The 144,179-nt window shown below is 36.4% G+C and overlaps 2 protein-coding genes and 1 long non-coding RNA gene across 4 annotated transcripts; all 3 read left to right on the top strand.

The window, feature by feature from the left end:
- The first annotated feature begins 19,756 nt into the window (after positions 1-19,756).
- On the top strand, positions 19,757-34,978 carry LOC125081139 (EGF-like and EMI domain-containing protein 1). 2 transcript variants are annotated; one of them, XM_047695751.1, is made up of 5 exons: positions 19,757-20,026; positions 22,006-22,128; positions 32,430-32,549; positions 34,397-34,519; positions 34,860-34,978. In XM_047695751.1, the coding sequence occupies exons 1-4, from the start codon at positions 19,873-19,875 to the stop codon at positions 34,462-34,464; spliced, it is 465 nt and encodes a 154-aa protein (XP_047551707.1). In that variant the 5' UTR covers positions 19,757-19,872; the 3' UTR covers positions 34,465-34,519; positions 34,860-34,978. The 2 variants fall into 2 exon arrangements, with proteins under 2 accessions (XP_047551707.1, XP_047551633.1); XM_047695677.1 differs by lacking the exons at positions 34,397-34,519; positions 34,860-34,978 and having other exon boundaries at positions 32,430-32,733.
- Positions 34,979-37,076: 2,098 nt separating this feature from the next.
- On the top strand, positions 37,077-61,059 carry LOC125099868 (putative EGF-like and EMI domain-containing protein 1). The gene is given in 8 exon segments (XM_047729474.1): positions 37,077-37,216; positions 43,747-43,769; positions 46,103-46,237; positions 48,014-48,081; positions 49,893-50,020; positions 55,404-55,497; positions 55,500-55,600; positions 60,954-61,059. Coding segments are annotated over 8 exon segments (795 nt in total).
- A 37,131-nt stretch (positions 61,060-98,190) lies between these two features.
- On the top strand, positions 98,191-120,716 carry LOC125100034 (uncharacterized). The gene is made up of 6 exons (XR_007127424.1): positions 98,191-98,318; positions 101,826-102,031; positions 103,743-103,873; positions 105,962-106,087; positions 119,805-119,970; positions 120,222-120,716. It is a non-coding gene; the product is annotated as an uncharacterized LOC125100034 (long non-coding RNA).
- Positions 120,717-144,179: the final 23,463 nt, after the last annotated feature.

The following is a 144,179-nucleotide window of genomic DNA, read 5'->3' on the forward strand; positions in this document are numbered from 1 at the left end:
ACACGATCATTTCCATAAGATAAATTTCAATGATTAAATTGATATGATCCAAGAGTTATTTGTACAGTTCATGACATCAAATTTTTATGCAAGCTTAAACAAAAAACTGGAAGCAATAGAATACTAAATTCAAACTCTTTTGATTTCTAGCAAATCATAGCACCACTGTGTATCTTGTGGGAAACAAGCCTAACAATCCTGTTCTTACCTTAATGTTATGAAATATTTTAGAAGTGTAAAAGATGCTTCATATGAATTTAGATTTGACAAATTTTTTTTAAAGATTTTATTTATTTACTTGACAGAGATCACAAGTAGGCAGAGAGGCAGGCAGAGAGAGAGGAAGGGAAGCAGGCTCCTTGCTGATCAGAGAGCCCAATGCGGGGCGCAATCCCAGGACTCTGAGATCATGACCCGAGCCGAAGACAGAGGCTTAACCCACTGAACCACCCAACCTCCCCAGATTTGACAAAATTTTTAAGATGCAAGTGTCTTGGGACGCCTGGGTCGCTCAGTTGGTTAAGCAGCTGCCTTCGGCTCAGGTCATGATCCCAGCGTCCTGGGATCGAGTCCCGCATCGGGCTCCTTGCTCATCAGGGAGCCTGCTTCTCCCTCTGTCTCTGCCTGCCATTCTGTCTGCCTGTGCTTGCTCTCTCTCCCTCTCTCTGACAAATAAATAAATAAAATCTAAAAAAAAAAAAAAAAGATGCAAGTGTCTTGCATATATAATGACCACTCAGTAATGGCTTGATGACTGATTAGGCCAAATCTGGAGAGTGTCTTGTGTTTCCTATTTTTGTGATATTTGACTTAAGGAACTGTTTGCTTGAATCTTTGATAATTACATCTAGAAGCTGAATAAATGACATTTTGGGAGATGAAAGTCAAAATAGTCTTTATTTGACTTATTTACCTTTTGCAAATACTTTAAGGAATTATAGCTACCATTGCTTTAATAGAATTTCTAAGTGTGCCTATTTTCAACAGTGGTATGTCTGGAAATACCTTTATACATGGAAATTATTGATGGCAGATATTAAGCTACAGTAGAAACAATTTGAGTTTTTTGTATTTTAACATTTCCCCAACCAAAAATTAGAATAAAAGTTCTAGCATATGTATATATACTTGAAAATTTAACTTCCCTAGTATCCTAGTGGTAAACCAGTATGCCAACATTCTCCCTGCACCATTAAAAGGAAAGCTCTTGTGAAACAATTTCCACATTTAGGAAGGGCCAAGCAATGAAGATCCATGGTCATTGTTTTTCTCACTTTTGAAATGATCTAATGTTCTTGAATTCTCCAAATTACTCCTGCACATCACTTTCCTCCACCATCCACCCAATAAGTGCCCTTGTTTTAGAAAGTTGCTTGCAACACTGGGAATGAATTTTCCCCAGCTAGCACTGCACTGAGTCATTGGCGTTGGTGGCTGCACACTGCTCAGTTTTAAATAACAGGTCCTCAACGTTGCTGCTGCCATTGTTCTCCATCTCCTGCCTGCCTGTATCTATGCACCACAATTGTGGATTGAGTTCAAAATTCTCAAACCTATTTTTTCTCATATGTAACACAGAAGCAATACAACCCAGTAGTATAAAGGACGATGGGGTCAGATAGGTTTGGGTGGGAGTCCCAGCTTCCTCATTTACTGTGATGATGAACAGTTATTAAACTCACAGGTATTCCTCATCTATGATTTGGACATAATAATCATACATATGTCATAAGGTTGTGAATAAAGATTAAATAAATTATTCATGGAAAGAGCTTAATCAGTTGCCTGACTCACAAAAAAATTGCTAGAACCCTAAAGCAGAGATGGATACATTTTTAGCTGCAGGGTTACAAAGCTATTTCTTGACATTGTGAGGACTGGAATTCAGAGTTATTGATGGCACCATATCCTACACCCCACACTACATATCCTCCACCCAGGGCAAGCTTCCCAGACCTCTCCTTGCTGGCTGGCCACTTAGTGTTTGCTTACTGAGATTTAGACCTCAATTCCTGTACATCCTCAGAATTCTCCTCAATGCATTTCCCCTGTGTTCCAGGAACAAAAGTCCCATTTCCACTTTAGCTCTTCTGTTCTCTGTATTCTCTGTAGTCATTGCTGTTTGACTCCCATTGTGTCTTTATCACTTATCTTCTGAAGCCCTCACGTCTGGGTGCGTCACTCTTTATAACCTATCTTTGTAAGCATCTCATCTCTACAGCTCTCATGAAAGAGTCCAAACCTCTTTTCCTTCAGTATAGTGAAGGAGTTAAGAAACAGGTTCTGAATCCAGCCTACCGGATTTGAAGCAGTCTTTTTCCACGAATCCCAGTTCTGTCACTTTTTAGCTTTGGGTCTTTAAATACATTTCCTGCCTCAGTTTCCTTATCTATAAAATGGATGTTTCAATTTTACCTACCTCATTAAATGTTGTGGAGATTAAATGCATAAATGCATATGAAGTGCTTAAAACAGTGCCTGGAACATACAAAGCACTATATAATAAACGTGTATAATTTCAATAACCATTTATCCATAATTATTATCGTTTTTAAAGATTTCCAAATGTAGCTTAGTGATGTCTCCAAATTCAACTCTTTGTTCCTTGCTATTGTCCAGTACTTTTCCTTATATTACTCGAATGATGTGTTGAATATGAGAGAAGTATCTCAAACTATGCTTAGCACAAAGGAAGCTCTAAAAAAAAAAAAAAGCCCTTTATGTTGACCCTCAAACTCTTCAGTATTTGACCTAATTTTCCCTTGACATTGACTTTCTTTTGGAAAGTCTCTTTCTTGGATTTTGAGACTCCATTCTTTCCTAGTTCTGATTTTTTTCTAATATGCGATTTTCTCTTTCTACATCTTTACCCACATGTGCCTACTTGTTCATCTCCCCACTGGAGTAAGACCCTTGAGGGCAGTGGGTATACCATATTTATTTCTCTGTCCCAGTATCTTAAACATGGTAGGAACATGGTAAATCTTTGCTGACTTTAGTATTTGTCTGGATAATACTTTAAGTCCCTACATAAAAATTTTCTTATTTTTTAAATTCCAGTCAGGTTTAGCTATACACTAACCTGAATATACTCTTGCTTTTCATACCAGTCACAATTGTTTTACTTCAAATATCTTAAATTCTAAAATGTCTCTTTCTGATGTTTAGCTTATTATTCTTTTATCCATTTCAATTTCTCCTTTTTAATATATTCATACTAGAAATGCCCAACATTTATTGAGTGCCTACGATATTCCAGATACTGAATTGGTTGCTTTATACACATTATTTCACTTAGTATTTACAACAATCCTATGAAATAGTTGTTTTCATGCTTGTTTTACAGATAAGGGACTTACAGCTCCTAGAAGTCAAATGATTGTTCCAAGATCACAGAACTACTGATCTTGGCAGTGACAGGTTGTAAATTTATGTCTCTTTGATCTTTTCTCTATGCCATTTTTAAAATTTAACATATTAAATGTCAACATGAATAGTCTAGGCAATAATTATTATAGCAACTCTGAGGAATAGAATTTTTTTAATAATATACTTAACTTAAAAATGTTTAATTTCTCATTCCATTGGTATTCTTGTGGCAACTATTAATATTTCACAAAACAGATAGCCTCCAAGTACCTCAGAGACTGTGGCATTTGACTACCAGACCTCTTGTCAGAGCTGGCTGCAATTGTGCTGGAAATTGGGTCTCCAGCTGGGCTGGACTGCAGTTAGGAAACATGATTGTAGATGGTGAACTGCCACTGCTGGGATGTGAACCAGACATGAATGTTAAGCAATAGTGTCCACAATTTGCAACCCAGGAACTGTCAAATTGACAGCTAGACTAAACTATAGCAGCATAGGAAGAGGTGGCTAGTTTCTTCATTCAGTCAATACAAAGTCTTATATTGTACTTTGATGAATACAATCTCACTGTCCCATAAACCGAGACGCTGTCAATTATGAATCTCAGTTAGATTCTTAGTGAGCATTTCATGTCTGAGTGCCCTTGCAAGCCTCATAATGACCCTAACTCTAGTTGGTTTGGATTAGCCTTTCAAGTGCACATGCAGTTTATTAAGCATGTAGAAACTCCAACGGCAGTCGTACTTCTCCGCATGAACTAAATAGATTCCTTGAGTTTTATCAGGACTTAGATGAAAGGGATCCATAATGCTGTGCTAGAAATAAATCTTGACTCTCTGAGGGACTTGAGCAGTTAGAGTGAGTATATGAAATGAATAATATTAGTAATGAGCAAAACTTGAAAAGAAAACCTAAAGGTTTGGGGGGATATTCTATCTCTCTTTAAAGATCATGTACCAAATGATTGTTTTATCTCATTTTTGTTTTGAGGATTTATTTCTTTCAGGCTTGGGATAGTCATTTGGTATTTCACAGGATGGAAAATCTGCTTACCTTCCTCCTCATCCTCTCAGACATTGCATTGTCATTCATTTCTTTGATGAAAGGGGTGTTTTTTAAAGCTCCTATTATATGCCAGGCACTGGAGTTGGAAATTAAGAACTCAATACAGAAACAGTTCCCTGCCATCAAGAAGCTCATGATCTAGTGAGGAGATACACATACATAAATAAAGAGTGTAGCAGCAAAGCGGTAAAAATGAGCGTAATATATTGCAGGAACCCCAGTGAATAGCACATAAGCCAGCCTAAAGGGGTTCAGAGAAAGCTTTTAAGAGAGAACACCTAAGTTAAATTTTGGGAGGAGAGTAGGAATGAGTCTAGGGAAGGGAGGTGTCAAGGTCCCAGACATCTTCTACATTGTGGGATTACTGAACTATTAGCCTATTATATTTCAAATATCAACAAATAAGGAAGATATTAGGATTTTAGAGTGGATTTTTTTATTGCTATATATCCAACTAATTTTTTTATTCAGGACATTTTTTTTTTAATTTTTAAAGATTTTATTTATTTATTTGACAGAGAGAGACACAGTGAGAGAGGGAAAACAAGCAGGGAGAGTGGGAGAGGGAGAAGCAGGTTTCCCTCTGAGCAGGAAGACGGATGTGGGGCTCTATCCCAGGACTCTGGGATCATGACCTGAGCCGAAGGCAGACACAACGACTGAGACACCCAGACACTCTAGGGACATATATCTTGGATCAGAACTTGTTTCCTAGTAAAATGTCACTAAATCCTCATACATGTAGATGTGATTGTTCAGCCACATGAATGCTTTCTTGAACATGAGTATATCAACCTTCCAAGTAGAATCACTTTCTTTCAAGTAACTTTGAAAAGTCAAGAAGTGAGAATCTAGCTAGAGGTAAAATCAAGGGACTCTGAATAATGAATACCTTTAGCAAATACCCTGGGGCCAATGGGGAGGAACATGGAGGTTACCAACATATATTTTTGAGAAAATGATTTTGGGACAGTGTTACATGGTTATTTGGGGAGGTAGTCATGCTAAAAACAAAACTACCCATATATTTTCCATGGCATTTTTTTTTTTTAATTTGACAGAGAGAGAGAGAGAGAGAGAGATCACAAGTAGGCAGAGGGAGGCAGAGAGAGGGGGAAGCAGACTCCCTGCTTTGCCAAGAGCCGGATGCGGGGCTTGATCCCAGGACCCTGAGATCATGACCTGAGCCTAAGGCAGAGGCTTAACCCATTGAGCTGCCCAGGCGCCCCTTCCATGGCATTTTTAATCTGCCTTTAACCATCAGAAGACTGGTCATTGGAAAACCTGAAGAACTGTAGTATGGCATCTCTAAGGGAGAAAAAATTCTGGGCTTAGGCTGGAAATTTGTGCCACTGGTTATAATAAAATAACATTTAGCTACCTCAGTGTACATTTGTACAGGTTTGAAAAGAGGTTTTTCTTGAGTTCAGAGGTGTAAATTGGCTCATATAGTTCAAAGGTAGGTATATGTTTAAATTAGCAAATAAGTCAAGAATATATCTCTGACAATTTCTTCAATACATATGTTGGAAAAGAGAAGTATATGACAAAGTTTCACTAGAGGTTAATATAACCAGCCAAAGTTCTGAATTTTTAAATCATATTTTTATCTCATATTTGTTAAAAACATAAATAAGATTGGGCGCCTGGGTGGCTCAGTTGGTTAAGCGACTGCCTTCAGCTCAGGTCATGATCCTGGAGTCCTGGGATCGAGTCCCACATGAGGTTCCCAGCTCCACGGGGAGTCTGCTTCTCCCTCTGACCTTCTCCTCGCTCATGCTCTCTCTCACTGTCTCTCTCTTCTCTCAAATAAATAAATAAAATGTTAAAAAAAAAAGAAAAGAAAATATTGAAAAAAAACCATAAATAAGATTTTAAATTGTATTGGGAATACATAAAATATTTTTTCACTTAAGCATCTTCCAAAATTGTGACTAATAATCAAGTCCTTAAAATGATTTTCAGCCAGAGTTTGAGATGTTCAAGATAAATTACCATGTATTATTTTAAACTGCTGCTAAACTAACATATCTAGTGAAATCCATGCCAACTCATCCATCTAAATTACCTTCTTATTTATGTTCTCCAAGTTACATAGGAAGTGAAAAAGAAACAGCAATTTCTTTTGAGTTTGAAATGCTTTAACTGTGTATAAGCATGCAAAATACTGAGGGATTTAAGATTGCAAAGTCAGTGAAAGATTTTATCCTATGTAGTTTCAAGGCTACCATTTTGAAGCATTATTTAATAAAATGCACATATTTTAATAATCTTTAATAAAGAGGAAAGAATTATTGAACCAAGAATCAATAGACCTGGGATTTTACTTTTGACCCTACCACTTATCCACTCAAAATCTTCAGTGTCTTACTATTGAACTTAAATTCTCATACCCTTACCATGGACCACAGTGTTTTTCACATACAGACAAAGAAGTTTCCTTATTGTTCTTTGAGTATGCTATATCTTTTCTATCTCAATGTCTCAAGACCTCTGCCCCATATTCTCTTTCCAGTCAGGCTCTCCTCTTCAGCTACTCTCTCTTGCATCATCTTGTTTACTTCCTTCATTACTCACAGTAATCTGTGATGAATTTTTTTTTTTTTTTTTTTTGCTTACTTATAAACTGTCTATCTCATCTGCTGGAAGGAATGAGGAGTGTTCTGTGAGGACAGGAACTTGGTCCTATTCAATCTTATTCATCAGGAATCTACCACCATGGATCTATTGAGTGTCATTCAAAGTAACGTGGTTTATTAGCAATTTACAGACCAATACTTGAAACCAAATTTTTAATAGTTATATTCTCTTTCCATCAAACTACAGTTTTTGAAGCAGCTTCTATATAGATTATAGACAGATGTTATATCAAGTTATATGAGTCAGGTCCCTGCTTCCAAGGAATTGTAAATTATTCAAAGAAATAAAATGTGTCCTGTTATTGATCTCTTAAAGTTAAGATAGGTTGTTATAAGAACTGAATGTATGGCATCATCCATCACTTCCCATATTTGTTCTATGAAACACTAAGTTGTTGAATTTATTTACAATAAAAAGAATGTCATGGTCAAACAAGCATGGGAAACCTAAATACCCTATCATCTTTTGGATGACCTTAGTCCATTATAGCATATTAAAAGCTCTGAGAAATTCAATCGGAAAACAGCTTTGCTGAATAAGCATTCACAAGCTTATTTGGTGTTGGAAACTTTTATCATATAACATCTATCATCCCCCAAAACTACTACAGTAAGGAACCCTGTTTGGAAAAAAACTGTCTTTTCAATAATGATACTGTCATTGTGATCACTGGTAAAGATTTCATGGAGGAGGTGGTCCCTAGGACTGAGTCTTATTAAAAGAAAAAGTCTTAGTCAATCAGGCAGTCAGGATAATGAGTATCTGGGCAAGGAGAGCAAGATATAAGTAAGGTTGTAACCACTGCTTTCTTATGAAAGAAAGTAAGCACGTTATTTATGCACACTCTTCTTTAAAATGTTAACATTCATTTGTTAAGCAAATATGTTTGGATGGCTTAGTATAGATGAATAAATAAGATCTGGTATTTGCTATGAATGGGGCTCAAAATCCATTGGGATATATACAAAGAATGGCGTACACCTATCAATTTATTTGTCTTTAATATAGGCCACAACCAAACAAAAATAGTCCTTTTTTGTTATTTATCTTTTTTTAAACTCAACATTTTAGAGATACAATTTATATTTAATAAAATGCAACAACTTTAATATTACACACTTAAATGTACACGCCATCTAACTACTGCCACCATAAAGATGTGACAATTTCTATTTCTCCAAAAGTTTTATTTCTTTTCCTAGTTAATCTACTCTTACAATTACTCTATCCTCAGTCTTAGCAACTAATGATCTGCTTTCCTTCAACATAGTTTAGATTTGTGTTTTCTAGAGTATTATATAAAATGAATAATTCAGCATGTAGTTATCTTTGTATTCTTTTAAAGCTTAGCCTAATGATTTTGAAATTCGTCTATGTTTTTGTGTATATTAGCAGCACATTCACTTTTATTACTGCAGAGTAGTTTATTACAAAGTAAATACCTGGGACTAGAATTGTTGGGCCATATAGTAAGTGCATATTTAATCTTATAAAATGTTGGCAAATTATCTTCCAGAGATATGCAACTTTATATTTCCACACATGAGTATTCTAGGTGTTCTGCTGTCTTGTTAAAACTCAGAACTGTTAGTCAAGACAATATGTAGAATTTCTGAATCTATCTAAATTAAGGTTATTTTTCTATAGTTTTATTTTTTGTAGTATATGTCTAGTACAGAGTAGTTCTGGCTTAGTAAAGTGAGTTCAGAAACATTCTTTCTTGTCTACTTTCTTCAAGAGTTTGTATAGAATTACTATAATTTCTTGTTAAAACATTTAGGACGATTCACCAGTGAAACTCTTTGGCTAGAATTTTCTTTGAGGAAATATTTTTTTAAATTTTTATTTATTTATTTTTTAAGATTTTATTTATTTATTTGACAGACAGAGATCACAAGTAGGCAGAGAGGCAGGCAGAGAGAGAAAGGGGGGGAGCAGGCTCCCCACTGAGCAGAGAGCCAGATGTGGGGCTCCATCCCAGGACCCTGGGATCATGACTGGAGCCGATGGCAGAGGCTTTAATCCACTGAGCCACCCACGTGCCCCTGAGGAAAAATTTTTATTTATTAATATAATTTTCAATATTGCCATAAAGCTATTTAAGCTTTCCATCACTTCTTGAGTCAGTTTTGACATACTGCAATGTGCTATTCAAGGTGTTTGCCTATTTCATATAAACTGTCAAATATATTTGGAAAAATTAATCATAATATCCCCTTATTAATTTGTGTCATATCTTTTATTCTTGCTTAATTTAGAGGTTTGTCAAGTTCTTTGACTTTTAAAATCCAACTTTACCTTTTATTGATTGTCTCTATTGTTTATTGTTTATTTCACTGGTTTCACTTTATTATTTTTTCCTCTAATTATTTTAGTTTAACTTGCTCTTCCTTTTTTAGTTTCCAAACTTTGAGACCTACTTCTTTTCCCATATGAGTACTGAAAGCTATATGTTCCTTTACACAGTGCTTTAGTTTTCCCCTACATGTTGATAATGTTTATAGTCACTTAAAAATATTTTCTAATTCCTTTGAGTCATGGATAATAAAATTGCATTATTAAATTTCTGTACATTTGAGTAAATTCCAAATGTTATTTTGTATTCTAATTTAAGTCCATTTTGATTAGAAAATATACTTTGCATATCTGCAGTCATTTTATATTTATTGAAACTTGGTTTTGGCTTGGAATATTTTGTCTTGTTAAATGTTCTCTATATACTTGAAAAATGTATATTTGGCAATGATTGACTGAAATTGTTATAAATGTCAGTTTAAGTTATTTGGCAGTTGTTAAGTCATGCCTACGGGGCCATTACTATTCTTTTACCGTCCTATCTATTATTGGTAAAGGAATATTAAAATCTCCAACTGTATGTATGGGTATATCTACTCCTTTCAGTTATATCAATTTATGCTTCATGTATTTTGAAGCTCTGTTATTAGTTACATACACATTTAAAGTGGCTTTGTGTTTTCTTGAAAAATTGATTACCTGATTAGAATGAAATGTCTCTTGTCATACTAATCTACTTTGTCTGCAATCACTTTGTGCAAAACTAATGCAGCCACTAAAGTGTTTTGGTTAATATTATCATAGTATATATTTTTGCCCCTTTAAAATATATATCTTACTCTTTATAGTTAATGTGTTTATTGTAGATAGCACATAGTCATGTCTTGCTTTTTCCCAAGTCTGAAAAGCCCAATCTTTTTTGTTGTTATCGTTAAAGATTTTATTTATTTATTTATTTTAGAAAGAGGGAGAGCAGGGGAGGAGCAGAGGGAAAAGGAGAGAGAGAACCTCAAGCAGACTCTATGCTGAGTGTGGAACCCAATGCAAGGCTTAGTCTCATGATCCTGAGATCATGACCTGAGCTAAAATTAAGAGTTGGATATTTAACTGACTGAGCCACCCAGCCAATCCTTATTTTCTCATATGAATATTTAGAGAAATTATATTTAGGTAATTTTCGTTTTTGTAATTTTCTTTTTTTTCAGTGTTCTAAGATTCATTGTTTATGCACCACACCCAGTGTAATTTTCAATATGGATTTTAATCTGTGAGAATGCTACTTGTTTTCTATTTGTCTCACTTATTCTTTATTCCCTTTTCCTCTTTTCTAACTTCTTGGTTAATTAAAGATTTTTACATCTCATTTTATCTCTGATATTACTTTATTAGTTATACCTCCTTAAAAATATTATTATTCTAGGATTTATAGTATTTATTATTAACTTATCACAGTCTGCCTTGAAAATATTATTTACTGCTTGATGTATAATGTTAGAACCTTACAACAATATGCTTGCATTTCCTGATGTTTCACTGCTTAGTAGAATTGTCATATATAAAAAATACAGCTACATTGCTACTGTGTTGTTTGCTTTAACTTATACAGATATATATTATATATATATAATATACATAACATATATATATTAAAGATTTTATTTATTTTTCAGAGAGAGAGAGAGAGTGCACAAGCAGGCAGAGTGGCAGGCAGAGGCAGAGAGAGAAGCAGGCTCCCTGCCAAGCAAGGAGCCTGATGTGGGACTCAATCCCAGGACCCTGGGATCATGACCTGAGCCGAAGGCAGCAGCTTAACCAACTGAGCCACCCAGGCGTCTCTAGATATATTTTTAAATGACAAAAACTATCTTTATTTTTGTCCACACGTGTACAATGCCTTGCTTTCTTTACTCAATTGTGTAGGTTCACATTTCCATTTGCTGTCATTTACCTTCTACCTGAATGACTTCTTTCAACATTTCTTGAGTTTCGATCTGTAGTGATGAGTACTTTCAGCTTACTCCTTTTTTTCTGAAAATGTCTTTATGCTTTCTCCATTTATGTCCTATCCACTTTAGCTATGTACTTCTATTTTTTTGTTTGTTTGTTTTTATTTTCCCTCAGCTTTTTAAAAATGTTCCACTGTCTTCTGTCTTGCATGGTTTCCACAAGATATATGGAGTTATTTTTTATCTTTTCTTCTTTTGGTAATATAGTTTTGTCCTTTGGACTCTCAAAATTTTCTCTTTATCATTGATTTGCATCAATTTGATCATAATGTATTATGGTTCAGTTTCTTTGTGTTTATCCTGCTTGGGTTCATTGAGACTCCTGGATAGATGGGTTGAGTTTACATGAAATTTCAAAAATGTTTGGTCACTATTTTAAAAAAAAAAAATTTTTTTTGTATTCTTTCTTTTCTTCTGAGATTCCAGTTATATGATATGTTCTTTTCAGTATTTTTCCCACAGGTCACTGAAACTGTTCATTTTGTTTTCATGTGGCTTTGCTTTCTTTCACTAAAGTGTGTGTGTGTGAGAGAGAGAGAAAAAGAGAGAGAGAGAGAGAGTGTGAGTGACTGGCCTCTCCTCCCAACAGATGCCCTGTTCCAGGCCCTGGGCAACCAGGCCTTCCAGCCCTTTGGAGCTCAGCTCATTCCAAACCACCTACATACCTTCCAGAGTGGAGAGAGTCCACACCCAAAAATCATTTTAACATGACAGCTTTATACTGGTGACTCTGTCAGTCCTCATTTAGACTTGCTGCCTGATGGGGTCAAAGCCTTCGAGAATCAAGGCTTTTGGGTGTCTCTTTCTCTCTCTCTCTCTTTTCCCAAACAATGTTTATTGAATGAAAGTTATACGTGTAAAGTCAATTCTCTAGTCTTGTTTTTTATAAGAGGTGATTTAGATTGAAGTTCAGCCAAAATATTCATTCATTTAACAGATTTGTTTGGGGGGGGTTGTTTGTTTTTTACCTTTGGTCCTTTTTTCTTTTGAGATAATTTGAGATTCACATAAAAGTTTAAAAGATCATATGGAGAGATATCATGTACTGTGTCTAGTTTCCTACAATGGTGACATTTAAAAAATTATAATATCACAACAAAGATATTGGTATTGATACAGTCAAGACACAGAATATTTTCATCACTGCAAGGATCCCTCATGTTCCCTATTATTAGCCACATTTTCCTTCCACACCTATCCCCTTCTTAACCGCAGGCAACTACTAATATGTTCTCCATTTTATCATGTTGACATTTCAAGAATGTTATAGAAAAAAATCAAAGAGTATATAACCATTATGGATTGGCTTTCTTCATTCAACATATTTCTCTGAAGATTCATCCAAGTTATTGCATGTAACAGTAGTTCATAGTATTCTATGAACTATATCTTATATATGAATCTATATCCTTAAACATTTCCATCTGGATTGATTCCAGTTTTTAGAGGTTATTAATAAAGCTAATATTTTCTAAAAGTGTTTTAAGGGTAGTATTATGTTTTATATTTACGTCTGTGATCCAGTTTTAGTTAATTTTTGTATAAGATATGGGATTTAAACCAGCTCTTTGTTTCAATAATATTTTCTATTTTTTTCTGTTTTCAATTTCATTGCTTTCTGTTTTTATCCTTATTATTTTCTTCATTCTACTTACTTTGGGTTTATTTTACTCTTATTCTAAATTCTTGGGGTGGGAGCTTTTAACTTTTTCTGATATATTTTGTACTATGAATCTGTCTCTTAGCACTGTTATAGGTTTGTCCGCCAATTTTAAAAAATATTTTATTTATTTATTTGACAGAGAGAGAGTGCATGTAAGAGAGAACACAAACAGGGTTGGGGAGGAGGGCAGAGGGAGAGAGAGAAACAGACTCCTCACTGAGCAGGGAGCCTGATGCCAAGCTTGATCCCAGAACTCTGGGATCATGACCAGAGCCAAAGTCAGATGCTAAACTGACTGAGGCATCCAGGTTCCCCTGTTCCAAATTTTTATGCTGAATTTTCATTCTTATTCAGTCTGATGCTTTTTTATTTTTCCTTGGGACTTTCTCTTTGACTCATAGATTACATAGAAGAAATTACTTGTTTAGTTTTCATGTGTTTAGAGATTTTCCTATAATCTCTGTTATCGATTTGTCAGTTGATTGCTTTGTGGTCAGAGAATACCTTATATTTAATTTCAATCTAGAAAATTTTTGAGGTTTGTTTTATAGCTTAAGATGCAATCAATGCTGGTATATGTTTTTTGGGCACTCAAAAAGAATGAGTATTCTGCTGTTGTTGAGTAGAGTGTCAACTAGATCTTGTGGGTTGATGCTGTTCTTGACTTCTGTCTTTGATGGTTTTCTGTCTAGTTGTTCCATTATTAATTGGTGAAAGTGTGGTGACATTTCCAACTATAAAACTGTGCATTTGTCTGTTTCTCCTTCATGTCCATCAGATTTTGCTTCACGTATTTTATAATTCTGTTGTTTGATGCATATATACCTAGTATTATGTCTTCTTGGTGGATTGACCCTTTTATTATTACATATTGTCCCTTCCATTTCCGGAAAATTTCTTTGCATTAGGTAGACTTTATCTGACATTAATATGGCCACTCCTACTTACTTTTGATCAGTTTTTGCATGCTATATATATTTTCCATTATTTTACTTTAGATCTGTCTATATCATTATATTTGAAGTGAGTTTCATGTGGACATTATATAGTTGGTTCATTTTTTTAACCCATTGTTCAAATCTGGACCTTTTAATTGGTATAGAAGGCCATTTACATTTATGTAATTATTGTTATTGTTTATCTACTATTTCTTTTTTATGTTTATTGTTTTGGAGTTTTAAAAATTTTTCTATATGTTTTCCTATGGTTACTTTAATATTTATTAGAATTCCATTTTGTTTTATTCATAGCAGTTTTGAGGGAATCTCTTTACCTAACTTTTCATAGGTTTACCGGTTCCCTCAGGTATTACATTCTGTATAACTAACTTCCTACTGATGCCATAATTTTACCAGTTCAAGTGAAGTGTAGAACCCTTAAAAATCCTTTCTCTTTACTTTTCACCACTTATATATAATTGTTCAAGTATTTTTTCTGTGTTCATTTAGAACCACATTAGACAATATTATAATTTTTGCTTCAGCCATTTAGTGTTATTTAGAAGATTCAAGAGGAGAAGGAAAGTTTATTGGATTTTTTTCTTACTTTTGCTCTCTTTCTCCCTAATATGTTATAATTGGTTTCTTTTTAATCATTTCTATTTAGAAAACTTCCTTTAGATGTTAATTTAGAGTAATAAATCCTCTTAGTTTTTCTTTATCTGAGAATGTCTCAGTCTCCCCTTCATTTCTAAAGAGTAATTTTGCTACATATAAGATTCTGGGTTGTTTTCTTTCATTAGCTGAAAAATGTTTTCACTTTCTCCTAGCCATCCTGATCTCTGATGAAATATCTATTACTTTACATTTTTCTTAACAAATAAAGTGTTATTTCTCTCTCATTGCTTTAAAGATTTTTCGTTTATCTTTACTTTTCAGAAGTTTGACTAGAATGTGTCTTGGTGTGGACTTCTTTGAGTTTAATTTGCTTGAGCTCTACTTAGTTCCTTCGATCTATAGATTTATATCTTTTGCCAGATTTGGGAAATTTTCAGCTTTATATCTTTGAACACATTTTCAGCCCCACCTTATTTCTTTTAGCCTCTAAGATATTAACACTGCCACAATATTTTACATTTGTTATATTTCTGTAGGTCTGTAAGGCTCCATTCTTTTTGTTTCTTTCTTTTCTCTCTTAAAAAAAATTTTTTTTTCTAGTCTATTGTTTCTGTTGTTCAGTTGGGTAATTTCTATTGCTCTATCTTCCAATTCACTGATTTTTTTCTCTGTCCTCTCCATTCTAATATTTAGCCTATCTATTGAGATTTTCTTTCTCTCTCTCTCTCTTTTTTAAGGATTTTATTTATTTGACAGAGAGAGAGAGATCACAAGTAGACAGAGAGGCAGGCAGAAAGAGGGGGAAGCAGACTCCTGCCAAGCAGAGAGCCCAATGTGGGGCTCAATCCCAGGACCCTGCGACCATGACCTAAGCCAAAGGCAGAGGCTTAACCCACTTAGCCACCCAGGTGCCCCTCTATTGAGGTTTTCAGTTGTTTTCTTCAGTTCTCAAATTACTATTAGGTTATCCTTCAAATTTTCTATTTCTTTGCTGAGACTCTTATTTCATTTGTTTCAAGCATGTTTGTAATTGCTCATTAAAATAATTTTAGTTGGCTTGTTTAAAATCTTAGATAATTCTAACATCTCTGAAATCTTGGTGTTGGCATTTATTGATTCATTTTTTTCAATCTTTTTGAGATCTTCCTAGTTCTTGGTATAATGAGTAATTTTCTACTGAAATTTGGAAATCTTGCATATTATGTTACCAGACTCTGGATCTTATAGAAACCTTATATTTAGATGCTTTCCTTTGACACTACTCTGGAAGGGGAAAGAGGGTGGAGGAAAACCACTTTTACTGCTCACTGTGAGTAGAAGTCCAAGTGTACCACCACCTGACTTCTAATGACTCACAAGTAGGAAATGTATGCCTCCTTACTCTGTGCTCTAGCTCTCTACTGGTACCACTTGGCCAGGAGGTGTAGGTGTGCCTTTTTACTCTTCCCACATGGCTTTCATAGACATCATGATAGGGTGGCCTCATTATCAGATTGTGGTGGAAATCTTGACTCTATGATTTGCCTCCTCTGACGTCACCCCAGTGGGAAGGGGAAAAGAAATACCTAATTACAGCTTGTTGAGGGGGAAAGTCTAGGTTCTCCCTTCAGTCAATGGTGTCATAGGTGGGGATTTTTTTTTTTCTGTGGTGTCTGGCTATAGCATGACAGTCATTTTCTGAAAGTTTTCTATCTTCCTAAACTGTCTTTTTCCTAATTCTTTGACTAGAGAATCTCCTTCCAAAATTTGAATTATTTGCTATCCTCTGCTTAATATTGCTCAACTGGTCACCAGACTTCTTTATTTAAATTGCTTAGTCCTTTTTTTTCTGTCTGCTCTTCATTTTGGATAATTTATACAGCCAAGGTTTTAGTTCAATAATTTTCTAATTATGTAATCTGCTGATAATACCATTTAGTGAACTTTCCATTTCAGATTTTATATCTCTCTGCTCTAGAAGTTCCCTTTGGTAGTTTTTTTATGCTTTCTATTGTTCTCCTCATTAAATGCATATTTTTCTTTAAATCATGAAGCATATTAAATTTATTTATAGTGCTATTTTAATGTCCTTATCTGCTGATTTCATCATCTCTATTATTTCTGTTTTTATTAAGTGAATTTTCTCCTGAATATGGGTCATATTTGATTATACTTTCACATGTTTATTAACCTTTTTTTTTGGATTTTGGACATTATTCATTTTACATTGTTGAATGCTAGCTTTTGTTCTCCTTTAAAAAGTATTGTGCTTTCTTTCTGGATGCCAAGTTAAGTTACTCGCAGATCAGTTTGATCTGTCAAATGCTGTTTTGAATGTTAGGGTAAATCTAGAATAAACTTTACTCTGGGGTTAAATTGGTTCTACTATTGAGTCATGGTCCTTCGGGGCTCTTTACTGAAGCTGCAATATGTTAAACAATATTTCCCTACTCTGGCTGCTAAGAACTGATTCCTGGCCCTCTGTATGCTTTGGGAATTGTTTGGCTTACATCTTCCTTAATTCTTCTTTGTTCTTGCCTGGCCTCATGGAGATTTACCCTATCTAGATATGCAGTAATATTTAGTCAAAGATTCAAGAGGATCAGTGTACAGATTTCTGGAGTGTTTTGTGTTTTTGTTTTTGTTTTTTCTCTCTATATAACACTCTCTTCCCCACCTCTGTCTGCCCCTTCTAGCACTCCACAAATTCTAATTTCCTTGATAATCATGAGCTCTGATTTGTCTCTTTAATTTAGCAGGATCATTGAGCTCTCTTTTGGTTTCTATTTCTGTGCTGTAACCCAGAAATGGTCTCTAGCAAAACCCAAAACAATAATTTAGCTTACTTCTTTTCTCTTCACTCAGGGTTCCCATTCTTGTGCTGTTTATTGTCCAATATCTACAGTTGTTTCATGTATTTTTACTCTAGTTTTTTGGTTGTTTATGGTAGAAGGTAAACCCAATCATGGTTACTCTTTCATGATCATGAGCCGAATTTGAATAGGTCCCATTTAAGTGCTACTATAAAAGGGTACTCTACACAAAAAAAATCATAAATTTGACTGGAAATATTACCTGAGTCCCACATGCTACTTTTAAATGTCCTTCTATCTCCTGCAGTTGAGAATAAAAGTTGTAAGTTTTATCAAATTCTACATTATAGAAGTTTTACTTTATAGTTCTTCCATGCTTAATTCAAGTGGTTTAAGACTACAGTTACAATCAGTCTCTGAAACAAAAGGGACCTCTGATAGCATTAAGGCTTACTATAGGGAGGTTATATCTAGTCAATTTCTGGAGGAGTAAACCTTCTTATTTGGAGACCTGGGCATCTAGAAGGCACTAGGGCAATAGATGATTAAAGTACATTTAGAAAAGAGGTTCCCAGAGACAGTGGCTAATGAGAAGAACATATCAAAGATCACTGCAATCTACTTTGTAATTTTGTATCTGGTGGAAATGACCCCTCATTTTCCAGAGTTCGGAGAAGTTATCTATTCCATTGCCCTGAGAGTTGGTAGTGGGTGATATAGATTAAATAAATTAAATTTCTGTTATTAATGTAGCTACATAGTATCTTAACTTGTGACAAAACATACAGATTCAATAAAGAAAACAAAACCAAAAATGTCTATCAAATTTTATTTTGTGTGAAGTTGGGGGACACACTGATTCTGCAGTGTGTCTTACTCAAATATAAGAGTTTCTTAGAAAGCTCATACTGGTAAGAAGTAACATAAGGAGAAAGGGAACATGGAAGTGTAAAAAAAGAAGGAAGGTAAAGATTTGTATGTAAATTAATGAAGTAGATGATAGAGAAACAAGAAAGAAAATTAATAAAACCAAAAGTTGTTTTTAAAAAAAGGTCAACACCGTTGACAAACTTTTGGCTAGATTAGCAAAGGAAAAAAAAGAGAAGACTCAAGCAACTAAGATCAAAAGTGAAAGAGTAAATATCACTACTGACCCTAGGAAAATTTAAACAAAAAAGAGAAAAATGAGAAGGTAATAGTAGACACAACTGTATCACAACAAATTACGTACTTTAGATGAAATGAACAAATTCCTAGAATGACCATTACTACTGCAATTAGATTCTGAAAAAAGTAAAAAATCCAGTTAGATATATAATACATAAAGAGATAAAATTAATAATTTTGAAGCTCCCCAAAAAGAAAAGCTCAGGCCCTGATAGTTTCAATGGTGAATTATACCAAATATTTTAGAAGAATTATTCCATATTTTTTACAAACTCTTCAAAAATAGAGAAGAGAATACTTTCCAATTCATTCCATGAAATCAGAATTACCCTGATACCAATACCAGACAAACATATCACAGGGAAGAAAACCACGGACAAACATATTTTATGAATGTAGATGTAAAAATCCTAAACAAAATATTAGGAAACCAAATCCAACAACATATAGAAGGTTATACACCATGATCCAGTAAGATTTATCTCAGGAAAACAAGGTTAGTTCAACATCTGAAAATCAATTAATACTATATACCATATCAATAGAATTAAGTACAAAAACTACATGATCATCTCAATAGATGCAGGAAAAAAAACAACAACACTTGACAAAATCCAGCATCTTTTTATGATAAAAGAACTCAACAAACTAGAAATAGAAAACTACATCCTCAAGCTGATAAAGGGAACCTGTGAAAAACACACAGCTAACATTACACTTAATAGTGAATCCTGAAGGCTTTCCCCCTAAGATCAGGAAGAAGAAAAGGATGTCTGTTCATGCCACTTCTATTCAACATTATACTGTAGGTTCTACAGAAGGTTCATTACAGCCTGGAAGATGTGACCTGTCTTCCATCTCCATGACAGCTATGGCTAAGACTCTCCCATGTTGCTTCAGCCTGACTTCTACTCACACTGTGGTTGTTTATCCAAAAGCAAAAGTAACCCAGAGGATGTTTTTGCCTTTTAGGATGCCCAAAGGAGTAGAAAGGGTTGAGAGAGAAGGAGAAAATAAAAAAGGATATGATATATAGAGTTCATGCTGACTCTGTTGAACTTTGTGTATCAGAGGGCAGAAGCCATGCTTTTGAGAAGAGTGAATTAAAGTAATTCTTCTTTTGGCTCTGATCCATGTTTATATTTGTTTAGATTTTGGAGTTGAAATCACAAAATGGGAAATATTTTGTGGAATTAGTTCCATCTGAAAGTGAGAAAAGACTTTCCAGAGTCCTTACCATCTTTATATGAGAAACCCCATGGTCCCAGTTCCCTCTTTACCTTCTCCACCTTTCCACTTTGTATATCTTTCTGAAGTTAATGAATTATAAACTTTCACTGTTTAATTGCTTTCAGATGGACCCCTGCACAGGTGGGAATGGATGTGCCCACATCTGTCAGAGTGAGAATGGTGTGACCAGGTGTGTCTGTTGCCCAGGGTACCAGTTGTCTAACGACAAAAAGGCCTATGGAGGTAGGAGGTTGAAACTGATGGCTTAATTGTGTAACTGTTTGATATTTTGTGGTAATTCAGTTTTGAATAGTCAGAACAGCTAGGAGAAAAGTGTTTTCATTTATGCTTTAAAAAGAACATTTATAATCTTATTTGATTGTTCTGAAAGGTATTTTTGTGAAACTATGAAAACTCGGTGAAATTTTTAGTTACCAAAAAATGGTCTGGTATAATTTCAGAATTAAAGCCTTTTGTTTTCTGTTTCTCATTATGAAGTGAATTCCAGAATTAATATTCAAAATCTTCCATAACTACACAGGGAGTTTTTTTATTATAGCCTACAGAAGGTGGGGGATAACCTTTGAAATGCAAGTATGTGCAAATGAGTGTTCTCAGAAGTTAGAAATAATTAAAACCAAAAAGAAAGAAACTATAAATACAAGTTACATATTTCTTTTTCCTAGAAATAGCAAAACAGACATACTCCAATTCAAAGATGAAAGTGACAAATTACTCCATAACCAGAGCTAATAACTGAAATCATTCCTGTGGGACAGTCTTTGTTTTATTAACTTCAGAGAATCACAGAATCCTTCATTTTTATCATGACATTTTCATGAAATGAGAAAGTTTATTTGGATTAATTATGAAAATACCAAAATATTTCCTGACTTAGGAGATGGATAAACACTTTGAAAAACTGAAAAAGAATTAGATATAAAAATTACTGTTTAGGGGCACCTGGGTGGCTCAGTTGTTAAGCGTCTGCCTTTGGCCTAGGTCATGATCCAGGGTCTTGGAATGGAGCCCCACATCAGGCTCCCTGTTCTGTAGGAATCCTGCTTCTCCCACTCCCACTCCCCCTGCTTGTGTTCCCTCTCTCACTCTCTCTCTCTCTGTCAAATAAATAAATAAAATCTTTTAAAAAATTACTGTTTAGTTGTTTCTTTTTTTCTTTAAACCAAAACTAAGATACAATTTTCTGTTGATTGTGTTCATATACTTTTCTGACAGAGAACATTTCTACTTTGGTCCTCTGTTCACATAGCATTTGCTTAACTTTTCTGGCACAGAATAGGATCTTACCAAATATTTGTGGAAAATTGACAAATATATACATATATATAGATACATGTGGAGATGACACGCAGGATAGTACAAGAGGAAGTATGAGTCAGGAAAAATGATGTTGAGACCTAGCAACATGAAGGGAGGGAGCAGAGCCTACCTGAGTTATAGAAAGAAGTTGCACTGAATGGAACCAGCTCTCAGTGTCAGGAGAAAGAGAGGGCATTCTTGTTTAAATGGCACTGCTCCCATGGCATTCTGGTAGAGCATACGCCATGGATTGCTACACATGAAGACCCCAAGTCTCCCTTGTCCACATGTCCTGTTTATCTTAAATCAGGGAGATACTATTTTTGGTTAAGAATGTGATATATATGACTGGGGCACCTGGGGGACTCAATTGATTCAGTGTCTAACTCTTAGTTTCAGCTCAGATGATCTCATGGGACATGAGATGGAGCTCCACATGGGGCTCTGTGCTCAGGGAGAGTCTGCTTAAAGATTCTCTCCCTTTACCTCTCCCTCTATTTATGTGTGTATGTGTCTTTTCTCTCAAATAAATAAATAAATAAATCTTTAAAAGGAAAGGAGAATGTGATGTATATTTCCAAAGACAAATTACAATAACTTCTACCTGTATTATTAGGGGAAAGGTAGAGTATATTTTTCAGTTATTTCCTTTTCTTTCTCCCAATTAATAAATATTAGTAGGTTCTTATAGATAGAAGCGTTTGAGAGCATTAGACCAACATTTAAATTGCTATCATTAGCAGTTAGTTTACTTGCAAATATGGCACCTATGTGGTATTTTACTGTTATGCTTGATGTCTAGGGTTGAAAGAAAGAGAATACTTCAGATAATTTTTATAGTTTACAGATAAATCTTAATTTGAGCTCTGAAGACATAGCTGCTGTATATCTTTTTTCTACAGATATGAATAAGCCTGCTGAAGGGTTGGCTCCCTGCAGCCATAGCTGTGGGAACACAATGGGTTCTTTCATTTGTGCCTTCCACCCTGGCTTTGAGCTGGAAACTCATGGAAAGCAGAGTTCCAGTAAGTGGCAGCAAAAGAAGCCCACAAAATGTGTAGCATTTTATAAGTATTAAACAAGAATAATAAAAAAAAAGAACCATATTGAATAAGTTATCAAAGCAGAAGCTCCTGAGAATGTTTTCCACTGGGGGTGGGGTAAGAGTGGGATCTTAGAGAGTCAATTATTATATGGTTTCACTTACTTGTGGAGCATAAGGAATAAACACGGAGGACACTGGGAGAAGGAGAGGAGAAGGGAGTTGGGGGAAATTGGAGGGGGAGACAAACCATGAGAGACTGTGGACTCTGGGAAACAAACTGAGGGTTTTGGAGGGCAGGGGGATGAGGGGTATGGGTGACTGGTGATGGGTATTAAGGAGGGCACGTATTGCGTGGAGCACTGGGTGTGTTGCATAAACAATGAATCTTGGAACACTGAAAAAATAAAATTAAATTAAAAAATAAAAAAGAATAAACAGATCCAGTAAGCTTGTGCAGGGGCAGGGGGGGAAGAGTGGGATCTTAGAAGTCTAACACCCTTATTGTAGTTTGAGGAAACAAGGGCCCAGAGTTGATAGAAAATGTTCGGTATAATAAACCTCAATGTAGATAGCAAGGACTGTCTCAGGTCTTGTGACTTGGGGCTCTTTTGGACCCATAGCTATCCTTTGTGAAGAGTCTGCCTACCTTCATCACCTCTGATATGCAATATTTATTGAACACTAATAGCTCCAATGTAAAACTCAAGGAGTCTTGTAGTACCACGCCTGACACATTGGATACGCTAATGCATACGTTTCCTGTCAGCCCTTCTCCCTTTCCCATTTCTGTTCATTTCCAGCACGCCTCTTCTCGTTGCATTCCCTTTCACTGGCTCATTCCTCTACCCCTTTCCTTCTTTTTTCTCAAAACTAAATGATCCTTGTCATCTAACCTTAGTCTTTCCTCACCTAGCCTCAGTTATGCAATTTAATATATCTCTTATAAAAAGAGCTATATATATTAAATTTTATAACTATATTAAATATAAATATATTAAATATGTAATAATATATAAATATATTAAAAATATAATAATATATAAATACATTAAAATTTTACTATGCTGAGGGGCGCCTGGGTGGCTCAGTGGGGTAAAGCCTCTGCCTTGGGCTCAGGTCATGATCCCAGGGTCCTGGGATCGAGCCCTGCATCAGGCTCTCTGCTCAGCGGCGAGCCTGCTTCCCCTTCTCTCTCTGCCTGCCTCTCTGCCTACTTGTGATTTCTCTCTCTGTCAAATAAATAAATAAAATCTTTTAAAAAAAATTTTACTATGCTGAATTATTAGCTGCTATTAATAACTATTACAGCTATTTTGTTTTCATGTCTTTTCCACTGGTCCACTGCTTAAACTTTAGATAAATAATACACTCCATGCTTTACTAAGTTTAAAACTGTCTGATACAAATTCCCTCCAATTCTATGTTCTCAACTTCAGTCTTTCCCAAATGCTTCTTCTTCCCTCTGTTTTCAAATGACAGAATTTTTTTTTTCTTATTTCTTTGGCTGATTTCTCCATTTCTGCTTCTCATGTAATCATGGTATGTCAACAACACATTTTATTTCATCTTTAGACCCTACCTTTCTCTTAGTGACTTCTTACCTTCTTTCTCTTCTTCATGTTTATACCTTAGAGGCAAATCGTTGTGTTCAAACACAACCATGTTAACTAGTTTTACTTTAAATTCAGGACCATAAATTTGAAATGATTATGCAGCATGACTGGACCAATCTATACTATCAGAATAGGTCTATTTCGATCCTCAACAAAATGAATGCTTACACCTTCTCTTTTTCTTCCAAATTTTTATACCTCCTCCCTTTTGCCTTTATTCTCACCTTGTTTCATACATCATCAAGGAAGAGGACGCAAACTACCAGTCAAATTAACAATTGACTGAAAATACCCCCATAGAATCTCATGAAAAAGATTTCACCACTGTTAATATAAAGGACATGGTCTTAGGACTACCAAAGGCCCTCTTCTCTACTATACTTCAGATTCCATTCTCTCTTGTTGTCTCAATATCTTTGCTATTGATTGCAGTTATTTAATGGATCATTCTCATGAGCATGTCAACTTGGTCCAGTATCTCCTATCTTTAAGGTACCCTCCCATGAGCCCACTCCCTACTGCAGTTTCAATCTGATCCCCTTCACATCAGAATTTTTCATCACTTACTCATTGTTCCCTCCTCATCTTGCACTCTCTCATTGTCCCTGACTAATCAGATCTCCATCTCTACCCAACCATAATCACAGGTAACTTCCCTGTTGCCAGACAGCTTATCAATATCTCTGGTTTTTATCTTAGGTAACCTCTCAGCAGCATTCAACACAGTGGATTAACCCCTGTTTTTCTTGAAACACTTTCCTTCTTATTCATGTTTTCACATTTTCCTGGTTTTCCTCTCTATCCCTGCCCCCTCTCTCAATGTCCAACTTATATTTAATTTCTCTTGTTCCTTTAACTACACGTGAATATATCAAAATATGTACTCAATGTCTCTATTTGCTTGACTGATAGACATTACAAACTTGGCAGGCCCCAAACAGAATTGCTGATTTCCAGTTTCAGTTCCAAAGATGCTCTTCCCAGTTCACACCTTAGGGAACTATAAATTCAATGCCAAAGACAAAAACTCAATGACACAAAATTAGTAAGTGCCAGCACTGGGACTTGAACTGGGGTCTTTAGGCTCCAAACACACTGTCCTTTCAACTGTCTCATGTGTTTGTCTATGTTGTATATCTACTTATCAATTTAATCAAGGAAGAAGAATAATGATAGTGATAGAATAAACAATTGTGTGTTCTCCTCTAAGCTTTCTTATGAAGAGACATTCTTAAGGTCACTAAATTCTTCATTCTCCTCTGTTGTATAAAACTCTATGTTTCTTTAATGCTTGGATTGTTAATGTAGCTTTGAGGCCTGATGGTTTATTTCTGTTGCTTAAAGACAAGGCAGTTTTGCTATGCTGATATTTGTCTTTTAAAGAGCAAACTAAATAAGACAGGGGAGAAGAATTAACTACTAATTAGGATACAACTTCTAAGTGAATCTTTTCTCCCAGTGCCCTGAGGAGTCCTTTCAAGCAGAAATGTGGATGGGTTTTTCTTTCTTATTAATATTTTGACTTTTCAATGCAGCCAGGGGTTTAGGAGAATGAGTATACCTTACAAGTGTCTAAAATAAAATCTCTTGCAATCTGACTGTGCATTTTCAGTTATCATGAAAGAGGGGGCCATTATTGCTAATGACTTATGAGGTACAGGCTTTCTGCAGAATTTACTTGGGAAAGCAATTTGCCCCAGAGTTGAATACATTTGGTAGAAGTATATTTTTACAATTATTTCCCTTATGTGAATATTTGGCTAAGTTCTTTATGTAGCTCTCACCAGACCTCAATATTTACTAACTGACATAGAAAACTTTCTTGGTGAAAACTGGTGTTTAAGTTGTTTCAAAACCTGTAGGTGGAGTAAGTGTTTTCAGAACATGGTGATGTTTAAGAATGAATTATGTGTCCTTCAGATAAAAGTACATTCTAGGAAAAGATTGTCCTACCTTTTCCCTAGGAAAACAATATTTTGGACTTACATAATTTCTCCTCAGAGGCTCTCAAACCCTGTATAACATAAACATTAAATATTCATGGAGTGCTATAAATGAACTATTACTACTACTATTACTACTAAAATATTACTATTTTGTGATTAGAAATGGGAAGATTACGGATCCAGCATGGTTAAGCCCTACCCCCAAATTACCAACCAGTATATAGTTGAGCTTAAATTCTATACATATTTAATGTATACTTAATATGTTGAGTAGTAATGATTCCTACTGCGAGAAACTAAAAGGATCATTTTTTAAAGTTTTTTTAAAGTATATATATATTTAAAGTAAGATGGTTGAAGAATTATTTACACCTGTATCAAGAACACAAAATCTCAGCTTACTTCTAGTGGGCAATTATAGATGTAAGTATGCACTTTTTAGTCCCATGCATTTTTTAATAAGGTTACAACAGTGTAATTTATATTTAAATTAAATTACCACCAGCAGTCTTAGAACTACATTGTCCACAGGAAATAACAAGAATATGACCCAAAATTTAAAATGTCTCCCTAGGGCGCCTGGGTGGCTCAGTGGGTTAAGCCGCTGCCTTCAGCTCAGGTCATGATCTCAGGGTCCTGGGATCGAGTTCCGCATCGGGCTCTCTGCTCAGCAGGGAGCTTGCTTCCCTCTCTCTCTCTCTGCCTGCCTCTCTGTCTACGTGTGATCTCTCTCTGTCAAATAAACAAATAAAATCTTTAAAAAAAAATAAAAATAAAAAAAATAAAAATAAAAAATAAAATGTCTCCCTAAAGAGTATATGTTAACATATTGTAAAAATATCAGTTCTCTTCATTATTTCAATCTTTCCTTTAGCTTTCTAATTTTCCTCTGTGCTAAAGTAGCTGTTTCTAAACCCAAAGGGGTTCTTATTTTCAATAATAAGTTGATTAGCATAATCCTTCTTTTGTTTATTCAATCACTTAAAACCCATTTTAGAACATCTGTTATGAGTTCAGTAATGCAAGATGATGACGGCACAGGAGGAGGAGCACAATGACAGGGATGGGCCCTGTACGCTCTGGGAGCACATAAGACAGCTGCCTACTGTAGAGTAGAGGCTGGGGATCAGGGAGGGTCTGTGCTATTACTGTACAGGAACTATGGCAGATATCTAGGCAGTTTGAATGGTAGTATAGACCTTCAAGGAGTGCCACACTCATAAGCGCCCTCACCCTGTTCTTTCCTGTCTCTCTTCTTCAGGTGTTAAGAATGTAAGGAAAGAACCAATGTGGACACTCTCATTAAGAAGAGGTTTGTCCAAGCAACACAAATGAAGAACAATAGTGGTCAATGGTGAAAATAGCAGAGTACCCAAATTCCATATTTTTTAAAGATTTTATTTATTTATTTGAGAGGACAGAGAGCAGGGGGAAGAGCAGAGGGAAAGGGACAAGCAGACTCTGTACTGAGAGAGCAGAGCCCGATGCCAGCACTGGATCTCACAACTCTGAGATCATTACCTGAGCTGAAATCAAGAGTAGGATGCTCAACCAACTGGGCCACCCAAGCAACCCCCAAATTCCGTATTTTAACATTGATTCGAAGCATTCTTTATTTCTCATTTCCTCATAAGAATATGATGGATTATAGTGCCTGTATGCTCAGGAAAATTGGTATCCATATGATGAGATTTAAGTCCCCCCAAATGGTTCCAATTAGTAGCATGTACTGGGATCAGCAAATTGTTTTTCAAAGTAATCGTATGTTTATATTGTAAGTGATGCTCATGTGCATCAAAGCTGATTAGCACATCAGCATGATACTAGTTACATATGATCAGCTCATTCATTGCTTTTGTGTTCCCGCTTTTGTTCTAAAGCTATTTTTAACAGTATTTTCATGTACTTATAGCCTCTAAAAAGGACAGATAATAACATACCATTAGCTGGAGAACAGATGTGTCAATTGGCATACAACCTATTTGCGTTCTGATCATTGATTCAATATGCATATTTTTTAATATCCTAGAAACACTATGAATTCCCAGAGGTAACTGTCTTTTAACAGAGTGTAATAACCACTGGTGGACTCATTACTTTTCTGTATCACTTCATCAATTTAACATTATTTACAGGTTTATTAGTATTTCGATATGGTATAGTCATTTACAATGACTAATAGCTCTTAAACTTTTATTTTTATATGTGTAAAGTGTTGATAAATTTCCAATGAAGTTTGTCATCCTCTTAACAGAGAATGTACCCATTATTGACAGATATTCAGGTTTCTCTGTTGTTATGCTAATAACTCTCTTTTGTTTGTTTTGGAAAGGGTTTGTATTGGAAATTGTCAATAGCTGTGAAAAGAACAATCATGGTTGTTCCCATCATTGTGAACTTGTACTTGGGCAGGGGGGTGGGGTAGATTGTTCCTGCAACCATAGACACCAGCTTGATTCAGATGGGAAAGCAGGCATAGATAATGTATGATAAATGTCATCTTCAGAATTTGCCCAGGATTCATTTAGCCCTTTTCTCTCTAATACATACTTACAACTGTAGTATGAAAACTGCAAGAAGTAAATGGAATGGTATCTCTGGCTACTGGACAAATGCAAAAGAAAGATTACTTGACAGAAGACATCATTACCTTTAGACAGTTACTTTGAAGTTAAAGGAGATTTGAAACACGCTAACAAAATATATGGATTTAATAGTTTATGTCATGAAAATATTGCAAGGCCTACCAAACCATGTAATGTAACTTGTAATTCAAACAACACACATACCCTACTCTACCTCAAGCAGAAACTAAACAATGTGCATTGATTTTTAACTTGGTGTTGATTTGGGTGCATGTTCAACTTTGATATGGCAAGTAGCTACATTCCAAAAGAAAACTTTAAAAGATATTATTCTTTGGAAATCCCAATTCAAACCCATTCTTAGTGTATAACTTTTCCAACATATTATTAGAACTTTTATCATATGGGAAACTAAGAATAAACTCCACCCTAACATTGTTCCATATGAAATGTTTAATCTAGAGCTTCTGAGAAAAAAGAATATCTGCTAAAAATAGGGATAGATTGTATTACCATGTATTTTGGTTCAGAAAGGACCTATAAGCCCTTAAAGCGATTTGCCATTATTCAGGAATTCTGATACCATATTAACTTGTTTTCTTTTTTGATACTTTAAGTCACCATTCTTAAAAATCATAATATGATTATTGAAAAATGTCTTTGACCATTTCATACTACTCAATATGATTAGAGACAAATTGAAGTATCATAAAAGAAGAGGTGAATTTCTGAGGTCTAAGTATTTGGAATCTTTTTTTTTTTTTCTTTTTTGCACCATAATATGACAGAGTGAGCTTAAAGTGATTTTGAAGTATTCTGGCTTCATAAATTATTTAATCAAAACAATGTCATTATATGGATTTCTTGATCCAACATTGTTTTCTGCATTTTTCCCAGTCTATGGTGGTTAACTTAAGGAAACCAGTTGCTTCCCTTATCAATTTTTATGTAATGAAAAATAGATTTATATTTTTCTATCTTGCTAATGTTTTTATCTCTGAAAAATATAAAGGGCTTTCTTCTTTCCTCCCTCCTTCTCTCCCTTTCTTCCTTCTTACCTATCTTCCTATTTTGACTATTGAATAAGAGAAACTGGAATTTTGCTAAACCTCTGCAACTTACAATCTGGTCTTTCCTTATTCTTTGAAAAGTACAATTCAGTAAAGCTTTTATTTATAGCTAAAAAAAAAAAAAAAAGAACATCTGCCAGGGTCAAAATGTGAAGTAGTGCATATTTATGATATTTCAGCAGTCAACATGATGTTATGTTGTTTATGGCTCAAGTTTATTTCACTTCCAACAATAAATAATACACATTCCTTAAGTCCAAATATTCACTAGAGTAAAGGCAATGATTTTTCAGAGTATACATATGCATACTTTGTTTATGTGCCTGAGAACAGATTAAAGCCATGGATGCTTTGTAAAAACATTCATGCATAAAGGAAATTAAATAATTTTTAGCTTATTTCAAGATTAACTTTTTAAAATATATTTGAATATACAAATAAATGTGAAAATCATTCATCCAATCTGTAAATGTTCAGCATTACCCAAATGCAAATTTTATTGGGCTAAAACCTAGAGATGTGTTAATATAATTTGAAAGGCAAATTCTGACCAGCAATAAGCTCACTACATTTAACAATAGGCAATTATTAGAAAATATTTAAGATTTATTTATGTATTTATTTTAGAAAGAGCACATAAGCAGGGGGAGGGGCAGAGGGAGAGAATCTCAAGCAGACTCCCCCACTCCCCCCACCCCTGAGGCCCCCAGTGCAGTGCCTGATCCCATAACCCTGAGAACATGACTTGAGTCGAAATCAAGAGTGGGCCACTTAACTGAAACTGAGCCACCCAGGCACCCCTAGAAAATATATTTTTTTAATATCTAACCTTTGGAGCTTTATTCAGTGGTTATATATGAAGAACAAATACAGAAACTCAAGTTCTTTTATGGTTTACTTTTGATGCTTTTCTGAAATTAGAGCTAAAATGTCAAATTGTTTTGCTTGGCTACAATTGATGTTCTGTTTTTTATTAGGGCTTGATTTTTATGTACAGGTGAGTTTCTCTGTTACATTGCAATATCTGGCATATTGACCTATGTAGGAAAGAATAGACATGAGGAAAATCAAAAGGGAAAAATAAGCAAGCAAAATCTCACCAAATAAAATTAAAAAAAATCAAGAAATTTGGAAAACAGGTGATGCAAAAGTTGAAGAGAAAAGGCATTTTAAGAAAGGCTTATGAGATAGAGAGGATGGAGTTTCAGGTGAGTTCCAGACTGAGGGTGTTGTAGATTAGACAAGCTAGAAATAACCCCACAGGAATGATAATAGAAGAAGAATTCAAAATGGATCATAAAATAATAGTCAGACTGAGGAACTAATTTTCCAGTTATATGATGTGGTTTTGCTCCTTGCTAGTTGAGAACAGGGAATCCTGAGACCGGGATGTTTAAAGGCTCTAGTGTTACCTGAGAAGACTTTAAAAAAATCTTGAAATCGAAAAAAAATAAAAAAATAAAAAAAATAAAAACCCTAAAGGACAATGTTTTAGATGAAATGAAACTGAGTTTTTAAAAAGAGTTTTGGTTCCCTATATCCATGCTCCTTAGTCAAAGGACAAAGGAAGGCTTACTATTTTAAAAAAGGCAAAAATATCATCTAGAATTTTGTGAGCAGTACTACTTATGACGTTTGGCAGGAGGAAGAGTGTTTTATATCCAAATGACCCTCATTTAGATATTTTATGGTGACCCTTCACCTTGGCTGATTGATTGCATTTTTCTCTCTCTCTTTTTTCTTATCTGCATTTCTTACACTGGTACCCTTTCCAAGGTTAATTGAGACACTGAACTTTTATATCTGTGGCTGTTCATGTAGTTACAGACAGTGAAATTTAGTAAAGTCAGGGCTGCAGGCTACTCAATTTAACAGCTCAACAAACAGAGGGAGTCAAACTGAACCAAGGATAGCCCAAAATCCTGACCATACAACCCCAAGTGTCTTCCTAAGGAAAAAGGGGGCAAAGAGTCTGTCCCTACTCCTTAGCCAATTATGTTAGAAATGATCACCACAAAATTATTTTGTAGCTGTAAGCTTTCAATTTGACATCTTCTGGTACATGTTTATTTTCCTCCAGGCAATTATGTCTTAGGAAACAACATTCAGGATTGTAGAATTCTAGAATAGTGGTGTCAAAGGAGACTTAAAGACCATCACTTAGAAAATTGTTTATCTGATAGGACATGCCAGGGTAATGGTGTCACCGGTGATGATAAAAATCCCCAGACTCCATCTAGTCAAAGCATTATCAAAGAGTTCAAGAAAATGCCCTGAAATATTCTGTCATTTAAAATATGATATTTAGGGGCACCTGGGTGGCTCAGTGGGTTAAAGCCTCTGCCTTCAGCTCAGGTCATGATCCCAGGGTCCTGGGATCGAGCCCCGCATCGGGCTCTCTCCTCATCAGGGAGCCTGCTTTCCCCCTCTCTCTCTGCCTGCCTCTCTGCCTACTTGTGATCTCTGTCTCTCAAATAAATAAATAAAATCTTTAAAAAAATAAAATAAAATAAAATATGATATTTACAGTTATTTTCTGCCCTCTGTCTGAATTGCAGTTACCCCTTCTCTTGCCAATCTCATGGATTCCTTTTGCTTGGGAATGCTCTTTCTTCTGAAGTTCTAGAAGAGCTAACACGTTATGAAGGCTAAGACTACCTCCTCTTTGCAGCTATGAAATGCTCACTAAATGGAATTTTTTGGCTCTTCTAAAGTTGTTTTTGTTGTTGTTGTTCTTCAGGTTCTCTGTTGATTCAGTCAGATTGCTTTTTAAACTAGGAAAATAGCAGATACCTCTTTTCCTGTGCTTATAAATGCATTTGGAGATTATTTACATATTTTTAAAAAATAAACAATAAGCATAGGAGAAGCATGCAAGAAACATAAATCCAAATGTGGGCCTCAATCTTTTTGTGTTATAGTTTCTTTGATGTTTGTACTGCGTAGCCTGAGAAACAGAAAATGATTAGTAGAACAGTTGTAACTTGAAAGTGAGGTTTATGGGCACTTCTCTTGGTTGGTTCAACTCCTATCTCTTAAATAACAGAAATGTCCTTGTTCTCTGCAGACCCCGATGAATGTGAGTGTGGAGAAGCCTGCTGTATCCAACTCTGCATCAACTATTTAGGACACTATAAATGTCGAAGTCAGGAGCGCTTTATCAGTTCTGATGGTGGCAGATGTGATGGTAAATTCCTGAGATCTAACATGAAATCATTATGTGATGGGCCAATCCATGCAAGAAGACTATCTGAGGCTAAGGGTTAGGGGAGGAAAGGGAAGATTCTGACGCTAAAGGCACTTGGATTTTATGTGGTTCTGCCATTTACTCTTGTGTGAACTTTGGTGACCCTAACTGGTCTGAGCCTCAGGTCCCCATCAGTAAAGTGAAGACAATAATAGGATTAGTGGGTAAATCAAGTAAAGTAATAAATGTAAAGTGCCTAGTATGGTGATTGACATCAAGAAATCACTCCACTAAAAGTAGTTATTATTATCATAATATTCATTGGCCTATAATCCCTTTTACCTAATTTAATATATATAGACAAGTGAGAGATTTGGGCAAGCCATAGCACACTGCCATAGGAATCACTCAGGGCAAACTTCACTGGAATTAAAGTTGGTTCCTGAAAGTCATTTTAATTAAGGAGTCATAGTAAAAGGATTGCCAATTCATGAGCCACAGTCCAAATCCATACTGGAATCCTTTACATATCTGATATTAATCTAGCTAATGTAAGTTTTAAGATGAATCATTTTATAATCTTCTAACTTATTTGTTAAAAGTGGTTCACTTACTTTTCAGATGATTTCTTAATCATATATATGTGTGATTTAGATGTATGTGTATGATATATGATGATATGTATGATATATGTATGTATGTGTGATATATGATGTATGATATGTATGATATATGATAATATATGATATATATGATATATAAATATCATGGGAAATTCAGTGAGTAGTATCAAGTCTCCTTTTTTATACTATTAAGAATGGTTCATGTAAGTCACTGCTCTGATTTATTTCTTAAGGTTTATCTTAAATACACAACCTTTTAATTTCATTTATGATCATTATTACCATTATTTTGAACCAAGTTTTTTTAAATAAAAGTAAAGGTTAGAGAATTGATATCCATTTCAATAACAATAAAATTATGTATGAAGGTTTTAATGCCTCAGAGAGAATAGTATTTCTTTGCTTAAAGAAACAAATTACTGCATTCTGTTGAGAATGATAGATATGTTTCTTCATATAGATAGCCAAGCTCCCCAGCCTTGCAATGTAGATAACAGCAAAGAATACAAAACTATATATTCTAAACACAGTAGAGTATATTACCATTTACCACATTCCATCCAATTAACGGGGCCAAAAAAAAATTGAATTTCACGTACCATCTGCTTTTAAGTACAGTGAGCCAAGAGATGATTGTATGGCGTGAATGTACATACTTGGGTACACATATCCAAATGGAAAAGGTATCCAAAATCTGAAGCAAAACTTAGAAACTCAGCTTGGTAAATGATATTTTAGTATCATTAACACATTGACCAAAGTCTGGGTTCAGATATGGACACAAATCATCAGTAAGTCAAATGAGATCAAGGACTGGGGTTCTTCCATCTTAAAATTCTCTACAAGCCTTGTACAGAATTACACACGAAATAAATGCTTCACCATAGATAATGAATAACTCAAGAGTGATGAGCATTCTATAAGGTGATACACTCAGACCATTGACTTTCTCTTAAGTTGTAAATTCTTCATCAAAATCTTGCAATCAAGGTTTCAGGAAGAACTTGTCTATGTAGATGAACTATATTAAACTTGGAAATGAGTGGAAGAAAAATAATTGGCAGGGTATAATTGAGGAAGAATTTGGGGACAATGTCTTCTATATGGCAAAACCATGTTATTGACTAATAAAGGTGACAAGGGGAACACAAGTATGCCCATGAGTTTATAATGTCTATTTTATCTCTCAACACCTAAAAACTGGCATTGTTTAAATTTTCCTAGATGTGGTTGAGTGTCTGCATGTCAGCATAGTCTGTGACCAGCTGTGTATGAACTCAGTGGGGGCATAGGACTATCCCTACGGAGAAAGCTGCAGAATTGGAAGTGATGGAAAAACTTGCATTTGTAAGTCGCTGTGAAGAATTTTGTTGTTATCTCTTCTAAACTACTTCAACCCTCATCTTGTTCTTGGAGAACAATGGAGACCACATACCCTTAACTCAACCTGATCTCCCCTTTCTGTCTGCACAGACTGAGCTCTTCTTTTTCCCTTTGTTCAATCTGCTGCGGTTTCAACTTCGTGCTTGCTGCTTCTCACCTGCATATACAAAGACTTGTACCTTCCAGTCACCCCCTGCCCTGGCTGTCTGGTTCAAACTCTCTCATTTCTCTCATCAACCCCTGTTCCGTTTTTCCTTCTTTTAACCAGGATGGTGAATTCAGGCATTTTTCTGTGTGCCCTTAGCCTTAGATGATGGTGAGCTGGAAGAAGAAGAAGAAGAATTAGAAGTTGTAAGGTTTCCAGTCCTTCTATTCAAGAGCCCACCTCAATGGCTTCATGATGTCTCCACCTCTCTGCCTCCCACCCATGAAGACGAAGAAGATGAGGAGGGTGAGGAAACATGTATTTGAGGAGAACTGACTGCTTTGAGCAAAACTGGTGAGTTAAAGATTTTATTTCATTATATTCACCTCTTTATTTTTAGGTAATTCTCATAAATTCTCTTATAGGCAATTTCACTATTGATATTTAATATCATTGGATGCTTTAACATGTTAACAAAAAAAGTGGAGCTAAAGTTACTTCTTCACTGCTTCCTATCAAATTCACCATCTTATACTTGTCTTCCTTTTGCACAATAAAGGTTGCTATGTAAGTATTTGTAGAAGTGGGGGTGCAGGGTGCGGGGGGCTGTTAAAATGTATACAGTGAAATAGAGCTGGACACTATCTTTAAATTAGCATAACAGGGAAAAGATTGGCTTGGGACCTTGTAGTTCTTCTTCTAACTATTAAAACTCTACTAGAAGTCACTATTATGTAGTTGAAATTTACCTCAAATAGCCTTAAAATCTAGATTCTTTCTACATATTAAAATGCCAAGAAGCAATTGTTCATTATGCTGAAGTGGACCAAGAAAAATATCTTTAAAAATGGGAGCAGTTTCTCTTATACATCCACGCAACAGAACTGAAGCATCAAATCACTTCTGATCAAAATAAATTAGCATACCCTCTCTCAAAAGTAACAGTTTGCAGCCGTCTGCTGCCTCTTTTTTCTTTTCTTTGTAAAACAGAACTGCTCTTTTTGTTCTCCCTCTATTTGTGGTATTTTAACACTATCAAAGCTGGACGATTGCTCTAGAAAGAGCTGGTTAAAATGGCAGACATTTTTATGCTATGGTCAGTCCTTAATAATAATTATAATTATCAAGAATAATATCAACAAATGTGTCTGCATAAAAATGGAAATGCTATGTCATTTCTTAATTAAAAATCCTGATTCTTTAGCTACTCAAAGTCAGAAGAGAAACAGAATAGAGACCTTGCTAAATGTGACAGGCTTTCCATTAGGAAGTCTGAAAGACCCACCTAGAAACAGGAGCAAAACTTGAAATGGAAAATTCCTTAAAATAATTGAAATCAAATCTCTCCATTCAAATTAAAGTAATTTCCCTGAAGAATAGAAAGGAAAATCACATTATAGTACATTTATACAATAGAAAACTACACAGACATTAAGAAATAAACTAGCATGCACACAATGTGGACAAGTTTCACAAAATTTCTACTGAATGAAAGAACTTTGACACCAAAGATGGCTTTATATAAAGTTCATTTATATAAAGTTCAAAAATAAGAAAAAAATAATCTGTGGTGATAGAAATCAAGATAGTGCTCAGTTTGTGAGGCTAATGATTAAGAAATCATCAGATCACCCTTGAGTTTTTGTAATGTTGGTAATAATCTGTATCTTGACCTGGGTGCCATTTACAAGGGTTATTTACATCGTGGAGAAAAAAGTATGGAGTGTACACTTGAGTTTTATGCACTTGTTTGCATGCATATTAAATTTCAATAAAAAGGGTTTACTTGAAGAAAAAATAACTTGGCATTTAAAAAAAACCCTGCAAGAGGGGTGCCGGGGTGGCTCAGTCGGTTAAGTTTCTGACTTTGGCTCAGGTCATAATCTTGGGGTCCCAGGATTGAGCCCCATGTTGGGCTTCCTGCTTAGCCGGGAGTCTGCTTCTCCCTCTCTCTCTGCTCCTCCCCAGTGCTCATGCTCTCTCCCTTTCTCCCTCTCTCCCTCTCAAATAAATAAGTAAAACATTTATATATATATTTGTACATATATATATATGTACATATATATATATGTATATGGTACAAGCCTGGAAGGAAAAGTACCAAAGTGCTGGAAACATTAATTACTTTTGTGTTCAGGAATCAATGGTAATTTCTTTTTACCTTTTCACTCTTTCAAACCTTCTAAATATTGTTTAGGATCTGTATTCTAAGCTCTTTTTTAAAAGATATGATTGCTTTTGCTTTGCTATTGTCTTTTTTCTGAGACTGTTTAGGAAATACACCCAAGGATCTTTTTCTTTTCTTTTTTGTTTTTTTGGGGTGATTTTTTTTGAAAAATGAGGGGTTTCATTTGCATTTTCATTGATGTAGACAGTATGGGCCAACTAAGACGGTATCATAGTTCTGTCGGTGAAAATCACATCTTCAGACACAATTGTAGTGTGAGCGGTGAGGACCTTATGAATGGGGGCAGATGCCAGGAAGGAAGGAGTGAGTGCTCTTGCCCAGATGGCTGGGGAGATAGATAATCTTTTCGATGAGAGTAAGTCATACTCTGGAGAATTGGTAAAAGGGTAATGAGATCTTTAGTACTGGTAAATTACTGTGATGCGTTCTCCTTTATACGTGTTCTCCCTAAAATGTTTTAACAAGGTAGGCAATTGATATGGTGAGAAACCAATTTATGTGTTGTGCATAAAGAATGCTTATGAAACGCTAAGGTTTTAAACATGTGATTAAAAGGGGAGATTTTGTGTTACCTGGGAAACTTGATGTGCTGTCTCTTGTTTATCCCTGGAACATAGAAGTTAATAAAGGATCCTAATATGCTAGGCCTATAAAAATCCCTCCATTTAAATAAATCATTAGCCCCTGGCAAGCTATTCCCAATGAAGAAAAAAAGAGTTTATGTTACAAAGTGCAATTAATGGAACTGCTTGACTGCTGCTTTTTGTCTGTGTTTTTGTTTTCTTTTCCTTTTCTTTACAAAATGTGTTAATATAAGCCAATGACACTTTTAAGCTTTTTATGTCTCTCATGAGAAAATATCAAAGATTTGAAAAATGATACCTTGAACTAACCATTCCCTTTACATTTTAAATGGAGGTACACTTGCTGGAAAGAAAACTGCCAAGTACTGAAATCAAAATATATTGACTGTTTCCTCTTTCTCTTTTTAAATTTACCTTATACATTTTTTTTTTAATAAAAGTGTTTTCTTAGTTTTTGTGATTAGCTTGGAAGAGGATATGAGCAGATTTTCTTTTGAACCCCTTGCATATGGGAAGAAAGATGATGAATACTGTTTCTGAGATAGAGCCGAAACTTGAGTCAGGACACAGCGAAGTCGTTTACCAAAATTACTAGCGAGGGTGTTGAGGATCTTCCGTAAGCCTCTCTCTGATCTTGTTTCAGTGCTGCTCAAAAAATTTCAAGGGTGACGCATTTCCTGATACATAAGCACACACTTCTAATCTAGCACGGGCGACCATCTACAATCAGACCCTCATAAACTTTTTCTCTTTTTATCCTAATCACAGCTTTCTGCTCAGCTTATCATTTCCAGCAAACTAAACTGCTCAGTGCTTAATGCTTTGCACCTTTCTGCCTTTTGCGGAACCGCCATTTTGTCTATTGTTGCTCGTTGCAGGAAGCTTGTTTGACGGCTCCGGTCTAGCCCTACTACTTATGTTTTTGGCGGGTTTCAAGCCACTGTCTCTCTCTACGTTGAATTCGAGTTAGCTATCTCCTATTTCGTCTCCCTTACTAGACTGAGCGCTCCGTGACCAGGGCCTATTCATGTTTCCCTGAACTGAAGGCACCCAGGGCATGAATAGACAAATAAACTTAGTGTTGAGACACCCAGCTATTTTGACCTGTCACTTGACATACTCAACTATATATACGACTGGGATCAAATAAATGTGGTTGTATGACTGTTTGGAACTAAATAACTTCCCTTATGTCAGTTTCGTTGGTAAATATGCATTTTCCAAACCCTTGATTTCTAACATGGCAGCATGGGAAATGAAACTAAAAATCTCTCTCAAATATATCGGAATAAAACATCTCTGATACAAAATTAACATAGAAATATTGAAAATCAACTTGCTGAAATGAACATAAGATGACCTCTTCTTTTTTTTTTTTTTTTTTTTTAAGATTTTATTTATTTGACAGAGAGAGATCACAAGTAGGCAGAGAGGCAGGCAGAGAGAGAGGAAGGGAAGCAGGCTTCCTGCTGAGCAGAGAGTCCGATGCGGGGCTCGATCCCAGGACCCCGAGATCATGACCTGAGCCCAAGGCAGTGGCTTAACCCACTGAGCCACCCAGGCACCCCAGATGACCTCTTCTTTAGCTTTGGAAAATCTTGCTGTAAGAATTCAAAAAACTTACTACATATAAATTAACAATGTAGATTTCCACCAATGTTGCCAGTTTCTTTCTTTCCTAGCCCTTTGTTTTTCTTTTTCCTTTCCTTCTCCTTTGCATGGTATCTTCAGGTTTAACAGAAAAGAAAAAAGTCAAAAAGAAGCCAAGTTTCCCTATTAGTATCTGGGATGGTGTGGGTAGTTAGATAGAGGAGGCGATATAAATGCAGTTTTATAATAATCAGCCAATTATGATAAAATGCCAATTAAAATGGTTACTAAAATCATCTCAACAGCTGTATTTATTCAAGTTAAACTTAAAGTCACATTTTTCTCAATTTATTTTTAGAATTTTTTTTTTTTAAAGATTTTATTTATTTATTTGACAGAGAGAGGCAGCGCAAGAGAGACACAAGTAGGGTAACCAGGAGAGGGAGAGGCAGTCTCCCCGCCAAGCAGAGAGCCCGACATGGGGCTCGATTTCGTGACTCTGGGACCATGACCTCAGCTGGAGGCAAACACTTAACGACTGAGACGCCCAGGCGCCTCCCCGCCCCCCGCTCCCGCAGTTTATTTTTAAATGTAATACTAAACATTGACAATGCAAAATACCTTGGGACATTTAACACAGTCTTAGCTGCATTCATTCCTAGTTAAAAATATATGGCATTTTTTTTTCTACATTTTCTTCCCATTTTTCAAAATAGAAGGTGCCATTTGTTTCTTATTAGGGTTTGCAATAGTTACACAACAAAGATGTTTAAGTAGATATGACAATGTGAGCATTTGAGTTTAAGGAACAATGTAAATTTTGCATGTGAACCTTGTGTAAGGGCCTATTTAGCCAGAGCAATTCCATCTGGTTAAACAGTGATTTTGTCGTTTATACAGTAAAACTTAAACTGTCCCTGCCCCCCACCCAGGGGAACCTACTTAAAAGCAAGTCCAGGAAACCAGTAAAATATGGCCGACCAGTCCCAGATAACAGAGCCCAAATACAAGGGTGGGTCAGGTCAGGTAGAGGTAACAGCCCAAATACAAGGGTGGGTCAGGTCAGGTAAAGATAACAGACCCCAGATGCAAGGATGAGTCAGGCCAGGTGGAGACATCCAATCAGTGGGGGCGCATACTGTCTCCCTAGCTACCAAGGAGTGTGGGCCCCACCTTTTGGGTGCCTTTTGGGTGCCAATTTTGACCAAGGTAATCGGTTAGTTCAAATAGCTACTATGAGGTGAATTGTAATTCAACTGACCACCCGTGTGTGACCTAGCATGACTGTGCAGCTTTCTCTGTGTGTTACAAACTCATTGGCCACCTGCATGTGGCCAGGCCCAACCATATGGCCTTTGCTCTATAAAAGTTGGTCTGTAAGGCATGGAGGGATCACTCTCTTTGTAAGAGGTGGCCCTGAACGGTCGGTTAGATTCTCGATGCTTGGCGCGAAATAAAGTTTGCTTGACCTTCGCTTTGTATCAGTCTCACTCATTTGATTACGGACCCAACACTTATTGGTTTTTCAGTGACCATCATTTTAACTAGCTGCATCAGTAATCTCCCCCCACCACCGCCCCCACCACCCACAGGAATAATTATAATCATCCAAGATAGAAGCATGCTGGTGACTCTATCTGGGTCGGCAGAACACAGAGATTTTAATTACCTGGTCTCCATTCTAATAGAAAGACAAATTTTTCTTTCTCCATTTGTACATGAGTATATTACACTGCTTGTTCTCTTTCTCTACATTCTTCTTAGCCTTTTCCCCAGAGACCCACAGGAAAGCATGTGGCAGCATCTGTGATTGTCAGAATGAAGGCAGCTGTGATTCTCTGGGCAGTGCCAGTCCCCCTACCCCCAGGAGTTAGTTCCTGGGAAAATAATAGGAAGTGACTGCTGCTGGTCATGTGACATAACTCCTTACGTTCTTCAAGTTCTTAATAGGAAATTAAATGAAAATTACATCTAGGGGTGACTGGGTGGCTCAGTCAGTTGAAGGTCGACTCCATTCTGACTCAGGTCATGATCTCATGGGTCATGGGGTCAAGCCCCTTGTTGGGCTCCCCACTCAGCAGGCAGTCTGCTTGAGGCTTCTCTCCCTCTGCCCTTTCCCTGACTCACTCACTCTCTCTCTTTCAAATAAATAAATAAAATATTTAAATGAAAATTACAGAGTGCCTGGGTGGCTCGCTTTGTTGGGCAACAGCCTTCAGCTCAGGTCATGACCCTGGAGTCCCAGGATCGAGTCCAGCATCAGGCTTCCTGCTCATCAGGGAGTCTACTTCTCCCTCTGACCCTCCCCCATCTCATGCTCTCTCTATCATTCTCTCTCTCCAATAAATAAAAAAAAAAAGAAAATTACATCCGTACTTTTTAAAGTAGCCTTTTCTAAAGAAGAAAAAAGGTGTCTATGTATACAAGAGTACAGTTGCTTTGACTGATGACATGTGTATTGATGTATGATAAATCTTGATACAGAGAAAGCCTTTTTGTTCTGTTGAGCAAAAAGTTGAGTCTGTGTTTGGACATAAGAGCTAGGGGGAACTTATGTGCTCTGCATAATAGAAGGAAGAAAAGATGGAGCTTTGGCAAACCATGGAGGAAGAGAGATGAAAATCAGAGAAGCAAAGGAGAGGGGGGAGAGAGGGAAAGACAGGAGAAATGATGGATGAAAAACTCACAAAATGCCTATGAGTGCTGTGTGTGGATTTTACATGGAAACCAGTGAAAAAGGCCACATTTTCAGCATAAGCAGATAGAGCACAAAAAAAGAAACTGCTTGTACAAGCCCAAGAGCTGAATGCAAAGAGTGAATGAAGATAAAAGTCTCGGGGGACTGCCAGAAATCCTGGGGAGTTTATTGGATTCTCACAGATCACAGAACTGGGGACATGGAAACCAAGTTTACTTCCCCCTCTGAGAGATGTAGGAAGTCTCCTGTTGATATCCCAGTTATTCATCCCCCTGAACAATGTTTATTCACTTATTCAAAAGATACACACAAAGTGGTAGCAAGGCAGTGTGCCAGGCAGTATGGTATGGTAACAAAATAGATGAAAAATAAAGAAGACCCTGGTCTTTCCATGTGGAACTTACTGTCCTATCCAGAGCAGATATAAGTTACAAATGTTGGTAGGTACTACTAATTAAATATTAATGTGTGCTTGGAGGTCAGACTGGGAGGAAAAGGCAGACTGTGTGAGCCAGGGAGCAACTTCTGGAGAAGTAACGTTTAAGCAGAGGCAGAGAAAGGAGGAGACATGAGACAGGGGAAGAGCGAAGGAAGAGCATTCTACACTGAGAGGGCCTCCTCTAGTTGGACTCTGAAGTGGGAAAGAGTGAGGTTGACCTGAGGAACCTGCAGAAGGTCAGCTGGTGGAGAAAAGTCAGCCAGGGAGATGTTCATGCCACAGGAGGTCAGCTGGTGCAGCAGCCTGGAGGTCTTGTTAAGTCTGGAGATTTTAATCTGACAGTAATGGCAAGTCATTGTAGAATTTTAGACAGAAGATATGGAATTGTACCTTTGGTTTTTAAAAGGATTTCTCTAGTTTCAGTCCAATTACATTGGAAACATCTTACCTTTTACAATCTCCTCATTTCATATATAACAACAGTTCTCACAAGTTTTGCATACGGGTTCATATTTGCCTTGTGTGTCTTTCCGACCCTCCGGAAACCCCCAGAAGAATTATTTGGGAAGAACTGCAGAAGGAAATATAACAACACTAACAATGGCCATTGCCACAGTGTGTGTAGTGCATGTCTGTAAGAGCCGTTGCACTATGGGAGGGGTCGTCGATTGAATAAGTCCTGGGCAATAATTTGCTCTCTACATCTCTACATGATGGGGTGCCTGGGTGGTTCAATCAGTTAAGTGTCTGCCTTCAGCTTAGGTCATGATCCCAGGGTCCTGGGATTGAGACCCCCGTAAGGCTCCCTGCTCAGCAGAGAGCCTGCTTCTCTCTCTCTTCTGCCTGTTGCTCCCCCTGGTTGTGCTGTCTCTCTCTCTGTCTCTCTCTGTCAAATAAATTAAGTCTTTAAAAAAAATAATTTCTCTGTACATGAAGCGAGAAGGCTCAAAAAGTACTCAAAATATGTTAGAGAAAGAGGGTAAAAAAAAAACATAGCATTTTATATAGTCATATATATGATGGTTTAGTTCTAGTCTTTATTTAGCCTCCTGACATTACAGAATCTAGATTTTGATGAATGACAGAAAACTACTCCTGAATCTAGTTATTTACCTTAAGAGGATTTCACTAGTTCATTTAAATGACACTTTACAAGAGTTGAATATCAAAGGCCCAGGGCTAGCTTCTTTTATTTCTGTGTTGTAATGCAAAGCAATATCATTCCCTAAAATTTCTAAAACAGGCTATTCATTTTGCATTCTGACCATTAATCACATTTTGCAAAATATATGAGAAAATGCAATCACCACTAAATACTTCAGCCCATCAGTAGCTTTTAGGATTTTTCCCACTGGATCAGCGTTGGAAGCCCACAGCCATCTTGAAGCTTTTTGCAAGAAGCTTCTTGAAGCTGTGTGCAAGAAACTGTGAGCCTACAAGAAATCTCTACCCTGTTCCTCTGCCTGTTTCCCACGCCTTCCTCTGGGAATCCTTCCTCTTTGAACCTCAGTAATACCATGGCCTGTTTTTTAATAACACAGACCTTTTAGAGTCTTATATTGTATTTTTAGTTGAATATCCATGGATCTGATCTACTTTATAAAAGGCGTGCCTCTTGAAAACAGAGAATAATTGTGAATACTCCAGTAAGGGAGCCAGTGAAGGCATCATAGAAAACCGAACCTCGGTCATGAGGAAAGATTAGGCTTGAATAAGCAAAACAGAAGGGAAGGGGAAAAGGCATAGGTAAATGTGAACAATGTGGGTGTAGATGGTATGTTCCAGAATATCATATACCACCTAGAACATGCCAGGAGAAGAAAACTTACCCAGAAATTAAGATAGCATCATTTCTATGATTGTTCTTCTTGGGTAACAAGGCACACCCCATTTTTGGTAATAATTTGTAAATAGTTTATAAGGTAAAATCAGATTTTTTGGCAAAACCTTTAAGATCATAATTCATCCTAGTCAAAGAGCAGGTGGTGGTGATAGTGAGGGCGGTTGCCATTTTGAGTGTGACCACCTTTAAAAAAAATGCACACTCCAGTTCTTCAGGATTCTTATTCCTTGGACTCATAGCTTCATTGATTAATGCCACTTACCTGGTCACCAGAAGCTAGAATTTGCAGCCCTGTATTAGTTTTCTAGACTTGTTGTAACAAAGTACCACAAAGTGAGTGCCTTAAACAACAGAAATTTATTGCTTCACACTTCTGGATCTTCTAGTCAGCCATCAAGGTGTTGGCAGGCCATGATCCCTTTGAAGGTTCTAGGGAATGATCAGTTCTGGGACTCTCCAAGCTTCCCATATTTCCTTGGCTGTGATCATTCAACTTTAATCTTCGCATGACATTTGCCCTGTGCTTGTATCTCTGTGCCCAAATTTCACCTATTTTTAAGGACACCAGTTATATCAGATCAGATATCAGACCTAACCCATTCCAGTCTGATATCATCATAACTCATTGAATTGGCAAAGACACAATTTCTAAGTAAAGTCACATTCTGAGGTACTTCAACATATGAGTTTTGGAGGACACATCTCAGTACATAATGAACCTTGAGTAGACGTTGGATTGGCAAAAGACATTACTTCTTCCACTTTTCCTTTTTTCCTCTGTACATTTTCACAGTTACATCTTCTTAATATACCCAATTGTCATATTTCCGCATTCTATCATGCCTGAGTTGTTCCTTGAACCACTGTTCTACAGGCTGAACCAGGATAAGTAAGGCACGGAAGCCAATCCAGGGAAGGGAGTGCTCTGGAATGAGCAAGAGGCTTATCAAGGAAGAGGAAAGCTCTGAGACGTTGCTGGGGGCTTTGTTGATCTGGGAAAGGACTCAATAGTCACAGAAAGGATGAGAGACGGGTCTCATAATTTATCCTCTAGATGGGACAATATTATTGAACAGTGAAAAGGGGTCCTGTTAATAAACCTGTTCTTCTTTAAGGATAACTCTGTCCCTGGCAACTGGGATAAGGATCAGCTACATGGTAGCATTGTAACCACTACTTTAAATTATCTCTGCTAATAATAGCAGATATTAGCAGATGCTAATGATTTCCATTCAGCAGAAAGTCAAGTGGCTTATTTTGTCAGCTTTTGACAACAAAGCCTCTCCAGGCATACAGGGCAATTACCTTGAGCTTAGAAGCTGCTTGAAGGATCTTGAAAGTCCCTCAGTCATTTGTAATGGGGAGGAAAAAACATGACAGGTTTTGGAAAATGAATAGAATGACAGTAAATAATTCCTCAAAGATAGAACTAAGGGTATGTTTTCCTAAATGCAAGGTGGAACTTCTTCAAAATAGAATTTCTGTACTGACTATCATCCCTAAGACTCAACAGCATGGAGAAAATAATGAAGGAAAGGCAAGCGCTATTTGCCAAAAATGTAGCTAAGAATATGCTGCTGTCCTGATGAAACTTGTGTGTAATCTACATGATGTAAAATTCATTCTGATTACCACATCATGAAAGGGAATGGAAACAAGTTAAGCCTTTCCATCAGTGCTTGTCCATCGCCTTGTGGTGGCACGAGGAATATAGGGCCTGGCAGAACTTAACAGTCTTTGGAGAATATTAACTATAGGCACCAATGGAGCACATTGAGAAGCAATTTCTCTCTCAGAAGCACCAAAGCCTTTTAAGTAGTTCAGGCTTCACTGTTCACATCCAGTTGCCAAAAAGCAAATGAATTACCTGATTTGAAAGACATCTTTCTTTTTCTTTCTTTTCTTTCTTTCTTTCTGTCTTTCTTTCTTTCTGGCAGTCAGGATGATCCCCTTGTTTTCCCCATAATCAGGCCCCACAGAGCTACATGCCTGTACACTGACAATGTAAAAGAAACAAAGCATGGTTTTCAGGTGACCGGTTTGCCTCAATCTGCTTACAGACTGTCCCAAGGGGGTCTGTGGAGCTGGCCGCTCTTCAGAATGTCAGTGCATGGAGGAGAACACCTTGGAAAGCAGTGCCAAAAATGGCAGTTGCACCTGCAAATCTGGTTACCAAGGCAACAGATGCCAGAAAGGTACAATCTGATGATAAATTTTCTTTCTTCTCTAATAACAATGTTCAGCCTTTGTTCAGCACCATATGATCATTAATTAGTTAACCCACTGGTGTCTTCAGGAGACGGATAAGCTTTACTAATCCCCTCTTTGCAGGTGAGGAAACTGAGACACATGGCGATGAAATTATTTAACCTTGTCTTCTCAGCCTCTGCTGTTAGGTGTCTTGTGGCTAGCTTGAGCAAGAGAAAAAAGTTCACATTGCAAGAGAATCTTATCTTAAGAAGATTAAAGCTGGCCAATCACCTCTTTGAGCTGAAGTAATCAACCAACGGTACTGCTGGCTTCCAGATTTAAAGAATTGTTTTCTTTATACCTGAAGGTAGATCATTTAGACAAATCCAATTCAAAGATTCTGACCATAAAAAAGTTTTGGAAAATTTAATTAGGGTTATCAGTGTCATCTTTTATCAAATCCCTAAGTATTGCATAAGTATTTTTTAACAAATCCATGGATATTAAAGTTTATGTACAGCATAATTCCAATTATAAGTAACATATATAGATATGTGTGCATGTACATGCATATAAAATTTGGGAAAAAGCATTCTGAGATGCTAGTAATAGCTGTCCCTGGTTTGCAGACTCATGGAATGCTTCTCCCAAGATATCTACCTAGATGGCTCTCACTTTTTCACTAAGTTTTATGTCATTTTTTCACTGAATCTTTTCAGTTCTGTCTTACTTAAAATTGCAAGTTGTGAAACTCCTTGAACTTTACAATTTTTTCAAGTCATCTTCTAGCATGCTAATCTTTTTATTAGTATAACATATTTCAATTATATTCTGTCTAATATTTATTGCCTATCCTTCCTGCCAGAAGCTCATTCCCACACGGGAAGTTTGTCTGCCCATTTTGCTCACCAAAGTATTCCCAAACTCCTAGTGCAATCCTGACATACAGGAGTTTGCTCAATAAGTATTTCCTTAAATGAATACATAAAAGTGCATGGTTCTGTTTTTATTCTTTATAAATTTTCTCATGCTTTGTATAAACATAACATGTATACATCTCTCTTATGTATTCTGAATTAAGCACTTGTTACTATTTTAGTCAGAGGAAATTATCACAGCATTGTTTTTTCTTTCATACATAGCAAGACTGAGTAGATAACAAATAAAATTGTCAAAACTAAAGGGCAAGTGAACTCTGGTTTTGAAGTAATCCAAAGGACAGTTTTTTGTTTGTTTGTTTGTTTTTTAATCGGGAGGAGTGAAGAGATGAGAAAGGAAGTGGTCATACCACTGGGTTCACTTACAGAGACAGGCCCTGGGATTGAAGGTTGTCTTTTGCCTTCAAGTATTACACGTTGTTCCTCGCATTGTTAAGTTCAGACTGTCTTCAGGGCTTTTCTGGAGCTGACAGAATGGGAATAAGTGTCTTAACAGGTTGTCCCGTGGCTAATAATGAACTGGAGTACGTAAGTAACAATGTCCCACCTAGATTTTGTAGAGAAAGGACTATGTAGCTGGATTGTGACTTTCTAGGCAAAGAGGAAAAGAACTTAGGAAAACAGAAGCCTGACGTAACACAAATGTGTTTAACGTCATCTAAGAGTAGGCCCATGCCAATCTGCAAAACTCTTCCTCTTTTAACTGATTTTTAGACATAGAATCAGCCCTTTGTTCAATAACCCACTAAAGAAGTCATGCCCTGGAAGTCAATGCATGAGGAGACAATACCATACACACACACCTGGGTAGATTTAATTTATTCTGATAACATTTTCTTAAAGCAGCTGCTGAATATACTATATTGGAAAATGCTTCTGAGATTCCCACTGTGAAGGAAAATGAGTTGAAAGTATATGTAAATTAGCAAAATAGAGAGGTCACCATAATCTCTGGAAAACATATTATTTTTCAATCAGATAACTTTGTCCAATTTTGATATTTTTGTCTAACCACAAAATGAAATTATGAATCAGACTGGAGCGGGTGAATGGGATCACCATGATTGGCAGCTGAAATCAAGGCAAAAAGAGCTCTCGAAGAGTTGTGCATGATGAAAATCAGCCCTGTTGTTGTTCTTTATCTTTTTTAAAAGAGTGAAGTAGCCCAAGTGCTCCTGGAACCAGACATATCTTTAAAAATCTTAACTCTAGACCTGTGTCTAGATTGCCAATGAATAGTTAATTAAAGACCGCAAATTGTTTCAATGGTGCTAATGAACAGTGCTCTCCACAATCAGCACCAGGCTTTATTTAGCCCATCAGCAATGACTTGTAAGAGTAGAAGAGCTAGTTTATACGTGAATCTGTGAAAGAGCAAAAGAGAGAGGGGGAGAAAAAGACAGCCAGTGTCTTTTCGTTATTTTGATTAGTTTGTAGCCTGTGGTATTTCAGACCTTAACTGCAGGCAGATTTCTAACCACAGAGGACTCTGGTCCACAGAGCCCACTGAGTCCATCTAAGGAGTCAAGCCTTGTGTCCCCATTAGGAGGACAGATTTTTGTTGGATGGATTTCAAATCTTGAGCTTCGGTGGGTCTCTGAAAGCAAATGAATTTACTTGAGAGGTGCTAAGGACCTTGTATTGTGGCCAAGGTGGGTGCGGGGGCTGAGTTTCAGTTCCAAAGGCCAGAAAATCTGGGTTCAAACCCTAATTTTGCTACTTATTAGCTGGATGACCCAAAGTAAGTCACTTTACCCCTATGAGCTTCAGTTTCTTACGTAAAAAGGAGATAAAGCTGTTTATATCACAGAGCGGTATTTATGGAAATGTGAACTAATTTATGTAAAGTGCTTGGCACTGAGTATTGATCAACTGATAATAGCCAGGAATGGTAGGAACATCCCAGAAAATGTTGTAATTCTGTGCTACAGAGATTCCTCCCAGGATGAGAATATACTTCACAGCCCAGCTTAGATTGATGCAACTTTCCACAATTGTCATATGTTTAGGAAAGTTCCCAGGCTTTCCTTGTGCTCGAAGAATGCTTTCCACCAGGTCTCTCATTGCAGCGGTTTCAGTGGTGGGACAGGCAGGGGAACCACTAACTGAGCCGGCACGGGGCCTTGCAGCACCTGCCATCCTTTCCAGTTCAGAGGGCGATCAACAAAGCACCACATGCTCTCTTCCCCCACTTCATGCATTGCACATTCTGATAAAGTGCACAAATTATAAACCTCTGGGGTGATGATTCTGCCTTACAAAAGAAACAAAGCCTGGGACAGGATTCAGGCAACCATCTGGGGACAACTTCCCGAGCTCTGCACGTCCTAAGCTTCCTTTACAAATGACATCTCATTTTTCAGTTTTGTTCTGTGCAACTGCCTCCAAAGATATACATCAAAATTGCTTCCATTGTTACTTTCTGAAAAACCACATTTTCAGCAAAAAGCCACCGCTGTCTCTGTGTTTCCAAAGTGACAAGGTTTGGCATCTTGTTGATTTCCTCAGGGAATGTTTTCAGAAGCACTGTAATTCCATGGAGACTACTCGACTGTGGTTTTCCTTACAGCTCAGTCACACACAGATACACTCACACACACCACATGTGCTTGCACACGCGCATGCACGCACACACGCTGACGTGACATAAGAAATTGGAGAGCATCTTGAGATTCATTATAAGACTTAACTACTTTCTTTGCCTCTATTTTTATTTCACGAGCCTGCCCTGCTGGCCTCTGGGGACCAGAGTGGGCCTTGTGAGCATGGAAGTCAACGCCACGAAAAAAACAAAACTGGAAGCTGTGATTGTCCTCTTGCTTACACAGGAAAAGCCCGTACCACACAGAAGTCATTAACCTATACACCATAACCAACAAAGTCAGTAAAGCTGTTAGCATTACAAATGCTCTTTTTTCTCCCTAACTACTCTATCAAGTATTGTGTTAGGGTGTTTTTCAATTATCTGTTGTGGTATAATGAACATTCCCAGTACTTTGTGGCTTAAAACAATGATTTATTATTTCTTTTGATCCTGTGGGTTAATAAGATGGTTCCTGTGCTTTTAGCTCATAAGTAGATCATCTGGGAACTAGGCTTGGCTGGGCTTCTCACCCTGCCTTTGCTATACACAGCATTTCCACAATTTAGCTTGGACTTTCACATAGCATGGCAATCTCGAGGTGACAATCCAAGAAGCAGCATCCCAAAGCATAAAAGCAAAAGCTATAAGATGTCAAAAAGCTTAGCTTCAGAAGCCACATGTCATTACTTCTGCCAAATTCTATGGGTTAAAGTATGTCCTAAGGCCAGCCAGACTCAATGGGGGGAGAAAAATTCTACCTTCTGACAAGTGGAGTAGCAAAATCATATTGCAAGAGACCTGCAAGGAGGGAGTTGTGTTTGGAGCCATCCTTGGAACCAATGTACCACTGTATACTATTTCCAGTAATATTGACAGGCACTTTCAGAATCTACTAGACGGTGTTTATCATTCTTGTCAGAGTGGGAGCAGATTACAGATTCATCAAAAGTGATTAGTTAAACTGAACCTGCTTCAAAGAGCTGGTAGAACTACTACCCTGTTACCTACCTTTGTGTTTGTGATTCTTACATAACCTGTTAACCCTGCCTGTGTTACCTTCTCTATTCTGCTGCACTAGAACAGTCTGAGAACTCAGGGAAGCTGTGAGCTGGGAGACCACGCCTATATTTTTTACACTATTATTTCAAAGGTATCTGATAAGGTTAGCAAGAGTCTGTTGCTTGTGATCATCTATGGTTTTATAAGGTGGAAACAATGATCTGAGTTAGTTTTCAGTGCTTAGGATTTTCTATAAACCAACAAGCAAATAAAACCAGAAACTTAAACATAAACATAAAACGTAACTCCAGTATAGTATTTGGCACTTAGCTAATCATCTCATTATTTGGGGGAAATGCTTTACTGCCCCTAAGGATAACCCTCAACTCAAGCAAGAATGATAGGCTAAGGTCTTTGCCTGATGATTCTTCTGGATATAACTAGATAGTTTTTATTTTAGGACTGTCATTCTGGCACTGTTGACAACCACATCAAGGAGCGTAAAGTTTGCTGGAGCAGCCGTTGGCCATCCCTAACTTATATTTCTGCTTGAAAAAAAAAAGCTTAAAGGTAAGAATTTACATATTCAAAAGGTAGTTACTAGCTATTTGCACAACGAAGTGACATTTTCTCTTGTCTAACTCAACTTTAATGGAATAATTATTAAGCAGTTAGTAATAAAGTTTACACTGTTCCAATTGTCACATGATATAAATAGACTATTTAAAAACAAGTGAAGAGACATATAAACTGCTCATTCTTCAAAATATTAATCTTAATAGTTATGTTATAACTCTTCTATTCCAGGATTTCAAACCCCATGATAATATAGCATGATAGTTGGGAGAGATGTTTGGTGATTAGTAACAGTATTGAAATTTATTGGCAACCTGATAAATGAGATCATGTATTGAATTGAATAGGCAAAAATACTCACCAATTCCTCATCCAGATCAATTTTGGTGTTATATGTTATTATCTGATTTTACAAACACAAACACAAACAAAAATTATATAATCATCATAATAAGATATTTAGAAAAATGAGTGGAACCAAAGGATAGGACTCATTAAAAATGCTTCATGCATAGTCCACAAAGAAATGTGTGTGGCATTTAAAAAGGGGCTTGTGTTTGAAAAAATGCATGCAACATTTTTCTAAATATCCTGTTACGGTGCTTACAGAATTTTAAAAACTAGTTACTTTGCATAATGAACTGTAAAAATACTTATAGGCTATACAAGGTAATATGTTTTCAAGGCAGGAGAGACCAAAAAGCTATTTCTAAGGATATTGGCTTTATATAAATTCCAATTTTTGGTAGTTATAAATACAAATACTTGGGGGAAATAATTCTTTTTTTAAAGGGTTTACTTCACTGTGTTAGAAAATGATCTGCATTATGGTAGGTTGTACTTTTCCCTACTTCCTAAAGGGTGTTGGGGGTGAGGAGGGGGTGGCAGCTTGGTTTGACAGATCCTCTCACACCCTTGATAAGAATGCATCATCTCTGTGAAGGTTAACCATATGTATCAGGCCTCTTACCAAATAATCTGAGATGAGGTCCCAGTTTCTTCTTTATCCCAGCACTATTTGTAATAGCAAAAAGTACAAAATTAACAACTTAACTATCCACCAGAAGGAAAATGTTTAAACAGATTACATAACACGTAAGTGGCCTATTCTGAGGCTATTAAGATTCATGTTTTAGAAGAATGTGTAATGTCAGGAGAATTGACATTAATCTGACATTACATGATGTACATACAGAATGACCCAAATTTGTAAGAACATAGACCCATCTATGTCTATGGGCAAGTACAGCAGGAAGGCTAAGCAGTTGTTAACAGTGGCCATGTGTAGATGGTGGGACTGTGGGTGACTATTTTCCTCCTTTATACATTCCTGTCTTATCCGTATTCACTAATTCACTAGTTTCCCCCTTAACAATTGGGGGAAAACACATCATCTTCAGAACAACCATTGACTAAGTACCTGAGTAAAATGGTGGTCTGTTCTTTAAGTGTTGTCTGGTGGCCTTCACCGTATCCATAACAGTGAAGATGTTTTTCCTTCAGTTTAATTAAACTTGCTGCTCTTTAATTTGAGACTATTTTCTCCTATTTCATATGACACGGATATTGAGCATAGCTTAACAGCAGCACTAAAAGTCTTTAAAAAAAAAAAGACAAGAACAAGGTACCGTTTCCTCATAACTCTTCATTTCCCTTTCTTCGGCAATTCCATTTTCTATCCCTCAGATATTTTGTTATTACTTCTCTGAATTCTAGGATGTTTTTCATGAGCGTTTACACAATTGACCCCTTCACTACTGAAGGAAAGAAAATTGGAAAGAATGGGGGAGAAGACACTAGAAGGAAGATACAAACTCCAACTTGTGCTTTAAACGTCGCATGATCAAACATCATGAAATGATTAATCATCATAAAGTGATGATAAAGAAACATCATTAAACATCATGAAAACCATATTGAATACAGGTAGGAACCTTCTGTTTACATTTAACAACTGGTTCTCTGAAATATAAAGCCCGTGGATTGTAATGTTAGCTGTTTTCTACAGTGTAAGACTCCCATCATGGTGATCTCAAGCCACCAGTGTGATGTCAACTGGCTTGCAAAATTCCCTAGAATTTAACAGTGGGTTTCCCCAAGCTTGTAGTAACAATTCCAGCATACCACTGGCTGAAAGATAATTTTATTCTGAACACATGGAACGATTTGTTAACCTTTACTTTCCCTTTTGATATTAAGAAATGATTACTTCTCAGATGTCCATTCTACTTCGCTGTTTCTAAACAGATAACTAGTCTGACCTTTTTGGTTCAATTAAATTAACCAACAAATAGTTTCAGTCAACAAAAAATTTACTATTTAGCCAAGCCTATTTTATTTTTAAAGCAAAAATTAATTGCTTCGGTGAACTGATTAAAGATTTAAAAAACAAAAAAACTGTTGCATTGCTTTTTTTTTTTTTAATTTTTTTATTTTTTTCAGCATAACAGTATTCATTATTTTTGCACCACACCCAGTGCTCCATGCAATCCGTGCCCTCTACAATACCCACCACCTGGTGCCCCCAACCTCCCACCCCCCACCCCTTCAAAATTCTCAGATCGTTTTTCAGAGTCCATAGTCTCTCATGGTTCACCTTCCCTTCCAATTTCCCTCAACTCCCTTCTCCTCTCCATCTCCCCTTGTCCTCCATGCTATTTGTTATGCTCCACAAATAAGTGAAACCATATGATAATTGACTCTCTCTGCTTGACTTATTTCACTCAGCATAATCTCTTCCAGTCCCGTCCATGTTGCTACAAAACTTGGGGATTCATCCTTTCTTTCTTTTTTTTTTTTTTTTTTTACAGCTTTATAAACATATATTTTTATCCCCAGGGGTACAGGTCTGCGAATCGCCAGGTTTACACACTTCACAACACTCACCATAGCACATACCCTCCCCGATATCCATAACCCCACCCCCTCTCCCAACCCCCTCCCCCCATCAACCCTCAGTTTGTTTTGTGAGATTAAGAGTCACTTATGGTTTGTCTCCCTCCCAATCCCATCTTGTTTCATTTACTCTTCTCCTACCCCCTCGACCCCCCATGTTGCATCTCCTCTCCCTCATATCAGGGAGATCATATGATAGTTGTCTTTCTCCGATTGACTTATTTCGCTAAGCATGATACCCTCTAGTTCCATCCACATCGTCGCAAATGGCAAGATTTCATTTCTTTTGATGGCTGCATAGTATTCCATTGTGTATATATACCACATCTTCTTTATCCATTCGTCTGTAGATGGACATCTAGGTTCTTTCCATAGTTTGGCTATTGTAGACATTGCTGCTATAAACATTCGGGTGCACGTGCCCCTTCGGATCACTACGTTTGTATCTTTAGGGTAAATACCCAGCAGTGCAATTGCAGGGTCATAGGGTAGTTCTATTTTCAACATTTTGAGGAACCTCCATGCTGTTTTCCAGAGTGGTTGCACCAGCTTGCATTCCCACCAACAGTGTAGGAGGGTTCCCCTTTCTCCGCATCCTCGCCAGCATCTGTCATTTCCTGACTTGTTAATTTTAGCCATTCTGACTGGTGTGAGGTGATATCTCATGGTGGTTTTGATTTGTATTTCCCTGATGCCGAGTGATATGGAGCACTTTTTCATGTGTCTGTTGGCCATCTGGATGTCTTCTTTGTTGCATTGCTTTTTGTGTAGACACGGTCTCCTCAGTTTTTTCTCTGGAATTCATGTGGTTAGAGTATTGACTCACATCAAGGGGAACCATGTGTTGTTCCCTTACAGAACCTCTAAGCTACTTCCCAACTTCCTGTAACACACCTATCCTAAATCAGGGCTGGCATTTCCTTTATGATGCACTATAGTGAACAAGAAGACCGTTATCAAAGGCCAAAAAGAAAAAAAAAAGTACATATAAAACAATACAAACAAATTAAAAAACTATTAGAAGAACAATTAAAAGTCTTAAGCATCCCCAGACTTAAAGAGGTGAGATGCAATAATATGCTTCTAACCTCTCTGAAGCAATCTTAAATCTGATTTTTAAAGTTGCTATAAAATAAATTGTATTTAAATAATACATCTCCCATTCTTTCCAGCAGTGAGATGCATATCCCTTACCAATCTTGTTCTCAGCAGGCAGTCCAGCCTGATGAAGTATCAGCAAAATGTCAGCTCCCACAGAGAAGTGCGACAAAGAGTCGACACGGAAGCAGTGACAGGCCTTTCAAAAAGCTATTGTGCAAATGCAGTGTTAAGTTAGGGATGTGGTTGAAGACTGATGGGAATGTCATTACCAATGGGTTCATCTCCCCATTGTCTGTGGGAGTGGAAGGGAGTTGTCATGCAGTGATATAAAGGCATTAAGTTGAGGAATGGTAAATCTGGTCTTTAGGAGATGTATCTCCCTGTTTTCAAAGAGTTAATATTCAAATTGGCTGTTATTTTTTAGCATATGCACTCAAGGGCACCCAAGAGCTGCTCTTTCTCCTATTCTTATCACCTTCTATAATATCTCAGTTAGATCTTTACAGTTAATCCTGTTATTACATTATCAACCTCAATGACCTGCTGATGACTTCCCTGACAAAATGGAAATCCCTTCAAGACCTTTGGGCACTAAATGGCCACCATCAACCTGTCGTGAGCGCCATTTTGGCAATTCTTACACATATCCTGCATACTTTACTCATTCCCCCACGCATCATGTACTTCTAAAATGTAGTTCCCGCTAATGAATTTTTTTTCTCCCTCCATTTCTATGGCCTGTTAAAAGTTTTCAGGGATTTTCATTTTCTGGTATGGTGTAAATAAAGCAAACAAACACAAAAATACTAAATGTCTTCCTTCCATAGCAACACCCATCAGATTGTATTACAATTGTCTGTTAGCACATGATTAAAACTATCATTCATTTTTTTAATTTCTTGATATATAAGGAATACTCGTTAAAGATTTGCGAGATTGAATTAGAGAACATTCTTGACAATTTAATAAAGAAGTTTGGGATTAAAGGTTCATACCCATTAAGTGGGGGCGGGGGGAAGAAAACACGAGAAACACAAAGTTTACGGTACTGAAGAATATTCAGTACAAAACCAGATTGAATTGTTAGACCTTTTAAGATTAAATCAGTGGCAAAGAAGAGAAGAGAAGCTTTAGCTATATGCGCAGCACCACGGTTTCATTGGTCTCTGTTCCATTTGTGAAAGCACTTTTCAGAAGAAGCTCTTTTGAAAGATTAGAAGACTAACAACCCCAGAAAATGAAGCTTTTATAATTCTTTAGCTGCCTCTCAAGATGTTAGATTTATTTTTTTCTGTACTCACCTTTAATATATGCAGTCTTTTCTTCTAAATATAGCAGAGCCACCTTAAGAAAATGAATGAATGGCTCTGGCTCTTGGTTTCCATATATAAATGTAGTTCAATTAAACAATGATACTTGTATAATATAAACATAATACTTACATAGCAATATATAAGTCAGTGTGTAGTAAATAACAGCACTATATGGCATATGCAGTATAGTGAAAATATACCACCCAATTTTCATGCTAATTAAGTGCTCACTCTATGTCCACTGTGCTATGTGTTTTTCATCAATTCACTCATTTAATCCTCAGAACAGCTAACTGGATTGATACTATTACTATCCCCTTTTTTATGAAGGAGGAAGTTGAATCCAGAAGAATTAAGTAACTTGTCCAAGGACATGTAATTAGTGATTGAGGACTAGATTATCAGTAATGTCCATAACAACAGTACCTATCTACAAAATGAGGCAATAGTTATTGATATTAAACATTGTATCCAAGATTTAATTTCTAAGCCAACAAAATTTCCAAGTAGTCAAGAAGTTTGATTAGAATTGTTCTCCTTTTGGGACCACATCTGTAGATTACAAAAAGACTGACTGTTGTAGCTAAAAGCGTCATTGAAATGTCAGATGCCATATGAGCTTATGCTCAATTTAACGATGGAGAGAGAAGGCTTTTGTGTGTCTGTACACAGCTTGCCCAACCTGTTTCTACAGCCGAAACCGCCCGCTGCCCCACATCAGTAATGATAGTTTTCCGTGGGACCTTGATACTAGCCCATGTACCTGCCTGTCCAACTGGACCGACTGTCCAACTGATGACAGACACTGTAAGTCAGAAGCTGTCTGTAATAAGTCCTGTTCATCATCTAACGTAAATAATGACCCAGAAAATTTCTTTGCATTCAGCAGATGCTGAGTGGTCTCAGTCCTTTTTGTTTTATAGGACTGTCCAATCTAACTGTTTAAAATTCTCTTTGTGTGTTGGTAAATATAGCTGGCTAGCTGCCTACAGTAATCCATGATTACATTTGCTGCTTGCTTCCCAAGTCTTGAATTGAATATCTGGCAAAGTACAAAATAAATTCTTACTTCTACAAAGCGAGTCCTCCAGAAGTTCTACCTTCCAATACACACGGCTTTCATACACACAGCTTTCATACACACACACACACACACACACACAGACCCTTTGTGCATTGTTAGTTCGGCTCATGGTTCACTGTGTTCTGGAATTTTTATCTACTTATGGCTGAATATTTATTTTTACTTACCTGACATGTATTCATTCTAGTGCTGTAATTGTTTAATACTTAAATATAAGGACCAGTCTGACATGTGGAACAATTTCTTTTCTAATTTGTTTTTTTGATATTAATGTGTCTGGATATCACTGTTTCTTTTTTAAGCAAAAAATGTACGAAGGCCCACATGATGTAGATTGTCCTGAGAATTTTGCAAGTGCTCTGAAAGTGAGAAAGGTCTCAGGTCATAATACTCACTAAGTTTTCATTGTGTGATTGTTTATTGTGCCTTCTGTGCACATGCTCCATTTGCTGAGTGCTGTATAGGATATTAAAAAAAGATAAGGCATCGTCCCGCCCTCATGGAATTCATTTACAATTTAGTGGATGAGAAAGGTGTATAAACTACTAATTTTAATTATATTTTAAGAGAGGGTGAGATAATAGATGTGTGAGAAGAAGTTGTGATTAATCTCATTAGGAGAAATCCTTAAGTCTTCATTAAAAATGTAAGATACCGGCCGAATCTTAAATAATGAGTAAAAATCTGAAGATTTATATGATGTGAAGTTTATGCCAGGCAGGGTGACATGCAGAAAGGAGCATGACTGGATTTAGTTTGGTTGTAATGTGAGATAAAGGTAAAAGGGGTAGAATAGGGCTAAATGGTGAAAAGCCCCTAATGACACCTTAGAAGATTCAGTCCTTCTTTGGGAAATAAATAGGAGGACTCTAAATGTTTTTGAGGAGTAACTGAATGTGATCTCAGTCATGAGGTACAGAACATTGTTGCAAACCTGCTCTGGTCAGCCTCTCTGTGGTTTCATTTCCCTTTGTTCTTAGATGAGGCCCCCGAAAGATCCCAAGGCTTTCCTCCTTGCTCTGTTTTTATTGCATCACCCAATTAAAAGTATAGTTCTCTTATCAAAACTTTGATTCCTAATCCAATTTAAACTTGTTCCCTTGCTAGCCCCGGCCTGTCTCAAGCTCAGAAGTATACAAGAGACAGAGGGTGGGCTCCTCACTCTACTTTTCTCCTGCCTTCATTCTCCACCCTCTTCTTGGTGGATCATACTTCAAGATGCCCTCTATGGTGTGGGCATCTGGGCTGTGGGAAAGGTGTTCCTGCAATTAGCCTTTGGTGGCAATGTCTCTCTGGTCTCTCATCTTCAAATGTGGGTCTGATGCCAGCTCACGAATCTCCCGCTTTCCAGAAGGTGCATCTCAAGCTCTCAAAGGGTTCTCTCTGAGGACTATACTGGGCATAAAGTGAAGGGAAGTCATTCATGGAAAGGGGACAAGGAACACACCTGGGTGGCTCAGTGGGTTGGGCTGCTGCCTTCAGCTCGGGTCGTGATCCTGGGGTCCTGGGATCGGGCCCCGCATCCGGCTCTCTGCTCCGCAGGGAGCCTGCCTCCACCTCTCTCTCTGCCTGCCTCTCTGCCTGCTTGTGATCTCTGTCTGTCAAATGGATAAATAAAATCTTTAAAAAAAAAAATTAAACAATTCCAAGGATGCTGTCCAGTGCACGTCAGACCACCTGACCTCCTCTACTCCTCCACTTAGGCTCTCTGTTGCATTAGGTGAGTACTTAGTTACCTTAGTTTCCTCATCTGTAGAATGAGACTAATAGAACACTTACCAGATTAAGAGTATTAAATAGGCTAATATATATTACACCTTTGGAAGGGCATTTAGCACATAGCTATACTCAGTGAGAGTTATAGGCTAATAAAACCTCTTCCTTTCAAGAAAATCTCTACCAATCTTTAAAAATTAATCTATAGCCCTTGCTACAGGTTCTCAATGTAACTTAAAAGCTAAGAATTCTGAAACTAGACTAACACTCCATTAGTGAAACCTGAATAAATTGCCTGTCACACATTGAAGTCATTTTTGCAAATCTGGGAAAATAAAAAATTGCATTTTGTATCCTACTATCTAGTGCATAATTTTTCAATCCTCACTGTAACTTTGTGGGGTAGGTACTTTGATTATCCCCATCCAGAGATAGGGAAAGTGAAGCACAGATGTAAAGTGATTTGCCCAAGGCCACATGGTTAGTAAGTGAGGGGGTCAGGATTAGAACCTAAGTGGTTTGATTCCAATAACTGATCTTAACAACTATGTGATGCTAGCTTTCAAATATATATATGTATGTAGGGGCACTGGGGTGGCTCAGTGGGTTAAAGCCTCTGCCTTTGGCTCAGGTCATGATCTCAGGGTCCTGGGATTAAGCCCTGCATCGGGCTCTCTGCTCAGCGGGGAGCCTGCTTCCCCCTCTCTCTCTCTGCCTGCCTCTCTGCCTACTTGTGATCTCTCTCTGTCAAATAAATAAATAAATAAAATCTTAAAAAATATATATATGTATATATACGTTTATATATATACTATATACACAAAGTAATATAAATTAAAAATAATAAAATTTTTAAAATATATATTATAAGCCACAAGTTGTTTCAGTAAATAGAAGTGGAAAATGAAAGATGACTGATTCTGACAATGATTTGATATGTACAGTATGAGACGTGCTGAGCAGGACATGCATAAATAATCATTTGTTGGAAAATCAGATCCTAAGAACTCAAAAGAAAGATCAGAACTAGGAGTCAGGTGTAAGAACCACCAAAATAGAGACAGATTGGAAGAGAGAACTAAGGAGAAGACAGTAAAGACAAGAGCTATGGAGATATGAGCAGAAATCAATAAATACCCTACATTTAGAAGGATATGCAGAAGGGGAAACCAGTGAACGAGATGGAGATTTACTTAGAGCAGATGTTACAAATTGGCAGCCTTAGAGCTAAATTTGACTTGCAGATGTGTTTTGAATGGCAGGCAAATTCCTTTTAAAATACGCGATTCAATATTTTTAAAAATCAGGAGATGTGGGAACACTGGGACCATATTCCTGCATGGGAACAAATGGCTACGTTCAGTTAGCTCGTACCTCTCTGGGTGGGGCAGGCACTTTCCAGTTGGTTATGGTCTCTACCACTCCCTGGTGTTCACCTGCTGAGTCTCCATCTGCTCTCTCCTGCATGTTTCCTGCCTGGGCTTCAGGAACCTGTGTTTGTTACTCCTGCTTTAGAAAGGTGGAAAGAGGTGATGAGCAAATAGAAAAACTTAGAGATCCAATTCGAGAAAAGGAGGACTTCCAAGAAGAAGAGATAGTCACTGTCTCATATGCTGCTTAAAAAGGGGGAAGAGGTGGAGGAAGGAAAGAAAAACAAAGAATTTGTGACTTAATTTTTTTTTTTTTAAGATTTGGTATTTAAAGCACACACACACACACACACACACACACACACACACACACATAATAGCACCTGTAGACTACTCTTAGAGAAAGCTTGACCAATGAAGGGAACAAAATTTTTCACGTGTCTTTTTTTCCCCCACTCTGTCAACAGTGCTTAAAATTTTCTTTGCCTTTCCAAGATACATTATCCCTGTTGATGGATCCTATTCATTCTCAATTCCTTTCACCCTAGAAGGTCAGATCCAATGTACTCATGATAGAAAGGATTCAGAATCCATGAGAATTATTAATGTGGAAACGAAATCAAATACCTGGAAATTTGCTTTCACAAAAACTTGCAAAGAATGTATTTAAATAATTGTGCTGATAGATACTTTGAGAAGTACCTTTTTTAACTCATTGACTTTTTCTATTGTTTTTAAAAATCCTTTTCCTCCCACCCCCCATATACGTAAGCACACATTACCATATTTATGTCCCGTATTCTAAGTTACAATTCTCCTTATATTTTAACATCTCTAAAACTAGCTGACAGCACAACAATACTTAACAGACTTTGTAAATGTCCAGTAGTCTATTTTCTAGGACCGCACTAGGGGAGAGTGTCTGTGAATTATTATTACATTATGAATAATTTCTATCTCTTGGGCCCAAAAAGATAGAATATGAAGGGAAAACCAAATGAAATATGCATATTAATCAATTTTCAAACAGCCCTTCTAAAAGGGCTCAATTTTAAATGTCTGATTGATCATGATAGTTATTTCCAAGTTGAGATAAATAAGTGCCCGCTGGCTTCAGAGACAATGGTGATGCTCAGTCAGAGACTTCTGTATTTGCTTTTTTTTAGAATAAAATGACAGACCTAAGAAACTGGGGGAAGGGCGGTGGAATCCTTCTGCTATTTGAAGATACAGCCGATCTTACTAACTGTGTTCTTGTGCTACCGTTAATCAACTGTCTGAATGTAGAGAAGAAAGAGAAGGAAGCCCGCAGACCACTTAATGTGCCTCACTTTAGAACAACAGCCAAGAGCTCAGACTTCCTGGGTGTCTACCTTAGTGAGAGTCTCCACATAACTAACGTGTTTGGGAAGCTGAATCTGAAACTTTTCAAACGTTAAGGAAGAAGTTCTGTAATATCCTTGAAATCGCCTGTGTATTCCCACAAGAATAATGTGTGTTAGCTATTACCAGGGAATTACATTTCATTATATTATAGAATCTGAAGTATTTCCATCATAGATTTCACGGGATATTGCTAAATTGTAATTTAAATTTGGGAGACTGCAAAATGATACCGCCAACTACCTTACCCCATTTAAGGTAGACTTAGAAGTTTGCATTTCTATGGGGGAGGTCTGTAATTTAAACTATTTGATCAAGCTGTCCGATTTACATCTCTAGTAGTCATATCATGATAAAAACTGCTTAATGTCTTCTACTTTACAAAACAATTTTTCACAATCCATTGTCTTGTTCAAACTTGGAAAATTCGCTAAAAGGAAATAATAATGTCCACTTGAATATCACAGTGCTGTTGAAATGGTAAAGAAGCCAATTCCAATTGTGTTTTGTCTTTTACATTTTTATTACCATCAATCTTGAATTATGTGTTCTTCATGGTATTTAATGTGCAGTCTTAATATTGTACCCTCTTGAATTTTATGTATTTTTTTCTCTTCCATTTTATATTTTTAAAATTTAAAGTAAGACAATTCTGGATGAAAACATATGAAAAGACTATGTGTCAGATGATGAAGAGTTTAAGAGCACCATGCAAATGTTTGTAAGGGCCACTCCTTGTAAAGTGGCGCATTCCCAACACACTTAATATTCAAGTGCGTTATCCACCTGACAAGATAGTAAAATATCCCACTCATCTGTTCAGGACTAATTTTTCAAGTTTTAATAATTTTATTAATCCTTAGCAAGGCCTTATAAAATTTTGCATAGAATGTTAATAACTCATTAAAGATTAATTACATGTCAGCTTTGAGGTCAAAGAGTTTGAGTGGTTTTTAGTTATCCGAATTAATTAATGCATCTGCTATGAAAAGAACACGTAGTATAAGACCCAATCCCATCTTCACTGACCTTAAATTCTTATTTCTTTTTTTTTAAGATTTTATTTATTTATTTGACAGATAGATCACAAGTAGGCAGAGAGGCAGGCAGAGAGAGGAAGGGAAGCAGGCTCCCCGCTGAGCAGAGAGCCCGACGCAGGGCTCGATCCCAGGACCCTGGGATCATGACCTGAGCCAAAGGCAGAGGCTTTAACCCACTGAGCCACCCAGGCGCCCCAAATTCTTATTTCTGGAAACACATATACATAAACGTTAACTCAAGTGTCTTTGACAGTAATTGAATGATAAGTTGATGGCAGTGTGCATGTTGGTAAAGAAGGTTAGTACAGATGGATGTCCTGAAAGTAGGCAGGTTACCTCTTGAACCTTGGGTAACATAGTTTACTAACTGGTGGACCAAACAGAGGCATGTCAGTCATGACAAAGTCTTCACTGTCCAAAATTTATCTGTTGTTTTCATGGGGTGTATGAAATTTAACTCAGTAAGAGCTTGAAAATAAGAAGATAAATTTTAAAAAATCAGTTATCTAAATGAAGAATAGAAGAATTTTGAGAACTGGGAGGTCACAGAAAAGAGAGAAGGGAAATATAAGAAGGGTCTAGAGGAGTCTATTTTGTTCTTAAAGGAGTCTGATTTTATGTATCATAGAGCCAGCAAAATATGAATGAAGATGAATGTGGAAGGAAACAAAGAAACAGCATTAGAATGGTTTGATTCAAACTGTTTATTTAAATCAGTAATGTGTTTCTAATGGGACCTCTGGTGAATTATACATCATTTTCCTTATGTTCCATATTGGAATAATAATAATATCTCTGTGATGGGTTGTTGTAAAGTTACTGTAGAAAAACAGCTATACGAATTTTCAAATGATATATCTCAATAGTTAGTAACTTATTATGACAATTAATTTTTTTAAGTATTCAGACATTTAAGATAATCTGGTGAACTGTGCTTTGTTACTTAGGATGAATGTATAAATTTCTACAGTTATTTCTTTACCAATTTGGGGAAAATTTCTATGCCTTTCAAAGGGTTTATTACTCTCACTGCAGGTGTTGTGACTCAATCCCTGAGGTTTACCAGTTTCTTTTCTTCATAAGAAAAATACTTTGGGGGAAACTATATCTCTTCTTGGAATTCTGTAGCTTAAAGGAATGTCGCTGCCAGTCAGCATCGCCAGTTCTCCCTTGGTCCTGGCATACAGAGCATGAATTGGTTTCCAAGACAAAGCATTCAATAATCTGTATGCAAAGTAGTATTTTAACATAGCTCTGAATGTCATATCCAAATGCAAAGCTGCCTGTTGCCTCAAGTGTGAAATTCACTCTCATTTAAAATTTTGTGTTTCTTTGCAACTAGTGATGCTGGTATTTGCGGACAGGGCCTTGGAAACACATATGACTGTGGTTAAAAGTAGTAAGAACTGTGACTTCTCCCACTGTTGCCTCTGTCTTCATGAAAAGAGTTCGTGTGGAGGCTACCCCTGGGCCAAAACAGTCATCCTGCAGGGCTCAAGAGAATAGAATTTTTTTGTCTTGGTATTATTTTACAGTCTCTTCCAAGTTGTAGAATATGTTATGATCACCAGTGTGTTTGTGATCACCAGTGTTTTTTGAGAGCCCATGTTTAAAAGTATATGGTTTCTTCTGTCATTTGAATTCAAATAATGCAAGAGTGGATACTAGGTTATTTTCAGGTTTCTTTGCCTAGAAACAGTCTGCTCAGCAATTAGGTTTTGGTTTTTAGGAAGAAAGAGTATTAAGATGTTTGTCTTTGCTCATGTATAAAAGAGCATTCTGGGACCAATGTCCCAGCTGGTATCTATCCGTTCATGATGATTTGAAGATACTAGCCATTTTTCTGAATGCATTTCATCTTGAGCTTTTGAGGTTGATTTCAGTTCAAAGTGCCAATTGAGGATGAAAAGGTTGCTAGAGAGTTTGCCTATTCATGATGTACCTCACTTTTCATCTGGCTCCTGTCACCCCATGCCTGGATCACTTGTAATATTCCCACCACCTTCCTGTAATGGTGCTGATCCTTTGAACTATATTTTTAATGCAGAGGGTCAATGACAAGACTGTGGCTAGACTCAGATCTCCTATTTAGGTAACACACTATACCAAAAATCTACAATTTTAAAGCCATTAATTATAGTTAATTGTATGAAGTACTGAGAACTGCATCTCACATGACATAGCAAAAATGATAATAATGGCTGTAATCTATGACCAAAAAGGAATGTAAGAAAATATCTTTTATTTGGAGCATTAATCATTCACCATAATGTCAGCCAAGATTGTGTCACTACCGCTGTGCAGCACATTGCCTTAAAATTTAATGACACAGAACAGTTAACTATTGTGTCTCATGAGTCCATGGGTAGACTGGGCAGTTGTGCTGTTCTGAGCTAGACCTAGCTGGACTCTCCTGTCTGTGGTCAGTTGGAAGGTCAGCCATGGCTGGCTGGCCCAAGATGACCTCTTAGGACTAACCTCAGAGGGGGCACACCATCACCTCTGCTGCAGTCTATTGGCCAAAGCAAGTCACAATGCACCAAAATGCAAGGGATGGAGAAATGAACTCCACTACTTGAAGGAAGGAACTGAATGCCACATTGCAAAGGGCAGGGGGACCAGGCTGGGAGGAGAATCGGGGACATTTTTGTAATTAATCAATGGCAATTACTTTCTCAGATTATGAGGAGCAATGTTAGTAGCCCTTCACACACTGGATTGTACCGACTCTTTTACTCATGGTACACTCCATAGGCCAAAAATGAGAAATCAGATTTTGAATTCTCTGTAGCCCTTGATGAAGTTAGCATTTGAGAAAAATAACTAGATGGTTCCATATTGCCATTTTACACTAGTTAATACATTTCTACATCGGTTTAATATAGACATGGAGTCTTGATTTTTAAAAGAGCCTGTCCTGAAAGTGTTTATTCAATTTTTCTTTCTTCTTTCTTCCATCTATATGTGTATATAGATGTGCGTGTATGGATACACATGTGCATACGTGTGTATATAAATGTATGTGTATAAGTATGGATATACATGCACATATGTATGTATGTATGTATGTATGTACATACATATTTCCTATTCTGCTTCTGCCACCATGCTAGCTAACATCCTTGTTCTTCTTTGGCACTCTGAGGCACTACTTTGATGAATGATGATTCTAAAGGTTACTGAACAGAGGAGGAGGAGATATTACCTGCCTCACCAGGATCAAATAGTTACTCTATAGAGGGTGAAGATGTTAATAAGCATGTTTATACATCCCTTCATGTGGTAGTTCTAATAGAAAAATCCATAGCCTCAGCAACAGGGACCTCAAATCTGGCCCATAATTTTGCACCTGAGGTAGCTGCATTTATAACCTTCCATCGGTTGCAGTGTTGTCATCCCCATTAAGAATTTAATGAGCACCAACAGGCCTAGCTAATGTACAGAACACAGAGGTAGCCACATCCCCTGCCTGACAAGCTGTTGCATGATTACAGAGTTGCTGGCATATTCAAGGACCTGGGACCTCCCCCATTTTCACCGACTTCATAAATCTAGACACAGACCTCACTTTGGGGCTCATATTATTAAGAGGAGACTACAGAGGAAAAATAAACCCCATTTGGTAAAGTAAATGGTATGCCTGCTTCTGTAGCTACCCATGGTTTATTACAGCTGTATTTTATTTCCAGCAGTACTTATAACAGTGATCATAGGGGACCTTTAAAGACTTGCTGATGCCTCTTGGGCAGTTTCTGAATAATACAGTTTATAAATAATTCTGCCTACACATCTTATGTCTTCAGGATTCCTTTTGCCTTGCTTTGTTTGTTATGAGTATATTTACATGAAAACAGGTTATTTGGATATTTGTCCCTTGAGAGCTATTGCTTATTCTTCCCCCCAAGTCAAAGTCACTGTGCTTTCCATGCCAGAGTCATTTCCACAGCCAAGGAAAGACTTTCAAACTGTAATGAGGGACACAACATGGGGACAGATAAGCTTCTAAGAAAGCACTGCAATCTTACTGAAATTGGTGGGGTTTCTAATTTGTTGTTGGTAATTGAAGATTCAGAGTGGGCCATTTGGAGTGCAACTTAAGCGTGTGTGTTTGGGCAGGGGGATGTTCACATGAGAGTGACGTTTGAATGTATAACAGGTGTGTGTGTATCTTTTAGAAATATCACCCCTCTCGTGCAACAGAAGTTATATATTAGAATCATAAAGTATTTGTGATTCTTTTAAATTCATATCATTTTTATTCTCCAAAGGCATTTAAAATATGAGCTCTTATATTCAGGCTTTAATTTCTGTCTTCCCCATTTTGAGGATTTTTTTTTTTTTTTTTTTTTTAGGGCTTCAAATACCCATGTGTATTTGCAGTTAAGCTGGTTTTAAACTAGTTTTTATTTGGAATTCAGAAAAGCAAGTTAGTACAAAAGTTTGAGAAAAAAAAAACCTGTATGATTTTATTTCAGTACTTTGCGAAGTCTTTCACTGGCATATCTGTTAAAAATACAAATTCACGAACTTTTGTAGGTCCTGCTGAATCAGACGCTCTGGGAATGGAGGCAGTGCATTTCCATTTTAAGTCAATCCCCTAGGTATTTCTTATGCATATTAAAGTTTGAGAAACACTGCTAAGCTTATCTCAAAATTAAATTTGATTATTAGAAAACTATATACCGGGACCACATTAATTTAATTCCCTAGAGAATCATCTTCGTGGTACTGTGATTCACTGTTTTGTGCTTGGTTTTTATCAAGAATCAGTATCAAAAATGACAACATGTAAAGTGATTCTGTACTCTTAAGAAACTAACATCCAAAAATAGTTCATGAATACTGGAATCACGATACATTCCCTTTTAATCTAACTAAACTGTTTAATTATAACATACATTTTAAAATGTAAATGAATAGTAAGTGTCCAGAAAGATAAAATTTCAAAATGAACACATCCATGTCAGCAATACTCAGACCAAAAACTAAAGGGTTATTGATATCCCTAGGAGCCACTTTGTGCCTCGTGGAAGAGTAACCATTATCTTGGCTTCTATCACCATAGATTGTTTTGTCAGCTTTTGATCTTTATGCAAATGAAATGATAATGTATGTACTCTTCAGTATCTGGTTTCTTTTGTTAAATATCTTTACTAAATTCATCTATAATGTGCATGTAGTTGCAGTTTGTTCATTCGCATTGCTGTTTAGTATTTCACTTATGATTATTCTACAATTTTCCATTCTCTTGTTGATGGGTGTATTAGTTTTCTATTGCTGCATAACACATTACCTCAGTTTGTAACAATTTGCACCTTAAAACAACAGGTACTATCTCACACAGTTTCTGAGATTCTGAACCTGGGAGCCACTTCGCTGGGGACTCTGGCTCAGGGGCTCCGATGAGATTGTCTTTAAAGTGCCAGCCAGGCTCAATCTCTGAAGATTTGACTGAGGCAGTCTGCTTCCAAGTTCACTTATGTGTCTGCTGACAGGCTTCAGTTCCTCACCACACCTCTCTTCTCATGATGTGGCAGCTGACTTCCCCTAGACATTGATGAGAAAGAGGTGGGGTAGGTGAAAGGAGAAAGGAAGGGAAGGTGGGAGAAGGAGGGGAGAGGGAGAAGGGGTGGGGGAGAAGGAGGGGAGAAATAGGTGAGAAGAGGGGATTGGAGGGGAGGAGGGAGGGTGAGAAGCTCCAGGCTTTGATAAGGAATCTCAGAAGCCACATGCCATCCCTTCTGCCATATTGTGTTGGTCACACAGACTAGCCCTGTTACAGTGTGAGAAGAGATTACAAGAAGGTGCGCCTGTCAGGAGGCAGGGAACAGAGCAGGCCATCTCAGAGGCTGGCGACCACAGTACCACTGGAATAGCTGTCAATTTGTGGCTAATATGAATAGTGCAGCTTTGAGCATTCCTTCATATATTTTGTAAGGATACTATGCATTTCTCTTAACTATATACCTAGTGGTGGAATTTCTGCATCTTATAGGGACATTTACCTTTAGGAAGGTAGTACCGAAGAGTTTTACAAAGTGCTTACAATAATTTCTACTTTTGTAATACTCTAGCTGCTCCATCCTTGAAAATACCTAATACTGTGTATTCCATTTTAGTCATTCCAGGGTTGTGTATAATGGTACTTCATTGTGATTTTAATTTGTGCTCCTCTGACCAGTAATGATAATTTATTCCTTTTTCATATATTTATTATCATTTAGATTTTCTCTTTTGTGAATCTCTATTCTAGTATTGTGCCTAATTTTTAAGTGGGTTGCCTGCCTTTTATTATTGGCCTGTAGAAATTCTTTCCATATTCTGAATATGATCTGTGGTAGGCTGTATGTATTATAAATATCTTCTCCCACATTGTGGCATACAGTTGCTCTCCTTTAACAATGTTTTTCAATGAACAGAGGTTCTTAATTTTAATATGGTTGAATTTGTCATTCTTTTTTTTCCTGAACCTTGTTTAATAAGCCTTTGCTTACTCAAGCTCGTGTATAAATTTGCTGATGTTTTTTCCTAAAAGCGTTATTGTGTTATCTTTCACATTTAAATCTACAATCTGTTTAGCAATATAAATATATATAGGATAACATATCTTGCCCAAGGAGGTCCCCAACAAGAAATCAAAAGTAAATTTGCAATTGAAAATCAGTGTAGTACACTATAGTATTAGGGAATAAATAGAACAAAATTATATGATCATGTTAATTTGTGCAGAAAAGTACATAATTAATTTGACACTCATTATAATAAAATGCATACACAGGCATACACACATACACACATATTCTTTTAGCAAATGAGGAAAAGAACTACCTATTTTTAAATATCTGATTTTTAAAAAATATGTAAAACAAACATCATATTTTGTGGTAAAATGCTAAAACCACCCCCTTTGATTAAGAAAACAAGATAAGGATGCTGCTATTACCACTTCTTTGCAATATAGCAGTTGAAGTCCTATCCAGTGTAATAAGTCAAGAAAAAGATTTACTGAAGACAAAGACACAAAAGTGCCATTGTTCCTAGATAACTCGATTGTGTATCTAGGAAACAAAAGAATTTATCTACTGTTAGAATAAATAGGTAACTTTATCAAGGTCACTGGATATTATATCAATGAACAGACTAATTGCATTTCTATAGACCAGAAACAAATAAATATAAATTTTTAAAAAGATAGCATGTGCATTAGAGAATATCAAATATCCAAAAAAGAAACAAATTAGATGGAAGATGCATAATGCTTCTAACTTAAAACTACAAAATATTGAGAGAAATTTAAAAAGCTAAATAATGAAGACATATACCAAGGCCATGGATTGGCAGATTTACAATACCAACCCAATCAAAATCTCTCTCTCTCTCTCTCTTTTTTTTTTTTTTTGAATTGGCAAGCTGACTATAAAATGCATTTGGAAAAGTGAAGATCTAAGAAGAGCCAAGACAATCTTGAAGAATAAGAATAGAGCTAGAGAACTTTCAATACTAGATAAAAGCTATAGTAAGTAAGATAATACAGTATTGTTTCAGTATAGAAGAACAGTTAAACAGAACATAATAAAAAGTTTTAAAAAATGACCCTTTCATACAGAATCAATTGATTTATGACAACAATCCCCCTATAGCACAGTGAACATGCAATGGTCATAGCACTGGATCTCTCGAATAATCACATTGGGAAAAAGAATCTTTATTCCTACCTGACATCACATACATGAGTCAAAACTCTTTAATAGTATGAAAATGAGTGGCTTTTCTAAAAACTTAGTATTCTTCTTTATCAGTTAGAGAACTATATTTTTATTTGTTCATTTTGCTTTAGCTATCAGGAAATTCATGAATAAAGCATGTCTGTTTACAGTTATTTTCTTGAATCCAAGATTTTGGGCACAGGTCTCTTGTCCTTTTATTGCATGCTTCTCATTCCTTCATTCTTGCTTTAATGATTCTGTTTTATAGCTCTCCCTTTTTGAAGTTATTTTAAAACTTCATTTTTTTTAAAGATTTTATTTATTTATTTGACAGACAGAGATCACAAGTAGGCAGAGGGGCAGACAGAGAGAGAGGGGGAAGCAGACACCCTGCCGAGCAGAGAGCCCGATGCGGGACTCAATCCCAGGACCCTGAGGTCATGACCTGAGCCGAAGGCAGCAGCTTAACCCACTGAGGCACCCAGGCACCCCTAAAACTTCATTTTTAAAAATAGAATATAAATAATGAAAAAATCAATCAATGAGGCAAGTTAAAGTTCTTTTTGAAATTTTGAAGCCTGATTGAATTGTCAAAAAGAATTATAGCTCATATAGTAATCCTTGTAATTGTGTTTTGATAAAATTATAACTATCCAACATCATATTTCTAGGACATATTATGCATATAAATATTACATGGAATATTCTTTAAGTGTTAACATGTGTCAGTATTAAAAATAAGTAGCATTTACATAGAGAAAGAACCTACCTACTTTTTTTTTAAGATTTTAAAAAATTATTTATTTATTTATTTGACAGAAAGAGATACACAAGAGAGATACACAAGAGAGGGAACACAAGCAAGGGGAGTGGAAGGGGTAGAAGCAGGCTTCCCATGCAGGTAGCCCAATGCAGGGCTGGATCCCAGGACCCTAAGATCATGACCTGAGCTGAAGACAGATGCTTAACAACTGAGCCATCCAGGCACCCCAAGAACCTACTTTTTGAAACCACATGTAATCTATACTTGGACAAAGACAATAGACTATTTGTTCCTCTATAGTCCTCATATGGAAGGAGTATGTAGGAGAGAAGGAAAAACTGTTTGGAAGGTAGAAGTATAATGACTGAGTCCTTCCAACCTTGTTAATGATTAAGAGCATAGCTTTAGGGTTACCAAACCAACCTGAGTAGGAATCCCAGCACCAGTACTTAGTGACTCTGTGATCCATGGACAAGTTACTTGATCTTCCTTAAGCCTCGGTTTCTTGATACCCAAAGTGGGTATAATAATACCAACATCCTTCCCACAGGTGTGGCTCCATGTATGGCTGAATGCACACAGGAGACTGATGGTTTTGTAGGGTGTATTTTTTTCTAAATCTTGAAACAGTTCCTTGAAAAACTCAAATCTTGAGATTCTGGAATAGACTAAAACTTGGATACCTCCTTGAAAGAAGCTGGCTGACTATAGAGTATCTGAATGAGGAGAGCAGGTTAAAAAATCAAATGATGTGGGGCAAATTGGAAATTCTGAACACCGTGTGCAGCCCTTCAATCACAACGAGGACCCAGGGAGTTGTAGCCTCTGCAACTCTAGACGCTGGTGCTGTACAGTGAAGCTCGGCATGCTGGCGGGCTCTCTGAGCTCCCATTCCACCTAACACACGTGGCCATAAAGTGCAGCGCATGTTACGCACATTAGAGCAATAGCTACATTCTCAAAATAACGTTTTAGTGACTTCTCTAGTCTGCATTTGGGAAGATCATTTTAGACCTTGAGTTTTGTCTTTCTCTAAGGTTAAAAACCTTTCCCATCAGATCCCTGCATTAGGGACAATGTACTTCCCAGAGAGTATTTTATCTGATTTAGAATGCCCAGAGGTATCTTTGATCCAAAGTATAAGGTCAGCTGCTAAAACCAGAATCAAGATGTCAGGGGTGGTGGGAGAAGTCTGAACATATTCAGGAGGTTGGACAGGGATGGTTTGTGGAAAAAGTAATGTTTCTTCCTTTCCCACCCGGTCTGGTTGCTGAGGATTTTAGGTCCTATCACTGTGGGCAGAGGCCTATTTTGTCCACAAACTGGAACTGCACCCCGTGTTGCATAGGCAGTTTCTAGATTCTTTGTTCCCTTCTGTGACTCTTCTATCCATCGCATTTGCAATGCTCTTACTTGACGGTTCCTATTGCTCAGGGGACAAGAAACACCATATCAAGACACAAATAAGGAAATACTTTTTATATTTAATAGTAAGGCATCCTCCCGACCCCCACTCCACCACCACCACCAGGAACCTGACATTTCTGCCAACAGTACAGAATATTTTGTTTTAGGACAGGGAGCAGAATAAAGAAATAATGTCCTTTGCTTTGTCAGAACCCTGTTATCCTAAGAATCCAGTACTCCTTATATTTTATTGGGGTTATATAGATTATAAAGTACAGATTAATAGCCAACCAGCCAAATTAAAATACACCAAAGACTTACTGTCATTTTGAAATCTCACTATAGAAAGAAAAAGGTCCGGGTAGATACTCTAGTAAACAAATTTAGGAAAGTTCAATTTTACTCAGTTGTTAAGAAGCCTGTAGACATGCATATATCTAAAATAAAGCAATGCTAGGAAAAAAACAAATTCACTTTTCAAAAATGATTAAAGTCTAGAAGCGAATTTGCGATCACACAGTAATTTGCTAAACTGAAGCAGGAGTTATTTTGGATTGAATTTGTTACATAGCTCATGCATGAAATGATCTGTTGCTTGTTCTTGTGAAGTTGTTTTCACACTACGAAACGGCAGAGGGGAAAAATGTATTCTGTCTGAGGCATTGTAAAAATATTGAAAGCTCCGACGGAGGCTTTTTGTAGAGGTATCTGACTACGGCTTGTCATTTACACTTCACGGGCCAATAATTGTTAAGCCAAAACTGCAAATGCTTAGCTTTCAGAATTATCTCTTAATGTGTAATGGGTTCAGAAACCCAACTCCGGCACCGTGACAAGTGTCACTCATGTGATTACACTGCCACCGTGTGGTTTTAAGGATCCCTTTCAATAAAAAACTATATATATGTATCCAAAGGAATGGTCTCTTACAAAAAAGCAAAGGCTAATAATCTAAGCACTGTCTCTGTGTTTCTCATTCATTTGTCCTCAGTTACAACCCCACAGCTACTCTGTGGAGTACTGTAGGTGGGAGGGGATTGGAACAACAACATAGAGCCTGTCGGTAGTATAGGTATGATGCTAATAATTCTGCATAATTCATGAAGGGTTCAGCTTCTGCCTAGTGAATGTCATCAAGATGTTTGCTAGGAGATACTACCTTCACTGACCTTTTCTGCATAAATCTGGCATTTACAGTGTTCAGAGGAAGAGGAAACATTCCCTATAGGTATCTGTAGGCAAGTGGATCTCAAACTGAGGTCCCCAGACCAGTAATGTCAGTAACCCTGGGGAACTTGTTAGAAATGCAAATTCTTTGGCTCCATCCCACATACTAAGTCAGAAACCCTGGGGCCTGCAATTCTGTGTTTTAATAAGCCCTCTAGGACATTTTAATGTTTGCTAAAGCTTAGGAACAGCTGTTACAGACAATAGTACCTGTCTTGAGGTAGATTAACACATATTTTCCTAATAGAGCTAAATTTTGCAGCAACTGCCCCTAGCCTCTGAAAAATATTCCAAAGAAAGATGCAAGAGAAAGGTCCCAGGACTTCCCATGAATATGGTCTCTCTGCACTAGGGAGCTGCCCTTGGGAAGGAAGAAGCAGCTATGAGGGTTCCCAGTCCCATCATCTGCTATGTCAACGCTTTCTGTCCTCTTTAACTCCACCTGAAGGAAATGCTATAGTCAATCAAGAATAAATCTCTCAGCCTTTTGGGATTATTGGAGTATACTGGGACAGCAGTCTGATATGAGTGGATATTATATATAAGGCCCCCTTTTCTGACATTAAAAATACAGTTTAAAAAAGAGAAGCTAAATATGTGAAAGTCTTCCGGGGTCTAAAAATATTAAGGAATATTGGGATGGTAGGAAGATTCCCTGACCTGTCACAGGGGTCGGCCACTGAGCTGCCTCCCAACTCCACTGGCTGTGACCGTGCAAGAAAGGTGAACCCTGGCTGCCAGGACTCCCGATTTTTAAGAAAAGACCAGAAATCAGATTTATTATGTAAAACACTCCAATTTTTAAGCATGGGTTTCATCATAAGGACATGTTTAATTTAAAAAATGAAAATGCATCTACCTGTTAAGGAAAACTGTGGATGGCAACCTCAAATACATTTATGACCATGGACGTGTCTTGTACTTTGTGTACATGTATGTAAGTGTCTTGTAATTTGCATCCGTGTGTTTTCATCTCTCTCTCTATAAATACATTTATACAAAGCCTGGACATCCAGAGTGTCAACATACAAGGGAAACGCTCTATTCAGCAATAAAGGGCTTCAAACTAAGTAAAGATCAAAAATTTTAAAGGTGCCTGAATTTAAAATGTACATCACTTGAAGTGCCACACTTTAAGAAGAAAATATATGGTATTTCTACTAATGTGAAGTATGTTTTCACAACATTTCTAGATCTTACAAATGTCACAACATACACAGAATAAAAGCACTGAGGATATACAAATTTCTTGTAATGTGCCTTTTTCTTAGGAACATATAAAATACTTCAAAAAATATCAAGCTCACAAATGTATTTAGGCATGAATTTGGAGCCCAAATCATGTTTTAATTGTATATTTTTAAAATCGCTGGCTCTTGAAAGAGTGCTTAAAGATAGCTGCTGAATTAATGGAAGAGTAATCAGATGTCACCCACATGAATGTTCTTTACCAGACATCCACTCTCTAGCTTGACCCTCACTGTTGTCACTGCATCCAAGATTCAGAAAATGCTGCCTTACTTCCTTGCAACTCATAGATTTTCTCAAAGACATTAAGGATAAAACCAACTTTAGATGGTCTCTTGGTTTTCCTTTGTGGTTTCTTTCCAAATCTAATAAAATTCCAGGTGTCTTCCCTGGTGATGATATCTTCAAGATTGTCTGGTAGGAGAGCTAGTTCTGGGATGGATAACAATGCTCGCTCTGAGCCAAAGAGTATTCTAGTCAGAGGTGCCAGTGTCTAGATGTATTCCCTCCCTTCTGTACAATAAGAGACTCTCGTGAGGGGCTAGTTCTTCAGATATGTTGCTGATTTAATGAAGACTCAGTAACCAAAGTATCTTGCCCCATAGCATACCACTGTGTTTAGGATTCTGACCATAGGAATGCTGTACTTTTTCTTCTCATGCATCTTGGGATTTCAAGAATATCATAACAAAATGTATGTTCCTCTTTGTACAGAAGAAAATATGATATTTTTCTCATCCATTCAGAAATATTATTGGGAATTTTGCATTGGAATCAAAGAGAGCCAGATGGGTGTGTTTAAGACTTCTATAGGGATGGGGTGCCTGGGTGGCTCAGTGCTGTATACCTCTGCCTTCGGCTCAGGTCATGATCTCAGGGTCCTGGAATCGAGCCCCACATCAGGCTCTCTGCTCAGCCTTCTTTCCCGTCTCTCTCTGTGCCTCCCTCTCTCCCTACTTGTGATCTCTGTCTGTCAAAAAAATAAATAAAATCTTTAAAAAAAAAAAAAGACTTCTATAGGATTCATGACTAAGAGAAGCACAGAAACCAGGAGCCAGAAAAAATAATTACATGAAAGTATAATTTATTTTTGGGGAAAAAAAAGGCTCAGACTCCTTTGAGGGGAAAACAAACAAACAAACAAAACACAAAAAAAACAAGAACTCTGTCTCAAAAGGTCTAGAATGTTTTCATAAGTAGTTAGTACTTGAACTGGATCTCCCAGGATTAATAGGCACTCACTTGGTGAAGGAGGAGGAGATAAAATGTAAAGAAAAGTTGGTTGTTTCTTGTGACTAGAGTATGTGTCAGTCACAGCGTCTTTGAAGTACAGCACAGAGTCCCTGTAATGAATCTAATAGTTATTCTTCAAATGCAAGAGTAAATGAGTGGAAGAATGATTTGTGTTTTGTAAGACAGCATGAGTAATGGATGAAATAAAACAAGAGTAGAAAGATAAGTTAGGGACAAAGACCTTGAAGGAACACTAAAAACTCTAAATTTTATTCTGTGGACTAGTGTCATCTTTTGAATCCGTGTCATCAAGAGCTATTGAAGTACTTTTTAAAAATGCAGATTCCTGACTCAACCCAGGTCCTTTGAATCAGAACTTTCAGAGAGTGAGCCAAGGAATCGTCATGCTCTGCACTCTGTGAAAAGCACAGCTGGAAGCAAGGCCCAATTCATAAAACATAATTTTTTGACTTTTTTTGGGTATTAACAGCTTAGAGGATCCATCAAAAGCTGTGGAAATTCTCCCTAGAAAAACATATGTGCACATTCATTTTTACTAATAACTCCAGAGAGATCATGAAACCACTGAGATTAACTATTAACTCACAGAGTCAAATTAATAACCCCTGACACCAAATTGGCTAACAAGTAATTTAGAGAAAGTCAGATGAGGATCTTTGTTACCAGGAGTTAGAGTGAGGGAAGGCGTTTTGATGAAGTTGAAGAAAATGCACAAAATGCTTCTTCCTAACTGTTTTGTCTAGGACCCACCCTAATCTCATTTTGTCCACATTGCCTGTAAAAGGGACAGGTCCCCACTTAAAAAGAGAAGAATTTATGCTGGGTGCCAGGGAGCTTCTTGGTTATTTCCATCCTAAGTAAGGCATTTAACAAAGAATTGGAATGTTTCGAAAGGGGGAACAAATGGGGAGATTTAAGGAGCATTTAAAACCTGATACACTGTTTTGCCCCGTTTCAAATAACAAATGAAGTTGTTGGCATTCTAGAAAAGTGTATGAGTTAACTGTTTTTATACTTAAAGCTTCACATATTTAGATTGTATCTAAAAATCTTATTCTCTTTCTGATAATGTAGCATTTGGGAAACATAGTATGGCTCTATTTCCTCTAAAATTGAGAGCCGTATCTGCAAATAACAACTAAAATGGTCTATTGCTGGAGATATGTCACATGGAACAAGATAAAGCCTATGAAAACAGCCCTTTAGAAAAGTCATGGCTGAACTCTAATGACCTAGATTATTTAATGCGAACATTGTGTGCAACTCTGGAGATTGAAGGCAGCTCTCAACAAGAGTCAACTCAAGCAAGCCTGTGTGTGTGATACCAAAGTAGACACAGTTCAGAGACACAACTTGCTATTCTTTGTAAATGGGGCAGAATCACTGAACTTCATCCCAACTTGGAGCAGACTCAGAAATAGGATGAGAGGAAATGTTCCACACTGAGGGAGGACAGTGCTTCATGAAGTGCAGGGCGTTTTACAGAGTAAAGGAGTCGATCACGTATCAGCTAACAACAGATAGTAACATTTTGCAAACGTTGAGCCTTTCATCGACAAATAATATCATACGGTGCTTCCCAACGCACAACCCGATTTCTCCCTCAACTGTGGTTTTGGGAGTTGGTTTGTATTGGGAGATGTTGACTGCATCCCTCTGAGGGCTTACAAGTCCCCTGTTGTGTGAAGGTGTAGCGCTTTTTTCTCCACTCTTCTGACAAGAATCACACCAGCTGTTTCCAGTTGTTTCTCACTGCCAGCAGTGTTCCAGCAAACATCTCTGTGCCCGGCTCCTGGTGCATGTGTGGCAGGGTTTACATGGGGTTTCTACTTGTGTGGCTTTGCTGGGGAATGGGACACTGCATCTTCAGCTTTGTGTAATAATGCCAAATTGCTGTCCAAAGTAGGTGAGCCAGCTAGCAGGAGTTGCTGTTGCATTACTTTATTGTCTAACTTGTGTCAGACTTTTTAACGGAAATACTACTTTTATTTGCCTCTCCTCGATTACTGGTGAGGTTTTGCATTTTTTTATACATTGTCTCTTCAAGTGTATTCTTCCATGAATTGTTGATGAATGTCCATTTTTCTATGGGCCAAGCACTGATCAAGGCCCTTTGGATGTACCCATGAACTGCCAAAGAGCACTGTCCTCTTCAAGATTACATTCTAGTGAGAGAAAACTGGCAAGAAACAAGAAACCCCCAAACAACTATAATCTGTAGCATGATGGGTGATAAGTACTACTGTGGGAAAACAAGCAAACAAACAAACAAAACAACAACAACAACAAAAACAACAACAAGTAGAACAGGTAAAGTTAATGGAATCGGGAATACAGGATAGGCAAAACAGTTGATAGCACTAAGGGGTGGTCAAGGTGGGTCTCCTGGAGAAGGCAAGAGTTGAGTCAAAGTGAGAGTTCCAGAGCAGTGAGAGGCCAGGGGGGTCCAGCCTGAGTGGAGAAACAGATGGGAAGAACTACAGAGATGAAATTAGAAAAGCAGGGGGTTGTTATATGGGGCCTCGTGGACTATGGTAAGACTTTGGCTTTCAGATGAATGAAATGGGGCAGCCACGGAAGGACTGCATACAAAGGAGTGACATGATCTACCAGGTTATGTAGAAAAGGACTACTCGTGCTAAATTCTCGAATGCTTACATACTATTGTTTCTACATAAAGAGCAACTTGGCCAAATCCCTCCTTCCCATGGAAACAATCTGATTATAGATCGGCTAAGACCGGGAAACACTGACATGGGTTAATCCTTGTGCTTGAATGAACAAATAAGGTTTAGGTTGTGGATCAGCAGGGTGAGTTCTGTGAATTCCACATGTTTCCTCTGGCAGCTCTGGGTTGTTGCCTTTGACCTCCATCCCTCACTTACCCACTTGCCACTCGGGAGTAAAGCTGCTCGTTGCTATTGTTGCCAACTCTATGCCAGGCCCTGGGCCAGCTCTTCTTTAAACATGAACTCTCGTACCTGGCAGCGCCATGTTTGGAAAGTAGCGTTGTCTTCATTTTGGAGCGCTAACAGAGAAGCCAGATCTTTCCAACTGCAGCTCCCCTATCGCTCCATTACGCTATGGGGCCCACTGTGTATGGCAGGGCAGCCATAGTGTTTCTCTTAACTAGATGGCAGTGATGATTTAAACAAGATGGCACTGAATAATACATAAAGCCACGCTAAAATTTAGAAAGAAATAATAATTATTTTAACTTATATGAATTCTGAAACATTCAGCTTCTATCTTTGAAGCTGGCATATAACAAGAGCGGTTTCCTCTCTTTTCCTGTTTGTTTTGGCGTTTGAAACAAAATTTATGCGGTGAATTTTGGGTCTCTAGAAAGATTTATCCTCATTCGTTAGGCAAGTGTAGTTTCAATCTAATATGCTAATCTGATATGCTAACGTATTACCAAAACCCAGAGTAAACGATTAGTTCAAAGTGTTCCAACAGATTTAAAATTTTGAAAAAGGAAACCCCAGTGGACCATGAGTAACAAAGAACATCTTATTTTCTTCTACCTGAGTGAGAGCCCTCCACAGACTAAGAGGTCTCTTCAAGTATATTTGTGAATTCTTGTGCTTCCTGTGCTGGTTAACAACATAGTCCTGGCCCCAAATGAATTCTATCAGTTTGCAAATTAAGGAAGCAATTTACATCTCCAATTCAGGAATTTTCAAAGGCAGCCTTAACCAAGGGATGCTTATGTTATTTTTTACATAACTACGCAAAGACCAAATAATGTCTTTTTTTTTCCTGAGTCTAGAAGTGTATGATAATTCATGCAACCTTTAAGTACACTTTATTTTTAAACTAACTTCAAGATAGTTGGGTCAGAATAAGTTTTTCAACGTTAGATTGTAATAAATTGTTAGGAATATCATGATTTACTGCAAATAAATGTTCATGGGTGAACTAGGGAACCTTGGGCAGATGTGAACTCAACATTCCAGTCACTAAATAGCGATGTGAAGGGGTCCTGCTCACTGCCTGGTAACTTCCAGCTTGGTCTGGAAGAGCTCTTTCAAGTTCACCTCAGTTGGGAGGACTTGGGATCTGGAGATTTAGATGGTATGCCTGTGTGTGGCTGTGTTCACTTGGAAGAAACATTTTCTCCTTGCAGACCACTTTTTGTAACAACCAAGAAGAGCAAAACAAAGTACACAAAACAAAGTTTAAAATTACATCTGATTATTTTGAAAACTCTTCCTCTGTAAATTCATATATTGAAGAAGAAGGAGGAGGAGGAGGAGGAAGAGGGGAAGAAGAAGAGGGAGAAGGAGAAGAAGAAGAAGAGGGAGGAGGAGGAGGAGAAACCGGAAGATAAACACAGTGTCCTGATACATTTCCCCATCACGCAGACACAGCTTGGGAAAGAAAGCTTATTAGCAATCTTCGTTACTTGTCTAGAAAAAAAAAAAATTTGCCTCTTTTAGGAATTGCCTCTACTTGGTAGGCTGTTCTAACCGAGTTTCCCTTTCTCACATGGGAGATTTAACTGGAAATAATAACGGTCTGTCCCTGCTTGATAGCCTTTCTGCGTAAGCATTTAAAGGCCAGGTTCCTTTGTGAGGCAGTCTGGTAAATTCTTTCTTTGCAAGGGCAAAAACACTAGTTTACTTGTTCAAGATGATAAAGAGTTTAAGACCAGAGTTCATAACATGAACTTATCCCATGACACTCCCTCCCCCTCACACTTGATGAAAACATGCTCATGTGAAGTGAATTTTGAAACTGAATCCGCTGAACACGCTCAGCATTTGGTGCCAGATTCGTACTGTGACATTCAAACTTCTGCCATGGCTGTTGCAATGTAAATAGGAAATTCTAAATGTGATTTGAATTGCCCTTTGGGGAGTTTTACACTGAGAGACGGTGCCTTTCCAAGGTAGCCAATACTTAATATGGAGCAAGCCCAGTGGTCGAGTTGAAGACTGTTCTGCTTCAGAGCGAAGGTTGACAGGAAACTCTGCACGCCTTCAACCAGATAGAGGGAATTTGGCGGTTGACAGAGGCATATGTAGTTTTGAAATAGTTTTTCTTGTTAGAAATGTTTTAGATTAGCCCATGAAACTAGGCACCCTTATCATTCACACACAGTGATTCGGTTTTGAGGAGGACAGTTGTCTACATAGATCCTAGTTTAGAGACTGGCATAAGCAAATGATTGGTTTTTAATTAGCAACAAACTTTTGTAACTATTAGAAGTCAGCCTTTCCTGGAACTGAAGCATCCATGCTAGCAAATAAACTTCTCAGCAAACAGATACGCTCAGACTTTTCCCATGAAATGCAACTGAGTAGGCGGGCACACAGAAAGGACATCATGTGTTAAGATTTTATCAGAGGGTGTTTCCAGAATTTTTAAAGTAAGAGTAAATTCAAGGGCACTGCATTGTACATATTTTGTGATATTGCTTGATGTAAAATTTTGGTTGATTCTATCCATAAATGAATTTAGAGGTTGAGATTTCTTTAGAATGTGGGATTAAGTAGTGTTAAGAGAAATGCTTTGTTACAGTTCTCCACTAGAGGGCCATAGCTCCCTCTTTCCCTGCATGGATTTGGGCAAAGGCTCAAAAAAAAAAAAAAAAAAAGTAAATGTTACTATGTTATTATTTTTCTCTCAAATTTGTTGTTTTATAGATCTTATATGTATAATAAATATGTGAAAAGCATGAATATTTTTTTTAAATAATGGTGTAGAAGTGTGTAGAGTGAAAAGCTTCACTGCTAGTTTTCCTCTCCCACCACCCACCTCAGGTTTTATTTTTACACAAATATGTTTGCACCAAACATTATTATTGTGTCTTGCTTACTTGTTTATTTACTAAACTAAACATTGTAGGCACCTTTTCCTATCAGTTCACACATAGCCGACTTTTCTTCCGTATGGCTTTAGAATACTCTTTTGTAAGCCTCTTGAGTGATTTGTTTGTTAAATCCCCCAAAAATGGAAATTTAGATTATTTTCAATATTTTTCTATTTTAAAAAGACTGTGGTGACCATTCTTGTATTTTTTTTTTTCTTTGCACAGGTCTGAGAGTTCCTTCATAAGTTAAATCTCCCACGGCATAATTGAGGGCTTGTTTATTTACAACTTTAATGGAAGTTGCAAGTCATGTCTATCTCCAAACCACCACAACCACACAAAATTGGCACTGATTTAGAATCACACTATGCGTGAAGGTGCCTTTAGCCCTGACACTGGCAAACACTGGGTATGTGAAACCTTATAATCTTTGTCAGTCCGTCAAAGGAAAAATAACATCTCAATAGTAGTTTTAAAAATGTTTAGGTCTATGGTAACCTCAACCAGTGAACTAAATTTAAAATTGAAAAAAATAAACTTGTGAAAATGGTTACAGAGATTTTTATCAGAAGGTAGAAGCAAGATAACCAGTTGTTAATAGATGCAGAAAAAATCACTGGTTTCCATCATCTAGCGATCTAAATAAATATTTCATGTTTTCCCCAATACTTTCCTATAGTTGAAAAAAATTTGTTATAAAATTCTATAAAATAAAATGGGCAGACGTGACAGAAGAGAAAGAATAGATGGGAATTAATCTTTGAGCAGTATTCTTGCTGCTTCATCACTGTTACGATCTTCAAGTTAAAGAACTTCAGTGAGAAATGTTTAAGTTTTTTATCTGAATTTGACTTCACCTTCTAAGCCTCTCTTCCTTTTCTATAGCGACTATCACAATTTGCCCATTCTTTTCTCTTCATTCTAAACTACAACACCCTCCCTTTCCTCTCAGTTTTTAGCAAAGAACAAAATGTGCAGAGCTGAAATGTCAAGTATTTTTTCCCTAACAAAGTATTTTTATTACGAGGTTAAATATACACCCAAGTATCAGATTGAAAATAATTGCATCGGAAGTTGGCTAGTTTGTTGTACTAGTCTTGTTCATTTTCCGCCGACAGAAAACTGGTTCTTTTGGTGATAGCCATATATATCCCACAGGACCCAAAAATATCCCACCAAGGGTCAAGCCCACCTTGGAAAATTGCTTAGCATGCAAGGCTTGTCTACTTTCCTTCACCCTTCCGTCCCCCTTCCCCCCTCTCCCTCCCCCACCATATTTTCCCCATCTGAATACTCCTTTCCTCCTCCCACCCTCCACCTAGCTGTGTTTAGCTTTGTCCCACAGGGACAGGAAGGGAGATATTCTGCACTTCAATGTTAGTTGAATATGTCTTCCAGGGTGTGGAGAGTGCATATAAATAGAGAACATTCAGAGACTCAAAGGAGAGTTTCTCTCAAGGGGATAATTTAGGGAGTAGTGGGCGGGGAGATATATTTTCAAGCATAGAATATTTTATAGGTGGTTTCTATGCCTACTTATATGGAGCATCTCTGGCTCCTGTGTACATATGAAATTTCAGATGTAGAAAAATAAAGTAGCAAGGAACCATTAGATGTATGAGGAGGGTCACTATTTCTTTCAATTTAGTGGTTTGCTCTATTTTTCTGTGTGTGTGTGTGTGTGTGTGTGGTTTGGTTTTGGTTAGCCATGCTTCAAGCTTTAGAATAGAATGTTTTTAAATCCACATTTCAGCTTTCCTGGGGATGGGATTTTGTTGGACTCTGGCCGGTGCTAATTGAGGAAACAGCTCCCTACTTCTGTTCCCTACTCCAACCAGAGAATAATCAGGTGACTTATATATCTCTATAATTTCTTATTTTGAGGTCTCTAAATTTTCGGGTTGTCCAATGCATTCTACTTTTAGTTATTAACTAATATATTTGAAATAAAGTTGGTGAAGTGAGGCAGAATTGTTATTATTAGCTGCCAACTTATAAACTTGAAAAATATGACATTGCTAGAAAAGGAAAATACCTATCAATCAGGAAAAATGAGTTAGTTATGTACATGGATATGGTTTTGTGTGTGTGTGAAAAATGAGTTAAGTATATGGGATGAATTCCTGAGTGAGAATGTTATTGTAAGAAATAATAATTTAATAAAAATGCATTTATACAAACCAGAAAGGAAAGAGATTTGTGTAGATAAACTTGAATTTATTTCTGCCCGGTGCTGTAACTTTCTGTGTAGAGTGTGTGATTTTAGATTATAAAATTCCAGGTGTGTAGTAATGTCTTATCAGTTGTGTATAATAACCTTTGGCCTGAATATTTTGAAATTGTTGTATATTTTCCATAACAGACATTGTGCATAAAATTTTCCATGCTCTGCATTAGAGAGGTAAGGAATAATTTGACAGAGGGTCAAATGCTTTTCAATATAATTAGGGAAAATTTTTTTAAATATTAAAAAGTATTCCAGTGGTTGAAAGTTTATGTCCAGATGCTTAGAAATAGAGTTGGTTCATTTACTAGGCACCGGAGCAGTACAGAGAAACAGGAGCTATGTGGAAAAGAGAGAAAGAAAGGAGACAGAGAGAGGTTGATTTGTTATTTGTCATTTTCAGCTTATCCACATGGACTTTTTAGGGTTGAATTGTCACTACATGTGTTACCCTGACAGTCAATCCCAGGGACATCCTACTGCCTCCCTGACTGGGTTGGAGCCAAAGGGACTTTGGAGGTAGACAGAACAGTTCTACCCCAACACCCAATTCTACCCCATATGCCATATCCCTTGCGGCATCACACTTGGACCTTTTAAACTTAACCTTGTTTGCTTTCTTTTTTTCTCTTTCTTTCTTTCTTTCTTCCTTTCTTTCTTTCTTTCTTTTTTCTTTCTTTCTTTTTTGTCAAGTGGATTCCCATAGTTTAAAATGAGTAAAATTCTAGTTAATGAACATATACTGAAATGTGAGTGTTTCTTATACTTTAGTGTTGAGTTGTGAAAGTATCTATTTTCAAAACGTTATCTTCAAATTGTTATTCTGGGAAAGAAGCTGTATATTTATAATCTTTGAAAATGATACAAGCTCAATTCCAAAACACAAACACAACTAATCAGCTCAATTAATGCAGAAGGAAAAAAAAATCAGACCAATTAGTGTAGGCGAGATAACCAGGTGAGTTATTGAGTTTTTCCTGTTTCAGCCAGCACTTTTGACAGCAGGTTGATAAGGTCTCAGTAAGAAGCGCAGGAATGCATTTGTATCCTTCGGTGAGTTTGTGCCCTGCCAGTATTCTTAGGTGAGTACCATGCTGTTAGCTTCCACAGGTGCACATGGATGCCACTTCCTATTAAGTTGCATTCTCCAGAAACCCAAAGAAATGTTTCTATGTTTCTAAATAACTAGTTTGTGCCAATGTTGCAAACTTTCCGATTTCATAGAGCTTACACTTTGGCAAACTAGGAGAAAATGTCTCTAGCGTTTCTGGGATGTATCATCTTTTGTTGGAAACACTGAATTCCAGAGCATTCTGGGTAGAATTCTCTGAAGAACTCATTTGATATTTGTGTAGAAAAGTGCTTTTTATTCTAGAACAATTTTCAAAAAGATTGTGTTTTGCAAAATCGGAACTTTTGTGGAGATATTAAAAGCAGTAATATTGAGTTGTCACACATTTCTGGACTGTTACATAGATTTCCCTCCCCTGCCAGATCTGAAGTAGAAAGCAAATAATAAATATAACCATCTAAAATATTAGGATTGGTGTTAGCTCATTAGTAATAGACATGTTCAACATTTAATTTTAATTTAGTCTGGTTTTAAAACTGGATTTTATAAGCATTTAAAAAATTATATATGCACATTAGCTGTTACCTCCAGTTTCTAGTTAAAATTCACTAGAAAAAGTCGAGCTGGTGTCATATACCAAAAACAATAATGATCTGTTATTATTATTGAACTTCCAAGTCTTCCTTTGCCTCAGTTGTGGATACACACTGCCTCAATGTCAGTTCACCCGACATTTAATAAAATTGCAGTTTAACTTGTGACATATGAGATTTAACATGCTCATAAAATTCTTACTCGATGATCGTGTTTGGCCTGGCCTTAGCTCTTGCCTAACCTCACTACAACTCCTTCACTTACCAAAATTGTTTGTCTTTTCGGGAACAAATTCTTTCCCCTTGTCTCCCTTGTAGTGCCTTTTTACTCCTTCTTTCTACTTTCGCCTTGCTCTAAAGCCTGCAAGTAAACCCATTAAAACAATATAATCCACTAATTTGATTTTGCTGCAGCAAGGAAATTAAGACAACATTATCCATGTTACAGGATAGTCCCCTTTTGTTGTCTCAGCTATTATCTTAGAAAAACTTCACTCCCAGAAACTGTGCAGTTAGCAAGCTCTTAAAATTACTCTATGTATTCCTCAAACTATTTGAAACCATGGTAAAGTTTGTTCCTCCATATTTTATTAAACTCAATTAAGTAATGGGGTCTTTTGTCATCAGTCTCAACTTCATCTTCCAAGGAAAACCCACTGCACTTCACAGTTCTGAGATGCCAGCCATTCATTTCTCTGTGGTGTTGAAGGTAATTTGATTTATGTCTTGCTCTAGTTAAGATGCCCATGTTTTCAGGCGTTTTTGACTCAGAGTTAGAGGCTGAGGTCAAGTTAACAATGGTAATCTGTCTCTCTGTTTGCAAACAATGAATCACCATTTGGGATTTTAAGACTATGGTAAGCTTTCACTTGGCAGCTTGGTTCAAAGGTTGTCAGCAAAATGTATGAAAGTGGCCTATGCCTGGAACCTCTGATCATGGATGTCAAGGATTTTCTAACAAGGCCACCAATATAGTTGTGAATAATTGGTCAGAAGGAGGGGTGGTTAAAGAGGCATTAGTCCCATGCCCTATTTGGACTGGATTGATTTGATCTAGACTTAATAATATTAAAAGCTCTTCTAGTCATTCCCAGGGCACGAATGAAAATGCTTTCAAATTATTAAGAAGGAATGTGACTTATTCAGGACAATATGTAAGGAGAGAGTGATACAATGAAGTAGTTCATTTCAGTCCTTTACTTTGGACCAAGTACACTGCCATTAGGAAGAGAAAGAGCTTCACGGAGAGTTGCAATATTTTATTACTAATTGAATTGGAGTTTGTTTTGGAGAGTTGGCAGTTCACATGGTTGAAGTTGAGATGAACAATTCATGAAAGTTAGGGGCCAATTTTCCTCAAACATCTTGTTGTTCTTAGTCTTAAGAAATTCAGACAAAGTGATGACTTTGAAATAAAGAAAACTCCAAGATCTGATCAACTTTGAGTTCTAAGTAAACAGTGGCTGCCACATTTAAACATTGAATTAATACTGCATATTGAGTGAATGAAGATGTCGGTAGTTGTTTATGAGTGAATCTTTGTATCTGTTTTTAAAATATTGGTCTTAAGAAAAGGAATTTGTTTTCACAAGCCATGACCTAAAAGCAATGATTTTATGATTTGAACTGACAAGAATCTAGTTACTCTGCTACAGTTATTTCATTTTGTTGTATCATCCAAAATAATATTTACTGCTTCCTTTGTGTTTCTATTTTTGATGCTTTATTTTTTCTATTGTGATAAAAGGTGACTAATATTCAGGATAGCCAAATAGAAATCTGTTTGTCAGGCCAAGGTTTGAGCTGATCATTGATGCAGATGTTTCATTACTATATTTGAATATTATTTGCTGTTCTTCATTGATCTTAATGTTGATATAAAGAAAATTTTCATTAAGGACTCATTTTACACGGATGCCCAAAGTTAACACTCTAAGATAATGGTCAGAAAGCATTGCCTTTGGTAATGCTTTGCCTTCTGGTAGCAAATCTGAAAAAAGGGAAATAATTACGATTAGTTATGTTGCCCCTGGATTCTATAAACTTTATCTTGTATATGCATTTAAGGGAACATCGATACACTTGAGCATAAGCATGGACACTCAAGCATTTTGTCTGCCACGGTTTTTAGCTTCCTACGTAAGCACCTCCTCTTTGTCGAATCACCATATTGCTCATCATCCAATCTGTGAGTTCTAAGTGGATAATACTGATACCTTTTGCTACCATTACAAAGAAGAATTCTTATGTATGATTAGACAGGGGAGTTTTTTCTATACACTTCTCCTATCCTTTAAATTCTATAGATCTCGCAAAAAAGCAATGATTAGTGACATAGCATCTCAAACTTAGTAGCTAACTGTTTCATACAGGCACTGAAAATTATAGGATCTAATCTCACTTATAAGTTACTATGGTTTCAAATACAGCATTAGCCACCTTATGATGCAAGCATACCAAAGTACAAAGTACAAGATTTCCACCATTCGAGATGTTTTACTGATCACTTTTGTAAGAAACTGTATTTGAAATTTAAAACTAAGTAGAGCTATGGAAAAATTCAACTTGGTGCTCAGAGAGGAGGTGACTTTCCTCAAGTAACATGGTTAGGAACTGATAACTCCTAGAGCTCTGTCCAGATTCTTTCTCACTGCACTATCCTGATTCTGTGAAATGAGGTGAGGACATGGGTCATAAGTCCTTCTGTAAGGATCCATAAACCAGTAGTACATTTTCATATTCCCCAGTTAATGTAGTAACTCCTGAGAAAAAGACTAATGTCATGTTTAAGAAAGTGACATTGAGTTATCCATACTGACTCTGGCTCTACAAGCTTTGGGTGAATGATTTCACATTGGATTCCTTAGTTTCTTCTATAAAATGAAAATAATGGTTGTTCCCTCATGGGGTTGTTTCCGTTATCAAAGGAGGTGATAGAGTAGAGGGCGTAGAACAGCTCTCGCACCTTTTAGGTATAGAGAAAATGTCAGCTCTTAAACCATGGCTCATTCCTCAGGCCTCCAAAACCCTCATTTCTGGTACTTGTTACCTGGTCATACTTAACTATCTCCTATTTCTGCAAACTTTTCCCTCTCCCTCAACTTGAGTTCCTGTATTCCAAATGCCTACTGGAGGTAAGAGCCTCCTAACAATGATCCACAATTTTAACTACGCTATTTATTTTCACCTTTTGGTAGCTGAACAAAACACATGAGAAAACTGAAAAACAGGCATGACTAAATTAACTCTTGGTTTTTCAGAATAGATTTATTTCTTCTGTGGGTATTAATATAATCCATCAGCATTGAATTGAAATGTTGAAGTTCTAGAACTGTGATTTGTTGTTTATCTTTTATCTGGAGCACTGATGAAGAGGAAATGTTGTTGCTAGCCATTTATGAATACCATCCACATATCTGGTAGATGGCAACCACCAAGTTCCCATAAGGGCAGCAGCCATCATTAATGCCCTAGGGGGATACCATGCTGACAATGGTATATAAGATGTCCATTCCAACAAGAAACCTCATCGCTTTGACTTCAACACTGAAACACTCTAAATACGTCCTTAGGGATTGTGCTCCATATGAGCATATACTCACAAAGCAAGCCTGAAAGAAATGAACCAGGTGGAACTCACTTCCAGGACCTATCCAGCCCCAATGTCTTGGGATTATCGCTCTTTTCTGATCCAGACACTCGTGCTGTTTTCCAATCTGGAGCCCCTAGAGTATCTGCAATCTGTAGCCCTTATGATGCCACTTCCCTGGCAGCCTGCCCTCTCCGGCCAGTGCTCTGATTGCCAAGGTAAGCTGAAAAGGTCTGTTTTCAAAAATGTATTGATTCAGATTTGCTTGTTTGCTATGGCCTTCTGAAGTCAGTGTCTTAATATTTTTTAACCCATTTGTAATTGGAATGTGAGAATTTTAGACCATTCTGGAAAAGAAACACTGTATGGCAAAAACAAACAAACAAAAAGCAATAAAAGAAATGTCTAGGAACAAGCAGAGGCCCTACCTCTGTCTCTTAAACAATCTGTCATCCAGTACTATCTAATCCACCTCAAAGAAAATCTTGGTACAATTCCTCATCTCCATCCCTTTTCAGATCTCTAAATCAGGTTCTCATTGTCTTACTAGCATGGCTACAGTGACCTCTAGTTGGGCTTCCATCCTCTAATCCAACATACACACTGTCAACAGTCTGATCGTGTTGTTTCTATAGTCATCTAGATTAAGCCTTCAATGTGACATAAAAAACACTTCACTTTTAAGGGCCAGCAACTCTTTGACATCAGACTTATTCCCAAACCCTGCTCTCTAGCCATGATGCAAAGGTACCTATCCCTTTCAATAAAAGTCTTTACTCATTAATTTCCTTCTTTCTGACTAAGGAATTTCTACTCATTCTTTTAGGCCCAGTTCTAACGCCACCTCTCTGAGGAGACACCAGTTCCCTCATGATAGGGTTAGCTATTTTCTTTAATATGCTTTCATCTTTTTAAAAAATGTTTGTAGCATTTGTCAGATTATTCTGTATCAATTTTTCACATGTCTTCCTAAATTAGTCTTTTGGGTTCTTGAAAACAGATACTAGTCTTGTTCAATTTTATATCATCAGCACAGGGCCTTGAAAATAATTATAAATGTTGAATGCCTTTTTTAAACAAGCAAAAGAACATATAAATATGCCATATAGGGATCCAGTGTTCTCTTTTTTTGTAGGATCAGCCTTTCACACAGTTATGTATACTGGGCTAGAGAAGCTTGCCTGCCTTCCTTCCTTCCTTCCTTCCTTCCTTCCTTCCTTTCCCTTTCCATCCATACTTCCTGCCTGCCTTCATCAAGCATTTACGGACTACCTTCCGTGTTCTTGGTTTATGTGAGATATGAGCCACATCAAAAATAATAAAACACTGTCTCTGCCCTAGAGGCACTCTCAGTTTTAATGAGAAGAAAAAAGTAACAAAGTAATAATATAATTTGGGACCCAGTATCTTAATAGGAATCCCCTTCATGCTTATAACTGGGCCATGGAAATGTCCTCTGCTCTCTAAAGACCAGCATTTGAGATGAGCCTTGAGTACAAATGATCACCTCCATATTGTGCCCTGACACATTAACATGTGCAGGTGCTATTGGAGAGAACTTCTTCAGGATGTCTCTCAAACTGCTTTGGAGAATGGCATGTGATGTGGAGAATGAAAAAGACATTGATCTGAGGGTTGGGACCTCTGGGTTCTAGTTTTAGCCCTGCTACTAAACAGCTATGACCTTGGGCAAATGATTCAATCTATAGTCTATAGGATATCTTATCTGTAAATTGAGGGCACCGATCTAATTCTACTTCAATGCTTCTCTGCCAGGATCATAAGATTTAGAAATACATATACTTATTCCTCACCAAAGAGTCACTGGATTAGAACCAAATCTCGTAGAATGAGACCAGGCCATGTTTATTTAGCAAAAAACTTCCTGATGATTCTGAGAGGCTCTGACCTGAGTTGTGTCTCCTCTTGATGTTTGGATAGCTGAGGTCTGGGGGCCTCTGTGTGGCAGCCCCCACATTGATTGAGACATGGAGACTCTAGGCCCACTCCAGTCTTTCTCCTTTAACAGTCTGTGAGAACAAGGAGCATTGTTTCAAGAAACAATCAGATCAGTAGCTGACATCATAGGTCTTCCTGAAAGAGAGGAAAGAGATGCAGAACAGAGATAAGAACCAAAAAAATCCCAAATGCTTGTAGGACTCTGGTAATCACAGCCATCACCAAGACTATCCTTGGCTTCTTGAACTTTAAGATAGACCCAGTCATTCTGATGCCCTGACTCCCATATATTTATTCTCTGACTAAGGCACAAAGATGCGGGTGAGCTAATGCATCAACCCATGAAAAATGAACAATTAAAACAATGAAGTTGTCAGTTCTTTTACCAGATTGCAAATAAATAACCTGCCTGTCAGGCTGGCTGCTCTGCTAGACCATTAGTTTAATACAAAGACATTCTGAGGAACGGGTGGATGACAGCTGATCTATCACCAGGCCTTTGATAAAGACCTGAGCAAAATATGCTGTCATAAGCCATGGAAGGTCAATCCCAATTTGTGAGAAGCAAAGTATTAGATGAAATTTGAATAGCCCTCTCTGCCCATCATGAGAACCATACGCTTTTCTTTTTACCCCGCAACTAGTGGGATTGTGGATGCTCGTTTTGACAGGATAAAACACTTTTTTGCTTATATTTATTTAGCTTGTCAGGGACACTGTGCTGGGGTAGATGGCCTTGGAGTTTGTAACTGTCACAGTGGAAAGACTGTGATCTTGGGACTGTGCGATGTGTCTATTTGCCAGGCTAGACAGGGTCTTCCCACAAGAAGTTACTCTGTGTTGTGTCAAATGCTCAGACAGTCATGAATTTCCAAACAAAAAGTCAACTCCTTGCATTTTCTTATATGTATGGCTTGAGTTCTGTATGCCATCTCATGAAATGTTTGCCAGCCAGATCTACTGCTTGCAGAAAATGATTAATTATAGAAGGTAGTAGATAGGACAATTAAATAAAGACAAATTCATTAAATTCTCTAGTCGATGTCTCATTTATCTTTAAATTTATTGGGGAAAGTAAAGATAGCAATCACCTTTTAGAAGTCACCTTTAAGAAGTTCTTATTTCTTCAAAGCAAGAAGTACTATTAGAATGTTTACCCTGTAGTAAATCTATGTGAGGTGTAGTGTTTATGAGTCGTCAGAGGTAACCAAATCGAAAATACAATTTTTCCCCTTTTCAGGATCTTTTGGGTATTTATGTATATTCAGTTTATATCTTCATGATCAAAGTAATATAAATTCTACCTAACTGAAAAATAGGCACTGTTGATCCATTCTTATTTTTGAGTATATTCACTAGTTAATTCGAACAGTAAAGTGTAGCTTTAATATGGAGAATCTGCTTAAATCCATGTAGATATCACCCTGCAGAGGTTTTGTGGTCATTCGGTTGCCCAGAATAATTTCAGCTAGAAAGAACCACAGTACTTCCAAACTGGTTTGACCAGTTCTTCCAGTGCTCTGGATGGCTAATTAGTAAACAAGATAAAGGAGAAATTTCCAGTGTAAAATTTTCCAGGCTGATTTTCCTAACTAATAAGTTAAACCACAACTTTGCCTGTTGACCAGCTTTGTAATCCCTTCAATGCTATATAGTATACAACACCCCTCTCACCTCCTAAGAAGACTTGAGAGAGTGGGAAATATCTTAGAGCTTATCCTAAGCATGCCATGGTTCTGTTCCCAGTTTTGCTATTTATTAGCCATGTTGTTTGGCCAAGTGGTCTAATGTCTATCTATCTTATTATGGGAATAATAGCATTTGCTTAAAGGAGTACTTTATGCATAAAAACAAATACTGTTCTATAGATGGGTGGGGAGGACCCCTAAAGTTGCTTATTTTTAAGCAGAGATAAAATGTTATTGCATAGAGTGCTAAGAAGAGCAAGAAGCTAATGATCTAGAAACTTCCACTGTGTTCTACAGTTAGTCCTTCATTTCTCTGAGTTTTAGCCCTTGAGAAGTCTCTTCTTCCTGTCCCCCTAGATGTCTCTGGGTATCAACTTCCTTCCCAGGTTATTTCTAGGTCCTGATCTTTTCCAAAAAATCCCAAATCAAAAGCAGTCCTTTGGAAATATATATATATATATATATATATATATATATATATATATATAACCTGATGCATCAGGTTATTGTTAAAAACATGACTCTTTATGATACCATGTTCTCTAAGGAATAAATCAGAAGCTACCTAAAACATCTGGAAATACAGAGATTGTGGTAGTTTGAATAATGTCCTTTCAAAAATGTCCATGTTCTAATTCCTACAATCTGTGAGTATGTTATCTTACATGGCAAAAAGGACCTTGCAGAAGTGATTAAATTAAGGATTTTGAGATAAGGAGATTTTCCTGGATTACGTGGGTGGATTCAGTGCAATCACAAAGGTTCTTGTAAGAGGGAGACAGGCACTCAGAGAAAAGAGAAGCTATGCCTGCTGGCCTGGAAGATGGAGGAAACGGCCAAAGCCAGGGAATGTAGGTAGCTTCTAAAGCTGGAAAAGACAAGGAAATAGACCCCAGCCCACAAGTCTCCAGAAAGAACGCAGCCCTGCCAACACCTTGATTTTAGACTTCTGACCTCCAGTACTGTGAGATTATAAATTTATATTGTTTTAAACCTCTGAATTGTGATAATTTATTATAGCAGCCATAGGGAACTAATATAGAAACACTTAAAACAAGGTAAGCCTGACCACTGTCTAATATACAGGCATACTATTGCCAACATCCTCCTTAGGAATAGTGTCAGGAACTCATATACACCTGGGTCTTTCCCTCTGAAATTTTTCCTTCTCCTTACTCTTTCTTTCCTCCCCTTCACTCTCCACTACATATACTCTCTAGTGTTTCAGATCTCAGTCAGTGATCTCTACAAAGAGAATATCTTGAACTAAACATCCCCCATTCTATACCTATTAGTCTAAAGTGGAGTTATACTCTCTTATAGCATCCTGTTGCACTCTTATAATGTTTTTAAATTATATGTTCATTTGGTGGTTATTTATTGTAATTATCTCCCTACCAATGCAAGCTTGATAGGTATAAGAATCACGTTTAGATTTGCTCACTGTTGTGAACCTGGCACATAGTAGATATCCAGAAAATATTTCTTGCTGAATGAGAATATTCCAGAATTCTGTTTGTCTTGTAAGATGGGTTGAAAGTATGGCCATAATGCAGTCCATCTGGGATCAGGAGGCAGTAAACTAATATACCACAATCTCTTTCAGACAACATGAGGCAGGCTTTACATGAACTTTGATTTCCTCTGAAGTCTTAGTCAAAGTCATCATTTTTTCATAGGTGACAACTGACAGATTTTTTTCAAAAAGAATATGTAATCTAAGAAATACAACAATATTTTTCAAAAATTCTTTTGGGTAACATTCAGAATACTTTTTCTTGCTTTTATTTCCATCTTCATTTTATTGCTTTGCAGTATAAATTGTAAATTCCTTTAGTGACATTTAAACACTCATTTGAGAACTGACTTCAAGAGCTTTAAGAGGTCAGTTCTGCCCAAGAAGATAATTTACATCTTCTGTGATTTTGATTCCTCTGAAGTTCAAGGATCAAAACGAAGGATATACCTGAGCTCTTGGGATGGAGAAGTGATTAACATTTATGAATGGTGTTATGAAGCCTCAAAACATTGGAGAGTTAGTAAGAATATTGATAAATTTTATCTGTTTGTGTTTCAGAAAATTTGTCATGTGATTTTAATATTTAAAAAAAATTTTTCCCTTAAAAATAATTTTTCCTGAATGCAGATACATGTAAAGATGATCCCTAAATATTAGATATATTTTTCATAATTATTCTGAATGTATCTATCCATAGTGTTTGGCCAGAGATAGCACTTTTGTTGAACAGTTGAGTCTGATTTTATATATAAGGGTTTCAATGGAAATGAAACAAATTTTATTGAGGCACCATGAAATTCCTCTATGTTTCTATGTCCCTCGGCTTCTCCTGACAACAATCTGTGAGATAGGCTTTATTAATCCCTTAATTAATACAGAAGATTACATTAATTAAGATGTAATTAAGAATACATTACATGTATTGTAATTGTATTGTAATTCCATGTAATGTAATTAAGAATACATTAATTAATACTTAATACAGAAGAGGAAATTGAGGTTCTCAGAGCTTTAGTGATTTGTTTAGAACCAGAGATCAGGCCACTGGCAGTGCTGTGCTTTACTGACTCAAGGTTCACACCATTTCCTCTGGACCACACAACTTCAATAGATGCTTGCAGATCTGCACAATATTCATGATGGCTCTCTCTCAGAGCAAACCAGCCTGAATGTCACGTTCCTCAGAACCCTATGCCAGTGGGCCCCAAACCTCAAGATGGAAAATGACTAAATATATTGGGATACTGGAACTTACTACACAAATCCTGTTGTGTTCAACATAGCCCGTTGGACCTCTCAACGTCATTGATCTCCACAGAGCACAGGGCTTTGTGGTCATATTTGCCACAGAGAGACCAAACTTTATGCTCACGTAACCCTGTGGCCAAAATAGGTCTTCCCAGTGATGGGAAGAATTTGTAATAACTGCAGCTCTAGGTTCTAAAGTTATTGGAAGCCTCTAATGAAATATATTTTGATTTTTCTGAGTATTTGTCAGCCTTCCGTGTTAGAAAACTTCCATTGGGGAGCTCCCTTTCATCACGTCACAGTGGAATGTAAGTGATGCCCTCATGTGTGTACTGACGAACAAGGTGAAGGAAGTAGGAGTCCATAAACATGCACTCTCAGTCATGTCTGAAATACCATGATCACTTCTTCTTGCTTAGCCACTTATTAACAAGCAAAGTTAATAAGCTTTTCAGGCAGTAAAGCCAGATGTGCTTTCTGGCATACCAGATAACTGCTTTATTGATATGTATTTGAGCAGTTGGTGAATCTTAAGCTAAAAAAAAATGTCTAGACCAACAACAGACTAAATAGCCGTTCAGGTGCTGAGTCAGATTCCACATAATGCTCTCCAATTTGTATATACCCCAGTCAAGAAGGGGGAAAAACCCCCTCTTTTTTTTTATTAATTGCTCTATGTTTATTTAGTCTTTGTTTTTAATACTAAGCAAGCAACCAATGGCCCTTGAAGTTAGAATTGCTATCACTGCTGTCATTTTTACTTAAAGAAAACCGGAAGATGAAATATTCTTAAAGATAGTGGACACCAAGGAAACAAGAGACACCATAGGTGCACAGGACAGCCAACGCTAAACAAGGATGCAGTGATCAAAACAGTCAATAATTTCTCTAGTGTCACAAGAACTTTCTCAAATAGGTTCATTCTTCCATGATGCCAGACCCTTTAGGTGATAAATAAAAAGGTTGATCCAGAAGTTGTTATTCAATTCTAGGTCCTCAGACGTATAACAACCAAATTAATAGACTTTTCTTTTTACTGAATTTGTTTGCATTGTCATTGGACACAACAGTGAGACTTAAAATGTCTATTTGACTCTGTTTTTGTCACCTGAAAGATACCCAGAAATCTTTTTATTTTCTTAACAAAATGGCATGATATTATTTAGAAGTTGGAGGGAAAGCTTTTACTGCCCGGCCTTAAAAAGAAAACAGCACAACCCAGCCATGTAGTTGACAAGTGACACAAATACAGTACGTGCTAATGTGCAGAGAGAAACAACCTTGAGAATTTAAACTGGCTGCACCAGAAAAAATATCTTTATCCAGATATGTGGTCCCTCATGAATTATACTATTATTTTAGTTGATTTTACCTGACATCACCCTATGATTTTCTTCAGTGACAAGAAAATTGCAGCCGGCCCTTGACAGTCGGTCACAAATTGACTGAACAAAACAAAATCAAACAGTGAAGTAATCCCCAAGTAAATTTAATGAAACCCAAATCCCAAAGGGCAGTGCACTTCTGTAGGCAATGGTCTTATTTAATAAATTTTTCCCTGCTTTCACTTTTAGAGCTATATTTACACAGACAAATTTAATTCATTGGGTTTACATTTCCTCTTTCCCTTAGTTTGTCCACCAGGCACATATGGGAGGGACTGTAAACAGGTATGTCAGTGTTCAGCTGAGAATGAAGAGTGTCACCTAGTCACCTAGTCACGGGGAGATGTACCTGTCTGCCCGGCTACCATGGAAACCGTTGTCATCTCCGTAAGTGTGGTCCATGCTTTTGTTGTAATTTATCGAAGAGACACCAGTAGGGTGGGTCATCTGTCAGAATGCTAAAGGGCAAATGTTAATTCAAGCTTCTAATTTATAGCAAGTCCTGAGAGAATGTTTATTGGAATGGTTGAAAACATACACTTTGTTGTGTAACCCTTTCTCCTATGTTGCCTTTTCTCTTCCAAATATCCCCAAGAAAAAGAAAATAAATAGAGAAAGAAAGAACAAAGATAATATGAACTGATAGGTATCAATCAATATACAGCCAATGGGAACATATTTAAAGGGATTAATAAAGTTAGTTCCAGGATCTGCTTAGGAGCAATCAAATTAAACAAATTGTTATTCTGGAATGAAAACAGTAACTTGTTTAAAGGACAAAATGCCAGTTGGCTCACTGCTGTGTAATAAAAAAAGATAGTCCCTAGACCAAACACCTTATATTGATTTGTTAGGACATTTTAACATCGAAAATGGTTAGAGGGGAACACACGATAAAACGTCCCAAGGAGCATGTTAAAATGTTCAGTCAGCTACTTAATTTTTAAGCTTGTAATTATTTATAATGTACTTTTTATAGGTTTAAAAATAAAATGATTTGGCTTCAGTTTCATTTTTCCCCCAACTTGGCCGCCACCACTCCTCTTTTCTCCCTCGTCGCTCCTGTAGCAGATCCCTTCCACTTTCCTCTCTTAATTCTGCAAATGTATGGATGATTTTTGGATTCTACACCCATATGTCACCTATAAAGCTATTGATTTTAATTTTTACAAGCCATAGAATGTGTATTTTGAATATCACGTCTTACTTTTGCCCTAATTTGAAATATTATCAGCTAAAAACACAAAATGGTTTCAATTAGTATTAGTGTACCATTATGGGTATACAAACTTAAACTGAAGAATTAAAATATAAAATTAATAAAATTGCAATTATATTTTTGTTACGGCAAATTTTAAGCACCCTCGTAATGGAAGAAATTGTATATTGTAATGGAAGAACTGTATATTGATTGATACCAATCAGTTCATATTTATTTCCTCACTTTTAATTCCGTCACATTTCTCAGGAAGAATTTCTTCTTGATATCAAGTGATATTTTATCTTAATGTAATAAAACCAAGTGACATGGATGAGCACCTAGGTGGTTCAGTCAGCTAACCATGTGACTCTTGATTTCAACCTCGGTCATGAGCTCAGGGTCATAGAATCCAGCCACCGGGGTGGGGCTCTGCGCTCAGTGGGAGTCTGCTTGAAATTCTCTCTCCCCCTCTTCCTTGTTCCCTCTCACATGCTTGTTCTTTCTCTCTCTCAAAAAAAATAAATAAATAAATAAATAAATCTTTAAAACAAAACTAAAAACCGAGGTACATAGAGCTGGTAGGGCTTGCACGTCAGAAGGCAAGCTACCTTGGGCTGAAGGAGGGGAGCTCTACCTTGTAAAATCAAGGCTGCAGCGGTGAGCGACTCCCTGACTAGTCAGATTGGCTTAGCTCCAGGCAACACGTGGTTGGGAGTTGCAGCAAAGTTTCCTTGGCAACATCCACTGTCATTACAGAACTACGAAAAAGGGTTCAAGAAAATATCCATAAAAGGTGTGGCTGGCTCAAAAACAAAAGTTTCAGTGGCCAGAAACAACTGGGCTTTCATGTTCTCGAGTTTGGAGTGGAGATTCAAATTTTTCTCTTGGCAGAGGTCAGAGGAAGCAGATAAACTTGTAGTGGGATCTCACCACTTGTCCATAATTTATAATGGACAGTTTGGTCTCAGCCTTTGGATGGCATGTGGGGAAAAACAAACAAACTGCTCAGTAGATAGAGACTCATCATACTATGTATTTTATGACCAATGAGAAATTACAAAGTAACTCCATACCTTGGAAATCTTTCATTTCTCCAAATGGTAACACCCACTGTAATAACTCTCTTTGAGAACATTTAAGGTTTTGGGGTCCTCGAAAAAGCAAGGGCAGTTCTTTTGACAATTTTCATAGGAAAACCCTTGGTATAGAATGCTTGGAGAAGCACACGCCATAGAATAGTACACCTGTGCCAGGAGGAAGACATCAAAACATTGGTAGAAGCTTGCCTTTAGTGCTCTTTCTCATAGTAGTAAGAATTCAGACAGACCAAATCTTAGCATCTCTTTTTAAGAATAAAATAAAACTGTGTGACAGTCACTAGGATATGTGAGTGGCTTGGTCAAATACTTGGAAAAGAGTCTGGGAGAACGAATTTCTTTTTTTTTTTTTTTTAATTTTTTAAAGATTTTATCCATTCATTTGACAGACAGAGATCACAAGTAGGCAGAGAGGCAGGCAGAGAGAGAGGGAGAAGCAGGTTCCCCACTGAGCAGAGAGCCCGACGTGGGGCTAGATCCCAGGACTGTGAGATCGTGACCTGAGCCGAAGGCAGTGGCTTAACCCACTGAGCCACCCAGGTGCCCCGAGAACGAATTTTATTTAAGCCAAGTGGAATCATTATGTCTTGAGCGTGTGTTCTCTTGTTGAATATAGGGAATGGTTGAGCAAAGGATGTGCACATGATTCTAGAAGTCAAACTTTCACATTGCTACAGAATTATAAGAGAAAGTGGAATTGTCAGTAAATAACTTATTATTGGGGGAAAAGTTACGGGCACTTTTGTAAATATACACTGTACTCTTGATGTAAATTTAATAAGTGTTGAGGGTAAGAGGTTATACACACATTGTCTTTCAGCAGATGGCATACTTATTAGTAGATAAATTTTATCTATTCAGTGTCCCAATTTCAAAAGGATAATATAGTTGAAGCCTAATATTCATGTAACTTTTGTTTTCTGTGTACAAAGAAGGAACAATGAAGGATGATTCTATCCAAGATGAAACCACCACTATGATAGTTTGCAAAATGAGTATGTCAAAGGGAAATTATGTCTCCCAAGTAATTTCACCTCACATGAAAGTGATCCCCCCCAAAATATATGACACATAAATGAAAAAGATTATATATATATATCAGTTATTTAAATTTATCAAGTAATTACACACCTTTTTTCCATTTAAACTGAGATGCTAATTTTTTATATCTAGGATTATATCCATAGTTTGATATTTTCCTCGTTAATAAGTATATGAATTTCACATTATTAAGTGTTTCTTTTTTTCTTAGTTGCACAGAAATTCATGGCAGTTTTCATTTCATAGCAATGTGACAGAATTTTCTGTACTAATCAACTCTTATTAATTTAACCTCCTTTGGGAAGCAACATTGCAGCAGTACACACAAGACTTCATTGTTTCAGACTCCATACCTCCTGCTTGCTTTAGTGTATTTTCTCTAATGTCAAGCGGACATTTGTCTTAAGACTCACACATAGTAATGGGGATAAAAAAAATTGTAAAAATTTTCATTCCACAATTCTGACCCAAATGGACATGAAAGCATTTTATATCTTGGTGAATAGGAGAAGAGGAAGAGATGGAGACTTTTTTAATCACTAATTTTGTTTTTAGGTATGCCCTATTGAATTTTTTGTGAGGGAAAAAAGAAGTTCTTAGGAGGACCAATGAATGTTATATACCAAAGAAGGGACAATGAGCTATGGGAACTGACATTCCCTGGGAAGAGAGAATGACAGAAGATACTGTAAAGTGAAGCCATCATTTTTCATAGAGAGGAATAAAGAAATACAATGACTACAGCACAGAAATAACCTTTGGTATGAATAACTGTAGTGTTTGGCTTTCCATCTTCGCTATGAAGAACTTTATTTTAAAACTGGAAGAAAGAAGCAGCCATTTTTGGGGTTTGAGACTCAAAGTGGGAACTCGGGAATTTAGGATAAGACATGTACGGGGATTATAAACAATCTGAATCTCAACAAGATCCATTCTTTGCTGTTACCTCTAAAACATACTACCTGTGAAATACTCTTAAAAAGTGTTCCTTACTGTCTGATTCTTACATAAAAACACAAGATAAAAGGAAGAAAACTAGTACCATCTGGTATAGTTTGGTCACTTTTAGAGTTATATTTCCAAATGAAAAGATTTTCCAAGAGGAAGGACCTAAGGCAAATGCCTAACACTTTGGCTCATATCAAGCAGGTAGGGAAAGGGTTTTGCTGCATGCCTAGCATTGATACTGCCATCATTAATGAAAATAATGGCCACCACTGACATGGGAGCTGAGTTTGGTGATGTCCTTGTCACCACCACAGGGCCAAGATTTTATTATTATCCTCTTTGGGAATTAAGAACCAGAAGTTCAAAGAAAGGAGTTAAAGCTACAATATTAATGTGAAGTATATAGATTTCAAATCACAGTCTTTTCAAAATTTCCTACAGCCCTCATATTTAAATATGTGGCAAGGATAAAGATGGTTATCTCTAACAGGTGACAGAATTTTGTGCTATATTCCAAGTCACTTCACTCTGTGGGCCTCAACTTCATCATCTTAAAATAAGAATTGAACCAGATGGACATGAGGTCTCTTGAAACTCAAATTTTTATAATTTTAAGACTTGAAAGTATCAGGCATTTCATAGAATAAGAGAATGTCACAGATGGAAGTGCTTCAAAGTTAATCAACTTGAATATCCTCTATATTTTCTCTCCTGTATACTTATCCTGTCTCTGAACTCCTACAGAGATGAGTAATCATGCCTCCTGAAAAAAGCTTATTCCAATCTTGGACAGCTCTTTCAGAAAGTATTTCTTTATTGAGATAAAATCTGCCTTTCTTCTTTTCCACAGGACTGCCTTTTCATGTTTGAAGACATTTCTGTCTTCCTAGCTCTCTTTCCTCCTGAATAAACACCCTCAGTCTTTCAATCATTGCACAGATAATGTGGTCTTCAGCATGCTCTTTGTCTTGTTTCCTCTCCTTTTATCTTAAGTTCTGGCTATTTATCTGTTTGTTACACAGGTATCATAGTAGACCATAAGTCTATGGATAGGAAAGTGAGAAACTAACAGAAAATGAGGATTCTTTCTTGATGGTTCATGCCATTTTTGAATTCTTACTTGTATTAAAGCCAGATCATTCCAGACAAGATGAACTATGACACTTAAACATTAATCAAAATAATGAATTCATCTAGGCTGGAATGAAGTAACTTTGGCAAATTGTCACCTATTCTGAGCACTCTCTAAAAGTGGGCAGATTTCCAAAGAAACTCTAAGTTTCCTGTATCTTACTAATGAGCAGCATCAGGAACATTTTGCCCCTAACCATATTACTAAGGCATCTATCTATATCATCTCATCTCTTCAGATAAGTCCATGCCTTGAATCACTAGCTTGAAGGTAACTGAAAATACCAAAGAACAGTATTTGGAATGTGAGTTAGCAACATGTCTATGGGTATGAATTTAAACAGTGATGCTTTAAGTTACAATATCACATATGGTTTTGTTCTCCTTCAACAGGATGCCCAAAAGGCAACTTAGGGTCTTAATTGCCAAAGTATGTGCAAGTGCCTTAATGGCAGCAGCTGTGACACTGTGATTGGCACCTGTTACTGTCCTCCTGGCTTCAGTAGGGGCTGACTGCAGTCAAAGTAAGTCACTCTACCAATTATGAAGTAGATATGCTAAAGTAGAGTTTTTAAGAACTGTACTTACAGAGTTCAATGTTGTTGCAATTATTACTTAACAATTTACTGCGGTAACAGCAAACACCAACTGACCTACATTCTATGTGGAAGAGTGCTTACGTGAGGAGTTTGACTGCGAGTTGAAGCAGTGAAGGCAGCCAAAGAGAACCCTTTGGTCATAATCTCTCATATCCCAGCAATGCTAACCTCAAGTCAGGATTAGAAAATCTGTTCCATAAGATAAGAGTGGTCTGGTACACAATGCCTGTGTACACAATGTCAAACTCATTGGTTCAAGTCTCACAATTTCATTTTTCCTCAGCAATATCCAGCTCAAAATTAGGTAGTTCCCCTACTTACCAAAAATTAACCAGTTCCCTAAAATTTAAAGACTTAAATCATCACAAAACCATCACAAAGACAACTATTTACATAAAGTTTAAGGGACAAGGTATAAACTAAAAATCCCTTAAGAATGCACTATCTTAGGCACCATAGAGATATTCTTAGCAAATACATTTTGATCTTATCAGATTTGCCATTTTCTAAGTATCTGGGCAATTTGCAAGATCATAATTTTTAGGGAGGCTAGAGGAGCAATGCATAGACGAATACATGATGAGAAGGTAGTTCTGGCAATATTGTGTTCTTCAACCTATTTGTTGTTCTTGAGGGTGCTCACTTGTGATGTTTTACTGAGCTGCACATTTATGTTTTTTGTGTACTATTCTGTATTTTATACTTTAGAATAGAATAAAAGCCCTATCAATAGTTCTTTCATGAAAGAAGTACTGTAATTGCAAACTTAAGATTCTTTCATTTGGAAGAATGATAACAAAGTTGGTGGTCCGGCAGGGCACCAAGTTTCTATGTGGTAAAGACATCCAAATGTTTATTTTGCCCAGGCAGGTAGTTGCTCTGTCTTCTTTGTATGAGGGTAATTTTAATTATCCTACCTCAGTACCCTGATGTTCTGAAGACAAAAGACAAGTAGGACAAAGTCCTGGCTCCATGTAGTGGAAAATTGAAACCTAGTGAATACTGCCTCTGAGGCCTCAGAAGCCAAGTTGTCTTTGAGTTAAAGCCAACCCATAAACATCTCCTAAGAAAGGTTCTAACTGACCCCTTTGTTCCTCAAAGAAAATCATTGAGAGAATTTCTTTATTTCCTCAGGCTAAAGCATCTTCAAGAGTTTTGATTTCTCTGAATATTGGGAGTATTTTTGTCTTCAGAAAGCTGTGATCTTATACCTGAGTACTTCTCCTTCTTTGTTTTGACAGCAGGTAGATCAGAGCCAATTTGCAGTTCACCTCTTACAAGTTCAAAGAATTGTGATATTCATTTATGTCTACATTGTAACCATATTTTTTCTTCACTTGATTCTCACAGGCATTTATTTTATCTTTGAGTGTTATCTGTATCTTGATAAGTATCTCAATGAATTTGTGGAATAAAGTTATAAACAGATAAATTAATAAATGTGTTAATACATTAATTAATTAAAATATGACTTATATTAATTAATATAATTAATTTAAAAGGGTAATTTAACAAATTTGTTGATTTTAATAAAGAATAAATTTAAAAATAAGTTATACATAAATGATATTTGGAGAAATGAGCTTAATGGATTCTGTGTTGGTGCATTGAAGTATAAGTTGAAATTCTAGAGTGGACTTTAAGAGGAAACATACTCAAGATTATGACACACACATACAGGCAAACAAGCACACACACACACATTTGCTAAGGCAGCAAGACTGAGTTTGTAAGAGTCATTTATATCATATATGTTAAGTGTTTGACACTAGATATTTGGTTGGAATTCCTGATGTCAACCAAAATTGCACTAAGTAAGCAACAATTTGAACAGTTCCTTTTTTTGTTTTGTTTTTTCAAAGTAACCTTTTAAATTGAAAACTAAAGTGAAGGCAAGACAAGGAAACCTATTTGATTAAAAGAAAGGGTCGTGTATTTACAAGGTTTTTAAAGTCTTGATTGGCAAAACATTTTAATAAGAAAAATCTGGCTTTGTTTTGCTCCTTCCTGCAGTTTGTCCTGTGGATCACTATGGGCAGGACTGTGTCCAGCAGTGTTCCTGTGGCTCAGGACAGTGTGACCCAGTGACTGGAGGGTGCCAATGTCCACCTGGCCAAATGGGAGCCAGGTATCAGCAAGGTAACAATTGCTGCAGGGTCACCTTGTCCGTCAAGGCACTAACTAAGCTACACTATGAAAGCAGGTTGGTGCCAGGGAATATAATAAAATGGGCATTGTTTATAACACTTTCTTCTTAAATGTGGCTTTAACAACATGAAAGTATACACTCTTATAGAGTCATATAGGAAATAGCCTACTGGAGGGCAAACAAGAATTGAAAACAAAAACAAAAAATAAATTTTGTATACTCTTGAATAGGAGCAAATTCTGAAATAACTTTGGTTAACTTTTGTCAAGCTGCCTAAAATTGTGTGTTAGGGATGTCTAATTGTAAAAACTGAAAAGTTTTATATTTTCTTCAACTTTCAGAAGCCTAGTGAAAGCTGTAAGAAAAATGAGAGACAGAACGGAAAACATGATCTTTGTTTAAAACTATAAAACTTTCTTGTCCTTAATCATATTATTCAATATTTTCACAACAATAATCATAATAGAAGAGCTCTCAAGTTCAGTGAAATGACATATGGAGAACCACTTCTCCATTGCACACACAGAAGGGCAAAACCTGTGACCCTTTGTAAAAAGAGAAGAGTTGGTTGCATGAGTATGCTGCAAGAGCTACCTTGAACCCCACTGGACATTGCAGAGTTGCAGAAAAAAACAGGATAAAACTAGGAAGTGCACAGAACCATCATATTTTCAACTCAGCGCTAGAATAGAGGGTTATCTGTAGGCAATAAGCAACCTTGCAGCCAAAGGGAGCTAAGAAGCCCACATACAAACACACACCCAAAAATGTGTGTCATATGGAGTTTTACTCTAGCCCCAGGAGGCTTCCAACTAGCTGAAATAATTTTTCTAGCCCAGATCCATACTACTCTCCCCCAAAATAATATGCACACAAAACTAACCCAATACAAGAAAATGAAAGCAAAAACAAAAACTCAAGGCATAAAAAGACGCCCAAAAAACCCTCCTCTCATTTTGGAAACAATATATGAAATTATTCAAAGCTTTGGTTACCTTTTTAGTGCAAATTCTTTAAGAAGGGTGAAGGAGAAAAAGAATAAGAAAACAAAATGCAGATGGACATAAAGCAGAAACGTTTTGCTAGGGAGCACATGGAAATATTAACCAGAATTTTTTCCAAGAATTCGAGGGACGTAATGAAAAAGTGTTCTCTACAACTTGTGAGTATGATGCTGAGATACAAGGGTTCATGGAATAAATGAAAAGACAACAAAGGGAAATGAAAAAGTAAGCTGGCAGAGCTCAGAAAGAAGTGGAAATGAAAATTAAAACCTCACATCATATAAATGAAGACCATATTGAACACAGGTAATAAAGGATTGAATCTGCTTATGTGACAGCCACGTAAATGGAGAATAAGCTTGAGGAAAGTAGAAACAAAGAAATGGAAAAAAATAGAGAGACAAATATATAAATGGAAAAGAAGATATTCAAGTATAATAGTCAAGATTTTGTTTCTCTGAAATGAAAGAAGATCTGATGCTACAGACTGAATACATTCTATTCCCGGAAACTCTAGTGAAGATTGATCATAAGCAAGGGAAAGTCCACTGGGGATAAAAGAAGAAAAAATGGGAGATCTTATATGAAGAGAGGGGAAAATCAGTCTGGTCTCATGCCTCACAGCAATAATCAAAACCATTGCTAGCATGTGGTTAATCAATGCCTATGAAGTTTTTGGGAAAAAATATGACTCAAGTGTCTTATACACAGTTAAACTGTTATTCAAGTATAGTATGACTGAAAATAAAGATTTTTTAAAGTCTTTTCTTTTTAAAAGAGTTTATTTATTTATTTATTTATTTGACAGACAGAGATCACAAGTAGGCAGAGAGGCAGGCAGAGAGTGAGAGGGAAACAGGCCCCCCGCTGAGCAGAGAGCCTGATGCGGGGCTCGATCCCAGGACCCCGAGATCATGACCCAAGCCGAAGGCAGAGGCTTTAACCCACTAAGCCAACCAGGTGCCCCTGAAAATAAATATTTTTAATAATAAAAAGTTACTGAGGATATAATAGCCATAAAATATTTCTGAAGAAACTGTTGAAGATAAATTTGAGCAATCAAGTAATAAATGGAAAATCTCTAGTAAGAAGACTATTAGTAGATATTAAATCTATTTTTATTTGGGCTAAGTTGAAAACAAATGTGGGGGGGCACCTGGGTGGCTCAGTGGGTTAAAACCTCTGCCTTTGGCTCAGGTCATGATCTCAGAGTCCTGGGATCGAGCCCCACATCGGGCTCTCTGCTCAGCAGGGAGCCTGCTTCCTCCTCTCTTTCTGCCTGCCTCTCTGCCTACTTGTAATCTGTCTGTCAAATAAATAAATAAAATCTTTAAAAAAATGTGGGAATTATGTCCACATGATATGATAAATATATAAATATTTAATATTATACCAATTTTGACAGTTTATCAAAATGGGCATAAACTAAAAGGAAGGAAGATGGAGGATGTTGAGTATACTGATCTTATTTCTTCATTAGAAGTTGTGAATGGGAGGAAAAGATCTGTGTCAAAAGGTATTGTTTAGGGCGCCTGGGTGGCTCAGTGGGTTAAGCCGCTGCCTTCGGCTCAGGTCATGATCTCAGGGTCCTGGGATCGAGACCCGCATCGGGTTCTCTGCTCGGCGGAGATCCTGCTTCCCTCTCTCTCTCTCTGCCTGCCTCTCCATCTACTTGTGATCTCTCTCTGTCAAATAAATAAATAAAATCTTTAAAAAAAAAAAAAGATTCTTTAAAAAAATAAAAAGGTATTGTTTAAATATGACAAGTCAATAAGCATGTTTAAGTGTATAAAGGTAAATGCTGGAATTTAAAATGCTAGAACTGGGGGTAATTTTCTTTAAAATTTTGGAATACAGTTTCTTCTAATAGACTAAAATATACCCTAAATCTAGTATATGGCTTTGTTCTAGTTTCCTGCCTGATTACATTCTCTCTCTTTTTTAAAATTTTTACATTTCATTTTTTTCTTTCCTTTTTCAACCAATTTCTTATTTTATCAATTCATTTAAAAAAATCTTTTTAAATTTTCATCTCTACCATCACATTCCATCCCTTCATCATATTTACCCTTATTTTTGTATATATATATATATATATATATATATATATACATATATATATATATATATATATTTTTTTTTTTTCTTTCTCTAAAATTTTGGCAGGCAGTTTCTTCTAAAAGACCAAAACACACCCAGAATCTAGTGTGTGGCTCTGTTCTAATCACCATCCTGCTCATATTCTTTTTTTCTTTTTTCCTTTTCTCCCCAGTTTTGGATCTCTTCTGATTTGTTTAGCATATAATTTTTCTGGGATCATTATTACCCTTTTAGCATCTTGTTCTCTCATTCATCTAGTTTTCTCTGGACAAAATGACAAAATGGAAAAACTCACAAAAAAAGAAAGAAAGAAAGAAAGGAAGAAAGAAAGAAAACCCAAGAGACAGTACCACCTGCCAGGGACCTAATCAATATGGACATTAGTAAGAAATCAGAACTAGAGTTCAGAATGACAATTATAAAGATAGCAGCTGGGCTTGAAAAAAGCATAGGAGTTAAAAGAGAATCCCTTTTGGAGAAATAAAAGAACTAAAATCTAACCAAGTTGAAATCAAAAAGGCTATTTATGAGGTGCAATAAAAAATGGAGGCTCTAACTGCTAGGATAAATGAGGCAAAAGAGAGAATAAGTGATATAGAAGATCCAATGATGGAGAATAAAGAAGCTGAGAAAAAGAGAGATGAACAACTACTGGATCATGAGGGGAGAATTCCAGAGATAAGTGATAACATAAGATGAAACAATATTAGAATAATTGGGATCCTAGAAGAAGAAGAAAGAGAGAGAGGGGGGCAGAAAGTATACTGGAGCAAGTTATAATGGAGAACTTCCCGAATTTGGGGAAGGAGACAAGCATTAAAATCCAGGAGGCATGGAGCATCCCCCTCAAAATCAATAAAAAAAGGTCAACATCCTGTCATCTAATAGTAAAACTTACAAGTCTCAGAGACAAAGAGAAAATCCTGAAAGAAGCTCGGGAAAAGAGGTCTGTAACCTACAAAAATAGAAATATTAGATTGTCAGCAGACCTATCCACAGAGACCTGGCAGACCAGAAAGGACTGGCATGATATATTCAGAGCACTAAATGAGAAAAATATGCAGCCAAGAATACTATATCCAGGTAGACTGTCATTGAAAATAGAAGGAGAGATTAAAAAAAAAAAATTCCAGGACAAACAAAAACTAAAAGAATTTGTGAACACCAAACCAAATATTGAAAGCCATCCTCTAAGCAAAGAGAGAGCCTTAAAGTTACAGACCAGAAAGGAACAGAGACAATATACAATAACAATCACCTTACAGGCAACACAATGGCACTACATTCATATCTTTCCATAGTTACCTGAATGTAAATGGGCTAAATGCCCCAATCAAAAGACACAGGGTATCAGATTGAATAAAAAAATAAGATCCATTGATATGCTATCTGCAAGAGACTTATTTTAGACCCAAAGACACCTCCAGATTTAAAGTGAGGGGGTGGAAAACAATTTACCATGCTAATGGACATCAAAAGAAAGCTGGGATGACAATCCATATATCAAACAAATTAGATTTTAAACTAAAGACTATAATAAGATGAGGAAGAACACTATATCATACTTAAAGGGTCTATCCAACAAGAAGCTCTAACAATTTTAAATATCTATGTCCCTAACATGGGAGCAGCCAATTATATAATCCAATTAATAACAAAGTCAGAGAAACACATTGACAATAATATAATAATAGTAGGGGACTTTAACACCTCCCTCACTGAAATGGACAGATCATCTAAGCGAAAGATCAACAAGGAAATAAAAGGTTTAAATGACATGCTGGACCAGATGGACATCACAGATATATTCAGAACATTCCTCCCAATGCAATAGAATACACATTCTTCTCTAGTGCACATGGAACATTCTCCAGAATAGATCACATCCTGGGTCACAAATCAGGTCTCAACCGGTACCAAAAGATTGGGATCATTCCCTGCATAGTTTCAGACCACAATGCTCTGAAGCTAGAACTCAATCACAAGAGAAAAGTTGGAAAGAACTCAAATACATGGAGGCTAAAGAGCATCCTACTAAAGAATGAATGGTTAACCAGGAAATTAAAGAATTTTAAAAATTCATGGAAACAAATAAAAATGAAAACACAACTGTTCAAAATCTTTGGGATGCAACAAAGGCAGTCCTGAAAGGAAACTATATAGCAATACAAACCTTTCTCAAGAAACAAGAAAGGTCTCAAATACACAACCTAACTGTACACCTAAAGGAGCTGGAGAAAGAACAATGAATAAAGCCTAAACCCAGCAGGAGAAGAGAAATCATAAAGATCAGAGCAGAAATAAATGAAATAGAAATCAAAAGAACAGTAGAACAGATCGACAAAACTAGGAACTGGTTCTTTGAAAGAATTTATAATATTGATAAACCCCTGGCTAGACTTATCAAAAAAGAAAGAGAATGGACCCACATTAATAAAATCATGAATGAAAGAGGAGATATCACAACCAACACTGAAGAAATATATAAACTATTATAAGAACATATTATGAGCAACTATATGCCAGCAAATTAGACAATCTGGAAGAAATGAATGCATTCCTAGAGACATATAAACTACCAAACTGAACCAGGAAGAAGTAGAAAACCTGAACAAGACCCATAACCAGTAAGGAAATTGAAGCAGTAATAAAAAATCTCCCAACAAACAAGAGCCCAGGGCCAGATGGCTTCCCAGGGGGAATTTTAACATTTAAAGAAGAATTAATACCTATTCTCCTGAAACTCTTCCACAATATAGCAAAGGAAGGAAAACTTCCAAACTCATTTTATGAGGCCAGCATTACCTTGATCCTAAAGCCAGACAAAGACCCCATCAAAAAGGAGAATTACAGACCAATAGCTCTGATGAACATGGATGCAAAATTCTTACCAAAATACTAGCCAGTGGGATCCTACAGTACATTAAAAGGATTATTCACCATGACCAAGTGGAATTTATTCCTGGCAGCAAGTTTGGTTCAACAACTACAAGTCAATCAATGTCATACATTAATAAAGGAAAGAACAAGAACCATATGATACTCTCAATAGATGCAGAAAAAACATTTGCCAAAGTATAGCATCCTTTCTTGATTAAAACTCTTCACAGTGTAGGGATAGAGGGTACATACTTCAATATCATAAAAGTCACCCATGAAAAACCCACAGCAAATATTACTCTCAATGGGGAAAAACTGAGAACTTTTCCCCTAATATCAGGAACATGGCAGAGATTTCCACTATCACCACTGCTATTCATCATAATACTAGAAGTCCTAGCATAATACTAGAAGTCCTAGCCTCGCCAATCAGACAGCAAAAAGAAATAAAAGGCACTAAAACTGGTGAAGAAGAAGTCAAACTCTCACTCTTTGCAGATGATATGATACTTTATATGGAAAACCCAAAAGACTCCATCCCAAAACTGCTAGAACTCATATAGGAATTCAGTAAAGTGGCAAGATATAAAATCAATGCACAGAAATCAGTTGCATTTCTATACACTAACAATGAGGAAGAAGAAAGAAAATTAAGGAGTTGATCCCATTTATGATGGCACCAAAACCATAAGATACCTAGGAATAAATCTAACCAAAGAGGCAAAGAATCTGTACTCAGAGAACTATAGAATACTCATGAAAGAAATTGGGGAAGACACAAGAAATGAAAAAACGTTCCATGCTCATGGATTGGAAGAACAAATATTATGAAAATATCTATGCTACTTAGAGTAATCTACACATTTAATGCAATCCCTATCGAAATATCATCAACTTTTTTTTCACAGAAATGGAACAAATAATTCTAAAATTTGTATGGAACCAGAACCAGAAAAGACCCTGAATAGCCAGAAGAATGTTGAAAAAGAAAAGAAAGGTGGTTGCATCACAATTCTGGCCTTCAAGCTCTATTACAAAGTTGTAATCATCAAGACAGTATGATACAGGCACATAGATCAATGAAACAGACTAGAGAACCCAGAATTGGACCCTCAACTCTATGGTCAACTAATTTTTGACAAAACGGGAAAGAATGTCCAGTTGGAAAAAAAGTCTCTTCAACAAATGCTGTTGGGAAAATTGGACAGCCACATGCAGAAGAATGAAACTGGACCATTTCCTTACACCATGCACAAAATAGACTCAAAATGGATGAAAGAACTAATTGGGAGACAGAAATGCATCAAAATCCTTGAAGAGAACACAGGCAACAACCTCTTTGACTTCAGCCACAGCAACTTCTTCCTAGAAACATTGCCAAAGGCAAGGGAAAAATGAACTATTGGGATTTCATCAAGGTCAAAAGTTTTGCACAGCAAAGGAAACAGTTAACAAAACCAAAAGAAAACTGACAGAATGGGAGAGGATATTTACAAATGACATATCAGATAAAGGGCTAGTATCCAAAATCTATAAAGAAGTTATCAGACGCAACACCCAAAGAACAAACCAAGAAATGGGCAGAAGACATGAACAGACATTTCTGCAAAGAAATGGCCAACAGACACATGAAAAAGTGCTCAACATCACTCAGCATCAGAGATATACATCAAAACCACAGTGAGATACCACCATTCACCAGTCAGAATGGCTAATTAACAAGTCAGGAAATGACAGATGTTGGTGAGGATGCAGTGAAAGGGGAAACCTCCTACACTTTTGGTAGGAATGCAAGCTGGTGTAGCCACTCTGGAAAACAGAATGAAGTTCCTCAAAAAGTTGAAAATAGAGCTACCCTATGACCCAGCAATTGCACTACTGGATATTTACCCCAAATATACAAATGTAGTGATCTGAAGGGGCATGTGCACCCCAATGCTTACAGCAGCAATATCTACAATAACCAAACTATGGGAAGAGCCTAGATGTCCACCCACAAATGAATGGATAAAGAATATGTGAGATATATATATATATATATATACACACACACACACACACACACACACACACACACACACATTATGCAGCCATGAAAAGTAAAATCTTGCCATTTGCAACAATATAGATGGAACGAGAAGGTATTATGCTAAGTGAAATAAGTCAATCAGAGAAAGGCAATTACCATTTGATCATATGATCTCACTGATATGAGGAATTTGAGAAACAAGACAGAGGATCATAGGTGAAGGAAGGAAAAATGAAACAAGACAAACCTAGAGAGGGAGACAAACCGTAAGAGACTCTTAATCTCAGGAAACAAACTTAGGATTGCTGGGGGCTGTGTGTGGGAGGGATGGGGTAGCTAGGTGATGGACATTGGGGAGGGTATGTGCTATGGTAAGTGTTGTGAATTGTATAAGACTGATAAGACCTGTACCCCTGAAACAAATAGTACATTATATGTTAATTAAAAAAGAAAAGAAAAGAAGTAAAATAAAATAAGCATTTCATCAGAAAAAATAATAAAATGCTGGAACTGAGAATTTAAGATGAAAAACATAGTCAACTAAAATAATCAGGTGGAGGAGAGGAATGAGAAAAATTAGAGAAAGAATCATATTAATTCCATTACTACTCATGCTGCTGAGCCAATATATGCTAAATAAAGAAATTAATTATGCTATGTAATAATATATTCTTTGTCTAAAGAAGAGTCCATTGATCATATAAAATTATAAGACTTAACTTAGAGAAAGATAGAGTACAGACATTTTTCCATGTTCCTCCCTCTAAAGAGTAAAAATTCTAGTCACTATATCTAGAACAAACATAAAAATCTCTGATGTGGAGAGAACAAGGCAGACACACTAAGAACTTCAGAGACCTAGGGAACAGGAATGGTGATATCCCTGGGTTTCCATTTTTGACTCCTATATCCTGGGCCGGATGGTGGAGAAGCTGCAACCCAGAAGACCAATGGGTGCAGTCAAAAAAATGAAAGAAAAAAAAAGTCCTATATATGCCTGTTTTCTCTAAATAAAGACAAGGAAAAGGACAGCCAACCAAGACAGAAAACTCTTAGACAATGACAGGTAAATACTCCAGTCAAACACTAAAGAACAAAACTTCATCCTTGACTCCAACCCCACTAGCAAAGACCAGGTAGAGTCTACTCTTCAGACTCCATGGGGATATATGAGATACCCCTGCCCTACACCAAGATGGTGTGGGAGAAAGGGCTGAGACTTTCATCCCTGCCACACTGGAATGTATCCCCTGCCCTGGCAATGTCAGTAGAAACTGTGTGGAGACTGTGAACTTCCACCCCCATCAGATAGTATAGAGATACTTCAAGGTGGTGCCACAGGAGATCCAGTGGACAGTCAGGACTTTCACAACCACCAAATAGTAACAAAGCTACCCTGTGCAGTGTCAGTGAAGGTGGAGTGTGAAGCCATAAGAGGCACTTCTAGCCTCTGTCAGGTGCCAACAGAGGTCCCATGGGAAGACTGAACCCTCACACTGGCACAGCAGGAATAAGGCACATTTATGCCCCCTTTCACTTGGAGGCTATGTAGAGTACTCTATCTGATGAACCTCTTTCCTTGCAAGTACAGTATCACAGGATACTTGCTAAAATGAGATCCAGAATCTTATATCATAGTATTCAAAATATCCACATTTCATTAAAAAGTTATTTATCATACCAAAAACCAGGAAAATTTCAACTTGAACAAGAAAATAATCAACAGACACTAACATTCAGATGATACTGATTATAAAACTATCTGATCAAAATTTTAAATAAGCCATTATAAGTAAAAATGATTGGTGAGCAACTATGGTCATACATGAAACAAATTTAAAAGGTAGATTAAGTAGAAAGATAGAAAAATAGAATAAGAATAAGATAAAGACTAAGAAGCATAAGGAAGAACTAAATAGAAACTTGAGAATTGGAAAATTCAATAATCAAAAGAAAAAAAAATATGCCAAACATAACCCAATGAATGGACTTGATAGCAGAATGGAGAGGCCAGAGGGGCAGATCAGTGCATTTGAAGATAAACAGTAAATTCCCCAATCTCAACAATAGACAGGGAAAAGGAAGGAAATGACAAAAAAAAAAAAAAAAGAGAGAGAGAGAGAGCAGACCTCAAGGACCGATGGAACTTTTTTATTTTTATTTTTAAGATTTTTTTATTTATTTGACAGACAGAGATCACAGGTAGGCAGAGAGGCAGGCAGAGAGAAGGGAAGGGAAGGGAAGCAGGCTCCCTTCTGAGCAGAGAGTCCAATGTGGGGCTCAATCCCAGGACCCTGGGATCAGGATCTGAGCCAAAAGCAAAGGCTTTAACCCACTGAGCCACCCAGGCACCCTGGACCTGTGGAACTATTAAAAAAGATCTAACTTTTTTTCTTGTCATCCAAATCCCAGAGGGAAGGAGAAAAAGAATAGGGCTGAAAAATATTTAAAGTAAAAATGGTTGGATTTCCTAAACATGACAAAAAATATAAACCTACAGATTCAAGAAGCTGTGTGAATGACAAACAGGATAAACTTAAAGAAATCTGCATTAAACTTCTAAAGACCAAAGAAGAAAGTCTTTAAAGCAACAAGAGAGAAATAGCACCCATGTTAGCTTAGAAAAAAAGACTCCAAAATAAACTGATAGTAAATAAATGGGTACAACCATACAAAACACATGTGAGAAAAATAAAACAGTGGTCATGATATCAGTATCAAACAATGTTAAATTTTATGGCAACAAGGAACTGTTGGGAAGGACACTTATGATAATAGAGAATAAAATTGACAGTGAAGATTGAAGTGTAATGAATATGTATAAAACCAGTAACAGTATTAAAATTCATAAAGCAAAAGCCGTAAGCAATAAAAAGAAAAATAGCAAGATCTTATCAATAGTAGACTAATTCATTGATGTTAACACATACACATAAAACTGCATACACATATGCAGGAAAAAATAAGTTTATAGAAGTTTGAACATAATTAGTAAGGTATGTCTAATTGTTGTAAACCAAACTCTGTTCCCTAAAAAAAAATTGTATCTTTTTCAAATATCCATGAAACATTCACAAAAATTGAAAAAAAAAGTCAATCTATTCCAAAAAGTATGATGTATGGCATTCTATGATCATAAGTAGTGAAATAAGAACTAATAACAAAACTAACTTCCTATCAGGGGAAAAAAAAAAGCCACACTGTGCTACATCAGCATTTTGAAATCTCCCTTTTAAATAATCAGTGGCTCAAAATGAGCAAACAAAACCAGTATCTCAGAAATTTAAAAGCAGTAGTAAGGACATTCACATCCCATGAGGTAGAGCCAATTCAGAAAACAGAGGAAAATTTATATTCCAAAATATTTGTGTTAGTAAATAAAAAGTGATGAAAATAAGTGAAAAAAATAATATAAAGTAAAAATGAGGAAGACTAAAGTAAAACAGAGGGAAAATATGAATTATTTAATAAGTTATGTTAAGTCAAATGACCAGCAACTAGACAAAAAGTCACTCTTGTAAAAGTAATTTGGTTCACCAAAATTACTTCCAAGTGTATAAAGTACTTAGAGATAATGACAAAAACTCTGAGAGTACTAGAACTACCATTAGGATTTTGAAGTTATTTTGGAAAGCCATATTATAAATCTTGACAAAAATTCAGAACCAATTCAGAACCCATAAAAGAGAAAAAAATAATCAATGATGTTTTGACTTAAAAGAAACAAAAAAAAAATTCTTCAAGGCATAAAACACATAGAAAAAGTATACAAATATTTTTTTAAATGGAAGAAAAAGAGGCCAAATTTTTTAATAAGCTAGGAGTTATTATGTATTAGTAAGAAAAGAATCTATGATACTCATAGATCTTGTGAAAAGATGATTAGCACCATGCATAATGTAAGAAATCCAAATTAAAGTTGCATGTATATAACATCTTTAGTTGTTTTTTTTTTTTAATTAACATATAATGCATTATTTGCTTCAGGGGTAGGTACAGGTCTGTGAATCCTCGGGCTTACATAATTAACTGCACTCGCCATAGCACTTATCCTTCCCAGTGTCCATAACCCAGTCACCTTATCCTTACCCTCACTCCCCCCAGCAACCCTCTTTAGATTTTTATAATATACTAGTTTGACAAAAGAAAATGGCACATTGGTAATCCTTCTTACTAAATTTGCAAATCTCCTTGTAAGGAAATTTGATACTATCTGTGACAAATTAGAACCCATATTATTTTATTTAAAAAAATTTTTCTGGTTACTTACCTCACAGATACAATGGTATATATGGATAAAGACTTCCATAAGGATGGTCATTACAGTGTTGCTCATAGTAGCAAAATATTTTAAGCAACTTACTTGCGCATCTATAATGGTGTGGTAAAATAAATCTTATTAGATGCAATAAGTCCTATGCAGCTGATAAAAAAACAATGATGCAGCTCTACTATATGTACTAATTTTAAAAATCTTGGGAAATTTTACTTATAGAAGAAGCAAATTTCACAGTATTATGTATCTATATTAACCTTTTGGGTAAAAAAGGGTTAAAGGGTAAGAGAGATAAACATTTATATGCTTTACTAGGTATGGACTATTTCTGGATATATTCAGTCATTTATCCACTCAACTCAAAAATACTTTTTTAATGTCAGTGCCTGTTTTAAACATATGGAACATATGGATAAAATACATAATATCCCAGTCATGCTTTCTAGTGGAGAAGAAAGTGAACAATGAACGTAATTAATAAGTGAGTTATACGTATGTTAAAAGGGAATAAACCAATGTTAAGAGAAAAAAATAGAGCATGATGTGGGACTCCAGAGAGGTTTATGGGTTGAAATTGTATTATTTTATTTTATTTTGGTGGGTTGAAATTTTAAATCTAGTGGCGATTCCACCATTAACTGTACAGCTGTAATGGTCTTTTAAGCAAACTGAATTTAGTACTTACATTAAGTCAAATAAAGGCAGAAAAGAAAGTGTCATACAGATTGAATTCAAATACGAACTCTGTTATGTATTAAATGTCTTTGGGAAAATAAGAAAAAAAAATCTCTAATGTCTCTTCCTCTAGCTGGAATAAAAAGAAAGGTTGATGAGAAGTCAGAAGTTCTAGATTGGAATCTTGGTTTTTATCGTTCCTGGCTACTTAAGCCTGAGAAAGAATTAAATCTCTAAGCTTCAGCTTTCTCGAGGGTAAATAAGAATACTGTTACCCACATCCGAGGGATAGTTGTGAGCATTAAATGAGATAATTCATGTGGAAAACATCATTATGTAAAAATACTATAAGCTAAAAAGTATAAATGACAGGCCTTTGGCCAAATCTAGCCACAAATGTGTTTGAATTGGCTGATACAGTTTTGGTTTCCACAGTGCTATAAAGCAATGTAATTAGTTGCCAACTTCAAAGATTAAATGATTTCATATAAAGTAGATTTTGAATTTCCTGAAAAAAAAATCGTATTAGCTGACTCTCTTAGGCCCATACTCCTCATGGAAAAACCAACTAAAGGTGAGTAGTGCTTATTCTCCTACTGGGGCACTTCCCATTGTTCAGTCATTTTCTCCTGACGATGAAGGCTCCCTCCTATGTCTGATTAGCTTTTCTCTCTTGCATCTTACCCCCTCTTCACAGTGGTTTTTCTGTGTCACCCACCAAGATATGCTAAAGTGCTTTTCAGATTTCAGCACAAAGTCATCAAGGAGTAAGCTGCTTGTCTGTCTTTTTTATCAATTTTGAGATTAAATATATAAATATATATATGCCAATCTGGGATTGACCTGTGTTCGCTAGGCCATCTCCAGTTCCCAAAGTATACCAAGCACATAGTTATACGCACAATAAAAGTGCGTAGTGGGATTGAAAAACAAATGGTCGTCCTTGTTACCTTATGGTAACTTTTGAGTAATTGTTTTAATTTGAATATTTTCTTATGCTTTTGCTATTAGATATGATTACTCCACCTGAAACAGAGAAAAACTTTTGTTCAGGTGATATTTTTATTCAGTTTGGTATATATAAGTATACATACCAATATATATACATATCTGTATACATACATATGTGTATATATATGTATATTTTATTTTTACTGTAGGATGTCCCCAAATAATGTTTGACCCAAACTGTGAGCTAAATGTACCTGAAAAATGGTGGCCTTTGCAGTCCTGTGGACAGAAGTTTTACCTATGGTCTTGCAAGGACAGGAAATTACTATGAAAAAGGTAAGTTGATTATCACATTCCTTTATTCAATAAAATTCTAGGACATACTGCCATTGTTTGATAAAATATAATAGAGACCTATGAAAGGGCTATTTTCCAATAAACTCATGAAAACTTTATAATTATTACTCCATTTCCAATACAAGTAATGTTATGTTAATATTGATTAATTTTTGTTACCTTATCAAAATAACACATGAAAATCCTTAAAACCCTACGTAATTGAAATAATATTAATTAATGTGAAAGAGCCTTTATGAGACATAAACCCCATTCCCCTCCAGCTCTGTTTAAGCCTGAAGTCTTTGTGGATGGCAGGTTTGCTGGACCTTGAATTTTTTGGCATGATACAGAAGACCTTCAACCACCGCAGAGCCATTGAGGCTGGCGGGGTAGAAGGTGCAGGGCTCCGGCTAGAGCCAGTTCACGTTATGAGTGGGCCCAGCGTGGCTCAGTTGGTTAAGCATCTACCCTTGGCTCCAGTTATAATACCAGCGTCCTGGGATTGAGCCCCACATCTGGCCTCCTGCTCAGCAGGGAGTTTGCCTCTCCCACTTCCTCTATTGCTCTCCCTGCCTGTGGGCTCTTTCTCTCTCTCTCAAATAAATAAATAAAATCTTAAAAAAAAAAAAATGAGTAGGCCCAGCTACAAGGGGCAAAGAGGAGGACTCTGGGAATAGAAGTCTCCCACCTTCACTTCATTAAGAAAAAATTATTCAGGGGCGCCTGGGTGACTCAGTGACTTAAGCCTCTGCCTTCGGCTCAGGTCATAATCCCAGAGTCTTGGGATCGAGTCCCACATCGGGCTCTCTGCTCAGTGGGGAGCCTGCTTCCCCCACCCCCTGCCTGCCTCTCTGCCTACTTGTGATCTCTGTCAATAAATAAAATCTTTAAAAAAAAAAAAGAAAAAATTATTCATGTATCACCAAGAATATTTTTTTATTTATAAGTGACATGCATGTGCTTTTCAACTAACATATTATGTGTATTATAAAACATATATAAAGGTTTAAATTGATAAAGAATGAATAAAGATAAATATTGGTGGTTATTCTCATTTCTTTCCGAACCACAATTGATTATTTTGTGCAACACTGGAGAGTATTCTACCTATTTAGAGCACGCTATTGTAGGAGATGATGTTTTATTTTGACAGATTAGAGAGAAAGTGTTCTGATGATGAGGCAGAGGGTGGGTAGGATTGTTGTGTGGACACCTAACCTTGGAGTACCCTGAGTGGAAAAAAATCCACTCAGGATCAGCTTCTGGGCTGTTTAATGGGATTGATGTTAATGAAAGTTTTGTAAATATGTATATGGTAATCTAATATAAGTACAACTTTATTTTCTAATGGCAAGGATTATGTGTTTCTATGGAGTTTCATTTATTCTGGATATATAGTTCACTTTCTGTTTAGAAGGCCTGCCAAAAATGCTTAGATTCTGGTAATACCTTTCCTTTTTTCTTGACCTGGAATTTTCTCTCTCTTCTTTTCCTACATGATAAATGTTCTAAATACAAGCATGTGTGAGTGCGTGTACGTGTGAGTGTGTATACGTTGAGTATGTGCATGAAATTCTAATGTGAAAGGCACTAGCAATGATAGTTTCATGCTATCTTTACTATTATATGCATCTTGGTGTAATCTATTTGCATTTTTGTCAGAAAGTATACCCTTCTGTGGTTTATTATTTTATATTCTGGTGCTTTTTATCTCAGATATAAATCATGAACACTAATAATGGTCATAGACATATAAATCTTAGTAAAAAGTGGTCAAAACTTTGAAACCCAGTATCAAAAACATATTTTATTAAAATAAAGTAAAATATTTTATTGCTAAAATAAATTAACATTAGCTCTGGGCATTTTTTGGCATGGAATAGCCTATGTAAAATTTATTTAATTTGTTAATTAAAGTTTTTGTCTTGCTCTAAAAAAAACAACAAAAACAAAACTTTCACCTAAATGGTTCCACCTATGGGGGTTATTACTCTTTAGATCTGTGGCCCTAACATACTATCACAATGGGTGTGATTACCCACCATCCTTTACCATTAATTTGACTGTCATCAGATGGTACCTTGCCCTGAGAGTGGTTAGATCCCTATGCTAACTCCTGCACTGCTGATAACAATGTTCTATGCCTTTGGGAATATCAGTCTTCCCATGATACGGTTTTCCCATCTGGAAGTGAGGGTAAAGACACTTTGAAATGACAACCCTTCTAAATCTAATATTGGAGATTGTTTTTCAGGGATTATTTTTTAACATGGATATTTTCCCTAATTTATGGAAAACAGCTTTGTTTTTTTTTTTTTTATTTTAAAGTAGGCTTCATGCTTAGCGTGGAGCTCAATGCAGGGCTTAAACTCATGACCTTAAGACCTAGACCTGAGCTGAAATCAAGTGTCAGACGCTTAACTGACTGAACCACAGACACCCCATGTGGAAAACTGCTCTTACCAATTTTGTGATATTTAAGATTACTAGATCAGAATAACAGCAGTACTTTAAATATAGAACTATCATGTTCATATATATATATTTTTTAATTCCAAGTTGGATAATTCTCTGGCATTTTGGAATATGAGATATTTTAACTTTTGATTCTATCACTTAAACTGTCAATATGGAACATTTCAAACATATGGAAGAGTTGCTGAGTCATTGGGTAAATACAAATATAATTTTGCAACATATTATAAAATTCTCCATGTGGGCTTGTGCCATTTTGCTTACTCACAGGAAATATATAGAATGCCTGTTTCTTCAAAGCTTTATCAAAAGATTATGTTATCAAAATTTTGGTGGGAAATGTTATATCAATGGGGTTTTCATTTCATTTTTATTATTATGAAAATTTTTATCATCTTCCCTAATGGATAGGGATCTTTTACATTTTTTCCTATAAATAACTTTAGCTCATTTTTCTATAAGGTTGTTGGCTTTTTCTTCTTTAATATTAGAAGTTCTGTGTTCATGTGTATATATATGTGTATGTATATATATATATATGATATTAAGTTTTTGTTGTGAATCATTCACCTTAATTTGGGAAAATTTGTTATTTGTCTTTTTATGTCTATAGCATGTTTGCCACCTGATTGGTTATTGTCTATGTATAAGAAACCAACCAAATGCTTAGACTCTTAAAATAATTTATTATTCTCTCGTAATTCTGAGGATTAACTGGGTTCAGCTGAGTGACTCTCCTCTCAGATAATAGCTGGGGCTGGAGCTCTCTGGACACTCAGTTGGGTGGGAATAGAGAAGATAACCTCTTTTTACGCATCTGCCACCTCATTGTTCCTCCATGTGGATTCTTTCTCCTTGTAATAGTCAACTCAGACTGCTAACAGAATATTATAAATGAGGTGATTTAAAAATTATTTTTATAGTTATGAAGTCTGGGAAATCTAACATTAAAGTTCTGGCCAATTTAGTTCCTGGGGAAAGCCCTCTTTTCTGATTTGCATATGACCTTCCTCTCATATTTATCCTCTCATGGCAGACAGAAAGAGTGTGAAAGCTCTCTCATGTCTCATCTTATAAGAACGTTAGTCCCATGATAAAGTTCCACCCTCCCTTTTATGGCCTTTTTCTCCAACAGGATAATTGGGTTTTTTAGGTGATTGCTGATTTTGTGAAGCAGAAGTCATCAGGTCTTCCTAAGGTTTGGAAATGATGTAAAATCATTTCCACCACATCCTATTGGATAAAGCAAGTCATAGGATGAACCCAGATTCCATGCAGGATGGGCAGCACAGAAGTGTGAATCCCAGAGGATATGGTTTATTAGGAGGATCTTTGGATTATAGATTCTCCATGATTTGAAGTTTGTTGTTGTTTCTAATAAAATGTACCTTTTTTCCCTCTAATTTTTAAAAATTTTGAATCATAATTAGAAATATATTTCCCATTTTCAAGTTTTATAGGAATTCACCCATGTTTTCTTTTAATACTTGTATGCTACCATTCTTGACATTGAACTTTCTGATCAATGTTAAGTATTTTTCTTGGTATATGGTGTGAGGAATAGATCCATTTTCCCTTTATATGGCTTATATGGCTTTTCAGTTACAATAATAAAGTTTTTACAAGTCTATCTTCCCCACTGATTTGAGAGGCAGACTTCACCAAATACTAAACATGTATTTGCAATTAGGTATAGTTATGGATGTTCTGTTTTATTGGTCTGTTTATTTATATGCAGAAGAAATACTTTTTTATTATAAGTCTTTATTATATGTATTTGATACTGACAGGGCTAACCACCCTTCATTGCTCTTCTTTTTCAGAAATTTCCTGACTTTACTTTTGTTCATTTGTCCTACTAAATGAATTTTATAATTAAATTTCTAGATGCAAAAAATAATTAAGGTTTTTTTAATTGTTTTATTGTTCTTTCTATTTAATCTGTTGGGGAGAATTAACATAATTTATGATATTAACTAAACTTACCCAAGGACAAACATGGTCTGTTTATTTGTTCAATATTTTTGTTTCCCATTAAGTAAAATGCTGGGTTTTAATACTCATATTGAGATAAGCTATTAATTTTCTGGTTTGTTCAGTGCTTTTACTGAATTTTTAAATGAATTTATTCTTCTTTTCCTTTTTAAAGACTTATTTATATCAGAGAGAGAGACCATGAGAGGGAGGCGCAGAGGGAGGCGCAGTGGGAAAAGGAAGAGAGAGAGAGAGAATCTTGATCAGACTCTACACTGAGCATGGAGCCTCATGTGGGGCTTAATCCCAGGACCCCAAGATCATGATCCACTGAAACAAAGAGTTGGCATTTAAATGACTGCACCACCCAGGCACCTCATGAATTTTTCTTCAAATGTATTTTCTACATCTACAGAATTAATAATGTGATTTTTCTCTTTAGGCTGATAAATATGATGGATTTATTAATGAATTTTCTAATGTTGAATGACCTTACATTCTTGGAACAAATACTACTATTTCATGATAGTCATGATATAATATGTTGTTGGTTTCTGTATTTATATTTTCTATGAGTTGGCATCACTGTCATAGGTAAAATCAGGCTCTAGTTTTATGTATTTTGCCAAGTTTGGAAATTGATGTTATACTCAATAAAATGTATTTGAAATTTCTCTTCCTTTTCAATGCTCTGGAATAAGATATATAGTAAGGTGATAATCTTATCTGCAGAGGTTTATAGAACATGTGAAACCTAGGACTGGTGGGATTTTTGTTGCTGTTGTTTTAATTCAGAAACTATTTACTATTTTCTTTATTGTTTTTGTATTATAATTATCTTATCTAAGTTTTCTGTCTCAAATAAGCTATCTTCTATAACTTTTCCATTTCATTTAGGTTTTTATACTTACTTGTACTATGCTTTTTGTATTTATTATTTTTGATGGTTAATCCACATTTTTAAAAAGATTTATTTATTTGTCAGAGAGAATGAGCGAGAAAGAGAGAGAGCACAAGCAGGGGGAGTGACAGGCAGAGGGAGAAGCAGTCTCCCCACTGAGAAAGGAGCCTGTTATGGGACTCTATCCCAGAACACAAGGATCATGACCTGAGCCAAAGGCAGATGTTTAGCCAACTGAGCTACCCAGGTGTCCTGTTATTCCACATTAAAAAAAAAAGAAAAAATCTGTGTGTATTTATGCTTTTGTCTTGATTAGGTTAGCTAATGATTTGTCTGCTTTTATTCTTTGATCAATTCTACTGTTTCTTTCTGTCTTTAAACTCATTACAACAAATTCACTTGTCTTCACTAGAACTAATGCTTCGGTGGTTTGTTTTTCAGAATGTTCTCCTGGTTATTATGACCCAGTCTGCCATTTTAACTGCTCATGTCAGAACAATGGACTTTGCAATAGGTTTTCTGGAAGCTGTGCCTCCGAGTTTACCATGGAAGTGACTGTGAATGCGGGAAACAGAGATAATGAGTGGGCATATTAAGGTGTTGACAAGTTTTAAGCTTTAAAAAGTGCTTTAAATCATAAAAACAATACTTTCACATTATATAAAATTAGGTAAACTGTTAATGATTTAATGTATATTCTTACAATGGATTTCATATCTCTAATTTAAGTTCTAGATGCTGACAAATGCCATAATCAGTAATTGAACTTGTTCATTGTAACTCTTGTTCAAAAAACAATTCTATGATTCCATGAGCTTCTGGAGTATACATAGGCGGAGAAGTCAGCTGCCAGACTTTTTGAACAAAGTTATTCTCCTTCTTCTGGCTGCCTCTAAGTAAAATATAGACAAGGAAGTTGCTTATTTCATGTTAATATAGGCTTAATTCTGAAATGTCTGCTTTCAGGTTCTCCTTAAACATATTTATATCACTTCTTCATTTGGACTCAATATTTTCATCCAAAATTAGAAAAAGGAGGAATTATACAACAATTTGTTATAGGCATCAAGTATCCCTGATGGACAAAAAAGTTAACAAATTAAGATGTGAGAGCTTAGGCTCTAGAGTTGGTTATATATGGCCTAAATCTGTCTTATAAAAGTTGTATAAACTATTATTAACTTCTGTAAGTTTCAAAATGTAGAATAGAGATAAGAATAACACCTCCCCTAAAAGATTATCATCAGGACTAAATAAGAAGGTACATGTAAGTATTTAGCACTGAGGCATGTGCAAAAGCTTGAAAAATATCATTTAGAAGGAAAGAATTTTTTACGCTTCTGAAATAATATTAATGTTTAAAATTGTTCCCATGTCTTTCAACTTGTTTTTAGGCCCTGGCAAACATGTTTCACAGGAATAAATCTTATTAAACCTTTTGAGGTTTAGATTATTGCCAACTACTCTGAGGTTTCTTGGGTCAGAAAGTATGGAGCCAAACATCTTGTGGTTTTTGTTTGTTTTGTTTTCACAATTGGAGTAACATTATAAGAGAGGAAAAAACAGTACAAGATATGTTTCATCTTACATTCAGTGGGTTATCAAGGAAGATTTTCAGCAGACAAGAGATATCACTCTAGTGAAACAAAGTGAAAGTGTGTACATTTATTGATTATTGGGAAAAACAGTCATCAGTAGTGTCTATGTGGGAAGTTATAATGATAGTCTAGGATTTTAAAAATGTAGACTGGAATAAAAATGGGAATTAATGAGCAGAAGATTATTCTGGAAAAACAACTGACTGTATTAGGCAATTGATTTGGATGGAGATCAGGAAAATGAAGGAATCAAGGATGGTTCTAAAGTTCTAAGCCAGAGAGCCTAGAAGAATAATAATATTATTTAGAGAAATAGAAAAGTTGAGCAAAGCAACATTTATGAGCTTAGTTTTATATATAATTAAAATAAAGGAGATAAAGGATAGTTGATTTTGGAAGGAAAACTTCAAAACTCATTCTATGAGGCCAGCATTACCTTAATCCCAAAACCAGACGAAGACCACACTAACAAGGAGAATTACGGACAAATATCCCTAATGAACATGGATGTAAAATTTCTCCACAAGATGCTACCTAATAGGATCCAACAGTACATTAAAAAGATTACTCACCATGACTAAATAGGATTTATACCTGAGCTGCAAGGGTGGTTCAACATCCACAAATCAATCAGTGTGATACACTACATAAATAAAAGAAAGAACAAGAACTAATCAAACTCAACACCCAAGAAACAAACAAACAAACAAACAAACAAATCCAGTCAAGAAATGGGCAGAAGAAGTAAAAGACGTTTCTCCAAAGAAGACATACAAATGGCTAATAGACACATAAAAATATGCTCAACATCAGTCATTACCAGGAAAATAGAAATCAAAACCACAAGAAGTTCATACTGGTCAGAATGGCTAAAATTAACAACTCCAGAAACAACAGATGTTGGTGAGGATGCAGAGAAAGGGAAACCCTTGTACACTGTTGGTGGGAATGCAAACTGTGCAGCCACTCTGGAAAACAGTATGGAGGTTCCTCAATAAGTTGAAAAGAGAGCTACATTATGACCCAGCAATTGCAATTCTAGGTATTTTTCCAGAGAATTCTTCCAGAGTGGCTTCACCAGCTCTCTTGATGATTACAGTTTTGTAATAGAGCTTGAAGTCCAAAATTGTGATGTGACCACATTTCTTTTCAACATTCTTCTGGCTATTCAGGGTTTTTCTGGTTCCATACAAATTTTAGGATTATTTGTTCCATTTCTGTGAAAAAAGTTGATGGTATTTGATAGGGATTGCATTAAATGTAGATTGCTCTAGGTAGCATAGATATTTTCACAGTATTTGTTCTTCCAATCCATGAGCATGGAATTTTTTTTCTTTGGGTCTTTTTCATCCCTTTCATGAGTATTCTGTAGTTTTATGAGTACAGATCCTTTGCCTCTTTGGTTAGATTGATTCCTAGGTATCTTATGGTTTGGGGTGTAATTGCAAATGGGATTGACTCCTTAATTTCTCTTTCTTCTTTCTCATTGTTAGTTTATAGAAATGCAACTGATTTCTGAGCATTGATTTTATATCCTGACAATTTACTGAATTACTGTATGAGTTCTAGCAGTTCTGGAGTGGAGTCTTTTGGATTTTCCACATAAAGTATCATATCATCTGCAAAGAGTGAGAGTTTGACTTCTTCTTTGCCAGTTTTAATGCCTTTTATTTCTTTTTATTGTCTGCTGAAAAACCCTCGGCGAATATCATTCTCAATGGGGAAAAACTAACAGCTTTTCCCTTAAGGTCAGGAACAAGGCAGGGATGTCTACTCTCACCACTGCTGTTCAACATAGTAGTAGAAGTCCTAAAAAACAATTCTATATTGAACTTTATGGGCCATCTAAGGAAATTTTCCAAATATTGAATTTCACTGACTTTAAAATTTAATTCCTCATAATATGCTAATCTACTATATATTATATAGACATTATATTCTGTTTTCTATTCCCCTTCTCCTTCTTTCCCTCCTCTGCTTTTCTCATACCCACTTTGTCATACATTCGCAGTACTTCAGCTATCAAGAGCTATATGAATCACTTTCCACAGATACTCTTATTTACTACAAGAATTTAATTGAAAAACCATTCTCACTAAATTTAGCCTGAATCTGAAGTTTGAAAACATCATTTTAGGTGTTTAGGGTATTAGAGGGTTTTGCTGAAGTCTTTGTAAGACTGTAGCACATCATAGCAAATTATATCTACTTGAAGATGTTTTACATTTTCTTATGGTTTTTTTCTTAGGCTACTTGTAGAGAAAGGCATTTCATATATTCATTTACCTATACGACTAAATTATTGTCAATATTTGTGTCCAAATAATTTTTTCTTGTTTTCTAATTCTTCGTTCTCATCTTTTTCTTTGGTTCTGGGTGTGGAGGGAAGACCAGAGCAGGTCCTTTAATTTTCTCTTTAACTCATTCTTAAAACCAAAATAGCTTTTTGACATTTCCATTTTCTAGTGTGCCTTCTTGGATTTTATGGCTTGAATTGTGCCCACATCTGTGACAGCAAAAATGGAGCCAGTTGTGATTCAAAGAGTGGACAGTGCATTTACCCAGCAGGTTTCCATGGCAGCCAGAGTGATAAAGGTATAGCTAGGGCATTGTTAGCATGTAGGAATTCTGCATGACTATGAGATCTTTTATTCAGAGGGCAAAAATGTAAACTCAAATTGAAACATGGAATAATCACCTAAACTTTGGACTTGGACATTAAGGATACAGGAACTCATTCTGTGCCAACATCTTGGTTGTTTCTAGTTTTGTTACTGATTGGTCAAAATGTTTTGCCTCCCATAAATGAAGTTGTTTAATATCTTGAAACATCACTAAGCTGTTAGTCTTCAGTGGTCAAAGAAGTTCCCTCTGAATGAAAAGTATGTTACTAAGTGTTTTTAAAAGACTGCATTGAGTTCAATGGTATTAAAATAAATACAAGGTCTTTATGAAAAAATATTTAAAAATGTGAAATAGCCATTTATCACAAGAAAGTAGTGGTAGCCATAAATGTCGACGAAGAGATAGAGGTGGGAATTTGGGCTACTCAGTTTAATATAAAATATTATAAAATCCTAGAAGATGGATCAGCCTAATTTAAAGCAGTGCCAAACTGTACAGTTCTCAGTAAACAACTCTAAGTCCAAATTTCCTCTGTATTATGTACGCTCTTGTGCATATGATTACAACAACTATGGTGATGATATAATGATAGTGAGAATTTGACTTTATGTGAACCAAGGTTATTGCCTTTAAAAAAGATTTATATATTAGTCTCACACCATATCCACATATGTCACTAGAGTCTTACATATAATATTTCTTGTCCATCCTTTATTCATTTATTATTTAGTGATTCAATAATGTGCACTTGTTATGTGTCTGTTTCTGCATTAAAATCTGGGAATCTAGCAGAAAACATGTAGCTTACAGAGGAGATATACAATAAATAACATTTTAAGGAAAAAATATTAAAATACACTTAGCTAGTAGAATCAGTCTCCTTTCTCAAATTCCTATCTTCAAGAACACACATTGTAACAGATACAAACTATTGTCGAAATAAATCCATTTTAAGACCTGATGTGAAATCATGTATACAGTGCAGCTTCTTTCTGAGAATTCCAAAACTCCCTCTCTCCTTCTGACCAACAACTATTATGTTACCACCCCACTTTCTACTTGGGACTTATCTTGAGGAAACTGTTATCTTTAGTCTCACTTTAGGTGCATCAGTGAAAGCTCAAAGGATTAAATTTTCAGCTTTTCTCTTTCCTTGGTAGAGTGTTCACCTGGAATGTTTGGAGACAATTGCCATCAACTTTGTGATTGTGATTGACAAAGCTTCTGCCACTCAGTAGCTGAAAAATGCTTCTGTCCACTTGAGAATACCCGAGCCAGATGTGACGCTGGTGGGAACCAAAGCACCTCATGACATTCCTCTGATTCATGGGTTATCCAGAGATATTTAGATATTTCCGTGTAAAAACATTACTCAATTAGAGAACAGAGCCTTACCACTGCTTTTCACCTTCCCTTAGTATGATTAATTGTGGTATGAGCTTTTGCATTTCAGGCATCCCAAACCAGCACCATGACTAAGAGAGGACATATTGTAAGTACCTCAGAGTGATGCAGTTAAACACCCTGATCACAAAAGGTATTCAGAGATATAACTAAAATTAAGGCAATTAAGGCACAATCTAGATAGTATTCTTGAGAGTCAAGTTCCCACCTATTCATTGTAAATTGAGACTTATCTTTTATTGTCCTTTCCACCCCCAAGAAGAATGACTTAGAATATAAAGTCCTAAATCTTCAGGGACTGTCTTAAAAACAGGAGAAAGTGGATTGAATTGACTCATCTCTTGCTATTTAACTTAATGGATCCTTACTAGATGAAAACGTTTTATACATTTCACAATAGCTCTGAAGGACTCTCCTTGCCACAGATTTTGACCCAAAGTAGAGCATTTAATCTCAGAATGTACTTTCTTCATTACCAAAAAGAAGGGTTGAGGTTATGTATTGCTAAGATCATTTCCAGGCCTAATCTATGATTCTTTAACTTGGAAACTCAATAATTCTGAGAAAACCACAGTAACCTTCTAGGATATAGGAGAGTGCTTCTTGCCCAGTACCATCTCCCCCACCCCACCTTAATTCTAAGAAATAGCAATAAAAGCTATTTTTTTCAATGCTTCGTCCCATCTTAAACACTTTGCTTGCATTCATTTAACTACTTTTTGAGGTTGTTGCTAATTTTATTCCTATTGGACAGATGAAGAACTGAAACACAGAAAGGTAGTAAGTGGCAGAACCAAGATTTGAACCCAGGCAGTCTGGTTGCAGATTTTGTGTGACGCTATTAGTGGAAAATACTGTATGTGTGAATATCTATATATTGGCCAGAATAAGGAACCTCCAGTAGCTCATCAAGAGTGTTATATTGTTACCTAGCATTTTTTCTTCCCTTCTTATAGACTTTTAGAATAAGGTTAAAGGATTAGGAATCCTGACTTGGCACCTTACGGGATCTTCCAACTCAGGAGCTTATTGGTCTGTTGCTTTTTCACAAAGTTCCTTCATTTAAATATCTAATCCTTGTGTTTCACTGTACTGTAAGCTTGTGAGTTGAATCAGTGTTTATTAGCCTTTTATTTGTCTTTTAGAACAAGGTCTAACACATGATAGTCTTTAGCAAATTTTTGTTGAAGGAATTCTGGCTTCTCTTCTCAGCATTCTTCATGGAGTCATGGTAGACAAAAGTACTTGAAACTTGTCATATCTAAACAAAGTTATATCAGAATAAACATCTACATGACACCTTGGTAAAGCCACAGTACCTATGTCACCAATGAAATGCTCCCTAAAGACAGAGCCCTTATAGCATTTGTGGTTTCATCTAAATACTGAAGAAAACCACCAGTGCGTTATGTGCCAGGCATTTTAATTTATGCTTTCCAATCATCACCATTTCCATTTTATAGATGAAGGAACTAAAGAACAAAAGAATTAAGAACTTGCCCAAGGTTACAGAGCTAGTAATGATAGAGTGGAGATTTGAAACAGAGAATCTGGGTCCAGAGTCATGCTTTAACATCCCCACTAAGTTACCTCTCAAGGGAAAGAAATAGGAATTGCTTTTGTTTATCTGTTTTCACTGCCTAATATGTCTTGTCCATTAACCACAGGTGGCTATTTAATTTAAATTTGGTTTAATTTAAAATTCACCTCAGTCACACATTACATTTAATTTAAAATTCACCTCAGTCACACATTACATTTAATTTAAAATTCACCTCAGTCACACATTACATGCTCAGTGGCCACATTGAGCTAGTGGCTACAGTAGTTGATGGTGCAGTAGAGAACATTTTCATTTTTGCAGAAAATCCTAGTGGGCAGTGCTCAGCAGTGGCTTAACACTAGCCACCAAACCAAGAGCGCTGATGGACAGGCTGGAATTAAAGCCTCACTCTATGGAATTCCTAAATTCCTCTATCACATAGGCTCTTTCATCGACAAGTAAATTACCACGTGACAGTGGATCGTGTGTATTAATGTGTCCATTCTCAGTGGGCACCACAAGGCCCCTCTTGTCATAGGCTCTTTGAGGGTGCCCACAACCTCCACAGATGTACTACAGGGTCTTTTATTTGAATTTTTATTTTCAATTAGGCACAGTTCATCTGTGATATTAACTGTGAGCAGCTGTGTCTATGCAGGCACTATAAAGATAAAAGACCTCATTTTAATTTGAACTCTGGTAAAGGACCTATTAAACAGCCATAATGTTAATTCATAAAAGAATGTAACAACATTTTATTGGATTATTTCCCACCCTCTTGGTAAATTAACATTTGCAGACGTTCAAACAGATGTCTTAAATACACATCGTTATTAACATGAAAATGTGGTATTTTTATAAATTAAAATCAGATTCCGAACTGTTCAGGAGAGATCCTGATTCATAACTCCTTTTCAAACAAGAACACTTACCACCAAACTAAGTAATCCTCCCACACACTGGGTAGAGGTGGATGTGTTAGTTTAAATTTGAAATAACACAGAATATCTTTTTACTTTTATAAAGTCTGAAGTTTTAAAGAAGAGATTCATTTCAGAGCAGCCTTTGCATCTCCTCCAAAGCTTCTTTTACCTACCTGTTTTACCTTCATTTAGGAAGGAATTGAATTTACTCTTTTGTAATCACTAAAAACAACTAATTGCAAAATTGATTTCTAAGTCTCCATTTACATTATATTTAAAATCTAGTGAATAAACTAGTGAATTAATTGAGACAAGAAAGCTAATCCACCTCTTAACCAATCTTCATTGTCCAAGAGAGGGAAAAAACCCCAACTGCCCATGATAAATTTAGGTTGAATCTCCAACCCAGCAAAGAGAATTTTGAGGCAATAAGGAAATGTTTAACAAAATTTTGCCTACAGACTCAGAATTTGTCCTGAGTCTGTACCTGTATCTTCCTATTTATAATTTATATATATATATATATATATATATATATATACATATACACACACACACACACCTATGCATATATAAGTTTTTCTTCATTTTCCACTTTATAGCTCTCTAATTTCTTTTTTTTAATTTTTAAAAGATTTTATTTATTTATTTTAGAAAGAGAGAGAGAACACATGTATGGAGCTGGGGGGAGGGGCAGAGGGGGGTGGGGAGAGAATCTCAAGCAGACTCCCCGCTGAGCATGAAGCCTGACTTGGGGCTCCCTCTCATGATCCTGAGGTCATGACCTGAGCCGAAAGCAAAAGTCCACTGCTTAACCCACTGAGCCACTCAGGCACCCCAGCTTTCTGATTTCTTATTTGGACTTTCTTCTATATATTTACTTGATACCTTGTCTTTCTACATAGTAATGCAGAATGACAAATGAGCAGTAGATGAGAACTTAGAAATCCAGCCTGGCCATTTACCTGGGATATAACCTTTTTTTTTTTTTTTTTTTTTTTTATTTATTTATTTGACAGACAGAGATCACAAGTAGGCAGAGAAGCAGGCAGAGAGAGAGGAGGAAGCAGGCTCCCCGCCAAGCAGAGAGCCCGATGTGGGGCTCCATCCCAGGACTCTGGGATTATGACCTGAGCCGAAGGCAGAGGCTTCAACCCACTGAGCCACCCAGGTGCCCCTACCTGGGATATAACATTTAAGAAGGTTTCTTAAGGCATAGAAACTTCAGTTTATCTATCTCTAGAGTGAAAGAACTTCTCTCACGGCCTGGCCCACCTCACAAGTGTTTGTTAGGACCAACTGAAATCATCAGGAACCTATTTGTGAATCGCGCAGAGCTCGGGAACTGTTATTATTGCATGTTAAATTCCTCTGGTCCTTAAATATTGGTAAATTGAGTTAATTCCTAGTCTTGCCTAAGTGACTAGGAAATATGAACACATTTTCTGTTTCCACAGGCTGGACTGGGTGGGACTTTTTCCCTCAACTCACAATCCTTCAGAGACAGAACCTGTTAATTCTCTGCTAATTCTCTGCCGGATTTCAGACTAATACCAAGCACCCAGGCTGGAGTGTGATGTTTGCATTACCCCTTTAGTCCATGTTTAGTTATTTTCATAAAGCTGACACTTTTTATCCTTTCGCTTTATTTCTCTACCAGTTGCAATCACAATGCAATTCAATTTAAAGATAGTTATATCCCTTCAGTACATATAGCACAATTTTGTGGAGTTAGGTACACAGGGGATCTATGGCCCTTTTGACATATTTTAAGAGATGAAAGAGTTGAATTTAAAGCCATTTCATTTTCAACAACATGAGCTCAAATAATTGTGTTTTCAACCTAAAGACAAATTTCATATATTGTGTATTCTGAGTGAGTGTTTGCCTTGTTCTGACCTCAAGACAACTAATCCATTTTCCCTGGGTCCCTCAGAATGCTGTTGCTATAAGCTCTATTGAATAATCTAATTCTGAGAAGGCACTTTAAAAATCCACGTTGCTGTCCTGCCTTCTCCTTTTTTCAATTTTGTCACTAACTTCCTTGACACTCCCAGCTTCCTCCTGTTTTCCATTAAAGTCCTTACTTTTATTATATAACATTCTAGCACGGAAAAAAGATTCTACACGGTTAACCAGAATTTTTTACAGGTCTATCATTATCCTATTCAGTTCCAAGAACTAGTAGAAAAAAGACTGTGTGATAAAAAAGTACATTTGAATTGCTTTTATTTTTATTTTTTACCCTCACAGAATGCAGGTCAGGCCAGTATGGACCTCAAGGCGCTTAGAAGTGTTGGTGCAGCCACAGAGCTCACTGTAACGCTCGTCACAGGAGCTGCACTTGCCCCTCGAAGAGAATGGGTCCAGCTTGTGAGGAAAATGATTTGGAGGATTCTCAATAACCAAATACTAACAGCTTTTCAGTGGGCGAATAGAATTTTGCCAGGGTTCACCCATGGTTCATCATCTTAACTTTGGCAGAGAAATGGACTTACTCAACTATCTTCAGCCCAACTGCGCCTCTTGTGAGGTGAAAAACAGGACATCTCAACTTTATGGCTTCCAACCATAAGTTCCTTTCTCCCGGCTCCCCTTCCTAACTGCCTTTTGCTGAAGAACATGCCCCCAAAAAAGAGAATGTTTTTTCAAGATCCCAATCATAGTAACATTCTGGACTAATAAATAAAACTCTCTCTCTCTCTCTCTCTCTCTTTTTTTTTTATATGCACAGGCGGTATTTAAATTTGGAAGTAAGAACTGCTTTTCAGTTCAGGTTGGACTGCACTGAAATATTCACACCTATTCACTGAAGACCTCAGTGGCTATTAAGTAGCTGGATCCTCCTTAGAAATGTCTAGAATTTCATCTATTTATTCTCAGTATCCTGCTTCACAGCTAAGTCTGCTTCAGATTGTTAATGTCTTGAATTTCAAACATGACTTTTGGTGTGGGAGACTATTAAGACTTTGCCACATAAAAATCAGCGTACAAGGATGACGTGCACTCTTATAATGAATCATCAAAATGTTTAGTGGTGTTCTCCCCATCACTGGTCAGCACACAGGGAAAAAAGTGAGCAGAAGTGATCAAGGCAAGTTCTTCTCCAGCTCCGGGAGACACGGATTTCCCGTAGAGTCGGACCTGCTGGGAATCGGGTTTTTAATCCACATGGGTAATCTTCATCTAAATTCCTCATCATTCAGGTTGGCTCTATAGCTATTTGTAAGCATAAGCCCTATAATAAGCTCAAGAAAGATCCAACGATAAATAGGATTGTATTTTTTGCTCTCAAGTAGTTTGTGAACATATAAAATTTGAAATTACTGGTTAATTCACATTAGAAAGAATAATTTTTTGATTGGAAATGTTACTCATGTTATTCATGTTTTATTGGGATAAAAATAGAAAATATTAAAATTATATGACTGGATATTTGACTTATGTATAATGTCTAGGGTAGCTTTTTGAAAGATTTATTTATTTATTTGAGAGAGAGAGCAGCGTGTACAAGAACGGGGTGCGGGGACTGTGTGCAGACAGAGTCTTAAGCAGACTCCATGTTGAGAGCGGGTTAAGGCTGGAGGGCCACATGGGGCTCAATCTCACAACCCTGACCTCAGGACCCTGAGATCACTGCCAAGCAGAAACCAAGAGTTAGCTGCCCAACCGACTACAGCACTGAGGGGTCCCTAGAGCAGCTTTTAAATCAAAACTAATTTGGGACAGAATTGACTGAAGCATTTATACAAAATACTTGGTGTTAACAACTCAGTATGGTATCTGATCTTAACATTTCCTTTATCACTTAACAGATATATAGCATGCCTCCAATAGGCAGCCATGCCAAATTTAGTGTTTTTAAATGATATAAAGGACTTGATAAGTAATTTTTTAGGAGAGTACTCCTAAGTTTGGTTTAGTCTGAGGAATCATGATGACGTTACCTTTTTTCCTCTATCTACAGTATTTAGAATTAAAGTTTTATGTTTATATTTCAATTCATTAAATGGTTTTTATCAAATCAGTTGAAAACTATGAGTATTCAGAGTACTTGTTAATTTTCCTTACCTCTTTTTTTTTTTTTTTTTAAGCTTCTCTTAGCTATTCCCATCTGACGTGCAAAGAGTATAAGATATATAAAAGCAACATTCTCTCCTGGGATGCCATTTACCACTGGACTCCCTTCATTTTGAGACTTAAGACAGTGACTACTGAGAAAAAAAAAATGAAGAAACCAGGTTTCTCTTTCATACTAGAGATGTTATCTCCTATTAAGACAGACAAGAATCTGTAGATTTAGCCGGGAGGAAGAAAGAGTAAGATTTCTTTTGGTTGAGTTTTTTTCCTTATATATTGCTTAACTTTTTATAAATGAGAAGCCATATGTAAACTGTTAAGCACAGTTCTTGGCCGATGTCAGGCGGTCCATATATTATTTCCCTTCACCCCCTTTCCCACTCCAGGCTCTAACACAAATTGCGACAGTAGGCAAGCAAAGTCAAAGTGCGTGCCTGTACTTGCACTATCCCATGACCCATTAGACAATTTGATTTTCACTTTCCTCCTTATGTCAACAGAAACTAATGCAAGGGACTATAGCCCCATTTCTTTACAAAAAAATTTTAGGTCGTCTTTCACATCAAAAAAGAAAATAGAGAAATGTTTAAAGTCCAGAATACTTCCATTTTACCTTGGGTCAGCTTGAAAAATCTTGATTCAGGTGGTGCCTTGCAAAAGTTAGTAGTCATAGGGTAAGTCATCCCTCTGCAAAATTGTCTAGTCCCTCTGTTTGAGGACACTAGTGGCCAAAGTCTGAAATCATTACAGGGAATGCCATGTCATCTGTGGACCAACATATACTAAATGTGAATCTTAAATAATTTAATAGCAAGAAAATTCTGTTTTAGATTTAGAAAATCATATAACTGAATTTTAAAATTCATTTTTTAATAATTGCCATGTTAGAATGCTTCAGATTAATAAAATAATATATAATGACCCACATTTTTTAACAAATAGAGCATATTCTTTGCTTTTATAAGGATTTATCTGAGCTTTCTACACAAAAGAGCTATTCGGGTACAGTGAAGGGTGATTTGGCTCCTAAGAAATAATTTGCACAAAACTTTAAAGAATTCAACTATTGTTTAAAATGAAGCATGATTTACTAGGCATACCTTCTTTAAATTAAAGTCCAATGTCAAATTAGAGTCATTGTCATTGGGAAGAATAATTTATATTTCTCTTATTTTTCCTCCCTATATAATCTGCCCTTTGAATGCAGAAATGCTGACCTCAAAAGAAATTCATCCACCCATAATACCCCTTCACAAAAGTGCTTATGCTGTGATGGTTCAGGCTCTTTCCCTTGAAATGCAAGATCAGAGTGGGGATTATTATGCTTTTCTGCAATGATATAGCTCAAGTTTAAAGAAAAGGGAGCAGATGTATGGAAGTGTGCTGGCTAATTTGGAGTTTCAATCTAACCTGCGTGGGATATACCATTTCAGTTTAACACCTAACTTCCCCCCTACTCTTTCTAACTTCTACACTCATTTATTGAGTTTTCCAGATGAGACAGCTATTTGACACAGGTTAAATTATTTTTAGAGAACTTGGAAATCATTCCAAGAGTTAGTGGGCAAGAATGGCATTTCCTTTGTTAGAAATAGCAAAGAAGGTTTGGCTTCTCCTGGGCCTCTTTCACCTTGGTTTCTCCAGGACCTGGTAATACAGATGTAGCAAGAATTTAAAAAAGCATTTTGATGAAGTGAACAAATAATAGCAACTGTCTACACTCTAGGAGTTATGTATGCAATTCAGTTGAAATAACTTTTCATGTTTCTATAATAGAAAAAAAATCAAAGTAGCTGAGCTTTTAAAATACATTTCAGAGTGATTCCAAAGTTTTGACCATTTTTAGCTAATCATGTGGAAACTATGTTCTATTTTTCTTGCTTATATTTAGTTTTTCTAAATACAAAAACACAAAATCCAATAATTAAGTTCCAGGAAATATATTTAAAAGCCACAGATACCTCTTTTTTATATTCTTCCAAATAAAACTCTCTCATCTCTAAATCTTTTATTAGGATTGCATGACACACCATTTAATGATTTGTCATTTTAATATTTTATGCACAAACTGCTTAAATTTCAAAGAAGATTAATTTAAATAATGAATATTAACATTTTAATTAATATTTTTCCATTAGATGTCTTTAAAATTATAGGGAAAGTTTAATAATAATGCCTCCATTTAAAAAGGATGTAAGGGTATCTATGAAGTACAATTTTATTGCTCAGACCTCGCAAGAAAAATTCAGCAATAGTCCATCAGACATAAAGTTTCATGTAAAGAATTGAATATTAAGTACTTAAGTGTTGACAATATTGGTTTCTTGAAATGTAGAGTATTGATTTGTGAATAAAATTCCATATGTAAGGTTTGGGTGGATATTGTAGCAAACAATTAACGTGAATAATGAACTTGTGACGTATTAGATATCTAAATGTTCAATTGGTGATATTTTGAATCATTTATTAACTGAGAAGTACCTTCATTAGTGTCACCTTTTAATCATTGCCTAAAAAGCAACTTTCTGTATTTTAGCTCTATCTTGTACTTCCTAACTCACTCAAAAATATTTATTAAGTGTCTACAACATTAGATACTGTTAAAGGCATGAAAAAAACCAGTGGTGAATAAGATGGATATATTCCCTGCCTTCATAAACTTACAGTCTAGTAGTTGACACGAGCCAACAAGAGCCATGGTTTTTCAACATTCTTAGCTTTGCAGTGAGTTTTATAGTTCATCAATCCTTTTATAGTTCACTAATCCTTCGCTAAGTCTATTTCTCACTAATTTGTTAATTCTCCTATATTAATACATACTTTGATAAGTCAAATGTATTCCACCTAACCTTAAAATTCCACACAGCAGATTTTACTCTTAATGCCACTACAGGAAATGAAATATTTTTTTAAAAAACTTGTGAAATACCATTTTACATTTATAGAACACTGTATTATTTTTTGCCATGTAAAATGGAAGTCTACTTTCGAATCTGTTACTGCAACTGTAATGGCATGGGGATTGAGGTAGTGGAAGTAGAAGGAAGAAGAGTATTTCTCTTATTCTGAAAATTGTCATATTCGTTCAGCATCCACTACTGCTTTCTCTTTTGGTCAAGAGAGTGTTTCCCAGTGATAGAGGAGAGCTTTTAGATGTTTCCAAGGATCTGACTTCATTACAAAGCAAGTAATTCTCTCAGGCATTAAAAAAATATCTTGCTATTCTAGTGATGTCTTAAAACAAGGTTAAATTATTTACTTTTTTTATATTGTGGCAAAATACACAGAATGTAAAATTCACCATCCTCACCAATTTTAATTGTCCAGTTCAGTGGCATTCAGTACCTCCACATTGTTCTGCTGTAATCATCCAGGATTCTTTTTTTTTATATATAGGTGGAATTTACTGATGTCAACTGAGCATTTAGAGTCCTCAGTACAAGTTGTTGATCTACTTAAATAGCTTAACTCATGTACTACCTTTATTTAGGATAGTTTTCATATTCTGTAAACACTTTGGTTGTTTGAAAATATATTTTCCGTAAATTTCTTCTTATTCACAAGGCCTGAAGCAAAGGCATTTTTCACATTTAAACAATAATACTTTTTCTAGGGATGCAGTGATTAGAAGTCCAATCATTTTTCACTATGCATATCAGTTGTAGCTCATCCACTTTAATATATTTCTAAACATGCTGAAAAAATATATAATCAGTAAATTCATTGGGCTCTATGAAATATTAATCAAATTTTAATTCCATTGTGAACAACCTTCATGAATTTCTGAGATTTTGTACCCTTTTCCTATACTTGCTTCCTGGAAGGCTCTCTGGACTGCCTCAAAGCCATGGGATAGAGATTCCCAAAGCCTTGAGACCACCAGCAGCAGGTCCCAACCAGTATTCCATGGAATGCAGATTCATAGTATTTAGTAAGGAGAAAAGGGGAAAGGGAGAGAATTGCTTGGGTCTTAGAGTAAAAAACAACTCTACCAACTAAGAAATTCTAATTGTCTAATTTCTTAAACGGAAATAAGTAGTAGACTCTAGTGCAATACTTATTAGGAACTCTAATATCCCATTGTGATTTGTGAATTTTCAGTAGAACAGACATAGTATGCAAAGAATTCCAAATTGTTTAACTAGGAGTTCCTTTCTTCAGGACTGTTTTGAAAAACTAGCATCCCAGGGAACACCTTTTGTGAAAAATGGGAATAAATATATAATCGAGTGATCCCTCAGAAACATCCTTAGTCTGGATACCCCGATCACACATTTTTATGGTGTTTCTAATAATTGCCCGAGAGAATTCTGAGCAAGGCCTATATTACTTTATAGTTTCCCATGGATTTGCTGTGAGCCAGTAAGTATTTCTTAAAAGGGAGTTTTGGAAATGCAAAGTAAAATGCTGATAAAGCTCTTTTAAAGAGGTCTTCCTTTCTTGCTTCTCTGATTCATATGAGAAATTGAGTAAATAATTTTGTAAACCTTAAGGACAATTAGGAAGATGTAAAATAAATTATATTCTTTTTAAATGAAATATTATAAAAGTTTTATAGGGATATGTATTAGAAAATAAAAGACCAAAGTTTTACTAACATCTGGGCATTTTATAGTAGTTTTACATACCATATTTTGAATAACCCCTGGGGATTATTTAAATGAGTTAAAAAATTCCAAAGAGAATGTTTAGTAGCGCACTGGAATGAATATAATTCCTTTCTGAGAATCACTAAATGGTTACATGAGTTGTTGTCATGTCATAATTGAAGTGTGTAAATTCTACTAATACTCGAGTTATTATGATCTAAGTCTTATTTGCTAATGATCTTTGTATCATTTATTAAGTGCTTAACATAAATTATCTCCAGGTCTATGTGCACACACATAGATACATACAAAGACCTATTTGTTGTTGGTAAAAGGTTATGGAGAAATTCCTTTTGGATTGTATGTTTAAGACATTTTTGGTTAAAACTCTACTTAAAATTCCAAATTATTACAAATGAATGTACACAGTGTAGCATTCAGAAAAATCATCTTTCTCACTAACAAAAGCCTCCAGTAACACATGACTTTGATATATATACTTAAATTTTAAAATTAGTAAATAGTGGTATCAATCAGTTCACAAAGGACCTGGCTAAAATAACCCTCTCTTCAAAATATGAGATCTAACCTAGCTATGTTAGGTTAATCAAAACAAAGGAGAGGCATTTAAACAGAGTAGAGGATCTTGCATTACTTGGAAGCTGAGAAGCACAGAACTGGAAAATACCTTAAAGCCTTTCTAGTCTTTTTGTTTTATAGGCAAGGAAACGGAGGCTCTGAGAAGTAGGTCCCACAGTGAATACATCACAGAATGAAGACTTTCTTGTCTTATGTCTTTCATCTTTTGCTTTTTGATTGTTGCCTTTTCTGAGACATATGAGAAATTCTTTTGACTGGAAGGGTCAGTGAACTTTGCTTTACAGAAATCCCTTTGAATTCTAGCTGTAGTATCACAGAACTTCCAAACTTGCAGTGTCCTCCTTTTTGGATATTCACACTGTATGTGAGAGCAGTAGTTAAATACAGTTATAAGGAATTGAAGCCAATGAGAGGTTCATGGTCCTAATGGTTTCACTGTGTTCCAAGAAAAAGGATCTGAATTTTTAAAGGTTTTTATATCTTCTTCAGCATATATTATTCAAATTTCATATTTTGAAAAGCTGTTTAGCCTACAAATTTTAACAATATCTTATTTTGCTACTGCTATCCATTTCTGTAATGAATGGTAAGTATAATTCCTAGATTTAAGCCACATATGCATGAATTATTCATTTAATATACATGAATTAATTTATATGAATTATTATTTATTTATCTGATACATGCCAAAGCAACCTCAAAGAAATATTATTGGTTAATGCACCCACGTTAGCCATAAGGAAAAGTTGCATTAACTTTTTTCTTTTCTCATTCTTGTGAGAGCATTTGGGATAGAAATCCCAGAGATACCAATGCATCCATTGTGTACAACTTTAACTAACCAAGTGTACTGCCTTTTATTTACTTACTCACCAATTCAGAGAAATTTAGAATAATTCAATAAAAATGATCTGAATATGTATGGACTTCTAAAGCAACAGTTACCAGCCTTGATCATGAAGCAGAACAACTGACTACCATAGTAGTCAAAGTGGAATATGAATTACTTGAACATTTAATCATATTACATGAGCTGGAATCAGTACTACTTAGAAAACCATAAGTCTATTACAGGTATATAAAACAAAAATCTTAAGCATGAATATATATGACCAC

This window comes from Lutra lutra, chromosome 1, assembly GCF_902655055.1.
Source record: "Lutra lutra chromosome 1, mLutLut1.2, whole genome shotgun sequence".
Taxonomy (NCBI): Eukaryota; Metazoa; Chordata; class Mammalia; order Carnivora; family Mustelidae; genus Lutra; species Lutra lutra.

Excerpts from the sequence above, each read along its gene's own strand:
- LOC125081139 (XM_047695677.1), top strand. The coding sequence starts at position 19,873 with ATGAATTATAAACTTTCACTGTTTAATTGCTTTCAGATGGACCCCTGC. Across the intron at positions 20,027-22,005 it reads CGACAAAAAGGCCTATGGAG|ATATGAATAAGCCTGCTGAA; the intron begins GTAGGAGGTTGA and ends TTTTTTCTACAG. Across the intron at positions 22,129-32,429 it reads TCATGGAAAGCAGAGTTCCA|ACCCCGATGAATGTGAGTGT; the intron begins GTAAGTGGCAGC and ends TGTTCTCTGCAG.